This window comes from Equus caballus, unplaced genomic scaffold (assembly GCF_041296265.1).
Source record: "Equus caballus isolate H_3958 breed thoroughbred unplaced genomic scaffold, TB-T2T haplotype1-0000016, whole genome shotgun sequence".
Classification (NCBI taxonomy): Eukaryota; Metazoa; Chordata; class Mammalia; order Perissodactyla; family Equidae; genus Equus; species Equus caballus.
Genome location: NW_027222391.1, coordinates 5,959,053 through 6,095,536, shown reverse-complemented (window position 1 = coordinate 6,095,536; position 136,484 = coordinate 5,959,053).

The window sequence follows — 136,484 nt, the reverse complement described above, 5'->3', positions numbered from 1 at the left end:
GTGGCATACCCGGCAGGTGATTTTAGCGTGTCAGGTAGATGGTTCCAGCGAGTCGAGTAGGTGGATCAGGCGTGCTCGCCAGGGGGTTCTGGCGGGTCTGGCAGGTGGTTTCGGTCTGTTCGGGGTGTGGTTCCGGCATCTCAGGCACATGGTTCTGGCATGTCTGAGAAGTGGTTCCGGCCGGCCCGACAGGTGTTTCCATGGTGTCCGCCAAGTGGTTCTGGCATAGCTGGTAGGTGATGTTGGCGTGACCGGCAGGTGGTTCTAGCCAGCCCGGCAGGTGATTCCGAAGAGTTCACCAAATGGTTGTGGCGTAGCCGGCAGGTGATTTTGGCGTGTCCAGCAGGTGGTTTTGGCGAGTCGAGCAGGTGGTTCTGGCGTGCTCGGCAGGTGCTTCCGGTGTCATTGGCATGTGGTTCCGGCATGTCTGAGATGTGGTTCCGCCATGCCCGGCAGATGATTCCGGAGTGTTCGCCAAGTGGTTCTGGCATAGCCGGCAGGTCATTTTGCATGTCCGGCGGGGGTTCCGGCCAGTCGAGCCGGTGGTTCCGGCGTATGCGGCTGGTGGTTCTGGCGGGACCGGCACGAGGTTCTGGCACGTCTGAGAGTTGGTTCCGGCATGCCCGACAGGTGATTCCAGAGTGTCCGCCACGTGGTTTTGGCGTACCCGGAAGGTGATTTTGGCTTGTCTGGAAGGCGTTTCTTGCAAGTCGATCATTTGGCTCAGGCATGCTCAGCAGGTGCTTCCGGCGTTTCTGGCACGTGGTTCTGGTGTGTCTGAGAGCTGGTTCTGGCATGTCCGGCAGATGATTCCGGAGTGTCCACCAAGTGGTTGTGGCATACCCGGCAGGTGATTTTAGCGTGTCAGGTAGGTGGTTCCAGCGAGTCGAGTAGGTGGTTCCGGCGTGCTCGGCAGGTGGTTCAGGCGGGTCTGGCAGGTGGTTTCGGTCTGTTCGGGGTGTGGTTCCAGCATCTCAGGCTCATGGTTCTGGCACGTCTGAGAGGTGGTTCCGGCCGGCCCGACAGGTGTTACCATGGTGTCCGCCAAGTGGTTCAGGCATAGCTGGCAGGTGATGTTGGCGTGACCGGCAGGTGGTTCCAGCCAGCCCGGCAGGTGATTCCAAAGTGTTCACCAAATGGTTGTGGCGTAGCCTGCAGGTGATTTTGGCGTGTCCAGCAGGTGGTTTTGGCGAGTCGAGCAGGTGGTTCTGGCGTGCTCGGCAGGTGCTTCCGGTGTCATTGGCATGCGGTTCCGGCATGTCTGAGAGGTGGTTTCGCCATGCCCGTCAGGTGATTCCGGAGTGTTTGCCAAGTGGTTCTGGCGTAGCCGGCAGGTGATTTTGCATGTCCGGCAATGGTTCCGGCGAGTCGAGCCGGTGGTTCCGGCATGTCCAGCAGGTGGTTCCCCCATGCCCGGCAGGTGATTCCGGAGTGTCCGGCATGTGGTTCTGGCACCTCTGAGAGGTGGTTCCGGCATGCCCGGCCGGTGATACTGGATTGTCCGGCATTTGGTTCTGGCACCTCTGAGAGGTGGTTCCGGAATGCCTGGCATGTGATTCCCGAGTGTCTGCCGAGTGGTTCTGGCGTAGCCGGCAGGTGATTTTGGCGTGTCCAGCAGGTGGTTCCCCCGAGCTCGGCAGGTGGTTCCGGCATGTCCAGCAGGAGGTTCCCCCATGCCCGGCATGTGATTCCGGAGTGTCCGGCATGTGGTTCTGGCACCTCTGAGAGGTGGTTCCGGCATGCCCGGCAGGTGATACCGGAGTGTCCGGCATGTGGTTCTGGCACCTCTGAGAGGTGGTTCCGGCATGCCCGGCAGTTGGTTACGGAGTGTCTGCCTAGTGGTTCTGGAGTAGCCGGCAGGTGATTCTGGCGTATCCAGCAGGTGGCTCTGGGGAGTGGATCAGGTGGTTCCGGCATACTCGGCAGGTGGTACCGGCGTGTCCGGAACATGGTTCTGGCAAGTCTGAGAGGTGGTTCCGGCATGCCCGACAGGTGATTTCGGCGTGTTCGCCAAGTGGTTCTGGCGTAGCCGGCAGGTCATTTTGCATGTCCGGCGGTGGTTCCGGCGAGTCGAGCCGGTGGTTCCAGCGTGTCCGGCAGGCGGTTCTGGCGTGACCGGCACGAGGTTCTGGCACGTCTGAGAGTTGGTTCCGGCATTCCCTACAAGTGATTCCAGGGTGTCCGCCACCTGGTTTTGGCGTACCCGGCAGGTGATTTTGGCTTGTCTGGCATGTGTTTCTTGCAAGTCGAGCATTTGGCTCAGGCATGCTCAGCAGGTGATTCCGGCTTGTCTGGCACGTGGTTCTGGTGTGTCTGAGAGCTGGTTCTGGCATGTCCGGCAGATGATTCCGGAGTGTCCACCAAGTGGTTGTGGCATACCCGGCAGGTGATTTTAGCGTGTCAGGTAGGTGGTTCCAGCGAGTCGAGTAGGTGGTTCCATCGTGCTCGGCAGGTGGTTCAGGCGGGTCTGGCAGGTGTTTCGGTCTGTTCGGGGTGTGGTTCCAGCATCTCAGGCACATGGTTCTGGCACGTCTGAGAGGTGGTTCCGGACGGCCCGACAGGTGATTCCGGAGCGTCCGCCAAGTGTTTCTGGCGTACCCGGCAGGTGATTTTGGCATGTCCATCAGGTGTTTCTTGCGAGTCGAGCAGGTGGCTCAGGCATGCTCAGCTGGTGCTTCCGGCGTCTCTGGCACGTGGTTCTGGTGTGTCTGAGAGCTGGTTCTGGCATGTCCGGCAGATGATTCCGGAGTGTCCACCAAGTGGTTCTTGTATACCTGGCAGGTGATTTTGGCGTGTCAGGAAGGTGGTTCCGGCTAGTTGAGCAGGTGGATCAGGCGTGCTCGCCAGGGGTTTCAGCCGGGTCTGGCAGGTGGTTTCGGTCTGTTCGGGGAGTGGTTCCAGCATCTCAGGCACATGGTTCTGGCACGTCTGAGAGGTGGTTCCGGCCGGCCCGACAGGTGTTTCCGGAGTGTCCGCCAAGTGGTTCTGGCGTAGGTGAAAGGTGATGTTGGCGTGACCGGCAGGTGGTTCCAGCAAGCCCGGCAGGTGATTCCGGAGTGTCTGCCGAGTGGTTCTGGGGTAGCCTGCAGGTGATTTTGGCGTGTCCAGCAGGTGGTTTTGGCGAGTCGAGCAGGTGGTTCTGGCGTGCTCGGCAGGTGCTTCCGGTGTCATTGGCATGTGGTTCCGGCATGTCTAAGACGTGGTTCCGCCATGCCCGGCAGATGATTCCGGAGTGTTCGGCAAGTGGTTCTGGCGTAGCCGGCAGGCGATTTTGCATGTCCGGCAATGGTTCCGGCGAGTCGAGCCGGTGGTTCCGGCATGTCCAGCAGGTGGTTCCGGCATGCCCGGCAGGTGATTCCGGAGTGTCCTTCATGTGGTTCTGGCACCTCTTAGAGGTGGTTCCGGCATGCCCGGCAGGTGATTCCGGAGTGTCCAGCATGGGGTTCTGGCATCTCTGAGAGGTGTTTCCGGCATGCCCGGCATGTGGTTCCGGAGTGTCTGCCGAGTGGTTCTGGCGTAGCCGGCAGGTGATTTTGGCGTGTCCAGCAGGTGGTTTTGGCGAGTCGAGCAGGTGGTTCTGGCGTGTCCGGCAGGTGGTTCTGGCGTGACCGGCACGAGGTTCTGGCACTTCTGAGAGTTGGTTCCGGCATGCCCGACAGGTGATTCCGGAGGTTCCGCCACGTGGTTCTGGTGTAGCGGGCAGGTGATTTTGGCGTGTCAGGAAGTTGGTTCCGGCTAGTTGAGCAGGTGGATCAGGCGTGCTCGCCAGGGGGTTCAGGCGGGTCTGGCAGGTGGTTTCGGTCTGTTCGGGGAGTGGTTCCCGCATCTCAGGCTCATGGTTCTGGCACGTCTGAGAGGTGGTTCCGGCCGGCCGGAGAGGTGTTTCCTGAGTGTCCGCCAAGTGTTTCTGGCGTAGCTGAAATGTGATGTTGGCGTGACAGGCAGGTGGTTCCAGCCAGCCCGGCAGGTGATTCCTGAGTGTCTGCCGTGTGGTTCTGGCGTAGCTGGCAGGTGATTTTGGTGTGTCCAGCAGGTGGTTCTGGCGAGCTAAGCAGGTGGTACCAGCGTGTCCGGAACATGGTTCTGGCATGTCTGAGAGATGTTTCCGTCATGCCACACAGGTGATTCCTTAGTGTCCGGCATGTGGTTCTGGCACCTCTGAGAGGTGGTTCCGGCATGCCCGGCAGGTGATTCCGGAGTGTCTGCCGAGTGGTTTTGGCGTAGTCGCCATGTGATTATGTCGTGTCCAGCAGGTGGTTCTGGGGAGTCTATCAGGTGGTTTCGGCATAATCGGCAGGTGGTACCGGCGTGGCCGAACATGGTTCTGGCAAGTCTGTGAGGTGGTTCCGGCATGCCCGACAGGTGTTACCGGTGTGTTCGCCAACTGGTTCTGGCGTAGCCATCAGGTCATTTTGCATGTCCGGCGGTGGTTCCGGAGAGTCGAACCGGTGGTTCCGGCATGTCCGGCAGGTGATTCCGGCATGTCCAGCAGGTGGTTCCGGCATGCCCGGCAGGTGATTCCGGAGTGTCCGGCATATGGTTCTGGCACCTCTGAGAGGTTGTTCCGGCATGCCCGGCAGGTGATGCCGGAGTCTCGGCATTTGGTTCTGGCACCTCTGAGAGGTGGTTCCGGAATGCCTGGCATGTGATTCCGGAGTGTTCCCCAAGTGGTTCTGGCATAGCCGGCAGGTGATTTTGCATGTCCGGCAATGGTTCCGGCGAGTCGAGCCGGTGGTTCCGGCATGTCCGGCAGGTGGTTCCAGCATGCCTGGCAGGTGATTCCGGAGTGTCCGGCATGTGGTTCTGGCACCTCTGAGAGGTGGTTCCCGCATGCCCGGCAGGTGATACCGGAGTGATCGCCAAGTGGTTCTGGCGTAGCCGGCAGGTGATTTGGCATGTCCGGTAATGCTTCCGGCGAGTCGAGCCGGTGGTTCCGGAATGTCCGGAAGGTGGTTCCGGCATGTCCGGCAGGTGGTCCGGCATGTATAGCACGTGGTTCCAGCATGCCCGGCAGGTGATTCGGGAGTGTCCGGCATGTGGTTCTGGCACCTCTGAGAGGTGGTTCCGGCATGCCCAGCAGGTGATTCCGGAGTGTTCGGCATGTGGTTCTGGCACCTCTGAGAGGTGGTTCCGGCATGCCCGGCAGGTGGTTCCGGAGTGTCTGCCGAGTGGTTCTGGCGTAGTCAGCAGGTGATTCTGGCGTGTCCAGCAGGTGGTTCTGGGGAGTGGATCAGGTGGTTCCGGCATGCTCGGCAGGTGGTACCGGCGTGTCCGGAACATGGTTCTGGCAAGTCTGAGAGGCGGTTCCAGCGTGCCCGACAGGTGATTCCGGAGTGTTCGCCAAGTGGTTCTGGCGTAGCCGGCAGGTCATTTTGCATGTCCGGCGGTGGTTCCGGCGAGTCGAGCCGGTGGTTCCGGCGTGTCCGGCAGGTGGTTGTGACGTGACCGGCACGAGGTTCTGGCACGTCTGAGAGTTGGTTCCGGCATGTCCGGCAGGTGGTTCCGGCATGTCCTGCACGTGGTTCCGCCATGCCCGGCAGGTGATTCCGGAGTGTTCGCCAAGTGCTTCTGGCGTAGCCGGCAGGTCATTTTGCATGTCCGACGGTGGTTCCGGCGAGTCGAGCCGCTCGTTCCGGCGTGTCCGGCAGGTGGTTTTGGCGTGACCGGCACGAGGTTCTGGCACGTCTGAGAGTTGGTTCCGGCATGCCCGACAGGTGATTCCGGAGTGTCCGCCACGTGGTTCTGGCGTACCCGGCAGGTGATTTTGGCGTTTCTGGCAGGTGTTTCTTGCAAGTCGAGCATTTTGCTCAGGCATGCTCAGCAGGTGCTTCCGGCGTGTCTGGCACGTGGTTCTGGTGTGTCTGAGAGCTGGTTCTGGCATGTCCGGCAGATGATTCCGGAGTGTCCACCAAGTGGTTGTGGCATACCCGGCAGGTGATTTTAGCGTGTCAGGTAGGTGGTTCCAGCGAGTCGAGTAGGTGGTTCCGGCGTGCTCGGCAGGTGGTTCAGGCGGGTCTGGCAGGTGGTTTCGGTCTGTTCGGGGTGTGGTTCCGGCATCTCAGGCACATGGTTCTGGCACGTCTGATAGGTGGTTCTGGCCGGCCCGACAGGTGTTTCCATGGTGTCCGCCAAGTGGTTCTGGCATAGCTGGCAGGTGATGTTGGCGTGACCAGCAGGTGGTTCCAACAAGCCCGGCAGGTGATTCCGGAGTGTCTGCCGAGTGGTTCTGGCGTAGCCGGCAGGTGATTTTGGCGTGTCCAGCAGGTGGTTTTGGCGAGTCGAGCAGGTGGTTCTGGCGTGCTCGGCAGGTGCTTCCGGTGTCATTGGCATGTGGTTCCGGCATGTCTGAGAGGTGGTTCGGCCATGCCCGGCAGGTGATTCCGGAGTGTCCGGCATGGGGTTCTGGCACCTCTGAGAGTTGGTTCCGGCATGCCCGGCAGGTGATTCCGGAGTGTCCGGCATGTGGTTCTGGCACCTCTGATAGGTGGTTCCCGCATGCCCGGCAGGTGATACCGGATTGTTCGCCAAGTGGTTCTGGCGTAGCCGGCAGGTGATTTTGCATGTCCGGCAATGGTTCCGGCGATTCGAGCCGGTGGTTCCGGAATGTTCGGCAGGTGGTTCCGGCATGTCCGGCAGGTGGTTCCGGCATGTCCAGCACGTGGTTCCAGCATGCCCTGCAGGTGATTCCGGAGGGTCCGGCATGTGGTTCTGGCACCTCTGAGAGGTCGTTCCGGCATGCCCGGCAGGTGATACCGGAGTGTCCGGCATTTGGTTCTGGCACCTCTGAGAGGTGGATCCGGAATGCCTGGCATGTGATTCTGGAGTGTCTGCCGAGTGGTTCTGGAGTAGCCGGGATGTGATTTTGGCATGTCCAGCAGGTGGTTCCGGCGAGCTCGGCAGGTGGTTCCGGCATGTCCGGAACATGTTTCTGGCTCGTCTGAGAGATGGTTCTTGCATGCCCGGCAGGTGATTCCGGAGTGTCCGGCATGTGGTTCTGGCACCTCTGAGAGATGGTTCCGGAATGCCTGGCATGTGATTCCGGAGTGTCTGCCGAGTGGTTCTGGCGTAGCCGGCAGTTGATTTTGGCGTGTCCACTAGGTGGTTCTGGGGAGTGGATCAGCTGGTTCCGGCATACACGGCAGGTGGTACCGGCGTGTCCAGAACATGGTTCTGGCAAGTCTGAGAGGTGGTTCCGGCACGCCCGACAGGTGATTCCGGAGCGTCCGCCAAGTGTTTCTGGCATACCCGGCAGGTGATTTTGGCATGTCCGAGAGGTGTTTCTTGCGAGTCGAGCAGGTGGCTGAGGCATGCTCAGCTGGTGCTTCCGGCATCTCTGGCACGTGGTTCTGGTGTGTCTGAGAGCTGGTTCTGGCATCTCCGGCAGATGATTCCGGAGTGTCCACCAAGTGGTTGTGGCATACCCGGCAGGTGATTTTAGCGTGTCAGGTAGGTGGTTCCAGCGAGTCGAGTAGGTGGTTCCGGCGTGCTCGGCAGGTGGTTCAGGCGGGTATGGCAGGTGGTTTCGGTCTGTTCGGGGTGTGGTTCCGGCATCTCAGGCACATGGTTCTGGCACGTCTGATAGGTGGTTCCGGCCGGCCCGACAGGTGTTTCCATGTTGTCCGCCAAGTGGTTCTGGCATAGCTGGCAGGTGATGTTGGCGTGACCGGCAGGTGGTTCCAGCCAGCCTGGCCGGTGATTCCGAAGTGTTCACCAAATGGTTGTGGCGTAGCCGGAAGGTGATTTTGGCGTGTCCAGCAGGTGGTTTTGGCGAGTCGAGCAGGTGGTTCTGGCGTGCTCGGCAGGTGCTTCCGGTGTCATTGGTATGTGGTTCCGGCATGTCTGAGAGGTGGTTCCGCCATGCCCGGCAGGTGATTCCGGAGTGTTCGCCAAGTGGTTCTGGCGTAGCCGGCAGGTCATTTTGCATGTCCGGCGGTGGTTCCGGCGAGTCGAGCCGGTGGTTTCGGCGTGTCCGGCAGGTGGTTGTGACGTTACCGGCACGAGGTTCTGGCACGTCTGAGAGTTGGTTCCAGCATGTCCGGCAGGTGGTTCCGGCATGTCCTGCACGTGGTTCCGCCATGCCCGGCAGGTGATTCCGGAGTGTTCGCCAAGTGCTTCTGGCGTAGCCGGCAGGTCATTTTGCATGTCCGACGGTGGTTCCGGCGAGTCGAGCCGCTCGTTCCGGCGTGTCCGGCAGGTGGTTGTGACGTTACCGGCACGAGGTTCTGGCACGTCTGAGAGTTGGTTCCGGCATGTCCGGCAGGTGGTTCCGGCATGTCCTGCACGTGGTTCCGCCATGCCCGGCAGGTGATTCCGGAGTGTTCGCCAAGTGCTTCTGGCGTAGCCGGCAGGTCATTTTGCATGTCCGACGGTGGTTCCGGCGAGTCGAGCCGCTCGTTCCGGCGTGTCCGGCAGGTGGTTTTGGCGTGACCGGCACGAGGTTCTGGCACGTCTGAGAGTTGGTTCCGGCATGCCCGACAGGTGATTCCGGAGTGTCCGCCACGTGGTTCTGGCGTACCCGGCAGGTGATTTTGGCGTGTCAGGAAGGTGGTTCCGGGTAGTTGAGCAGGTGGATCAGGCGTGCTCGCCAGGGGGTTCATGCGGGTCTGGCAGGTGGTTTCGGTCTGTTCGGGGAGTGGTTCCGGCATCTCAGGCTCATGGTTCTGGCACGTCTGAGAGGTGGTTCCGGCCAGCCCGACAGGTGTTTCCATGGTGTCCGCCAAGTGGTTCTGGCATAGCTGGCAGGTGATGTTGGCGTGACCAGCAGGTGGTTCCAGCAAGCCCGGCAGGTGATTCCGGAGTGTCTGCCGAGTGGTTCTGGCGTAGCCGGCAGGTGATTTTGGCGTGTCCAGCAGGTGGTTTTGGCGAGTCGAGCAGGTGGTTCTGGCGTGCTCGGCAGGTGCTTCCGGTGTCATTGGCATGTGGTTCCGGCATGTCTGAGATGTGGTTCGGCCATGCCCGGCAGGTGATTCCGGAGTTTTCGCCAAGTGGTTCTGGCGTAGTTGGCAGGTGATTTTGCATGTCTGGCAATGGTCCCGGCGAGTCGAGCCGCTGGTTCCGGCATGTCCAGAAGGTGGTTCCGGCATGCCCGGCAGGTGATTCCGGAGTGTCCGGCATGTGGTTCTGGCACCTCTGAGAGGTGGTTCCGGCATGCCCGGCAGGTGATTCCGGATGGTCCGGCATGTGGTTCTGGCACCTCTGAGAGGTGGTTCCGGCATGCCCGGCAGGTGACTCTGGAGTGTCTGCCGAGTGGTTCTGGCGTAGTCGGCAGGTAATTCTGGGGTGTCCAGCAGGTGTTCTGGGGAGTGGATCAGGTGTTTCCGGCATACTCGGCAGGTGGTACCGGCGTGTCCAGAACATGGTTCTGGCAAGTCTGAGAGGCGGTTCCGGCATGCCCGACAGGTGATTCCGGAGTGTTCGCCAAGTGGTTCTGGCGTAGCCGGCAGGTCATTTTGCATGTCCAGCATTGGTTCCGGCGAGTCGAGCCGGTGGTTCCGGCGTGTCCGGCAGGTGGTTCTGGCGTGACCGGCACGAGGTTCTGGCACGTCTGAGTGTTGGTTCCGGCATGCCCGACAGGTGATTCCGGAGTGTCCGCCACATGGTTCTGGCGTACCCGGCAAGTGATTTTGGCGTATCTGACAGGTGTTTCTTGCAAGTCGAGCATTTGGCTCAGGCATGCTCAGCAGGTGATTCCGGCTTGTCTGGCACGTGGTTCTGGTGTGTCTGAGAGCTGGTTCTGGCATGTCCGGCACATGATTCCGGAGTGTCCACCAAGTGGTTGTGGCATACCCGGCAGGTGATTTTAGCGTGTCAGGTAGGTGGTTCGAGCGAGTCGAGTAGGTGGTTCCGGCTTGCTCGGCAGGTGGTTCAGGCGGGTCTGGCAGGTGGTTTCGGTCTGTTCGGGGTGTGGTTCCGGCATCTCAGGCACATGGTTCTGGCACGTCTGATAGGTGGTTCCGGCCGGCCCGACAGGTGTTTCCATGTTGTCCGCCAAGTGGTTCTGGCATAGCTGGCAGGTGATGTTGGCGTGCCCGGCAGGTGGTTCCAGCCAGCCCTGCAGGGGATTCCGAAGTGTTCACCAAATGGTTGTGGCGTAGCCGGCAGGTGATTTTGGCGTGTCCAGCAGGTGGTTTTGGTGAGTCGAGCAGGTGGTTCTGGCGTGCTCGGCAGGTGCTTCCGGTGTCATTGGCATGTGGTTCCGGCATGTCTGAGAGGTGGTTTCGGCATGCCCGGCAGGTGGTTCCGGAGTGTCTGCCGAGTGGTTCTGGAGCCAGCCCGGCAGGTGTTCCCGAAGAGTTCACCAAATGGTTGTGGCGTAGCCAGCAATTGATTTTGGCGTGTCAGGAAGGTGGTTCCGGCTAGTTGAGCAGGTGGATCAGGCGTGCTCGCCAGGGGGTTCAGGCGGGTCTGGCAGGTGGTTTCGGTCTGTTCGGGGAATGGTTCCGGCATCCCAGGCACATGGTTCTGGCACGTCTGAGAGGTGGTTCCGGCCGGCCGGAGAGGTGTTTCCGGAGTGTCCGCCAAGTGGTTCTGGCGTAGCTGAAAGATGATGTTGGCGTGACCAGCAGGTGTTTCCAGCCAGCCTGGCAGGTGATTCCGGAGTGTCTGCCGTGTGGTTCTGGCGTAGATGGCAGGTGATTTTGGCGTGTCCAGCAGGTGGTTCCGGCGAGCTCGGCAGGTGGTACCAGCGTGTCCGGAACATGGTTCTGGCACGTCTGAGGGATGGTTCCGTCATGCCAGGCAGGTGATTCCGGAGTGTCCGGCATGTGGTTCTGGCACCTCTGAGAGGTGGTTCCGGCATGCCCGGCAGGTGATTCCGGAGTGTCCGGCATGTGGTTCTGGCACCTCTGAGAGGTGGGTCCGGCATTCCCGGCAGGTGATACCGGAGTGTTTGCCAAGTGGTTCTGGCGTAGCGGGCAGGTGATTTTGCATGTCCGGCAATGGTTCCGGCGAGTTGAGCCGGTGGTTCCGGAATGTCCGGCATGTGGTTCCGGCATGTCCGGCAGGTGGTTCAGGCATGTCCAGCACGTGGTTCCAGCATGCCCGTCAGGTGATTCCGGAGTGTCCGTCATGTGGTTCTGGCACCTCTGAGACGTGGTTCCGGCATGCCCGACAGGTGATACCGGAGTCTCCGGCATTTGGTTCTGGCACCTCTGAGAGGTGGTTCCGGAATGCCTGGCATGTGATTCCGGAGTGTCTGCCGAGTGGTTCTGGCTTAGCCGGCAGTTGATTTTGGCGTGTCCCCTGTGGTTCTGGGGAGTGGATCATCTGGTTCCGGCATACTCGGCAGGTGGTACCGGCGTGTCCAGAACATGGTTCTGGCAAGTCTGAGAGGTGGTTCCGGCACGCCCGACAGGTGATTCCGGAGCGTCCGCCAAGTGTTTCTGGCGTACCCGGCAGGTGATTTTGGCATGTCCGACAGGTGTTTCTTGCGAGTCGAGCAGGTGGCTGAGGCATGCTCAGCTGGCGCTTCCGGCGTCTCTGGCACGTGATTCTGGTGTGTCTGAGAGCTGGTTCTGGCATCTCCGGCAGATGATTCCGGAGTGTCCACCAAGTGGTTCTGGTATACCTGGCAGGTGATTTTGGCGTGTCAGGAAGGTGGTTCTGGCTAGTTGAGCAGGTGGATCAGGCGTGCTCGCCAGGGAGTTCAGGCGGGTTTGGCAGGTGGTTTCGGTCTGTTCGGGGAGTGGTTCCGGCATCTCAGGCACATGGTTCTGGCACGTCTGATAGGTGGTTCCGGCCGGCCCGACAGGTTTTTCCGGAGTGTCCGCCAAGTGGTTTTGGCGTAGCTGAAAGGTGATGTTGGCGTGACCGGCAGGTGGTTCCAGCCAGCCCGGCAGGTGATTCAGGAGTGTCCGTCATGTGGTTCTGGCATCTCTGAGAGGTGGTTCCGGCATGCCCGGCAGTTGGTTACGGAGTGTCTGCCGAGTGGTCTGGCGTGGCCGGCAGGTGATTTTGCATGTCCGGCAATGGTTCCGGCGAGTCGAGCCAGTGGTTCCGGCATGTCCGGCAGGTGGTTCCGGCATGCCCGGCAGGTGATTCCGGAGTGTCCGGCATGTGGTTCTGGCACCTCTGATAGGTGGTTCCCGCATGCCCGGCAGGTGATACCGGAGTGTTCGCCAAGTGGTTCTGGCGTAGCCGGCAGGTGATTTTGCATGTCCGGCAATGGTTCCGGCGAATCGAGCCGGTGGTTCCGGAATGTTCGGCAGGTGGTTCCGGCATGTCCGGCAGGTGGTTCCGGCATGTCCAGCACGTGGTTCCAGCATGCCCTGCAGGTGATTCCGGAGGGTCCGGCATGTGGTTCTGGCACCTCTGAGAGGTCGTTCCGGCATGCCCGGCAGGTGATACCGGAGTGTCCGGCATTTGGTTCTGGCACCTCTGAGAGGTGGATCCGGAATGCCTGGCATGTGATTCTGGAGTGTCTGCCGAGTGGTTCTGGAGTAGCCGGGATGTGATTTTGGCATGTCCAGCAGGTGGTTCCGGCGAGCTCGGCAGGTGGTTCCGGCATGTCCGGAACATGGTTCTGGCTCGTCTGAGAGATGGTTCTTGCATGCCCGGCAGGTGATTCCGGAGTGTCCGGCATGTGGTTCTGGCACCTCTGAGAGATGGTTCCGGAATGCCTGGCATGTGATTCCGGAGTGTCTGCCGAGTGGTTCTGGCGTAGCCGGCAGTTGATTTTGGCGTGTCCACTAGGTGGTTCTGGGGAGTGGATCAGCTGGTTCCGGCATACACGGCAGGTGGTACCGGCGTGTCCAGAACATGGTTCTGGCAAGTCTGAGAGGTGGTTCCGGCACGCCCGACAGGTGATTCCGGAGCGTCCGCCAAGTGTTTCTGGCATACCCGGCAGGTGATTTTGGCATGTCCGAGAGGTGTTTCTTGCGAGTCGAGCAGGTGGCTGAGGCATGCTCAGCTGGTGCTTCCGGCATCTCTGGCACGTGGTTCTGGTGTGTCTGAGAGCTGGTTCTGGCATCTCCGGCAGATGATTCCGGAGTGTCCACCAAGTGGTTGTGGCATACCCGGCAGGTGATTTTAGCGTGTCAGGTAGGTGGTTCCAGCGAGTCGAGTAGGTGGTTCCGGCGTGCTCGGCAGGTGGTTCAGGCGGGTATGGCAGGTGGTTTCGGTCTGTTCGGGGTGTGGTTCCGGCATCTCAGGCACATGGTTCTGGCACGTCTGATAGGTGGTTCCGGCTGGCCCGACAGGTGTTTCCATGTTGTCCGCCAAGTGGTTCTGGCATAGCTGGCAGGTGATGTTGGCGTGACCGGCAGGTGGTTCCAGCCAGCCTGGCCGGTGATTCCGAAGTGTTCACCAAATGGTTGTGGCGTAGCCGGAAGGTGATTTTGGCGTGTCCAGCAGGTGGTTTTGGCGAGTCGAGCAGGTGGTTCTGGCGTGCTCGGCAGGTGCTTCCGGTGTCATTGGTATGTGGTTCCGGCATGTCTGAGAGGTGGTTCCGCCATGCCCGGCAGGTGATTCCGGAGTGTTCCCCAAGTGGTTCTGGCATAGCCGGCAGGTGATTTTGCATGTCCGGCAATGGTTCCGGCGAGTCGAGCCGGTGGTTCCGGCATGTCCGGCAGGTGGTTCCAGCATGCCTGGCAGGTGATTCCGGAGTGTCCGGCATGTGGTTCTGGCACCTCTGAGAGGTGGTTCCCGCATTCCCGGCAGGTGATACCGGAGTGATCGCCAAGTGGTTCTGGCGTAGCCGGCAGGTGATTTGGCATGTCCGGCAATGCTTCCGGCGAGTCGAGCCGGTGGTTCCGGAATGTCCGGCAGGTGGTTCCGGCATGTCCGGCAGGTGGTCCGGCATGTATAGCACGTGGTTCCAGCATGCCCGGCAGGTGATTCGGGAGTGTCCGGCATGTGGTTCTGGCACCTCTGAGAGGTGGTTCCGGCATGCCCGGCAGGTGATTCCGGAGTGTCCGGCATGTGGTTCTGGCACCTCTGAGAGGTGGTTCCGGCATGCCCGGCAGGTGATACCGGAGTCTCCGGCATTTGGTTCTGGCACCTCTGAGAGGTGGTTCCGGAATGCGTGGCCTGTGATTCCGGAGTGTCTGCCGAGTGGTTCTGGCGTAGCCGGCAGTTGATTGTGGCGTGTCCACTAGGTGGTTCTTGGGAGTGGATCAGCTGGTTCCGGCATACTCGGCAGGGTGTACCGGCGTGTCCAGAACATGGTTCTGGCAAGTCTGAGAGGTGGTTCCGGCACGCCCGACAGGTGATTCCGGAGCGTCCGCCAAGTGTTTCTGGCGTACCCGGCAGGTGATTTTCGCCTGTCCGACAGGTGTATCTTGCGAGTCGAGCAGGTGGCTGAAGCATACTCAGCAGGTGCTTCCGGCGTCTCTGGCACGTGGTTCTGATGTGTCTGAGAGCTGGATCTGGCATCTCCGGCAGATGATTCCGGAGTGTCCACCAAGTGGTTCTTGTATACCTGGCAGGTGATTTTGGCGTGTCAGGAAGGTGGTTCCGGGTAGTTGAGCAGGTGGATCAGGCGTGCTCGCCAGGGGGTTCATGCGGGTCTGGCAGGTGGTTTCGGTCTGTTCGGGGAGTGGTTCCGGCATCTCAGGCTCATGGTTCTGGCACGTCTGAGAGGTGGTTCCGGCCGGCCCGACAGGTGTTTCCATGGTGTCCGCCAAGTGGTTCTGGCATAGCTGGCAGGTGATGTTGGCGTGACCAGCAGGTGGTTCCAGCAAGCCCGGCAGGTGATTCCGGAGTGTCTGCCGAGTGGTTCTGGCGTAGCCGGCAGGTGATTTTGGCGTGTCCAGCAGGTGGTTTTGGCGAGTCGAGCAGGTGGTTCTGGCGTGCTCGGCAGGTGCTTCCGGTGTCATTGGCATGTGGTTCCGGCATGTCTGAGATGTGGTTCGGCCATGCCCGGCAGGTGATTCCGGAGTTTTCGCCAAGTGGTTCTGGCGTAGTTGGCAGGTGATTTTGCATGTCTGGCAATGGTCCCGGCGAGTCGAGCCGGTGGTTCCGGCATGTCCGGCAGGTGGTTCCGGCATGCCCGGCAGGTGATTCCGGAGTGTCCGGCATGTGGTTCTGGCACCTCTGAGAGGTGGTTCCGGCATGCCCGGCAGGTGATTCCGGAGGGTCCGGCATGTGGTTCTGGCACCTCTGAGAGGTGGTTCCGGCATGCCCGGCAGGTGACTCCGGAGTGTCTGCCGAGTGGTTCTGGCGTAGTCGGCAGGTGATTCTGGGGTGTCCAGCAGGTGTTCTGGGGAGTGGATCAGGTGTTTCCGGCATACTCGGCAGGTGGTACCGGCGTGTCCGGAACATGGTTCTGGCAAGTCTGAGAGGCGGTTCTGGCATGCCCGACAGGTGATTCCGGAGTGTTCGCCAAGTGGTTCTGGCGTAGCCGGCAGGTCATTTTGCATGTCCAGCATTGGTTCCGGCGAGTCGAGCCGGTGGTTCCGGCGTGTCCGGCAGGTGGTTCTGGCGTGACCGGCACGAGGTTCTGGCACGTCTGAGTGTTGGTTCCGGCATGCCCGACAGGTGATTCCGGAGTGTCCGCCACATGGTTCTGGCGTACCCGGCAAGTGATTTTGGCGTATCTGGCAGGTGTTTCTTGCAAGTCGAGCATTTGGCTCAGGCATGCTCAGCAGGTGATTCCGGCTTGTCTGGCACGTGGTTCTGGTGTGTCTGAGAGCTGGTTCTGGCATGTCCGGCACATGATTCCGGAGTGTCCACCAAGTGGTTGTGGCATACCCGGCAGGTGATTTTAGCGTGTCAGGTAGGTGGTTCGAGCGAGTCGAGTAGGTGGTTCCGGCTTGCTCGGCAGGTGGTTCAGGCGGGTCTGGCAGGTGGTTTCGGTCTGTTCGGGGTGTGGTTCCGGCATCTCAGGCACATGGTTCTGGCACGTCTGATAGGTGGTTCCGGCCGGCCCGACAGGTGTTTCCATGTTGTCCGCCAAGTGGTTCTGGCATAGCTGGCAGGTGATGTTGGCGTGCCCGGCAGGTGGTTCCAGCCAGCCCTGCAGGGGATTCCGAAGTGTTCACCAAATGGTTGTGGCGTAGCCGGCAGGTGATTTTGGCGTGTCCAGCAGGTGGTTTTGGTGAGTCGAGCAGGTGGTTCTGGCGTGCTCGGCAGGTGCTTCCGGTGTCATTGGCATGTGGTTCCGGCATGTCTGAGAGGTGGTTTCGGCATGCCCGGCAGGTGGTTCCGGAGTGTCTGCCGAGTGGTTCTGGAGCCAGCCCGGCAGGTGTTCCCGAAGAGTTCACCAAATGGTTGTGGCGTAGCCAGCAATTGATTTTGGCGTGTCAGGAAGGTGGTTCCGGCTAGTTGAGCAGGTGGATCAGGCGTGCTCGCCAGGGGGTTCAGGCGGGTCTGGCAGGTGGTTTCGGTCTGTTCGGGGAATGGTTCCGGCATCCCAGGCACATGGTTCTGGCACGTCTGAGAGGTGGTTCCGGCCGGCCGGAGAGGTGTTTCCGGAGTGTCCGCCAAGTGGTTCTGGCGTAGCTGAAAGATGATGTTGGCGTGACCAGCAGGTGTTTCCAGCCAGCCTGGCAGGTGATTCCGGAGTGTCTGCCGTGTGGTTCTGGCGTAGATGGCAGGTGATTTTGGCGTGTCCAGCAGGTGGTTCCGGCGAGCTCGGCAGGTGGTACCAGCGTGTCCGGAACATGGTTCTGGCACGTCTGAGGGATGGTTCCGTCATGCCAGGCAGGTGATTCCGGAGTGTCCGGCATGTGGTTCTGGCACCTCTGAGAGGTGGTTCCGGCATGCCCGGCAGGTGATTCCGGAGTGTCCGGCATGTGGTTCTGGCACCTCTGAGAGATGGTTCCGGAATGCCTGGCATGTGATTCCGGAGTGTCTGCCGAGTGGTTCTGGCGTAGCCGGCAGTTGATTTTGGCGTGTCCACTAGGTGGTTCTGGGGAGTGGATCAGCTGGTTCCGGCATACACGGCAGGTGGTACCGGCGTGTCCAGAACATGGTTCTGGCAAGTCTGAGAGGTGGTTCCGGCACGCCCGACAGGTGATTCCGGAGCGTCCGCCAAGTGTTTCTGGCATACCCGGCAGGTGATTTTGGCATGTCCGAGAGGTGTTTCTTGCGAGTCGAGCAGGTGGCTGAGGCATGCTCAGCTGGTGCTTCCGGCATCTCTGGCACGTGGTTCTGGTGTGTCTGAGAGCTGGTTCTGGCATCTCCGGCAGATGATTCCGGAGTGTCCACCAAGTGGTTGTGGCATACCCGGCAGGTGATTTTAGCGTGTCAGGTAGGTGGTTCCAGCGAGTCGAGTAGGTGGTTCCGGCGTGCTCGGCAGGTGGTTCAGGCGGGTATGGCAGGTGGTTTCGGTCTGTTCGGGGTGTGGTTCCGGCATCTCAGGCACATGGTTCTGGCACGTCTGATAGGTGGTTCCGGCTGGCCCGACAGGTGTTTCCATGTTGTCCGCCAAGTGGTTCTGGCATAGCTGGCAGGTGATGTTGGCGTGACCGGCAGGTGGTTCCAGCCAGCCTGGCCGGTGATTCCGAAGTGTTCACCAAATGGTTGTGGCGTAGCCGGAAGGTGATTTTGGCGTGTCCAGCAGGTGGTTTTGGCGAGTCGAGCAGGTGGTTCTGGCGTGCTCGGCAGGTGCTTCCGGTGTCATTGGTATGTGGTTCCGGCATGTCTGAGAGGTGGTTCCGCCATGCCCGGCAGGTGATTCCGGAGTGTTCCCCAAGTGGTTCTGGCATAGCCGGCAGGTGATTTTGCATGTCCGGCAATGGTTCCGGCGAGTCGAGCCGGTGGTTCCGGCATGTCCGGCAGGTGGTTCCAGCATGCCTGGCAGGTGATTCCGGAGTGTCCGGCATGTGGTTCTGGCACCTCTGAGAGGTGGTTCCCGCATTCCCGGCAGGTGATACCGGAGTGATCGCCAAGTGGTTCTGGCGTAGCCGGCAGGTGATTTGGCATGTCCGGCAATGCTTCCGGCGAGTCGAGCCGGTGGTTCCGGAATGTCCGGCAGGTGGTTCCGGCATGTCCGGCAGGTGGTCCGGCATGTATAGCACGTGGTTCCAGCATGCCCGGCAGGTGATTCGGGAGTGTCCGGCATGTGGTTCTGGCACCTCTGAGAGGTGGTTCCGGCATGCCCGGCAGGTGATTCCGGAGTGTCCGGCATGTGGTTCTGGCACCTCTGAGAGGTGGTTCCGGCATGCCCGGCAGGTGATACCGGAGTCTCCGGCATTTGGTTCTGGCACCTCTGAGAGGTGGTTCCGGAATGCGTGGCCTGTGATTCCGGAGTGTCTGCCGAGTGGTTCTGGCGTAGCCGGCAGTTGATTGTGGCGTGTCCACTAGGTGGTTCTTGGGAGTGGATCAGCTGGTTCCGGCATACTCGGCAGGGTGTACCGGCGTGTCCAGAACATGGTTCTGGCAAGTCTGAGAGGTGGTTCCGGCACGCCCGACAGGTGATTCCGGAGCGTCCGCCAAGTGTTTCTGGCGTACCCGGCAGGTGATTTTCGCCTGTCCGACAGGTGTATCTTGCGAGTCGAGCAGGTGGCTGAAGCATACTCAGCAGGTGCTTCCGGCGTCTCTGGCACGTGGTTCTGATGTGTCTGAGAGCTGGATCTGGCATCTCCGGCAGATGATTCCGGAGTGTCCACCAAGTGGTTCTTGTATACCTGGCAGGTGATTTTGGCGTGTCAGGAAGGTGGTTCCGGGTAGTTGAGCAGGTGGATCAGGCGTGCTCGCCAGGGGGTTCATGCGGGTCTGGCAGGTGGTTTCGGTCTGTTCGGGGAGTGGTTCCGGCATCTCAGGCTCATGGTTCTGGCACGTCTGAGAGGTGGTTCCGGCCGGCCCGACAGGTGTTTCCATGGTGTCCGCCAAGTGGTTCTGGCATAGCTGGCAGGTGATGTTGGCGTGACCAGCAGGTGGTTCCAGCAAGCCCGGCAGGTGATTCCGGAGTGTCTGCCGAGTGGTTCTGGCGTAGCCGGCAGGTGATTTTGGCGTGTCCAGCAGGTGGTTTTGGCGAGTCGAGCAGGTGGTTCTGGCGTGCTCGGCAGGTGCTTCCGGTGTCATTGGCATGTGGTTCCGGCATGTCTGAGATGTGGTTCGGCCATGCCCGGCAGGTGATTCCGGAGTTTTCGCCAAGTGGTTCTGGCGTAGTTGGCAGGTGATTTTGCATGTCTGGCAATGGTCCCGGCGAGTCGAGCCGGTGGTTCCGGCATGTCCGGCAGGTGGTTCCGGCATGCCCGGCAGGTGATTCCGGAGTGTCCGGCATGTGGTTCTGGCACCTCTGAGAGGTGGTTCCGGCATGCCCGGCAGGTGATTCCGGAGGGTCCGGCATGTGGTTCTGGCACCTCTGAGAGGTGGTTCCGGCATGCCCGGCAGGTGACTCCGGAGTGTCTGCCGAGTGGTTCTGGCGTAGTCGGCAGGTGATTCTGGGGTGTCCAGCAGGTGTTCTGGGGAGTGGATCAGGTGTTTCCGGCATACTCGGCAGGTGGTACCGGCGTGTCCGGAACATGGTTCTGGCAAGTCTGAGAGGCGGTTCTGGCATGCCCGACAGGTGATTCCGGAGTGTTCGCCAAGTGGTTCTGGCGTAGCCGGCAGGTCATTTTGCATGTCCAGCATTGGTTCCGGCGAGTCGAGCCGGTGGTTCCGGCGTGTCCGGCAGGTGGTTCTGGCGTGACCGGCACGAGGTTCTGGCACGTCTGAGTGTTGGTTCCGGCATGCCCGACAGGTGATTCCGGAGTGTCCGCCACATGGTTCTGGCGTACCCGGCAAGTGATTTTGGCGTATCTGGCAGGTGTTTCTTGCAAGTCGAGCATTTGGCTCAGGCATGCTCAGCAGGTGATTCCGGCTTGTCTGGCACGTGGTTCTGGTGTGTCTGAGAGCTGGTTCTGGCATGTCCGGCACATGATTCCGGAGTGTCCACCAAGTGGTTGTGGCATACCCGGCAGGTGATTTTAGCGTGTCAGGTAGGTGGTTCGAGCGAGTCGAGTAGGTGGTTCCGGCTTGCTCGGCAGGTGGTTCAGGCGGGTCTGGCAGGTGGTTTCGGTCTGTTCGGGGTGTGGTTCCGGCATCTCAGGCACATGGTTCTGGCACGTCTGATAGGTGGTTCCGGCCGGCCCGACAGGTGTTTCCATGTTGTCCGCCAAGTGGTTCTGGCATAGCTGGCAGGTGATGTTGGCGTGCCCGGCAGGTGGTTCCAGCCAGCCCTGCAGGGGATTCCGAAGTGTTCACCAAATGGTTGTGGCGTAGCCGGCAGGTGATTTTGGCGTGTCCAGCAGGTGGTTTTGGTGAGTCGAGCAGGTGGTTCTGGCGTGCTCGGCAGGTGCTTCCGGTGTCATTGGCATGTGGTTCCGGCATGTCTGAGAGGTGGTTTCGGCATGCCCGGCAGGTGGTTCCGGAGTGTCTGCCGAGTGGTTCTGGAGCCAGCCCGGCAGGTGTTCCCGAAGAGTTCACCAAATGGTTGTGGCGTAGCCAGCAATTGATTTTGGCGTGTCAGGAAGGTGGTTCCGGCTAGTTGAGCAGGTGGATCAGGCGTGCTCGCCAGGGGGTTCAGGCGGGTCTGGCAGGTGGTTTCGGTCTGTTCGGGGAATGGTTCCGGCATCCCAGGCACATGGTTCTGGCACGTCTGAGAGGTGGTTCCGGCCGGCCGGAGAGGTGTTTCCGGAGTGTCCGCCAAGTGGTTCTGGCGTAGCTGAAAGATGATGTTGGCGTGACCAGCAGGTGTTTCCAGCCAGCCTGGCAGGTGATTCCGGAGTGTCTGCCGTGTGGTTCTGGCGTAGATGGCAGGTGATTTTGGCGTGTCCAGCAGGTGGTTCCGGCGAGCTCGGCAGGTGGTACCAGCGTGTCCGGAACATGGTTCTGGCACGTCTGAGGGATGGTTCCGTCATGCCAGGCAGGTGATTCCGGAGTGTCCGGCATGTGGTTCTGGCACCTCTGAGAGGTGGTTCCGGCATGCCCGGCAGGTGATTCCGGAGTGTCCGGCATGTGGTTCTGGCACCTCTGAGAGATGGTTCCGGAATGCCTGGCATGTGATTCCGGAGTGTCTGCCGAGTGGTTCTGGCGTAGCCGGCAGTTGATTTTGGCGTGTCCACTAGGTGGTTCTGGGGAGTGGATCAGCTGGTTCCGGCATACACGGCAGGTGGTACCGGCGTGTCCAGAACATGGTTCTGGCAAGTCTGAGAGGTGGTTCCGGCACGCCCGACAGGTGATTCCGGAGCGTCCGCCAAGTGTTTCTGGCATACCCGGCAGGTGATTTTGGCATGTCCGAGAGGTGTTTCTTGCGAGTCGAGCAGGTGGCTGAGGCATGCTCAGCTGGTGCTTCCGGCATCTCTGGCACGTGGTTCTGGTGTGTCTGAGAGCTGGTTCTGGCATCTCCGGCAGATGATTCCGGAGTGTCCACCAAGTGGTTGTGGCATACCCGGCAGGTGATTTTAGCGTGTCAGGTAGGTGGTTCCAGCGAGTCGAGTAGGTGGTTCCGGCGTGCTCGGCAGGTGGTTCAGGCGGGTATGGCAGGTGGTTTCGGTCTGTTCGGGGTGTGGTTCCGGCATCTCAGGCACATGGTTCTGGCACGTCTGATAGGTGGTTCCGGCTGGCCCGACAGGTGTTTCCATGTTGTCCGCCAAGTGGTTCTGGCATAGCTGGCAGGTGATGTTGGCGTGACCGGCAGGTGGTTCCAGCCAGCCTGGCCGGTGATTCCGAAGTGTTCACCAAATGGTTGTGGCGTAGCCGGAAGGTGATTTTGGCGTGTCCAGCAGGTGGTTTTGGCGAGTCGAGCAGGTGGTTCTGGCGTGCTCGGCAGGTGCTTCCGGTGTCATTGGTATGTGGTTCCGGCATGTCTGAGAGGTGGTTCCGCCATGCCCGGCAGGTGATTCCGGAGTGTTCCCCAAGTGGTTCTGGCATAGCCGGCAGGTGATTTTGCATGTCCGGCAATGGTTCCGGCGAGTCGAGCCGGTGGTTCCGGCATGTCCGGCAGGTGGTTCCAGCATGCCTGGCAGGTGATTCCGGAGTGTCCGGCATGTGGTTCTGGCACCTCTGAGAGGTGGTTCCCGCATTCCCGGCAGGTGATACCGGAGTGATCGCCAAGTGGTTCTGGCGTAGCCGGCAGGTGATTTGGCATGTCCGGCAATGCTTCCGGCGAGTCGAGCCGGTGGTTCCGGAATGTCCGGCAGGTGGTTCCGGCATGTCCGGCAGGTGGTCCGGCATGTATAGCACGTGGTTCCAGCATGCCCGGCAGGTGATTCGGGAGTGTCCGGCATGTGGTTCTGGCACCTCTGAGAGGTGGTTCCGGCATGCCCGGCAGGTGATTCCGGAGTGTCCGGCATGTGGTTCTGGCACCTCTGAGAGGTGGTTCCGGCATGCCCGGCAGGTGATACCGGAGTCTCCGGCATTTGGTTCTGGCACCTCTGAGAGGTGGTTCCGGAATGCGTGGCCTGTGATTCCGGAGTGTCTGCCGAGTGGTTCTGGCGTAGCCGGCAGTTGATTGTGGCGTGTCCACTAGGTGGTTCTTGGGAGTGGATCAGCTGGTTCCGGCATACTCGGCAGGGTGTACCGGCGTGTCCAGAACATGGTTCTGGCAAGTCTGAGAGGTGGTTCCGGCACGCCCGACAGGTGATTCCGGAGCGTCCGCCAAGTGTTTCTGGCGTACCCGGCAGGTGATTTTCGCCTGTCCGACAGGTGTATCTTGCGAGTCGAGCAGGTGGCTGAAGCATACTCAGCAGGTGCTTCCGGCGTCTCTGGCACGTGGTTCTGATGTGTCTGAGAGCTGGATCTGGCATCTCCGGCAGATGATTCCGGAGTGTCCACCAAGTGGTTCTTGTATACCTGGCAGGTGATTTTGGCGTGTCAGGAAGGTGGTTCCGGGTAGTTGAGCAGGTGGATCAGGCGTGCTCGCCAGGGGGTTCATGCGGGTCTGGCAGGTGGTTTCGGTCTGTTCGGGGAGTGGTTCCGGCATCTCAGGCTCATGGTTCTGGCACGTCTGAGAGGTGGTTCCGGCCGGCCCGACAGGTGTTTCCATGGTGTCCGCCAAGTGGTTCTGGCATAGCTGGCAGGTGATGTTGGCGTGACCAGCAGGTGGTTCCAGCAAGCCCGGCAGGTGATTCCGGAGTGTCTGCCGAGTGGTTCTGGCGTAGCCGGCAGGTGATTTTGGCGTGTCCAGCAGGTGGTTTTGGCGAGTCGAGCAGGTGGTTCTGGCGTGCTCGGCAGGTGCTTCCGGTGTCATTGGCATGTGGTTCCGGCATGTCTGAGATGTGGTTCGGCCATGCCCGGCAGGTGATTCCGGAGTTTTCGCCAAGTGGTTCTGGCGTAGTTGGCAGGTGATTTTGCATGTCTGGCAATGGTCCCGGCGAGTCGAGCCGGTGGTTCCGGCATGTCCGGCAGGTGGTTCCGGCATGCCCGGCAGGTGATTCCGGAGTGTCCGGCATGTGGTTCTGGCACCTCTGAGAGGTGGTTCCGGCATGCCCGGCAGGTGATTCCGGAGGGTCCGGCATGTGGTTCTGGCACCTCTGAGAGGTGGTTCCGGCATGCCCGGCAGGTGACTCCGGAGTGTCTGCCGAGTGGTTCTGGCGTAGTCGGCAGGTGATTCTGGGGTGTCCAGCAGGTGTTCTGGGGAGTGGATCAGGTGTTTCCGGCATACTCGGCAGGTGGTACCGGCGTGTCCGGAACATGGTTCTGGCAAGTCTGAGAGGCGGTTCTGGCATGCCCGACAGGTGATTCCGGAGTGTTCGCCAAGTGGTTCTGGCGTAGCCGGCAGGTCATTTTGCATGTCCAGCATTGGTTCCGGCGAGTCGAGCCGGTGGTTCCGGCGTGTCCGGCAGGTGGTTCTGGCGTGACCGGCACGAGGTTCTGGCACGTCTGAGTGTTGGTTCCGGCATGCCCGACAGGTGATTCCGGAGTGTCCGCCACATGGTTCTGGCGTACCCGGCAAGTGATTTTGGCGTATCTGGCAGGTGTTTCTTGCAAGTCGAGCATTTGGCTCAGGCATGCTCAGCAGGTGATTCCGGCTTGTCTGGCACGTGGTTCTGGTGTGTCTGAGAGCTGGTTCTGGCATGTCCGGCACATGATTCCGGAGTGTCCACCAAGTGGTTGTGGCATACCCGGCAGGTGATTTTAGCGTGTCAGGTAGGTGGTTCGAGCGAGTCGAGTAGGTGGTTCCGGCTTGCTCGGCAGGTGGTTCAGGCGGGTCTGGCAGGTGGTTTCGGTCTGTTCGGGGTGTGGTTCCGGCATCTCAGGCACATGGTTCTGGCACGTCTGATAGGTGGTTCCGGCCGGCCCGACAGGTGTTTCCATGTTGTCCGCCAAGTGGTTCTGGCATAGCTGGCAGGTGATGTTGGCGTGCCCGGCAGGTGGTTCCAGCCAGCCCTGCAGGGGATTCCGAAGTGTTCACCAAATGGTTGTGGCGTAGCCGGCAGGTGATTTTGGCGTGTCCAGCAGGTGGTTTTGGTGAGTCGAGCAGGTGGTTCTGGCGTGCTCGGCAGGTGCTTCCGGTGTCATTGGCATGTGGTTCCGGCATGTCTGAGAGGTGGTTTCGGCATGCCCGGCAGGTGGTTCCGGAGTGTCTGCCGAGTGGTTCTGGAGCCAGCCCGGCAGGTGTTCCCGAAGAGTTCACCAAATGGTTGTGGCGTAGCCAGCAATTGATTTTGGCGTGTCAGGAAGGTGGTTCCGGCTAGTTGAGCAGGTGGATCAGGCGTGCTCGCCAGGGGGTTCAGGCGGGTCTGGCAGGTGGTTTCGGTCTGTTCGGGGAATGGTTCCGGCATCCCAGGCACATGGTTCTGGCACGTCTGAGAGGTGGTTCCGGCCGGCCGGAGAGGTGTTTCCGGAGTGTCCGCCAAGTGGTTCTGGCGTAGCTGAAAGATGATGTTGGCGTGACCAGCAGGTGTTTCCAGCCAGCCTGGCAGGTGATTCCGGAGTGTCTGCCGTGTGGTTCTGGCGTAGATGGCAGGTGATTTTGGCGTGTCCAGCAGGTGGTTCCGGCGAGCTCGGCAGGTGGTACCAGCGTGTCCGGAACATGGTTCTGGCACGTCTGAGGGATGGTTCCGTCATGCCAGGCAGGTGATTCCGGAGTGTCCGGCATGTGGTTCTGGCACCTCTGAGAGGTGGTTCCGGCATGCCCGGCAGGTGATTCCGGAGTGTCCGGCATGTGGTTCTGGCACCTCTGAGAGGTGGGTCCGGCATTCCCGGCAGGTGATACCGGAGTGTTTGCCAAGTGGTTCTGGCGTAGCGGGCAGGTGATTTTGCATGTCCGGCAATGGTTCCGGCGAGTTGAGCCGGTGGTTCCGGAATGTCCGGCATGTGGTTCCGGCATGTCCGGCAGGTGGTTCAGGCATGTCCAGCACGTGGTTCCAGCATGCCCGTCAGGTGATTCCGGAGTGTCCGTCATGTGGTTCTGGCACCTCTGAGACGTGGTTCCGGCATGCCCGACAGGTGATACCGGAGTCTCCGGCATTTGGTTCTGGCACCTCTGAGAGGTGGTTCCGGAATGCCTGGCATGTGATTCCGGAGTGTCTGCCGAGTGGTTCTGGCGTAGCCGGCAGTTGATTTTGGCGTGTCCCCTGTGGTTCTGGGGAGTGGATCATCTGGTTCCGGCATACTCGGCAGGTGGTACCGGCGTGTCCAGAACATGGTTCTGGCAAGTCTGAGAGGTGGTTCCGGCACGCCCGACAGGTGATTCCGGAGCGTCCGCCAAGTGTTTCTGGCGTACCCGGCAGGTGATTTTGGCATGTCCGACAGGTGTTTCTTGCGAGTCGAGCAGGTGGCTGAGGCATGCTCAGCTGGCGCTTCCGGCGTCTCTGGCACGTGATTCTGGTGTGTCTGAGAGCTGGTTCTGGCATCTCCGGCAGATGATTCCGGAGTGTCCACCAAGTGGTTCTGGTATACCTGGCAGGTGATTTTGGCGTGTCAGGAAGGTGGTTCTGGCTAGTTGAGCAGGTGGATCAGGCGTGCTCGCCAGGGAGTTCAGGCGGGTTTGGCAGGTGGTTTCGGTCTGTTCGGGGAGTGGTTCCGGCATCTCAGGCACATGGTTCTGGCACATCTGATAGGTGGTTCCGGCCGGCCTGACAGGTTTTTCCGGAGTGTCCGCCAAGTGGTTTTGGCGTAGCTGAAAGGTGATGTTGGCGTGACCGGCAGGTGGTTCCAGCCAGCCCGGCAGGTGATTCAGGAGTGTCCGTCATGTGGTTCTGGCATCTCTGAGAGGTGGTTCCGGCATTCCCGGCAGTTGGTTACGGAGTGTCTGCCGAGTGGTCTGGCGTGGCCGGCAGGTGATTTTGCATGTCCGGCAATGGTTCCGGCGAGTCGAGCCAGTGGTTCCGGCATGTCCGGCAGGTGGTTCCGGCATGCCCGGCAGGTGATTCCGGAGTGTCCGGCATGTGGTTCTGGCACCTCTGATAGGTGGTTCCCGCATGCCCGGCAGGTGATACCGGAGTGTTCGCCAAGTGGTTCTGGCGTAGCCGGCAGGTGATTTTGCATGTCCGGCAATGGTTCCGGCGAATCGAGCCGGTGGTTCCGGAATGTTCGGCAGGTGGTTCCGGCATGTCCGGCTTGTGGTTCCGGCATGTCCAGCACGTGGTTCCAGCATGCCCTGCAGGTGATTCCGGAGGGTCCGGCATGTGGTTCTGGCACCTCTGAGAGGTCGTTCCGGCATGCCCGGCAGGTGATACCGGAGTGTCCGGCATTTGGTTCTGGCACCTCTGAGAGGTGGATCCGGAATGCCTGGCATGTGATTCTGGAGTGTCTGCCGAGTGGTTCTGGAGTAGCCGGGATGTGATTTTGGCATGTCCAGCAGGTGGTTCCGGCGAGCTCGGCAGGTGGTTCCGGCATGTCCGGAACATGGTTCTGGCTCGTCTGAGAGATGGTTCTTGCATGCCCGGCAGGTGATTCCGGAGTGTCCGGCATGTGGTTCTGGCACCTCTGAGAGATGGTTCCGGAATGCCTGGCATGTGATTCCGGAGTGTCTGCCGAGTGGTTCTGGCGTAGCCGGCAGTTGATTTTGGCGTGTCCACTAGGTGGTTCTGGGGAGTGGATCAGCTGGTTCCGGCATACACGGCAGGTGGTACCGGCGTGTCCAGAACATGGTTCTGGCAAGTCTGAGAGGTGGTTCCGGCACGCCCGACAGGTGATTCCGGAGCGTCCGCCAAGTGTTTCTGGCATACCCGGCAGGTGATTTTGGCATGTCCGAGAGGTGTTTCTTGCGAGTCGAGCAGGTGGCTGAGGCATGCTCAGCTGGTGCTTCCGGCATCTCTGGCACGTGGTTCTGGTGTGTCTGAGAGCTGGTTCTGGCATCTCCGGCAGATGATTCCGGAGTGTCCACCAAGTGGTTGTGGCATACCCGGCAGGTGATTTTAGCATGTCAGGTAGGTGGTTCCAGCGAGTCGAGTAGGTGGTTCCGGCGTGCTCGGCAGGTGGTTCAGGCGGGTATGGCAGGTGGTTTCGGTCTGTTCGTGGTGTGGTTCCAGCATCTCAGGCACATGGTTCTGGCACGTCTGATAGGTGGTTCCGGCCGGCCCGACAGGTGTTTCCATGTTGTCCGCCAAGTGGTTCTGGCATAGCTGGCAGGTGATGTTGGCGTGACCGGCAGGTGGTTCCAGCCAGCCTGGCCGGTGATTCAGAAGTGTTCACCAAATGGTTGTGGCGTAGCCGGAAGGTGATTTTGGCGTGTCCAGCAGGTGGTTTTGGCGAGTCGAGCAGGTGGTTCTGGCGTGCTCGGCAGGTGCTTCCGGTGTCATTGGTATGTGGTTCCGGCATGTCTGAGAGGTGGTTCCGCCATGCCCGGCAGGTGATTCCGGAGTGTTCCCCAAGTGGTTCTGGCATAGCCGGCAGGTGATTTTGCATGTCCGGCAATGGTTCCGGCGAGTCGAGCCGGTGGTTCCGGCATGTCCGGCAGGTGGTTCCAGCATGCCCGGCAGGTGATTCCGGAGTGTCCGGCATGTGGTTCTGGCACCTCTGAGAGGTGGTTCCCGCATTCCCGGCAGGTGATACCGGAGTGATCGCCAAGTGGTTCTGGCGTAGCCGGCAGGTGATTTGGCATGTCCGGCAATGCTTCCGGCGAGTCGAGCCGGTGGTTCCGGAATGTCCGGCAGGTGGTTCCGGCATGTCCGGCAGGTGGTCCGGCATGTATAGCACGTGGTTCCAGCATGCCCGGCAGGTGATTCGGGAGTGTCCGGCATGTGGTTCTGGCACCTCTGAGAGGTGGTTCCGGCATGCCCGGCAGGTGATTCCGGAGTGTCCGGCATGTGGTTCTGGCACCTCTGAGAGGTGGTTCCGGCATGCCCGGCAGGTGATACCGGAGTCTCCGGCATTTGGTTCTGGCACCTCTGAGAGGTGGTTCCGGAATGCGTGGCCTGTGATTCCGGAGTGTCTGCCGAGTGGTTCTGGCGTAGCCGGCAGTTGATTGTCCCGTGTCCACTAGGTGGTTCTGGGGAGTGGATCAGCTGGTTCCGGCATACTCGGCAGGGTGTACCGGCGTGTCCAGAACATGGTTCTGGCAAGTCTGAGAGGTGGTTCCGGCACGCCCGACAGGTGATTCCGGAGCGTCCGCCAAGTGTTTCTGGCGTACCCGGCAGGTGATTTTCGCCTGTCCGACAGGTGTATCTTGCGAGTCGAGCAGGTGGCTGAGGCATACTCAGCAGGTGCTTCCGGCGTCTCTGGCACGTGGTTCTGATGTGTCTGAGAGCTGGATCTGGCATCTCCGGCAGATGATTCCGGAGTGTCCACCAAGTGGTTCTTGTATACCTGGCAGGTGATTTTGGCGTGTCAGGAAGGTGGTTCCGGGTAGTTGAGCAGGTGGATCAGGCGTGCTCGCCAGGGGGTTCATGCGGGTCTGGCAGGTGGTTTCGGTCTGTTCGGGGAGTGGTTCCGGCATCTCAGGCTCATGGTTCTGGCACGTCTGAGAGGTGGTTCCGGCCGGCCCGACAGGTGTTTCCATGGTGTCCGCCAAGTGGTTCTGGCATAGCTGGCAGGTGATGTTGGCGTGACCAGCAGGTGGTTCCAGCAAGCCCGGCAGGTGATTCCGGAGTGTCTGCCGAGTGGTTCTGGCGTAGCCGGCAGGTGATTTTGGCGTGTCCAGCAGGTGGTTTTGGCGAGTCGAGCAGGTGGTTCTGGCGTGCTCGGCAGGTGCTTCCGGTGTCATTGGCATGTGGTTCCGGCATGTCTGAGATGTGGTTCGGCCATGCCCGGCAGGTGATTCCGGAGTTTTCGCCAAGTGGTTCTGGCGTAGTTGGCAGGTGATTTTGCATGTCTGGCAATGGTCCCGGCGAGTCGAGCCGCTGGTTCCGGCATGTCCAGAAGGTGGTTCCGGCATGCCCGGCAGGTGATTCCGGAGTGTCCGGCATGTGGTTCTGGCACCTCTGAGAGGTGGTTCCGGCATGCCCGGCAGGTGATTCCGGAGGGTCCGGCATGTGGTTCTGGCACCTCTGAGAGGTGGTTCCGGCATGCCCGGCAGGTGACTCCGGAGTGTCTGCCGAGTGGTTCTGGCGTAGTCGGCAGGTGATTCTGGGGTGTCCAGCAGGTGTTCTGGGGAGTGGATCAGGTGTTTCCGGCATACTCGGCAGGTGGTACCGGCGTGTCCGGAACATGGTTCTGGCAAGTCTGAGAGGCGGTTCCGGCATGCCCGACAGGTGATTCCGGAGTGTTCGCCAAGTGGTTCTGGCGTAGCCGGCAGGTCATTTTGCATGTCCAGCATTGGTTCCGGCGAGTCGAGCCGGTGGTTCCGGCGTGTCCGGCAGGTGGTTCTGGCGTGACCGGCACGAGGTTCTGGCACGTCTGAGTGTTGGTTCCGGCATGCCCGACAGGTGATTCCGGAGTGTCCGCCACATGGTTCTGGCGTACCCGGCAAGTGATTTTGGCGTATCTGGCAGGTGTTTCTTGCAAGTCGAGCATTTGGCTCAGGCATGCTCAGCAGGTGATTCCGGCTTGTCTGGCACGTGGTTCTGGTGTGTCTGAGAGCTGGTTCTGGCATGTCCGGCACATGATTCCGGAGTGTCCACCAAGTGGTTGTGGCATACCCGGCAGGTGATTTTAGCGTGTCAGGTAGGTGGTTCGAGCGAGTCGAGTAGGTGGTTCCGGCTTGCTCGGCAGGTGGTTCAGGCGGGTCTGGCAGGTGGTTTCGGTCTGTTCGGGGTGTGGTTCCGGCATCTCAGGCACATGGTTCTGGCACGTCTGATAGGTGGTTCCGGCCGGCCCGACAGGTGTTTCCATGTTGTCCGCCAAGTGGTTCTGGCATAGCTGGCAGGTGATGTTGGCGTGCCCGGCAGGTGGTTCCAGCCAGCCCTGCAGGGGATTCCGAAGTGTTCACCAAATGGTTGTGGCGTAGCCGGCAGGTGATTTTGGCGTGTCCAGCAGGTGGTTTTGGTGAGTCGAGCAGGTGGTTCTGGCGTGCTCGGCAGGTGCTTCCGGTGTCATTGGCATGTGGTTCCGGCATGTCTGAGAGGTGGTTTCGGCATGCCCGGCAGGTGGTTCCGGAGTGTCTGCCGAGTGGTTCTGGAGCCAGCCCGGCAGGTGTTCCCGAAGAGTTCACCAAATGGTTGTGGCGTAGCCAGCAATTGATTTTGGCGTGTCAGAAAGGTGGTTCCGGCTAGTTGAGCAGGTGGATCAGGCGTGCTCGCCAGGGGGTTCAGGCGGGTCTGGCAGGTGGTTTCGGTCTGTTCGGGGAATGGTTCCGGCATCCCAGGCACATGGTTCTGGCACGTCTGAGAGGTGGTTCCGGCCGGCCGGAGAGGTGTTTCCGGAGTGTCCGCCAAGTGGTTCTGGCGTAGCTGAAAGATGATGTTGGCGTGACCAGCAGGTGTTTCCAGCCAGCCTGGCAGGTGATTCCGGAGTGTCTGCCCAGTGGTTCTGGCGTAGCCGGCAGGTGATTCTGGGGTGTTCAGCAGGTGGTTCTGGGGAGTGGATCAGGTGGTTCCGGCATACTCGGCAGGTGGTACCGGCGTGTCCTGAACATGGTTCTGGCACGTCTGAGAGTTGCTTTCGGCATGCCCGACAGGTGATTCCGGAGTGTCTGCCACGTGGTTCTGGCGTACCCGGCAGGTGATTTTGGCGTGTCTGGCAGGTGTTTCTTCCAAGTCGAGCATTTGGCTCAGGCATGCTCAGCAGGTGCTTCCGGCGTGTCTGTCACGTGGTTCTGGTGTGTCTGAGAGCTGGTTCTGGCATGTCCGGCAGATGATTCCGGAGTGTCCACCAAGTTATTGTGGCATACCCGGCAGGTGATTTTAGCGTGTCAGGTAGATGGTTCCAGCGAGTCGAGTAGGTGGATCAGGCGTGCTCGCCAGGGGGTTCTGGCGGGTCTGGCAGGTGGTTTCGGTCTGTTCGGGGTGTGGTTCCGGCATCTCAGGCACATGGTTCTGGCACGTCTGAGAAGTGGTTCCGGCCGGCCCGACAGGTGTTTCCATGGTGTCCGCCAAGTGGTTCTGGCATAGCTGGTAGGTGATGTTGGCGTGACCGGCAGGTGGTTCTAGCCAGCCCGGCAGGTGATTCCGAAGAGTTCACCAAATGGTTGTGGCGTAGCCGGCAGGTGATTTTGGCGTGTCCAGCAGGTGGTTTTGGCGAGTCGAGCAGGTGGTTCTGGCGTGCTCGGCAGGTGCTTCCGGTGTCATTGGCATGTGGTTCCGGCATGTCTGAGAGGTGGTTCCGCCATGCCCGGCAGATGATTCCGGAGTGTTCGCCAAGTGGTTCTGGCATAGCCGGCAGGTCATTTTGCATGTCCGGCGGGGGTTCCGGCCAGTCGAGCCGGTGGTTCCGGCGTATGCGGCTGGTGGATCTGGCGGGACCGGCACGAGGTTCTGGCACGTCTGAGAGTTGGTTCCGGCATGCCCGACAGGTGATTCCAGAGTGTCCGCCACGTGGTTTTGGCGTACCCGGAAGGTGATTTTGGCTTGTCTGGAAGGCGTTTCTTGCAAGTCGATCATTTGGCTCAGGCATGCTCAGCAGGTGCTTCCGGCGTTTCTGGCACGTGGTTCTGGTGTGTCTGAGAGCTGGTTCTGGCATGTCCGGCAGATGATTCCGGAGTGTCCACCAAGTGGTTGTGGCATACCCGGCAGGTGATTTTAGCGTGTCAGGTAGGTGGTTCCAGCGAGTCGAGTAGGTGGTTCCGGCGTGCTCGGCAGGTGGTTCAGGCGGGTCTGGCAGGTGGTTTCGGTCTGTTCGGGGTGTGGTTCCAGCATCTCAGGCTCATGGTTCTGGCACGTCTGAGAGGTGGTTCCGGCCGGCCCGACAGGTGTTACCATGGTGTCCGCCAAGTGGTTCAGGCATAGCTGGCAGGTGATGTTGGCGTGACCGGCAGGTGGTTCCAGCCAGCCCGGCAGGTGATTCCAAAGTGTTCACCAAATGGTTGTGGCGTAGCCGGAAGGTGATTTCGGCGTGTCCGGCAGGTGGTTTTGGCGAGTCGAGCAGGTGGTTCTGGCGTGCTCGGCAGGTGCTTCCGGTGTCATTGGCATGCGGTTCCGGCATGTCTGAGAGGTGGTTTCGCCATGCCCGTCAGGTGATTCCGGAGTGTTTGCCAAGTGGTTCTGGCGTAGCCGGCAGGTGATTTTGCATGTCCGGCAATGGTTCCGGCGAGTCGAGCCGGTGGTTCCGGCATGTCTGAGAGGTGGTTTCGCCATGCCCGTCAGGTGATTCCGGAGTGTCTGCCGAGTGGTTCTGGAGCCAGCCCGGCAGGTGTTCCCGAAGAGTTCACCAAATGGTTGTGGCGTAGCCAGCAGTTGATTTTGGCGTGTCAGGAAGGTGGTTCCGGCTAGTTGAGCAGGTGGATCAGGCGTGCTCGCCAGGGGTTTCAGCCGGGTCTGGCAGGTGGTTTCGGTCTGTTCGGGGAGTGGTTCCAGCATCTCAGGCACATGGTTCTGGCACGTCTGAGAGGTGGTTCCGGCCGGCCCGACAGGTGTTTCCGGAGTGTCCGCCAAGTGGTTCTGGCGTAGGTGAAAGGTGATGTTGGCGTGACCGGCAGGTGGTTCCAGCAAGCCCGGCAGGTGATTCCGGAGTGTCTGCCGAGTGGTTCTGGCGTAGCCTGCAGGTGATTTTGGCGTGTCCAGCAGGTGGTTTTGGCGAGTCGAGCAGGTGGTTCTGGCGTGCTCGGCAGGTGCTTCCGGTGTCATTGGCATGTGGTTCCGGCATGTCTAAGAGGTGGTTCCGCCATGCCCGGCAGATGATTCCGGAGTGTTCGGCAAGTGGTTCTGGCGTAGCCGGCAGGTGATTTTGCATGTCCGGCAATGGTTCCGGCGAGTCGAGCCGGTGGTTCCGGCATGTCCAGCAGGTGGTTCCGGCATGCCCGGCAGGTGATTCCGGAGTGTCCGGCATGTGGTTCTGGCACCTCTTAGAGGTGGTTCCGGCATGCCCGGCAGGTGATTCCGGAGTGTCCAGCATGGGGTTCTGGCATCTCTGAGAGGTGTTTCCGGCATGCCCGGCATGTGGTTCCGGAGTGTCTGCCGAGTGGTTCTGGCGTAGCCGGCAGGTGATTTTGGCGTGTCCAGCAGGTGGTTTTGGCGAGTCGAGCAGGTGGTTCTGGCGTGTCCGGCAGGTGGTTCTGGCGTGACCGGCACGAGGTTCTGGCACGTCTGAGAGTTGGTTCCGGCATGCCCGACAGGTGATTCCGGAGGTTCCGCCACGTGGTTCTGGTGTAGCGGGCAGGTGATTTTGGCGTGTCAGGAAGTTGGTTCCGGCTAGTTGAGCAGGTGGATCAGGCGTGCTCGCCAGGGGGTTCAGGCGGGTCTGGCAGGTGGTTTCGGTCTGTTCGGGGAGTGGTTCCGGCATCTCAGGCTCATGGTTCTGGCACGTCTGAGAGGTGGTTCCGGCCGGCCGGGGAGGTGTTTCCTGAGTGTCCGCCAAGTGTTTCTGGCGTAGCTGAAATGTGATGTTGGCGTGACAGGCAGGTGGTTCCAGCCAGCCCGGCAGGTGATTCCTGAGTGTCTGCCGTGTGGTTCTGGCGTAGCTGGCAGGTGATTTTGGTGTGTCCAGCTGGTGGTTCTGGCGAGCTAAGCAGGTGGTACCAGCGTGTCCGGAACATGGTTCTGGCATGTCTGAGAGATGTTTCCGTCATGCCACACAGGTGATTCCTTAGTGTCCGGCATGTGGTTCTGGCACCTCTGAGAGGTGGTTCCGGCATGCCCGGCAGGTGATTCCGGAGTGTCTGCCGAGTGGTTTTGGCGTAGTCGCCATGTGATTATGTCGTGTCCAGCAGGTGGTTCTGGGGAGTCTATCAGGTGGTTTCGGCATAATCGGCAGGTGGTACCGGCGTGGCCGAACATGGTTCTGGCAAGTCTGTGAGGTGGTTCCGGCATGCCCGACAGGTGTTACCGGTGTGTTCGCCAACTGGTTCTGGCGTAGCCATCAGGTCATTTTGCATGTCCGGCGGTGGTTCCGGAGAGTCGAACCGGTGGTTCCGGCATGTCCGGCAGGTGATTCCGGCATGTCCAGCAGGTGGTTCCGGCATGCCCGGCAGGTGATTCCGGAGTGTCCGGCATATGGTTCTGGCACCTCTGAGAGGTTGTTCCGGCATGCCCGGCAGGTGATGCCGGAGTCTCGGCATTTGGTTCTGGCACCTCTGAGAGGTGGTTCCGGAATGCCTGGCATGTGATTCCGGAGTGTTCCCCAAGTGGTTCTGGCATAGCCGGCAGGTGATTTTGCATGTCCGGCAATGGTTCCGGCGAGTCGAGCCGGTGGTTCCGGCATGTCCGGCAGGTGGTTCCAGCATGCCTGGCAGGTGATTCCGGAGTGTCCGGCATGTGGTTCTGGCACCTCTGAGAGGTGGTTCCCGCATGCCCGGCAGGTGATACCGGAGTGATCGCCAAGTGGTTCTGGCGTAGCCGGCAGGTGATTTGGCATGTCCGGCAATGCTTCCGGCGAGTCGAGCCGGTGGTTCCGGAATGTCCGGCAGGTGGTTCCGGCATGTCCGGCAGGTGGTCCGGCATGTATAGCACGTGGTTCCAGCATGCCCGGCAGGTGATTCGGGAGTGTCCGGCATGTGGTTCTGGCACCTCTGAGAGGTGGTTCCGGCATGCCCAGCAGGTGATTCCGGAGTGTTCGGCATGTGGTTCTGGCACCTCTGAGAGGTGGTTCCGGCATGCCCGGCAGGTGGTTCCGGAGTGTCTGCCGAGTGGTTCTGGCGTAGTCGGCAGGTGATTCTGGCGTGTCCAGCAGGTGGTTCTGGGGAGTGGATCAGGTGGTTCCGGCATGCTCGGCAGGTGGTACCGGCGTGTCCGGAACATGGTTCTGGCAAGTCTGAGAGGCGGTTCCAGCGTGCCCGACAGGTGATTCCGGAGTGTTCGCCAAGTGGTTCTGGCGTAGCCGGCAGGTCATTTTGCATGTCCGGCGGTGGTTCCGGCGAGTCGAGCCGGTGGTTCCGGCGTGTCCGGCAGGTGGTTGTGACGTGACCGGCACGAGGTTCTGGCACGTCTGAGAGTTGGTTCCGGCATGTCCGGCAGGTGGTTCCGGCATGTCCTGCACGTGGTTCCGCCATGCCCGGCAGGTGATTCCGGAGTGTTCGCCAAGTGCTTCTGGCGTAGCCGGCAGGTCATTTTGCATGTCCGACGGTGGTTCCGGCGAGTCGAGCCGCTCGTTCCGGCGTGTCCGGCAGGTGGTTTTGGCGTGACCGGCACGAGGTTCTGGCACGTCTGAGAGTTGGTTCCGGCATGCCCGACAGGTGATTCCGGAGTGTCCGCCACGTGGTTCTGGCGTACCCGGCAGGTGATTTTGGCGTTTCTGGCACATGTTTCTTGCAAGTCGAGCATTTTGCTCAGGCATGCTCAGCAGGTGCTTCCGGCGTGTCTGGCACGTGGTTCTGGTGTGTCTGAGAGCTGGTTCTGGCATGTCCGGCAGATGATTCCGGAGTGTCCACCAAGTGGTTGTGGCATACCCGGCAGGTGATTTTAGTGTGTCAGGTAGGTGGTTCCAGCGAGTCGAGTAGGTGGTTCCGGCGTGCTCGGCAGGTGGTTCAGGCGGGTCTGGCAGGTGGTTTCGGTCTGTTCGGGGTGTGGTTCCGGCATCTCAGGCACATGGTTCTGGCACGTCTGATAGGTGGTTCTGGCCGGCCCGACAGGTGTTTCCATGGTGTCCGCCAAGTGGTTCTGGCATAGCTGGCAGGTGATGTTGGCGTGACCAGCAGGTGGTTCCAGCAAGCCCGGCAGGTGATTCCGGAGTGTCTGCCGAGTGGTTCTGGCGTAGCCGGCAGGTGATTTTGGCGTGTCCAGCAGGTGGTTTTGGCGAGTCGAGCTGGTGGTTCTGGCGTGCTCGGCAGGTGCTTCCGGTGTCATTGGCATGTGGTTCCGGCATGTCTGAGAGGTGGTTCGGCCATGCCCGGCAGGTGATTCCGGAGTGTCCGGCATGGGGTTCTGGCACCTCTGAGAGGTGGTTCCGGCATGCCCGGCAGGTGATATCGGAGTGTTCGCCATGTGGTTCTGGCGTTGCCGGCAGGTGATTTGGCATGTCCGGCAATGGTTCCGGCGAGTCGAGCCGGTGGTTCCGGAATGTCCGGCAGGTGGTTCCGGCATGTCCGGCAGGTGGTTCCAGCATGTCCAGCATGTGGTTCCAGCATGCCAGGCAGGTGATTCCGGAATGTCCGGCATGTGGTTCTGGCACCTCTGAGAGCTGGTTCCGGCATGCCCGGCAGGTGATACCGGAGTCTCCGGCATTTGGTTCTGGCACCTCTGAGAGGTGGTTCCGGAATGCGTGGCCTGTGATTCCGGAGTGTCTGCCGAGTGGTTCTGGCGTAGCCGGCAGTTGATTGTGGCGTGTCCACTAGGTGGTTCTGGGGAGTGGATCAGCTGGTTCCGGCATACTCGGCAGGGTGTACCGGCGTGTCCAGAACATGGTTCTGGCAAGTCTGAGAGGTGGTTCCGGCACGCCCGACAGGTGATTCCGGAGCGTCCGCCAAGTGTTTCTGGCGTACCCGGCAGGTGATTTTGGCATGTCCGACAGGTGTTTCTTGCGAGTCGAGCAGGTGGCTGAGGCATGCTCAGCTGGCGCTTCCGGCGTCTCTGGCACGTGATTCTGGTGTGTCTGAGAGCTGGTTCTGGCATCTCCGGCAGATGATTCCGGAGTGTCCACCAAGTGGTTCTGGTATACCTGGCAGGTGATTTTGGCGTGTCAGGAAGGTGGTTCCGGCTAGTTGAGCAGGTGGATCAGGCGTGCTCGCCAGGGAGTTCAGGCGGGTTTGGCAGGTGGTTTCGGTCTGTTCGGGGAGTGGTTCCGGCATCTCAGGCACATGGTTCTGGCACGTCTGATAGGTGGTTCCGGCCGGCCCGACAGGTTTTTCCGGAGTGTCCGCCAAGTGGTTTTGGCGTAGCTGAAAGGTGATGTTGGCGTGACCGGCAGGTGGTTCCAGCCAGCCCGGCAGGTGATTCAGGAGTGTCCGTCATGTGGTTCTGGCACCTCTGAGAGGTGGTTCCGGCATGCCCGGCAGTTGGTTACGGAGTGTCTGCCGAGTGGTCTGGCGTGGCCGGCAGGTGATTTTGCATGTCCGGCAATGGTTCCGGCGAGTCGAGCCAGTGGTTCCGGCATGTCCGGCAGGTGGTTCCGGCATGCCCGGCAGGTGATTCCGGAGTGTCCGGCATGTGGTTCTGGCACCTCTGATAGGTGTTTCCCTCATGCCCGGCAGGTGATACCGGAGTGTTCGCCAAGTGGTTCTGGCGTAGCCGGCAGGTGATTTTGCATGTCCGGCAATGGTTCCGGCGAATCGAGCCGGTGGTTCCGGAATGTTCGGCAGGTGGTTCCGGCATGTCCGGCAGGTGGTTCCGGCATGTCCAGCACGTGGTTCCAGCATGCCCTGCAGGTGATTCCGGAGGGTCCGGCATGTGGTTCTGGCACCTCTGAGAGGTCGTTCCGGCATGCCCGGCAGGTGATACCGGAGTGTCCGGCATTTGGTTCTGGCACCTCTGAGAGGTGGATCCGGAATGCCTGGCATGTGATTCTGGAGTGTCTGCCGAGTGGTTCTGGAGTAGCCGGGATGTGATTTTGGCATGTCCAGCAGGTGGTTCCGGCGAGCTCGGCAGGTGGTTCCGGCATGTCCGGAACATGGTTCTGGCTCGTCTGAGAGATGGTTCTTGCATGCCCGGCAGGTGATTCCGGAGTGTCCGGCATGTGGTTCTGGCACCTCTGAGAGATGGTTCCGGAATGCCTGGCATGTGATTCCGGAGTGTCTGCCGAGTGGTTCTGGCGTAGCCGGCAGTTGATTTTGGCGTGTCCACTAGGTGGTTCTGGGGAGTGGATCAGCTGGTTCCGGCATACTCGGCAGGTGGTACCGGCGTGTCCAGAACATGGTTCTGGCAAGTCTGAGAGGTGGTTCCGGCACGCCCGACAGGTGATTCCGGAGCGTCCGCCAAGTGTTTCTGGCATACCCGGCAGGTGATTTTGGCATGTCCGAGAGGTGTTTCTTGCGAGTCGAGCAGGTGGCTGAGGCATGCTCAGCTGGTGCTTCCGGCATCTCTGGCACGTGGTTCTGGTGTGTCTGAGAGCTGGTTCTGGCATCTCCGGCAGATGATTCCGGAGTGTCCACCAAGTGGTTGTGGCATACCCGGCAGGTGATTTTAGCGTGTCAGGTAGGTGGTTCCAGCGAGTCGAGTAGGTGGTTCCGGCGTGCTCGGCAGGTGGTTCAGGCGGGTATGGCAGGTGGTTTCGGTCTGTTCGGGGTGTGGTTCCGGCATCTCAGGCACATGGTTCTGGCACGTCTGATAGGTGGTTCCGGCTGGCCCGACAGGTGTTTCCATGTTGTCCGCCAAGTGGTTCTGGCATAGCTGGCAGGTGATGTTGGCGTGACCGGCAGGTGGTTCCAGCCAGCCTGGCCGGTGATTCCGAAGTGTTCACCAAATGGTTGTGGCGTAGCCAGAAGGTGATTTTGGCGTGTCCAGCAGGTGGTTTTGGCGAGTCGAGCAGGTGGTTCTGGCGTGCTCGGCAGGTGCTTCCGGTGTCATTGGTATGTGGTTCCGGCATGTCTGAGAGGTGGTTCGGCCATGCCGGGCAGGTGATTCCGGAGTGTTCCCCAAGTGTTTCTGGCATAGCCGGCAGGTGATTTTGCATGTCCGGCAATGGTTCCGGCGAGTCGAGCCGGTGGTTCCGGCATGTCCGGCAGGTGGTTCCAGCATGCCTGGCAGGTGATTCCGGAGTGTCCGGCATGTGGTTCTGGCACCTCTGAGAGGTGGTTCCCGCATGCCCGGCAGGTGATACCGGAGTGATCGCCAAGTGGTTCTGGCGTAGCCGGCAGGTGATTTGGCATGTCCGGCAATGCTTCCGGCGAGTCGAGCCGGTGGTTCCGGAATGTCCGGCAGGTGGTTCCGGCATGTCCGGCAGGTGGTCCGGCATGTATAGCACGTGGTTCCAGCATGCCCGGCAGGTGATTCGGGAGTGTCCGGCATGTGGTTCTGGCACCTCTGAGAGGTGGTTCCGGCATGCCCAGCAGGTGATTCCGGAGTGTTCGGCATGTGGTTCTGGCACCTCTGAGAGGTGGTTCCGGCATGCCCGGCAGGTGGTTCTGGAGTGTCTGCCGAGTGGTTCTGGCGTAGTCGGCAGGTGATTCTGGCGTGTCCAGCAGGTGGTTCTGGGGAGTGGATCAGGTGGTTCCGGCATGCTCGGCAGGTGGTACCGGCGTGTCCAGAACATGGTTCTGGCAAGTCTGAGAGGCGGTTCCAGCGTGCCCGACAGGTGATTCCGGAGTGTTCGCCAAGTGGTTCTGGCGTAGCCGGCAGGTCATTTTGCATGTCCGGCGGTGGTTCCGGCGAGTCGAGCCGGTGGTTCCGGCGTGTCCGGCAGGTGGTTGTGACGTGCCCGGCACGAGGTTCTGGCACGTCTGAGAGTTGGTTCCGGCATGTCCGGCAGGTGGTTCCGGCATGTCCTGCACGTGGTTCCGCCATACCCGGCAGGTGATTCCGGAGTGTTCGCCAAGTGCTTCTGGCGTAGCCGGCAGGTCATTTTGCATGTCCGACGGTGGTTCCGGCGAGTCGAGCCGCTCGTTCCGGCGTGTCCGGCAGGTGGTTGTGACGTTACCGGCACGAGGTTCTGGCACGTCTGAGAGTTGGTTCCGGCATGTCCGGCAGGTGGTTCCGGCATGTCCTGCACGTGGTTCCGCCATGCCCGGCAGGTGATTCCGGAGTGTTCGCCAAGTGCTTCTGGCGTAGCCGGCAGGTCATTTTGCATGTCCGACGGTGGTTCCGGCGAGTCGAGCCGCTCGTTCCGGCGTGTCCGGCAGGTGGTTTTGGCGTGACCGGCACGAGGTTCTGGCACGTCTGAGAGTTGGTTCCGGCATGCCCGACAGGTGATTCCGGAGTGTCCGCCACGTGGTTCTGGCGTACCCGGCAGGTGATTTTGGCGTTTCTGGCAGGTGTTTCTTGCAAGTCGAGCATTTTGCTCAGGCATGCTCAGCAGGTGCTTCCGGCGTGTCTGTCACGTGGTTCTGGTGTGTCTGAGAGCAGGTTCTGGCATGTCCGGCACATGATTCCGGAGTGTCCACCAAGTGGTTGTGGCATACCCGGCAGGTGATTTTAGTGTGTCAGGTAGGTGGTTCCAGCGAGTCGAGTATGTGGTTCCGGCGTGCTCGGCAGGTGGTTCAGGCGGGTCTGGCAGGTGGTTTCGGTCTGTTCGGGGTGTGGTTCCGGCATCTCAGGCACATGGTTCTGGCACGTCTGATAGGTGGTTCTGGCCGGCCCGACAGGTGTTTCCATGGTGTCCGCCAAGTGGTTCTGGCATAGCTGGCAGGTGATGTTGGCGTGACCAGCCGGTGGTTCCAGCAAGCCCGGCAGGTGATTCCGGAGTGTCTGCCGAGTGGTTCTGGCGTAGCCGGCAGGTGATTTTGGCGTGTCCAGCAGGTGGTTTTGGCGAGTCGAGCAGGTGGTTCTGGCGTGCTCGGCAGGTGCTTCCGGTGTCATTGGCATGTGGTTCCGGCATGTCTGAGAGGTGGTTCGGCCATGCCCGGCAGGTGATTCCGGAGTGTCCGGCATGGGGTTCTGGCACCTCTGAGAGGTGGTTCCGGCATGCCCGGCAGGTGATTCCGGAGTGTCCGGCATGTGGTTCTGGCACCTCTGAGAGGTGGGTCCGGCATTCCCGGCAGGTGATACCGGAGTGTTTGCCAAGTGGTTCTGGCGTAGCGGGCAGGTGATTTTGCATGTCCGGCAATGGTTCCGGCGAGTTGAGCCGGTGGTTCCGGAATGTCCGGCATGTGGTTCCGGCATGTCCGGCAGGTGGTTCAGGCATGTCCAGCACGTGGTTCCAGCATGCCCGTCAGGTGATTCCGGAGTGTCCGTCATGTGGTTCTGGCACCTCTGAGACGTGGTTCCGGCATGCCCGACAGGTGATACCGGAGTCTCCGGCATTTGGTTCTGGCACCTCTGAGAGGTGGTTCCGGAATGCCTGGCATGTGATTCCGGAGTGTCTGCCGAGTGGTTCTGGCTTAGCCGGCAGTTGATTTTGGCGTGTCCCCTGTGGTTCTGGGGAGTGGATCATCTGGTTCCGGCATACTCGGCAGGTGGTACCGGCGTGTCCAGAACATGGTTCTGGCAAGTCTGAGAGGTGGTTCCGGCACGCCCGACAGGTGATTCCGGAGCGTCCGCCAAGTGTTTCTGGCGTACCCGGCAGGTGATTTTGGCATGTCCGACAGGTGTTTCTTGCGAGTCGAGCAGGTGGCTGAGGCATGCTCAGCTGGCGCTTCCGGCGTCTCTGGCACGTGATTCTGGTGTGTCTGAGAGCTGGTTCTGGCATCTCCGGCAGATGATTCCGGAGTGTCCACCAAGTGGTTCTGGTATACCTGGCAGGTGATTTTGGCGTGTCAGGAAGGTGGTTCTGGCTAGTTGAGCAGGTGGATCAGGCGTGCTCGCCAGGGAGTTCAGGCGGGTTTGGCAGGTGGTTTCGGTCTGTTCGGGGAGTGGTTCCGGCATCTCAGGCACATGGTTCTGGCACGTCTGATAGGTGGTTCCGGCCGGCCCGACAGGTTTTTCCGGAGTGTCCGCCAAGTGGTTTTGGCGTAGCTGAAAGGTGATGTTGGCGTGACCGGCAGGTGGTTCCAGCCAGCCCGGCAGGTGATTCAGGAGTGTCCGTCATGTGGTTCTGGCATCTCTGAGAGGTGGTTCCGGCATGCCCGGCAGTTGGTTACGGAGTGTCTGCCGAGTGGTCTGGCGTGGCCGGCAGGTGATTTTGCATGTCCGGCAATGGTTCCGGCGAGTCGAGCCAGTGGTTCCGGCATGTCCGGCAGGTGGTTCCGGCATGCCCGGCAGGTGATTCCGGAGTGTCCGGCATGTGGTTCTGGCACCTCTGATAGGTGGTTCCCGCATGCCCGGCAGGTGATACCGGAGTGTTCGCCAAGTGGTTCTGGCGTAGCCGGCAGGTGATTTTGCATGTCCGGCAATGGTTCCGGCGAATCGAGCCGGTGGTTCCGGAATGTTCGGCAGGTGGTTCCGGCATGTCCGGCAGGTGGTTCCGGCATGTCCAGCACGTGGTTCCAGCATGCCCTGCAGGTGATTCCGGAGGGTCCGGCATGTGGTTCTGGCACCTCTGAGAGGTCGTTCCGGCATGCCCGGCAGGTGATACCGGAGTGTCCGGCATTTGGTTCTGGCACCTCTGAGAGGTGGATCCGGAATGCCTGGCATGTGATTCTGGAGTGTCTGCCGAGTGGTTCTGGAGTAGCCGGGATGTGATTTTGGCATGTCCAGCAGGTGGTTCCGGCGAGCTCGGCAGGTGGTTCCGGCATGTCCGGAACATGGTTCTGGCTCGTCTGAGAGATGGTTCTTGCATGCCCGGCAGGTGATTCCGGAGTGTCCGGCATGTGGTTCTGGCACCTCTGAGAGATGGTTCCGGAATGCCTGGCATGTGATTCCGGAGTGTCTGCCAAGTGGTTCTGGCGTAGCCGGCAGTTGATTTTGGCGTGTCCACTAGGTGGTTCTGGGGAGTGGATCAGCTGGTTCCGGCATACACGGCAGGTGGTACCGGCGTGTCCAGAACATGGTTCTGGCAAGTCTGAGAGGTGGTTCCGGCACGCCCGACAGGTGATTCCGGAGCGTCCGCCAAGTGTTTCTGGCATACCCGGCAGGTGATTTTGGCATGTCCGAGAGGTGTTTCTTGCGAGTCGAGCAGGTGGCTGAGGCATGCTCAGCTGGTGCTTCCGGCATCTCTGGCACGTGGTTCTGGTGTGTCTGAGAGCTGGTTCTGGCATCTCCGGCAGATGATTCCGGAGTGTCCACCAAGTGGTTGTGGCATACCCGGCAGGTGATTTTAGCGTGTCAGGTAGGTGGTTCCAGCGAGTCGAGTAGGTGGTTCCGGCGTGCTCGGCAGGTGGTTCAGGCGGGTATGGCAGGTGGTTTCGGTCTGTTCGGGGTGTGGTTCCGGCATCTCAGGCACATGGTTCTGGCACGTCTGATAGGTGGTTCCGGCTGGCCCGACAGGTGTTTCCATGTTGTCCGCCAAGTGGTTCTGGCATAGCTGGCAGGTGATGTTGGCGTGACCGGCAGGTGGTTCCAGCCAGCCTGGCCGGTGATTCCGAAGTGTTCACCAAATGGTTGTGGCGTAGCCGGAAGGTGATTTTGGCGTGTCCAGCAGGTGGTTTTGGCGAGTCGAGCAGGTGGTTCTGGCGTGCTCGGCAGGTGCTTCCGGTGTCATTGGTATGTGGTTCCGGCATGTCTGAGAGGTGGTTCCGCCATGCCCGGCAGGTGATTCCGGAGTGTTCCCCAAGTGGTTCTGGCATAGCCGGCAGGTGATTTTGCATGTCCGGCAATGGTTCCGGCGAGTCGAGCCGGTGGTTCCGGCATGTCCGGCAGGTGGTTCCAGCATGCCTGGCAGGTGATTCCGGAGTGTCCGGCATGTGGTTCTGGCACCTCTGAGAGGTGGTTCCCGCATTCCCGGCAGGTGATACCGGAGTGATCGCCAAGTGGTTCTGGCATAGCCGGCAGGTGATTTGGCATGTCCGGCAATGCTTCCGGCGAGTCGAGCCGGTGGTTCCGGAATGTCCGGCAGGTGGTTCCGGCATGTCCGGCAGGTGGTCCGGCATGTATAGCACGTGGTTCCAGCATGCCCGGCAGGTGATTCGGGAGTGTCCGGCATGTGGTTCTGGCACCTCTGAGAGGTGGTTCCGGCATGCCCGGCAGGTGATTCCGGAGTGTCCGGCATGTGGTTCTGGCACCTCTGAGAGGTGGTTCCGGCATGCCCGGCAGGTGATACCGGAGTCTCCGGCATTTGGTTCTGGCACCTCTGAGAGGTGGTTCCGGAATGCGTGGCCTGTGATTCCGGAGTGTCTGCCGAGTGGTTCTGGCGTAGCCGGCAGTTGATTGTGGCGTGTCCACTAGGTGGTTCTGGGGAGTGGATCAGCTGGTTCCGGCATACTCGGCAGGGTGTACCGGCGTGTCCAGAACATGGTTCTGGCAAGTCTGAGAGGTGGTTCCGGCACGCCCGACAGGTGATTCCGGAGCGTCCGCCAAGTGTTTCTGGCGTACCCGGCAGGTGATTTTCGCCTGTCCGACAGGTGTATCTTGCGAGTCGAGCAGGTGGCTGAGGCATACTCAGCAGGTGCTTCCGGCGTCTCTGGCACGTGGTTCTGATGTGTCTGAGAGCTGGATCTGGCATCTCCGGCAGATGATTCCGGAGTGTCCACCAAGTGGTTCTTGTATACCTGGCAGGTGATTTTGGCGTGTCAGGAAGGTGGTTCCGGGTAGTTGAGCAGGTGGATCAGGCGTGCTCGCCAGGGGGTTCGTGCGGGTCTGGCAGGTGGTTTCGGTCTGTTCGGGGAGTGGTTCCGGCATCTCAGGCTCATGGTTCTGGCACGTCTGAGAGGTGGTTCCGGCCGGCCCGACAGGTGTTTCCATGGTGTCCGCCAAGTGGTTCTGGCATAGCTGGCAGGTGATGTTGGCGTGACCAGCAGGTGGTTCCAGCAAGCCCGGCAGGTGATTCCGGAGTGTCTGCCGAGTGGTTCTGGCGTAGCCGGCAGGTGATTTTGGCGTGTCCAGCAGGTGGTTTTGGCGAGTCGAGCAGGTGGTTCTGGCGTGCTCGGCAGGTGCTTCCGGTGTCATTGGCATGTGGTTCCGGCATGTCTGAGATGTGGTTCGGCCATGCCCGGCAGGTGATTCCGGAGTTTTCGCCAAGTGGTTCTGGCGTAGTTGGCAGGTGATTTTGCATGTCTGGCAATGGTCCCGGCGAGTCGAGCCGGTGGTTCCGGCATGTCCAGAAGGTGGTTCCGGCATGCCCGGCAGGTGATTCCGGAGTGTCCGGCATGTGGTTCTGGCACCTCTGAGAGGTGGTTCCGGCATGCCCGGCAGGTGATTCCGGAGGGTCCGGCATGTGGTTCTGGCACCTCTGAGAGGTGGTTCCGGCATGCCCGGCAGGTGACTCCGGAGTGTCTGCAGAGTGGTTCTGGCGTAGTCGGCAGGTGATTCTGGGGTGTCCAGCAGGTGTTCTGGGGAGTGGATCAGGTGTTTCCGGCATACTCGGCAGGTGGTACCGGCGTGTCCGGAACATGGTTCTGGCAAGTCTGAGAGGCGGTTCCGGCATGCCCGACAGGTCTTTCCGGAGTGTTCGCCAAGTGGTTCTGGCGTAGCCGGCAGGTCATTTTGCATGTCCAGCATTGGTTCCGGCGAGTCGAGCCGGTGGTTCCGGCGTGTCCGGCAGGTGGTTCTGGCGTGACCGGCACGAGGTTCTGGCACGTCTGAGTGTTGGTTCCGGCATGCCCGACAGGTGATTCCGGAGTGTCCGCCACATGGTTCTGGCGTACCCGGCAAGTGATTTTGGCGTATCTGGCAGGTGTTTCTTGCAAGTCGAGCATTTGGCTCAGGCATGCTCAGCAGGTGATTCCGGCTTGTCTGGCACGTGGTTCTGGTGTGTCTGAGAGCTGGTTCTGGCATGTCCGGCACATGATTCCGGAGTGTCCACCAAGTGGTTGTGGCATACCCGGCAGGTGATTTTAGCGTGTCAGGTAGGTGGTTCGAGCGAGTCGAGTAGGTGGTTCCGGCTTGCTCGGCAGGTGGTTCAGGCGGGTCTGGCAGGTGGTTTCGGTCTGTTCGGGGTGTGGTTCCGGCATCTCAGGCACATGGTTCTGGCACGTCTGATAGGTGGTTCCGGCCGGCCCGACAGGTGTTTCCATGTTGTCCGCCAAGTGGTTCTGGCATAGCTGGCAGGTGATGTTGGCGTGCCCGGCAGGTGGTTCCAGCCAGCCCTGCAGGGGATTCCGAAGTGTTCACCAAATGGTTGTGGCGTAGCCGGCAGGTGATTTTGGCGTGTCCAGCAGGTGGTTTTGGTGAGTCGAGCAGGTGGTTCTGGCGTGCTCGGCAGGTGCTTCCGGTGTCATTGGCATGTGGTTCCGGCATGTCTGAGAGGTGGTTTCGGCATGCCCGGCAGGTGGTTCCGGAGTGTCTGCCGAGTGGTTCTGGAGCCAGCCCGGCAGGTGTTCCCGAAGAGTTCACCAAATGGTTGTGGCGTAGCCAGCAATTGATTTTGGCGTGTCAGGAAGGTGGTTCCGGCTAGTTGAGCAGGTGGATCAGGCGTGCTCGCCAGGGGGTTCAGGCGGGTCTGGCAGGTGGTTTCGGTCTGTTCGGGGAATGGTTCCGGCATCCCAGGCACATGGTTCTGGCACGTCTGAGAGGTGGTTCCGGCCGGCCGGAGAGGTGTTTCCGGAGTGTCCGCCAAGTGGTTCTGGCGTAGCTGAAAGATGATGTTGGCGTGACCAGCAGGTGTTTCCAGCCAGCCTGGCAGGTGATTCCGGAGTGTCTGCCGTGTGGTTCTGGCGTAGATGGCAGGTGATTTTGGCGTGTCCAGCAGGTGGTTCCGGCGAGCTCGGCAGGTGGTACCAGCGTGTCCGGAACATGGTTCTGGCACGTCTGAGGGATGGTTCCGTCATGCCAGGCAGGTGATTCCGGAGTGTCCGGCATGTGGTTCTGGCACCTCTGAGACGTGGTTCCGGCATGCCCGGCAGGTGATTCCGGAGTGTCCGGCATGTGGTTCTGGCACCTCTGAGAGGTGGGTCCGGCATTCCCGGCAGGTGATACCGGAGTGTTTGCCAAGTGGTTCTGGCGTAGCGGGCAGGTGATTTTGCATGTCCGGCAATGGTTCCGGCGAGTTGAGCCGGTGGTTCCGGAATGTCCGGCATGTGGTTCCGGCATGTCCGGCAGGTGGTTCAGGCATGTCCAGCACGTGGTTCCAGCATGCCCGTCAGGTGATTCCGGAGTGTCCGTCATGTGGTTCTGGCACCTCTGAGACGTGGTTCCGGCATGCCCGACAGGTGATACCGGAGTCTCCGGCATTTGGTTCTGGCACCTCTGAGAGGTGGTTCCGGAATGCCTGGCATGTGATTCCGGAGTGTCTGCCGAGTGGTTCTGGCTTAGCCGGCAGTTGATTTTGGCGTGTCCCCTGTGGTTCTGGGGAGTGGATCATCTGGTTCCGGCATACTCGGCAGGTGGTACCGGCGTGTCCAGAACATGGTTCTGGCAAGTCTGAGAGGTGGTTCCGGCACGCCCGACAGGTGATTCCGGAGCGTCCGCCAAGTGTTTCTGGCGTACCCGGCAGGTGATTTTGGCATGTCCGACAGGTGTTTCTTGCGAGTCGAGCAGGTGGCTGAGGCATGCTCAGCTGGCGCTTCCGGCGTCTCTGGCACGTGATTCTGGTGTGTCTGAGAGCTGGTTCTGGCATCTCCGGCAGATGATTCCGGAGTGTCCACCAAGTGGTTCTGGTATACCTGGCAGGTGATTTTGGCGTGTCAGGAAGGTGGTTCTGGCTAGTTGAGCAGGTGGATCAGGCGTGCTCGCCAGGGAGTTCAGGCGGGTTTGGCAGGTGGTTTCGGTCTGTTCGGGGAGTGGTTCCGGCATCTCAGGCACATGGTTCTGGCACGTCTGATAGGTGGTTCCGGCCGGCCCGACAGGTTTTTCCGGAGTGTCCGCCAAGTGGTTTTGGCGTAGCTGAAAGGTGATGTTGGCGTGACCGGCAGGTGGTTCCAGCCAGCCCGGCAGGTGATTCAGGAGTGTCCGTCATGTGGTTCTGGCATCTCTGAGAGGTGGTTCCGGCATGCCCGGCAGTTGGTTACGGAGTGTCTGCCGAGTGGTCTGGCGTGGCCGGCAGGTGATTTTGCATGTCCGGCAATGGTTCCGGCGAGTCGAGCCAGTGGTTCCGGCATGTCCGGCAGGTGGTTCCGGCATGCCCGGCAGGTGATTCCGGAGTGTCCGGCATGTGGTTCTGGCACCTCTGATAGGTGTTTCCCGCATGCCCGGCAGGTGATACCGGAGTGTTCGCCAAGTGGTTCTGGCGTAGCCGGCAGGTGATTTTGCATGTCCGGCAATGGTTCCGGCGAATCGAGCCGGTGGTTCCGGAATGTTCGGCAGGTGGTTCCGGCATGTCCGGCAGGTGGTTCCGGCATGTCCAGCACGTGGTTCCAGCATGCCCTGCAGGTGATTCCGGAGGGTCCGGCATGTGGTTCTGGCACCTCTGAGAGGTCGTTCCGGCATGCCCGGCAGGTGATACCGGAGTGTCCGGCATTTGGTTCTGGCACCTCTGAGAGGTGGATCCGGAATGCCTGGCATGTGATTCTGGAGTGTCTGCCGAGTGGTTCTGGAGTAGCCGGGATGTGATTTTGGCATGTCCAGCAGGTGGTTCCGGCGAGCTCGGCAGGTGGTTCCGGCATGTCCGGAACATGGTTCTGGCTCGTCTGAGAGATGGTTCTTGCATGCCCGGCAGGTGATTCCGGAGTGTCCGGCATGTGGTTCTGGCACCTCTGAGAGATGGTTCCGGAATGCCTGGCATGTGATTCCGGAGTGTCTGCCGAGTGGTTCTGGCGTAGCCGGCAGTTGATTTTGGCGTGTCCACTAGGTGGTTCTGGGGAGTGGATCAGCTGGTTCCGGCATACACGGCAGGTGGTACCGGCGTGTCCAGAACATGGTTCTGGCAAGTCTGAGAGGTGGTTCCGGCACGCCCGACAGGTGATTCCGGAGCGTCCGCCAAGTGTTTCTGGCATACCCGGCAGGTGATTTTGGCATGTCCGAGAGGTGTTTCTTGCGAGTCGAGCAGGTGGCTGAGGCATGCTCAGCTGGTGCTTCCGGCATCTCTGGCACGTGGTTCTGGTGTGTCTGAGAGCTGGTTCTGGCATCTCCGGCAGATGATTCCGGAGTGTCCACCAAGTGGTTGTGGCATACCCGGCAGGTGATTTTAGCGTGTCAGGTAGGTGGTTCCAGCGAGTCGAGTAGGTGGTTCCAGCGTGCTCGGCAGGTGGTTCAGGCGGGTATGGCAGGTGGTTTCGGTCTGTTCGGGGTGTGGTTCCGGCATCTCAGGCACATGGTTCTGGCACGTCTGATAGGTGGTTCCGGCCAGCCCGACAGGTGTTTCCATGTTGTCCGCCAAGTGGTTCTGGCATAGCTGGCAGGTGATGTTGGCGTGACCGGCAGGTGGTTCCAGCCAGCCTGGCCGGTGATTCCGAAGTGTTCACCAAATGGTTGTGGCGTAGCCGGAAGGTGATTTTGGCGTGTCCAGCAGGTGGTTTTGGCGAGTCGAGCAGGTGGTTCTGGCGTGCTCGGCAGGTGCTTCCGGTGTCATTGGTATGTGGTTCCGGCATGTCTGAGAGGTGGTTCCGCCATGCCCGGCAGGTGATTCCGGAGTGTTCGCCAAGTGGTTCTGGCGTAGCCGGCAGGTCATTTTGCATGTCCGGCGGTGGTTCCGGCGAGTCGAGCCGGTGGTTCCGGCGTGTCCGGCAGGTGGTTGTGACGTTACCGGCACGAGGTTCTGGCACGTCTGAGAGTTGGTTCCGGCATGTCCGGCAGGTGGTTCCGGCATGTCCTGCACGTGGTTCCGCCATGCCCGGCAGGTGATTCCGGAGTGTTCGCCAAGTGCTTCTGGCGTAGCCGGCAGGTCATTTTGCATGTCCGACGGTGGTTCCGGCGAGTCGAGCCGCTCGTTCCGGCGTGTCCGGCAGGTGGTTTTGGCGTGACCGGCACGAGGTTCTGGCACGTCTGAGAGTTGGTTCCGGCATGCCCGACAGGTGATTCCGGAGTGTCCGCCACGTGGTTCTGGCGTACCCGGCAGGTGATTTTGGCGTTTCTGGCAGGTGTTTCTTGCAAGTCGAGCATTTTGCTCAGGCATGCTCAGCAGGTGCTTCCGGCGTGTCTGGCACGTGGTTCTGGTGTGTCTGAGAGCAGGTTCTGGCATGTCCGGCAGATGATTCCGGAGTGTCCACCAAGTGGTTGTGGCATACCCGGCAGGTGATTTTAGTGTGTCAGGTAGGTGGTTCCAGCGAGTCGAGTAGGTGGTTCCGGCGTGCTCGGCAGGTGGTTCAGGCGGGTCTGGCAGGTGGTTTCGGTCTGTTCGGGGTGTGGTTCCGGCATCTCAGGCACATGGTTCTGGCACGTCTGATAGGTGGTTCTGGCCGGCCCGACAGGTGTTTCCATGGTGTCCGCCAAGTGGTTCTGGCATAGCTGGCAGGTGATGTTGGCGTGACCAGCCGGTGGTTCCAGCAAGCCCGGCAGGTGATTCCGGAGTGTCTGCCGAGTGGTTCTGGCGTAGCCGGCAGGTGATTTTGGCGTGTCCAGCAGGTGGTTTTGGCGAGTCGAGCAGGTGGTTCTGGCGTGCTCGGCAGGTGCTTCCGGTGTCATTGGCATGTGGTTCCGGCATGTCTGAGAGGTGGTTCGGCCATGCCCGGCAGGTGATTCCGGAGTGTCCGGCATGGGGTTCTGGCACCTCTGAGAGGTGGTTCCGGCATGCCCGGCAGGTGATATCGGAGTGTTCGCCATGTGGTTCTGGCGTTGCCGGCAGGTGATTTGGCATGTCCGGCAATGGTTCCGGCGAGTCGAGCCGGTGGTTCCGGAATGTCCGGCAGGTGGTTCCGGCATGTCCGGCAGGTGGTTCCAGCATGTCCAGCATGTGGTTCCAGCATGCCAGGCAGGTGATTCCGGAGTGTCCGGCATGTGGTTCTGGCACCTCTGAGAGGTGGTTCCGGCATGCCCGGCAGGTGATACCGGAGTCTCCGGCATTTGGTTCTGGCACCTCTGAGAGGTGGTTCCGGAATGCGTGGCCTGTGATTCCGGAGTGTCTGCCGAGTGGTTCTGGCGTAGCCGGCAGTTGATTGTGGCGTGTCCACTAGGTGGTTCTGGGGAGTGGATCAGCTGGTTCCGGCATACTCGGCAGGGTGTACCGGCGTGTCCAGAACATGGTTCTGGCAAGTCTGAGAGGTGGTTCCGTCACGCCCGACAGGTGATTCCGGAGCGTCCGCCAAGTGTTTCTGGCGTACCCGGCAGGTGATTTTCGCCTGTCCGACAGGTGTATCTTGCGAGTCGAGCAGGTGGCTGAGGCATACTCAGCAGGTGCTTCCGGCGTCTCTGGCACGTGGTTCTGATGTGTCTGAGAGCTGGATCTGGCATCTCCGGCAGATGATTCCGGAGTGTCCACCAAGTGGTTCTTGTATACCTGGCAGGTGATTTTGGCGTGTCAGGAAGGTGGTTCCGGGTAGTTGAGCAGGTGGATCAGGCGTGCTCGCCAGGGGGTTCATGCGGGTCTGGCAGGTGGTTTCGGTCTGTTCGGGGAGTGGTTCCAGCATCTCAGCCTCATGGTTCTGGCACGTCTGAGAGGTGGTTCCGGCCGGCCCGACAGGTGTTTCCATGGTGTCCGCCAAGTGGTTCTGGCATAGCTGGCAGGTGATGTTGGCGTGACCAGCAGGTGGTTCCAGCAAGCCCGGCAGGTGATTCCGGAGTGTCTGCCGAGTGGTTCTGGCGTAGCCGGCAGGTGATTTTGACGTGTCCAGCAGGTGGTTTTGGCGAGTCGAGCAGGTGGTTCTGGCGTGCTCGGCAGGTGCTTCCGGTGTCATTGGCATGTGGTTCCGGCATGTCTGAGATGTGGTTCGGCCATGCCCGGCAGGTGATTCCGGAGTTTTCGCCAAGTGGTTCTGGCGTAGTTGGCAGGTGATTTTGCATGTCTGGCAATGGTCCCGGCGAGTCGAGCCGCTGGTTCCGGCATGTCCAGAAGGTGGTTCCGGCATGCCCGGCAGGTGATTCCGGAGTGTCCGGCATGTGGTTCTGGCACCTCTGAGAGGTGGTTCCGGCATGCCCGGCAGGTGATTCCGGAGGGTCCGGCATGTGGTTCTGGCACCTCTGAGAGGTGGTTCCGGCATGCCCGGCAGGTGACTCCGGAGTGTCTGCCGAGTGGTTCTGGCGTAGTCGGCAGGTGATTCTGGGGTGTCCAGCAGGTGTTCTGGGGAGTGGATCAGGTGTTTCCGGCATACTCGGCAGGTGGTACCGGCGTGTCCGGAACATGGTTCTGGCAAGTCTGAGAGGCGGTTCCGGCATGCCCGACAGGTGATTCCGGAGTGTTCGCCAAGTGGTTCTGGCGTAGCCGGCAGGTCATTTTGCATGTCCAGCATTGGTTCCGGCGAGTCGAGCCGGTGGTTCCGGCGTGTCCGGCAGGTGGTTCTGGCGTGACCGGCACGAGGTTCTGGCACGTCTGAGTGTTGGTTCCGGCATGCCCGACAGGTGATTCCGGAGTGTCCGCCACATGGTTCTGGCGTACCCGGCAAGTGATTTTGGCGTATCTGGCAGGTGTTTCTTGCAAGTCGAGCATTTGGCTCAGGCATGCTCAGCAGGTGATTCCGGCTTGTCTGGCACGTGGTTCTGGTGTGTCTGAGAGCTGGTTCTGGCATGTCCGGCACATGATTCCGGAGTGTCCACCAAGTGGTTGTGGCATACCCGGCAGGTGATTTTAGCGTGTCAGGTAGGTGGTTCGAGCGAGTCGAGTAGGTGGTTCCGGCTTGCTCGGCAGGTGGTTCAGGCGGGTCTGGCAGGTGGTTTCGGTCTGTTCGGGGTGTGGTTCCGGCATCTCAGGCACATGGTTCTGGCACGTCTGATAGGTGGTTCCGGCTGGCCCGACAGGTGTTTCCATGTTGTCCGCCAAGTGGTTCTGGCATAGCTGGCAGGTGATGTTGGCGTGCCCGGCAGGTGGTTCCAGCCAGCCCTGCAGGGGATTCCGAAGTGTTCACCAAATGGTTGTGGCGTAGCCGGCAGGTGATTTTGGCGTGTCCAGCAGGTGGTTTTGGTGAGTCGAGCAGGTGGTTCTGGCGTGCTCGGCAGGTGCTTCCGGTGTCATTGGCATGTGGTTCCGGCATGTCTGAGAGGTGGTTTCGGCATGCCCGGCAGGTGGTTCCGGAGTGTCTGCCGAGTGGTTCTGGAGCCAGCCCGGCAGGTGTTCCCGAAGAGTTCACCAAATGGTTGTGGCGTAGCCAGCAATTGATTTTGGCGTGTCAGGAAGGTGATTCCGGCTAGTTGAGCAGGTGGATCAGGCGTGCTCGCCAGGGGGTTCAGGCGGGTCTGGCAGGTGGTTTCGGTCTGTTCGGGGAATGGTTCCGGCATCCCAGGCACATGGTTCTGGCACGTCTGAGAGGTGGTTCCGGCCGGCCGGAGAGGTGTTTCCGGAGTGTCCGCCAAGTGGTTCTGGCGTAGCTGAAAGATGATGTTGGCGTGACCAGCAGGTGTTTCCAGCCAGCCTGGCAGGTGATTCCGGAGTGTCTGCCGTGTGGTTCTGGCGTAGATGGCAGGTGATTTTGGCGTGTCCAGCAGGTGGTTCCGGCGAGCTCGGCAGGTGGTACCAGCGTGTCCGGAACATGGTTCTGGCACGTCTGAGGGATGGTTCCGTCATGCCAGGCAGGTGATTCCGGAGTGTCCGGCATGTGGTTCTGGCACCTCTGAGAGGTGGTTCCGGCATGCCCGGCAGGTGATTCCGGAGTGTCCGGCATGTGGTTCTGGCACCTCTGAGAGGTGGGTCCGGCATTCCCGGCAGGTGATACCGGAGTGTTTGCCAAGTGGTTCTGGCGTAGCGGGCAGGTGATTTTGCATGTCCGGCAATGGTTCCGGCGAGTTGAGCCGGAGGTTCCGGAATGTCCGGCATGTGGTTCCGGCATGTCCGGCAGGTGGTTCAGGCATGTCCAGCACGTGGTTCCAGCATGCCCATCAGGTGATTCCGGAGTGTCCGTCATGTGGTTCTGGCACCTCTGAGACGTGGTTCCGGCATGCCCGACAGGTGATACCGGAGTCTCCGGCATTTGGTTCTGGCACCTCTGAGAGGTGGTTCCGGAATGCCTGGCATGTGATTCCGGAGTGTCTGCCGAGTGGTTCTGGCTTAGCCGGCAGTTGATTTTGGCGTGTCCCCTGTGGTTCTGGGGAGTGGATCATCTGGTTCCGGCATACTCGGCAGGTGGTACCGGCGTGTCCAGAACATGGTTCTGGCAAGTCTGAGAGGTGGTTCCGGCACGCCCGACAGGTGATTCCGGAGCGTCCGCCAAGTGTTTCTGGCGTACCCGGCAGGTGATTTTGGCATGTCCGACAGGTGTTTCTTGCAAGTCGAGCAGGTGGCTGAGGCATGCTCAGCTGGCGCTTCCGGCGTCTCTGGCACGTGATTCTGGTGTGTCTGAGAGCTGGTTCTGGCATCTCCGGCAGATGATTCCGGAGTGTCCACCAAGTGGTTCTGGTATACCTGGCAGGTGATTTTGGCGTGTCAGGAAGGTGGTTCTGGCTAGTTGAGCAGGTGGATCAGGCGTGCTCGCCAGGGAGTTCAGGCGGGTTTGGCAGGTGGTTTCGGTCTGTTCGGGGAGTGGTTCCGGCATCTCAGGCACATGGTTCTGGCACGTCTGATAGGTGGTTCCGGCCGGCCCGACAGGTTTTTCCGGAGTGTCCGCCAAGTGGTTTTGGCGTAGCTGAAAGGTGATGTTGGCGTGACCGGCAGGTGGTTCCAGCCAGCCCGGCAGGTGATTCAGGAGTGTCCGTCATGTGGTTCTGGCATCTCTGAGAGGTGGTTCCGGCATGCCCGGCAGTTGGTTACGGAGTGTCTGCCGAGTGGTCTGGCGTGGCCGGCAGGTGATTTTGCATGTCCGGCAATGGTTCCGGCGAGTCGAGCCAGTGGTTCCGGCATGTCCGGCAGGTGGTTCCGGCATGCCCGGCAGGTGATTCCGGAGTGTCCGGCATGTGGTTCTGGCACCTCTGATAGGTGGTTCCCGCATGCCCGGCAGGTGATACCGGAGTGTTCGCCAAGTGGTTCTGGCGTAGCCGGCAGGTGATTTTGCATGTCCGGCAATGGTTCCGGCGAATCGAGCCGGTGGTTCCGGAATGTTCGGCAGGTGGTTCCGGCATGTCCGGCAGGTGGTTCCGGCATGTCCAGCACGTGGTTCCAGCATGCCCTGCAGGTGATTCCGGAGGGTCCGGCATGTGGTTCTGGCACCTCTGAGAGGTCGTTCCGGCATGCCCGGCAGGTGATACCGGAGTGTCCGGCATTTGGTTCTGGCACCTCTGAGAGGTGGATCCGGAATGCCTGGCATGTGATTCTGGAGTGTCTGCCGAGTGGTTCTGGAGTAGCCGGGATGTGATTTTGGCATGTCCAGCAGGTGGTTCCGGCGAGCTCGGCAGGTGGTTCCGGCATGTCCGGAACATGGTTCTGGCTCGTCTGAGAGATGGTTCTTGCATGCCCGGCAGGTGATTCCGGAGTGTCCGGCATGTGGTTCTGGCACCTCTGAGAGATGGTTCCGGAATGCCTGGCATGTGATTCCGGAGTGTCTGCCGAGTGGTTCTGGCGTAGCCGGCAGTTGATTTTGGCGTGTCCACTAGGTGGTTCTGGGGAGTGGATCAGCTGGTTCCGGCATACACGGCAGGTGGTACCGGCGTGTCCAGAACATGGTTCTGGCAAGTCTGAGAGGTGGTTCCGGCACGCCCGACAGGTGATTCCGGAGCGTCCGCCAAGTGTTTCTGGCATACCCGGCAGGTGATTTTGGCATGTCCGAGAGGTGTTTCTTGCGAGTCGAGCAGGTGGCTGAGGCATGCTCAGCTGGCGCTTCCGGCGTCTCTGGCACGTGGTTCTGGTGTGTCTGAGAGCTGGTTATGGCATCTCCGGCAGATGATTCCGGAGTGTCCACCAAGTGGTTGTGGCATACCCGGCAGGTGATTTTAGCGTGTCAGGTAGGTGGTTCCAGCGTGCTCGGCAGGTGGTTCAGGCGGGTATGGCAGGTGGTTTCGGTCTGTTCGGGGTGTGGTTCCGGCATCTCAGGCACATGGTTCTGGCACGTCTGATAGGTGGTTCCGGCCGGCCCGACAGGTGTTTCCATGTTGTCCGCCAAGTGGTTCTGGCATAGCTGGCAGGTGATGTTGGCGTGACCGGCAGGTGGTTCCAGCCAGCCTGGCCGGTGATTCCGAAGTGTTCACCAAATGGTTGTGGCGTAGCCGGAAGGTGATTTTGGCGTGTCCAGCAGGTGGTTTTGGCGAGTCGAGCAGGTGGTTCTGGCGTGCTCGGCAGGTGCTTCCGGTGTCATTGGTATGTGGTTCCGGCATGTCTGAGAGGTGGTTCCGCCATGCCCGGCAGGTGATTCCGGAGTGTTCCCCAAGTGGTTCTGGCATAGCCGGCAGGTGATTTTGCATGTCCGGCAATGGTTCCGGCGAGTCGAGCCGGTGGTTCCGGCATGTCCGGCAGGTGGTTCCAGCATGCCTGGCAGGTGATTCCGGAGTGTCCGGCATGTGGTTCTGGCACCTCTGAGAGGTGGTTCCCGCATTCCCGGCAGGTGATACCGGAGTGATCGCCAAGTGGTTCTGGCGTAGCCGGCAGGTGATTTGGCATGTCCGGCAATGCTTCCGGCGAGTCGAGCCGGTGGTTCCGGAATGTCCGGCAGGTGGTTCCGGCATGTCCGGCAGGTGGTCCGGCATGTATAGCACGTGGTTCCAGCATGCCCGGCAGGTGATTCGGGAGTGTCCGGCATGTGGTTCTGGCACCTCTGAGAGGTGGTTCCGGCATGCCCGGCAGGTGGTTCTGGAGTGTCTGCCGAGTGGTTCTGGCGTAGTCGGCAGGTGATTCTGGCGTGTCCAGCAGGTGGTTCTGGGGAGTGGATCAGGTGGTTCCGGCATACTCGGCAGGTGGTACCGGCGTGTCCGGAACATGGTTCTGGCAAGTCTGAGAGGCGGTTCCGGCGTGCCCGACAGGTGATTCCGGAGTGTTCGCCAAGTGGTTCTGGCGTAGCCGGCAGGTCATTTTGCATGTCCGGCGGTGGTTCCGGCGAGTCGAGCCGGTGGTTCCGGCGTGTCCGGCAGGTGGTTGTGACGTTACCGGCACGAGGTTCTGGCACGTCTGAGAGTTGGTTCCGGCATGTCCTGCAGGTGGTTCCGGCATGTCCTGCACGTGGTTCCGCCATGCCCGGCAGGTGATTCCGGAGTGTTCGCCAAGTGCTTCTGGCGTAGCCAGCAGGTCATTTTGCATGTCCGACGGTGGTTCCGGCGAGTCGAGCCGCTCGTTCCGGCGTGTCCGGCAGGTGGTTTTGGCGTGACCGGCACGAGGTTCTGGCACGTCTGAGAGTTGGTTCCGGCATGCCCGACAGGTGATTCCGGAGTGTCCGCCACGTGGTTCTGGCGTACCCGGCAGGTGATTTTGGCGTTTCTGGCAGGTGTTTCTTGCAAGTCGAGCATTTTGCTCAGGCATGCTCAGCAGGTGCTTCCGGCGTGTCTGGCACGTGGTTCTGGTGTGTCTGAGAGCTGGTTCTGGCATGTCCGGCAGATGATTCCGGAGTGTCCACCAAGTGGTTGTGGCATACCCGGCAGGTGATTTTAGTGTGTCAGGTAGGTGGTTCCAGCGAGTCGAGTAGGTGGTTCCGGCGTGCTCGGCAGGTGGTTCAGGCGGGTCTGGCAGGTGGTTTCGGTCTGTTCGGGGTGTGGTTCCGGCATCTCAGGCACATGGTTCTGGCACGTCTGATAGGTGGTTCTGGCCGGCCCGACAGGTGTTTCCATGGTGTCCGCCAAGTGGTTCTGGCATAGCTGGCAGGTGATGTTGGCGTGACCAGCCGGTGGTTCCAGCAAGCCCGGCAGGTGATTCCGGAGTGTCTGCCGAGTGGTTCTGGCGTAGCCGGCAGGTGATTTTGGCGTGTCCAGCAGGTGGTTTTGGCGAGTCGAGCAGGTGGTTCTGGCGTGCTCGGCAGGTGCTTCCGGTGTCATTGGCATGTGGTTCCGGCATGTCTGAGAGGTGGTTCGGCCATGCCCGGCAGGTGATTCCGGAGTGTCCGGCATGGGGTTCTGGCACCTCTGAGAGGTGGTTCCGGCATGCCCGGCAGGTGATATCGGAGTGTTCGCCATGTGGTTCTGGCGTTGCCGGCAGGTGATTTGGCATGTCCGGCAATGGTTCCGGCGAGTCGAGCCGGTGGTTCCGGAATGTCCGGCAGGTGGTTCCGGCATGTCCGGCAGGTGGTTCCAGCATGTCCAGCATGTGGTTCCAGCATGCCAGGCAGGTGATTCCGGAGTGTCCGGCATGTGGTTCTGGCACCTCTGAGATGTGGTTCCGGCATGCCCGGCAGGTGATACCGGAGTCTCCGGCATTTGGTTCTGGCACCTCTGAGAGGTGGTTCCGGAATGCGTGGCCTGTGATTCCGGAGTGTCTGCCGAGTGGTTCTGGCGTAGCCGGCAGTTGATTGTGGCGTGTCCACTAGGTGGTTCTGGGGAGTGGATCAGCTGGTTCCGGCATACTCGGCAGGGTGTACCGGCGTGTCCAGAACATGGTTCTGGCAAGTCTGAGAGGTGGTTCCGTCACGCCCGACAGGTGATTCCGGAGCGTCCGCCAAGTGTTTCTGGCGTACCCGGCAGGTGATTTTCGCCTGTCCGACAGGTGTATCTTGCGAGTCGAGCAGGTGGCTGAGGCATACTCAGCAGGTGCTTCCGGCGTCTCTGGCACGTGGTTCTGATGTGTCTGAGAGCTGGATCTGGCATCTCCGGCAGATGATTCCGGAGTGTCCACCAAGTGGTTCTTGTATACCTGGCAGGTGATTTTGGCGTGTCAGGAAGGTGGTTCCGGGTAGTTGAGCAGGTGGATCAGGCGTGCTCGCCAGGGGGTTCATGCGGGTCTGGCAGGTGGTTTCGGTCTGTTCGGGGAGTGGTTCCGGCATCTCAGGCTCATGGTTCTGGCACGTCTGAGAGGTGGTTCCGGCCGGCCCGACAGGTGTTTCCATGGTGTCCGCCAAGTGGTTCTGGCATAGCTGGCAGGTGATGTTGGCGTGACCAGCAGGTGGTTCCAGCAAGCCCGGCAGGTGATTCCGGAGTGTCTGCCGAGTGGTTCTGGCGTAGCCGGCAGGTGATTTTGGCGTGTCCAGCAGGTGGTTTTGGCGAGTCGAGCAGGTGGTTCTGGCGTGCTCGGCAGGTGCTTCCGGTGTCATTGGCATGTGGTTCCGGCATGTCTGAGATGTGGTTCGGCCATGCCCGGCAGGTGATTCCGGAGTTTTCGCCAAGTGGTTCTGGCGTAGTTGGCAGGTGATTTTGCATGTCTGGCAATGGTCCCGGCGAGTCGAGCCGCTGGTTCCGGCATGTCCAGAAGGTGGTTCCGGCATGCCCGGCAGGTGATTCCGGAGTGTCCGGCATGTGGTTCTGGCACCTCTGAGAGGTGGTTCCGGCATGCCCGGCAGGTGATTCCGGAGGGTCCGGCATGTGGTTCTGGCACCTCTGAGAGGTGGTTCCGGCATGCCCGGCAGGTGACTCCGGAGTGTCTGCCGAGTGGTTCTGGCGTAGTCGGCAGGTGATTCTGGGGTGTCCAGCAGGTGTTCTGGGGAGTGGATCAGGTGTTTCCGGCATACTCGGCAGGTGGTACCGGCGTGTCCGGAACATGGTTCTGGCAAGTCTGAGAGGCGGTTCCGGCATGCCCGACAGGTGATTCCGGAGTGTTCGCCAAGTGGTTCTGGCGTAGCCGGCAGGTCATTTTGCATGTCCAGCATTGGTTCCGGCGAGTCGAGCCGGTGGTTCCGGCGTGTCCGGCAGGTGGTTCTGGCGTGACCGGCACGAGGTTCTGGCACGTCTGAGTGTTGGTTCCGGCATGCCCGACAGGTGATTCCGGAGTGTCCGCCACATGGTTCTGGCGTACCCGGCAAGTGATTTTGGCGTATCTGGCAGGTGTTTCTTGCAAGTCGAGCATTTGGCTCAGGCATGCTCAGCAGGTGATTCCGGCTTGTCTGGCACGTGGTTCTGGTGTGTCTGAGAGCTGGTTCTGGCATGTCCGGCACATGATTCCGGAGTGTCCACCAAGTGGTTGTGGCATACCCGGCAGGTGATTTTAGCGTGTCAGGTAGGTGGTTCGAGCGAGTCGAGTAGGTGGTTCCGGCTTGCTCGGCAGGTGGTTCAGGCGGGTCTGGCAGGTGGTTTCGGTCTGTTCGGGGTGTGGTTCCGGCATCTCAGGCACATGGTTCTGGCACGTCTGATAGGTGGTTCCGGCCGGCCCGACAGGTGTTTCCATGTTGTCCGCCAAGTGGTTCTGGCATAGCTGGCAGGTGATGTTGGCGTGCCCGGCAGGTGGTTCCAGCCAGCCCTGCAGGGGATTCCGAAGTGTTCACCAAATGGTTGTGGCGTAGCCGGCAGGTGATTTTGGCGTGTCCAGCAGGTGGTTTTGGTGAGTCGAGCAGGTGGTTCTGGCGTGCTCGGCAGGTGCTTCCGGTGTCATTGGCATGTGGTTCCGGCATGTCTGAGAGGTGGTTTCGGCATGCCCGGCAGGTGGTTCCGGAGTGTCTGCCGAGTGGTTCTGGAGCCAGCCCGGCAGGTGTTCCCGAAGAGTTCACCAAATGGTTGTGGCGTAGCCAGCAATTGATTTTGGCGTGTCAGGAAGGTGGTTCCGGCTAGTTGAGCAGGTGGATCAGGCGTGCTCGCCAGGGGGTTCAGGCGGGTCTGGCAGGTGGTTTCGGTCTGTTCGGGGAATGGTTCCGGCATCCCAGGCACATGGTTCTGGCACGTCTGAGAGGTGGTTCCGGCCGGCCGGAGAGGTGTTTCCGGAGTGTCCGCCAAGTGGTTCTGGCGTAGCTGAAAGATGATGTTGGCGTGACCAGCAGGTGTTTCCAGCCAGCCTGGCAGGTGATTCCGGAGTGTCTGCCGTGTGGTTCTGGCGTAGATGGCAGGTGATTTTGGCGTGTCCAGCAGGTGGTTCCGGCGAGCTCGGCAGGTGGTACCAGCGTGTCCGGAACATGGTTCTGGCACGTCTGAGGGATGGTTCCGTCATGCCAGGCAGGTGATTCCGGAGTGTCCGGCATGTGGTTCTGGCACCTCTGAGAGGTGGTTCCGGCATGCCCGGCAGGTGATTCCGGAGTGTCCGGCATGTGGTTCTGGCACCTCTGAGAGGTGGGTCCGGCATTCCCGGCAGGTGATACCGGAGTGTTTGCCAAGTGGTTCTGGCGTAGCGGGCAGGTGATTTTGCATGTCCGGCAATGGTTCCGGCGAGTTGAGCCGGTGGTTCCGGAATGTCCGGCATGTGGTTCCGGCATGTCCGGCAGGTGGTTCAGGCATGTCCAGCACGTGGTTCCAGCATGCCCATCAGGTGATTCCGGAGTGTCCGTCATGTGGTTCTGGCACCTCTGAGACGTGGTTCCGGCATGCCCGACAGGTGATACCGGAGTCTCCGGCATTTGGTTCTGGCACCTCTGAGAGGTGGTTCCGGAATGCCTGGCATGTGATTCCGGAGTGTCTGCCGAGTGGTTCTGGCTTAGCCGGCAGTTGATTTTGGCGTGTCCCCTGTGGTTCTGGGGAGTGGATCATCTGGTTCCGGCATACTCGGCAGGTGGTACCGGCGTGTCCAGAACATGGTTCTGGCAAGTCTGAGAGGTGGTTCCGGCACGCCCGACAGGTGATTCCGGAGCGTCCGCCAAGTGTTTCTGGCGTACCCGGCAGGTGATTTTGGCATGTCCGACAGGTGTTTCTTGCGAGTCGAGCAGGTGGCTGAGGCATGCTCAGCTGGCGCTTCCGGCGTCTCTGGCACGTGATTCTGGTGTGTCTGAGAGCTGGTTCTGGCATCTCCGGCAGATGATTCCGGAGTGTCCACCAAGTGGTTCTGGTATACCTGGCAGGTGATTTTGGCGTGTCAGGAAGGTGGTTCTGGCTAGTTGAGCAGGTGGATCAGGCGTGCTCGCCAGGGAGTTCAGGCGGGTTTGGCAGGTGGTTTCAGTCTGTTCGGGGAGTGGTTCCGGCATCTCAGGCACATGGTTCTGGCACGTCTGATAGGTGGTTCCGGCCGGCCCGACAGGTTTTTCCGGAGTGTCCGCCAAGTGGTTTTGGCGTAGCTGAAAGGTGATGTTGGCGTGACCGGCAGGTGGTTCCAGCCAGCCCGGCAGGTGATTCAGGAGTGTCCGTCATGTGGTTCTGGCATCTCTGAGAGGTGGTTCCGGCATGCCCGGCAGTTGGTTACGGAGTGTCTGCCGAGTGGTCTGGCGTGGCCGGCAGGTGATTTTGCATGTCCGGCAATGGTTCCGGCGAGTCGAGCCAGTGGTTCCGGCATGTCCGGCAGGTGGTTCCGGCATGCCCGGCAGGTGATTCCGGAGTGTCCGGCATGTGGTTCTGGCACCTCTGATAGGTGTTTCCCGCATGCCCGGCAGGTGATACCGGAGTGTTCGCCAAGTGGTTCTGGCGTAGCCGGCAGGTGATTTTGCATGTCCGGCAATGGTTCCGGCGAATCGAGCCGGTGGTTCCGGAATGTTCGGCAGGTGGTTCCGGCATGTCCGGCAGGTGGTTCCGGCATGTCCAGCACGTGGTTCCAGCATGCCCTGCAGGTGATTCCGGAGGGTCCGGCATGTGGTTCTGGCACCTCTGAGAGGTCGTTCCGGCATGCCCGGCAGGTGATACCGGAGTGTCCGGCATTTGGTTCTGGCACCTCTGAGAGGTGGATCCGGAATGCCTGGCATGTGATTCTGGAGTGTCTGCCGAGTGGTTCTGGAGTAGCCGGGATGTGATTTTGGCATGTCCAGCAGGTGGTTCCGGCGAGCTCGGCAGGTGGTTCCGGCATGTCCGGAACATGGTTCTGGCTCGTCTGAGAGATGGTTCTTGCATGCCCGGCAGGTGATTCCGGAGTGTCCGGCATGTGGTTCTGGCACCTCTGAGAGATGGTTCCGGAATGCCTGGCATGTGATTCCGGAGTGTCTGCCGAGTGGTTCTGGAGTAGCCGGCAGTTGATTTTGGCGTGTCCACTAGGTGGTTCTGGGGAGTGGATCAGCTGGTTCCGGCATACACGGCAGGTGGTACCGGCGTGTCCAGAACATGGTTCTGGCAAGTCTGAGAGGTGGTTCCGGCACGCCCGACAGGTGATTCCGGAGCGTCCGCCAAGTGTTTCTGGCATACCCGGCAGGTGATTTTGGCATGTCCGAGAGGTGTTTCTTGCGAGTCGAGCAGGTGGCTGAGGCATGCTCAGCTGGTGCTTCCGGCATCTCTGGCACGTGGTTCTGGTGTGTCTGAGAGCTGGTTATGGCATCTCCGGCAGATGATTCCGGAGTGTCCACCAAGTGGTTGTGGCATACCCGGCAGGTGATTTTAGCGTGTCAGGTAGGTGGTTCCAGCGTGCTCGGCAGGTGGTTCAGGCGGGTATGGCAGGTGGTTTCGGTCTGTTCGGGGTGTGGTTCCGGCATCTCAGGCACATGGTTCTGGCACGTCTGATAGGTGGTTCCGGCCGGCCCGACAGGTGTTTCCATGGTGTCCGCCAAGTGGTTCTGGCATAGCTGGCAGGTGATGTTGGCGTGACCGGCAGGTGGTTCCAGCCAGCCTGGCCGGTGATTCCGAAGTGTTCACCAAATGGTTGTGGCGTAGCCGGAAGGTGATTTTGGCGTGTCCAGCAGGTGGTTTTGGCGAGTCGAGCAGGTGGTTCTGGCGTGCTCGGCAGGTGCTTCCGGTGTCATTGGTATGTGGTTCCGGCATGTCTGAGAGGTGGTTCCGCCATGCCCGGCAGGTGATTCCGGAGTGTTCCCCAAGTGGTTCTGGCATAGCCGGCAGGTGATTTTGCATGTCCGGCAATGGTTCCGGCGAGTCGAGCCGGTGGTTCCGGCATGTCCGGCAGGTGGTTCCAGCATGCCTGGCAGGTGATTCCGGAGTGTCCGGCATGTGGTTCTGGCACCTCTGAGAGGTGGTTCCCGCATTCCCGGCAGGTGATACCGGAGTGATCGCCAAGTGGTTCTGGCGTAGCCGGCAGGTGATTTGGCATGTCCGGCAATGTTTCCGGCGAGTCGAGCCGGTGGTTCCGGAATGTCCGGCAGGTGGTTCCGGCATGTCCGGCAGGTGGTCCGGCATGTATAGCACGTGGTTCCAGCATGCCCGGCAGGTGATTCGGGAGTGTCCGGCATGTGGTTCTGGCACCTCTGAGAGGTGGTTCCGGCATGCCCGGCAGGTGGTTCTGGAGTGTCTGCTGAGTGGTTCTGGCGTAGTCGGCAGGTGATTCTGGCGTGTCCAGCAGGTGGTTCTGGGGAGTGGATCAGGTGGTTCCGGCATACTCGGCAGGTGGTACCGGCGTGTCCGGAACATGGTTCTGGCAAGTCTGAGAGGCGGTTCCGGCGTGCCCGACAGGTGATTCCGGAGTGTTCGCCAAGTGGTTCTGGCGTAGCCGGCAGGTCATTTTGCATGTCCGGCGGTGGTTCCGGCGAGTCGAGCCGGTGGTTCCGGCGTGTCCGGCAGGTGGTTGTGACGTTACCGGCACGAGGTTCTGGCACGTCTGAGAGTTGGTTCCGGCATGTCCTGCAGGTGGTTCCGGCATGTCCTGCACGTGGTTCCGCCATGCCCGGCAGGTGATTCCGGAGTGTTCGCCAAGTGCTTCTGGCGTAGCCGGCAGGTCATTTTGCATGTCCGACGGTGGTTCCGGCGAGTCGAGCCGCTCGTTCCGGCGTGTCCGGCAGGTGGTTTTGGCGTGACCGGCACGAGGTTCTGGCACGTCTGAGAGTTGGTTCCGGCATGCCCGACAGGTGATTCCGGAGTGTCCGCCACGTGGTTCTGGCGTACCCGGCAGGTGATTTTGGCGTTTCTGGCAGGTGTTTCTTGCAAGTCGAGCATTTTGCTCAGGCATGCTCAGCAGGTGCTTCCGGCGTGTCTGGCACGTGGTTCTGGTGTGTCTGAGAGCTGGTTCTGGCATGTCCGGCAGATGATTCCGGAGTGTCCACCAAGTGGTTGTGGCATACCCGGCAGGTGATTTTAGTGTGTCAGGTAGGTGGTTCCAGCGAGTCGAGTAGGTGGTTCCGGCGTGCTCGGCAGGTGGTTCAGGCGGGTCTGGCAGGTGGTTTCGGTCTGTTCGGGGTGTGGTTCCGGCATCTCAGGCACATGGTTCTGGCACGTCTGATAGGTGGTTCTGGCCGGCCCGACAGGTGTTTCCATGGTGTCCGCCAAGTGGTTCTGGCATAGCTGGCAGGTGATGTTGGCGTGACCAGCCGGTGGTTCCAGCAAGCCCGGCAGGTGATTCCGGAGTGTCTGCCGAGTGGTTCTGGCGTAGCCGGCAGGTGATTTTGGCGTGTCCAGCAGGTGGTTTTGGCGAGTCGAGCAGGTGGTTCTGGCGTGCTCGGCAGGTGCTTCCGGTGTCATTGGCATGTGGTTCCGGCATCTCTGAGAGGTGGTTCGGCCATGCCCGGCAGGTGATTCCGGAGTGTCCGGCATGGGGTTCTGGCACCTCTGAGAGGTGGTTCCGGCATGCCCGGCCGGTGATATCGGAGTGTTCGCCATGTGGTTCTGGCGTTGCCGGCAGGTGATTTGGCATGTCCGGCAATGGTTCCGGCGAGTCGAGCCGGTGGTTCCGGAATGTCCGGCAGGTGGTTCCGGCATGTCCGGCAGGTGGTTCCAGCATGTCCAGCATGTGGTTCCAGCATGCCAGGCAGGTGATTCCGGAGTGTCCGGCATGTGGTTCTGGCACCTCTGAGATGTGGTTCCGGCATGCCCGGCAGGTGATACCGGAGTCTCCGGCATTTGGTTCTGGCACCTCTGAGAGGTGGTTCCGGAATGCGTGGCCTGTGATTCCGGAGTGTCTGCCGAGTGGTTCTGGCGTAGCCGGCAGTTGATTGTCCCGTGTCCACTAGGTGGTTCTGGGGAGTGGATCAGCTGGTTCCGGCATACTCGGCAGGGTGTACCGGCGTGTCCAGAACATGGTTCTGGCAAGTCTGAGAGGTGGTTCCGTCACGCCCGACAGGTGATTCCGGAGCGTCCGCCAAGTGTTTCTGGCGTACCCGGCAGGTGATTTTCGCCTGTCCGACAGGTGTATCTTGCGAGTCGAGCAGGTGGCTGAGGCATACTCAGCAGGTGCTTCCGGCGTCTCTGGCACGTGGTTCTGATGTGTCTGAGAGCTGGATCTGGCATCTCCGGCAGATGATTCCGGAGTGTCCACCAAGTGGTTCTTGTATACCTGGCAGGTGATTTTGGCGTGTCAGGAAGGTGGTTCCGGGTAGTTGAGCAGGTGGATCAGGCGTGCTCGCCAGGGGGTTCGTGCGGGTCTGGCAGGTGGTTTCGGTCTGTTCGGGGAGTGGTTCCGGCATCTCAGGCTCATGGTTCTGGCACGTCTGAGAGGTGGTTCCGGCCGGCCCGACAGGTGTTTCCATGGTGTCCGCCAAGTGGTTCTGGCATAGCTGGCAGGTGATGTTGGCGTGACCAGCAGGTGGTTCCAGCAAGCCCGGCAGGTGATTCCGGAGTGTCTGCCGAGTGGTTCTGGCGTAGCCGGCAGGTGATTTTGACGTGTCCAGCAGGTGGTTTTGGCGAGTCGAGCAGGTGGTTCTGGCGTGCTCGGCAGGTGCTTCCGGTGTCATTGGCATGTGGTTCCGGCATGTCTGAGATGTGGTTCGGCCATGCCCGGCAGGTGATTCCGGAGTTTTCGCCAAGTGGTTCTGGCGTAGTTGGCAGGTGATTTTGCATGTCTGGCAATGGTCCCGGCGAGTCGAGCCGCTGGTTCCGGCATGTCCAGAAGGTGGTTCCGGCATGCCCGGCAGGTGATTCCGGAGTGTCCGGCATGTGGTTCTGGCACCTCTGAGAGGTGGTTCCGGCATCCCCGGCAGGTGATTCCGGAGGGTCCGGCATGTGGTTCTGGCACCTCTGAGAGGTGGTTCCGGCATGCCCGGCAGGTGACTCCGGAGTGTCTGCCGAGTGGTTCTGGCGTAGTCGGCAGGTGATTCTGGGGTGTCCAGCAGGTGTTCTGGGGAGTGGATCAGGTGTTTCCGGCATACTCGGCAGGTGGTACCGGCGTGTCCGGAACATGGTTCTGGCAAGTCTGAGAGGCGGTTCCGGCATGCCCGACAGGTGATTCCGGAGTGTTCGCCAAGTGGTTCTGGCGTAGCCGGCAGGTCATTTTGCATGTCCAGCATTGGTTCCGGCGAGTCGAGCCGGTGGTTCCGGCGTGTCCGGCAGGTGGTTCTGGCGTGACCGGCACGAGGTTCTGGCACGTCTGAGTGTTGGTTCCGGCATGCCCGACAGGTGATTCCGGAGTGTCCGCCACATGGTTCTGGCGTACCCGGCAAGTGATTTTGGCGTATCTGGCAGGTGTTTCTTGCAAGTCGAGCATTTGGCTCAGGCATGCTCAGCAGGTGATTCCGGCTTGTCTGGCACGTGGTTCTGGTGTGTCTGAGAGCTGGTTCTGGCATGTCCGGCACATGATTCCGGAGTGTCCACCAAGTGGTTGTGGCATACCCGGCAGGTGATTTTAGCGTGTCAGGTAGGTGGTTCGAGCGAGTCGAGTAGGTGGTTCCGGCTTGCTCGGCAGGTGGTTCAGGCGGGTCTGGCAGGTGGTTTCGGTCTGTTCGGGGTGTGGTTCCGGCATCTCAGGCACATGGTTCTGGCACGTCTGATAGGTGGTTCCGGCCGGCCCGACAGGTGTTTCCATGTTGTCCGCCAAGTGGTTCTGGCATAGCTGGCAGGTGATGTTGGCGTGCCCGGCAGGTGGTTCCAGCCAGCCCTGCAGGGGATTCCGAAGTGTTCACCAAATGGTTGTGGCGTAGCCGGCAGGTGATTTTGGCGTGTCCAGCAGGTGGTTTTGGTGAGTCGAGCAGGTGGTTCTGGCGTGCTCGGCAGGTGCTTCCGGTGTCATTGGCATGTGGTTCCGGCATGTCTGAGAGGTGGTTTCGGCATGCCCGGCAGGTGGTTCCGGAGTGTCTGCCGAGTGGTTCTGGAGCCAGCCCGGCAGGTGTTCCCGAAGAGTTCACCAAATGGTTGTGGCGTAGCCAGCAATTGATTTTGGCGTGTCAGGAAGGTGGTTCCGGCTAGTTGAGCAGGTGGATCAGGCGTGCTCGCCAGGGGGTTCAGGCGGGTCTGGCAGGTGGTTTCGGTCTGTTCGGGGAATGGTTCCGGCATCCCAGGCACATGGTTCTGGCACGTCAGAGAGGTGGTTCCGGCCGGCCGGAGAGGTGTTTCCGGAGTGTCCGCCAAGTGGTTCTGGCGTAGCTGAAAGATGATGTTGGCGTGACCAGCAGGTGTTTCCAGCCAGCCTGGCAGGTGATTCCGGAGTGTCTGCCGTGTGGTTCTGGCGTAGATGGCAGGTGATTTTGGCGTGTCCAGCAGGTGGTTCCGGCGAGCTCGGCAGGTGGTACCAGCGTGTCCGGAACATGGTTCTGGCACGTCTGAGGGATGGTTCCGTCATGCCAGGCAGGTGATTCCGGAGTGTCCGGCATGTGGTTCTGGCACCTCTGAGAGGTGGTTCCGGCATGCCCGGCAGGTGATTCCGGAGTGTCCGGCATGTGGTTCTGGCACCTCTGAGAGGTGGGTCCGGCATTCCCGGCAGGTGATACCGGAGTGTTTGCCAAGTGGTTCTGGCGTAGCGGGCAGGTGATTTTGCATGTCCGGCAATGGTTCCGGCGAGTTGAGCCGGTGGTTCCGGAATGTCCGGCATGTGGTTCCGGCATGTCCGGCAGGTGGTTCAGGCATGTCCAGCACGTGGTTCCAGCATGCCCGTCAGGTGATTCCGGAGTGTCCGTCATGTGGTTCTGGCACCTCTGAGACGTGGTTCCGGCATGCCCGACAGGTGATACCGGAGTCTCCGGCATTTGGTTCTGGCACCTCTGAGAGGTGGTTCCGGAATGCCTGGCATGTGATTCCGGAGTGTCTGCCGAGTGGTTCTGGCTTAGCCGGCAGTTGATTTTGGCGTGTCCCCTGTGGTTCTGGGGAGTGGATCATCTGGTTCCGGCATACTCGGCAGGTGGTACCGGCGTGTCCAGAACATGGTTCTGGCAAGTCTGAGAGGTGGTTCCGGCACGCCCGACAGGTGATTCCGGAGCGTCCGCCAAGTGTTTCTGGCGTACCCGGCAGGTGATTTTGGCATGTCCGACAGGTGTTTCTTGCGAGTCGAGCAGGTGGCTGAGGCATGCTCAGCTGGCGCTTCCGGCGTCTCTGGCACGTGATTCTGGTGTGTCTGAGAGCTGGTTCTGGCATCTCCGGCAGATGATTCCGGAGTGTCCACCAAGTGGTTCTGGTATACCTGGCAGGTGATTTTGGCGTGTCAGGAAGGTGGTTCTGGCTAGTTGAGCAGGTGGATCAGGCGTGCTCGCCAGGGAGTTCAGGCGGGTTTGGCAGGTGGTTTCGGTCTGTTCGGGGAGTGGTTCCGGCATCTCAGGCACATGGTTCTGGCACGTCTGATAGGTGGTTCCGGCCGGCCCGACAGGTTTTTCCGGAGTGTCCGCCAAGTGGTTTTGGCGTAGCTGAAAGGTGATGTTGGCGTGACCGGCAGGTGGTTCCAGCCAGCCCGGCAGGTGATTCAGGAGTGTCCGTCATGTGGTTCTGGCATCTCTGAGAGGTGGTTCCGGCATGCCCGGCAGTTGGTTACGGAGTGTCTGCCGAGTGGTCTGGCGTGGCCGGCAGGTGATTTTGCATGTCCGGCAATGGTTCCGGCGAGTCGAGCCAGTGGTTCCGGCATGTCCGGCAGGTGGTTCCGGCATGCCCGGCAGGTGATTCCGGAGTGTCCGGCATGTGGTTCTGGCACCTCTGATAGGTGTTTCCCGCATGCCCGGCAGGTGATACCGGAGTGTTCGCCAAGTGGTTCTGGCGTAGCCGGCAGGTGATTTTGCATGTCCGGCAATGGTTCCGGCGAATCGAGCCGGTGGTTCCGGAATGTTCGGCAGGTGGTTCCGGCATGTCCGGCAGGTGGTTCCGGCATGTCCAGCACGTGGTTCCAGCATGCCCTGCAGGTGATTCCGGAGGGTCCGGCATGTGGTTCTGGCACCTCTGAGAGGTCGTTCCGGCATGCCCGGCAGGTGATACCGGAGTGTCCGGCATTTGGTTCTGGCACCTCTGAGAGGTGGATCCGGAATGCCTGGCATGTGATTCTGGAGTGTCTGCCGAGTGGTTCTGGAGTAGCCGGGATGTGATTTTGGCATGTCCAGCAGGTGGTTCCGGCGAGCTCGGCAGGTGGTTCCGGCATGTCCGGAACATGGTTCTGGCTCGTCTGAGAGATGGTTCTTGCATGCCCGGCAGGTGATTCCGGAGTGTCCGGCATGTGGTTCTGGCACCTCTGAGAGATGGTTCCGGAATGCCTGGCATGTGATTCCGGAGTGTCTGCCGAGTGGTTCTGGCGTAGCCGGCAGTTGATTTTGGCGTGTCCACTAGGTGGTTCTGGGGAGTGGATCAGCTGGTTCCGGCATACACGGCAGGTGGTACCGGCGTGTCCAGAACATGGTTCTGGCAAGTCTGAGAGGTGGTTCCGGCACGCCCGACAGGTGATTCCGGAGCGTCCGCCAAGTGTTTCTGGCATACCCGGCAGGTGATTTTGGCATGTCCGAGAGGTGTTTCTTGCGAGTCGAGCAGGTGGCTGAGGCATGCTCAGCTGGTGCTTCCGGCATCTCTGGCACGTGGTTCTGGTGTGTCTGAGAGCTGGTTATGGCATCTCCGGCAGATGATTCCGGAGTGTCCACCAAGTGGTTGTGGCATACCCGGCAGGTGATTTTAGCGTGTCAGGTAGGTGGTTCCAGCGTGCTCGGCAGGTGGTTCAGGCGGGTATGGCAGGTGGTTTCGGTCTGTTCGGGGTGTGGTTCCGGCATCTCAGGCACATGGTTCTGGCACGTCTGATAGGTGGTTCCGGCCGGCCCGACAGGTGTTTCCATGTTGTCCGCCAAGTGGTTCTGGCATAGCTGGCAGGTGATGTTGGCGTGACCGGCAGGTGGTTCCAGCCAGCCTGGCCGGTGATTCCGAAGTGTTCACCAAATGGTTGTGGCGTAGCCGGAAGGTGATTTTGGCGTGTCCAGCAGGTGGTTTTGGCGAGTCGAGCAGGTGGTTCTGGCGTGCTCGGCAGGTGCTTCCGGTGTCATTGGTATGTGGTTCCGGCATGTCTGAGAGGTGGTTCCGCCATGCCCGGCAGGTGATTCCGGAGTGTTCCCCAAGTGGTTCTGGCATAGCCGGCAGGTGATTTTGCATGTCCGGCAATGGTTCCGGCGAGTCGAGCCGGTGGTTCCGGCATGTCCGGCAGGTGGTTCCAGCATGCCTGGCAGGTGATTCCGGAGTGTCCGGCATGTGGTTCTGGCACCTCTGAGAGGTGGTTCCCGCATTCCCGGCAGGTGATACCGGAGTGATCGCCAAGTGGTTCTGGCGTAGCCGGCAGGTGATTTGGCATGTCCGGCAATGCTTCCGGCGAGTCGAGCCGGTGGTTCCGGAATGTCCGGCAGGTGGTTCCGGCATGTCCGGCAGGTGGTCCGGCATGTATAGCACGTGGTTCCAGCATGCCCGGCAGGTGATTCGGGAGTGTCCGGCATGTGGTTCTGGCACCTCTGAGAGGTGGTTCCGGCATGCCCGGCAGGTGGTTCTGGAGTGTCTGCTGAGTGGTTCTGGCGTAGTCGGCAGGTGATTCTGGCGTGTCCAGCAGGTGGTTCTGGGGAGTGGATCAGGTGGTTCCGGCATACTCGGCAGGTGGTACCGGCGTGTCCGGAACATGGTTCTGGCAAGTCTGAGAGGCGGTTCCGGCGTGCCCGACAGGTGATTCCGGAGTGTTCGCCAAGTGGTTCTGGCGTAGCCGGCAGGTCATTTTGCATGTCCGGCGGTGGTTCCGGCGAGTCGAGCCGGTGGTTCCGGCGTGTCCGGCAGGTGGTTGTGACGTTACCGGCACGAGGTTCTGGCACGTCTGAGAGTTGGTTCCGGCATGTCCTGCAGGTGGTTCCGGCATGTCCTGCACGTGGTTCCGCCATGCCCGGCAGGTGATTCCGGAGTGTTCGCCAAGTGCTTCTGGCGTAGCCGGCAGGTCATTTTGCATGTCCGACGGTGGTTCCGGCGAGTCGAGCCGCTCGTTCCGGCGTGTCCGGCAGGTGGTTTTGGCGTGACCGGCACGAGGTTCTGGCACGTCTGAGAGTTGGTTCCGGCATGCCCGACAGGTGATTCCGGAGTGTCCGCCACGTGGTTCTGGCGTACCCGGCAGGTGATTTTGGCGTTTCTGGCAGGTGTTTCTTGCAAGTCGAGCATTTTGCTCAGGCATGCTCAGCAGGTGCTTCCGGCGTGTCTGGCACGTGGTTCTGGTGTGTCTGAGAGCTGGTTCTGGCATGTCCGGCAGATGATTCCGGAGTGTCCACCAAGTGGTTGTGGCATACCCGGCAGGTGATTTTAGTGTGTCAGGTAGGTGGTTCCAGCGAGTCGAGTAGGTGGTTCCGGCGTGCTCGGCAGGTGGTTCAGGCGGGTCTGGCAGGTGGTTTCGGTCTGTTCGGGGTGTGGTTCCGGCATCTCAGGCACATGGTTCTGGCACGTCTGATAGGTGGTTCTGGCCGGCCCGACAGGTGTTTCCATGGTGTCCGCCAAGTGGTTCTGGCATAGCTGGCAGGTGATGTTGGCGTGACCAGCCGGTGGTTCCAGCAAGCCCGGCAGGTGATTCCGGAGTGTCTGCCGAGTGGTTCTGGCGTAGCCGGCAGGTGATTTTGGCGTGTCCAGCAGGTGGTTTTGGCGAGTCGAGCAGGTTGTTCTGGCGTGCTCGGCAGGTGCTTCCGGTGTCATTGGCATGTGGTTCCGGCATGTCTGAGAGGTGGTTCGGCCATGCCCGGCAGGTGATTCCGGAGTGTCCGGCATGGGGTTCTGGCACCTCTGAGAGGTGGTTCCGGCATGCCCGGCAGGTGATATCGGAGTGTTCGCCATGTGGTTCTGGCGTTGCCGGCAGGTGATTTGGCATGTCCGGCAATGGTTCCGGCGAGTCGAGCCGGTGGTTCCGGAATGTCCGGCAGGTGGTTCCGGCATGTCCGGCAGGTGGTTCCAGCATGTCCAGCATGTGGTTCCAGCATGCCAGGCAGGTGATTCCGGAGTGTCCGGCATGTGGTTCTGGCACCTCTGAGATGTGGTTCCGGCATGCCCGGCAGGTGATACCGGAGTCTCCGGCATTTGGTTCTGGCACCTCTGAGAGGTGGTTCCGGAATGCGTGGCCTGTGATTCCGGAGTGTCTGCCGAGTGGTTCTGGCGTAGCCGGCAGTTGATTGTGGCGTGTCCACTAGGTCGTTCTGGGGAGTGGATCAGCTGGTTCCGGCATACTCGGCAGGGTGTACCGGCGTGTCCAGAACATGGTTCTGGCAAGTCTGAGAGGTGGTTCCGTCACGCCCGACAGGTGATTCCGGAGCGTCCGCCAAGTGTTTCTGGCGTACCCGGCAGGTGATTTTCGCCTGTCCGACAGGTGTATCTTGCGAGTCGAGCAGGTGGCTGAGGCATACTCAGCAGGTGCTTCCGGCGTCTCTGGCACGTGGTTCTGATGTGTCTGAGAGCTGGATCTGGCATCTCCGGCAGATGATTCCGGAGTGTCCACCAAGTGGTTCTTGTATACCTGGCAGGTGATTTTGGCGTGTCAGGAAGGTGGTTCCGGGTAGTTGAGCAGGTGGATCAGGCGTGCTCGCCAGGGGGTTCATGCGGGTCTGGCAGGTGGTTTCGGTCTGTTCGGGGAGTGGTTCCGGCATCTCAGGCTCATGGTTCTGGCACGTCTGAGAGGTGGTTCCGGCCGGCCCGACAGGTGTTTCCATGGTGTCCGCCAAGTGGTTCTGGCATAGCTGGCAGGTGATGTTGGCGTGACCAGCAGGTGGTTCCAGCAAGCCCGGCAGGTGATTCCGGAGTGTCTGCCGAGTGGTTCTGGCGTAGCCGGCAGGTGATTTTGGCGTGTCCAGCAGGTGGTTTTGGCGAGTCGAGCAGGTGGTTCTGGCGTGCTCGGCAGGTGCTTCCGGTGTCATTGGCATGTGGTTCCGGCATGTCTGAGATGTGGTTCGGCCATGCCCGGCAGGTGATTCCGGAGTTTTCGCCAAGTGGTTCTGGCGTAGTTGGCAGGTGATTTTGCATGTCTGGCAATGGTCCCGGCGAGTCGAGCCGCTGGTTCCGGCATGTCCAGAAGGTGGTTCCGGCATGCCCGGCAGGTGATTCCGGAGTGTCCGGCATGTGGTTCTGGCACCTCTGAGAGGTGGTTCCGGCATGCCCGGCAGGTGATTCCGGAGGGTCCGGCATGTGGTTCTGGCACCTCTGAGAGGTGGTTCCGGCATGCCCGGCAGGTGACTCCGGAGTGTCTGCCGAGTGGTTCTGGCGTAGTCGGCAGGTGATTCTGGGGTGTCCAGCAGGTGTTCTGGGGAGTGGATCAGGTGTTTCCGGCATACTCGGCAGGTGGTACCGGCGTGTCCGGAACATGGTTCTGGCAAGTCTGAGAGGCGGTTCCGGCATGCCCGACAGGTGATTCCGGAGTGTTCGCCAAGTGGTTCTGGCGTAGCCGGCAGGTCATTTTGCATGTCCAGCATTGGTTCCGGCGAGTCGAGCCGGTGGTTCCGGCGTGTCCGGCAGGTGGTTCTGGCGTGACCGGCACGAGGTTCTGGCACGTCTGAGTGTTGGTTCCGGCATGCCCGACAGGTGATTCCGGAGTGTCCGCCACATGGTTCTGGCGTACCCGGCAAGTGATTTTGGCGTATCTGGCAGGTGTTTCTTGCAAGTCGAGCATTTGGCTCAGGCATGCTCAGCAGGTGATTCCGGCTTGTCTGGCACGTGGTTCTGGTGTGTCTGAGAGCTGGTTCTGGCATGTCCGGCACATGATTCCGGAGTGTCCACCAAGTGGTTGTGGCATACCCGGCAGGTGATTTTAGCGTGTCAGGTAGGTGGTTCGAGCGAGTCGAGTAGGTGGTTCCGGCTTGCTCGGCAGGTGGTTCAGGCGGGTCTGGCAGGTGGTTTCGGTCTGTTCGGGGTGTGGTTCCGGCATCTCAGGCACATGGTTCTGGCACGTCTGATAGGTGGTTCCGGCCGGCCCGACAGGTGTTTCCATGTTGTCCGCCAAGTGGTTCTGGCATAGCTGGCAGGTGATGTTGGCGTGCCCGGCAGGTGGTTCCAGCCAGCCCTGCAGGGGATTCCGAAGTGTTCACCAAATGGTTGTGGCGTAGCCGGCAGGTGATTTTGGCGTGTCCAGCAGGTGGTTTTGGTGAGTCGAGCACGTGGTTCTGGCGTGCTCGGCAGGTGCTTCCGGTGTCATTGGCATGTGGTTCCGGCATGTCTGAGAGGTGGTTTCGGCATGCCCGGCAGGTGGTTCCGGAGTGTCTGCCGAGTGGTTCTGGAGCCAGCCCGGCAGGTGTTCCCGAAGAGTTCACCAAATGGTTGTGGCGTAGCCAGCAATTGATTTTGGCGTGTCAGGAAGGTGGTTCCGGCTAGTTGAGCAGGTGGATCAGGCGTGCTCGCCAGGGGGTTCAGGCGGGTCTGGCAGGTGGTTTCGGTCTGTTCGGGGAATGGTTCCGGCATCCCAGGCACATGGTTCTGGCACGTCTGAGAGGTGGTTCCGGCCGGCCGGAGAGGTGTTTCCGGAGTGTCCGCCAAGTGGTTCTGGCGTAGCTGAAAGATGATGTTGGCGTGACCAGCAGGTGTTTCCAGCCAGCCTGGCAGGTGATTCCGGAGTGTCTGCCGTGTGGTTCTGGCGTAGATGGCAGGTGATTTTGGCGTGTCCAGCAGGTGGTTCCGGCGAGCTCGGCAGGTGGTACCAGCGTGTCCGGAACATGGTTCTGGCACGTCTGAGGGATGGTTCCGTCATGCCAGGCAGGTGATTCCGGAGTGTCCGGCATGTGGTTCTGGCACCTCTGAGAGGTGGTTCCGGCATGCCCGGCAGGTGATTCCGGAGTGTCCGGCATGTGGTTCTGGCACCTCTGAGAGGTGGGTCCGGCATTCCCGGCAGGTGATACCGGAGTGTTTGCCAAGTGGTTCTGGCGTAGCGGGCAGGTGATTTTGCATGTCCGGCAATGGTTCCGGCGAGTTGAGCCGGTGGTTCCGGAATGTCCGGCATGTGGTTCCGGCATGTCCGGCAGGTGGTTCAGGCATGTCCAGCACGTGGTTCCAGCATGCCCGTCAGGTGATTCCGGAGTGTCCGTCATGTGGTTCTGGCACCTCTGAGACGTGGTTCCGGCATGCCCGACAGGTGATACCGGAGTCTCCGGCATTTGGTTCTGGCACCTCTGAGAGGTGGTTCCGGAATGCCTGGCATGTGATTCCGGAGTGTCTGCCGAGTGGTTCTGGCTTAGCCGGCAGTTGATTTTGGCGTGTCCCCTGTGGTTCTGGGGAGTGGATCATCTGGTTCCGGCATACTCGGCAGGTGGTACCGGCGTGTCCAGAACATGGTTCTGGCAAGTCTGAGAGGTGGTTCCGGCACGCCCGACAGGTGATTCCGGAGCGTCCGCCAAGTGTTTCTGGCGTACCCGGCAGGTGATTTTGGCATGTCCGACAGGTGTTTCTTGCGAGTCGAGCAGGTGGCTGAGGCATGCTCAGCTGGCGCTTCCGGCGTCTCTGGCACGTGATTCTGGTGTGTCTGAGAGCTGGTTCTGGCATCTCCGGCAGATGATTCCGGAGTGTCCACCAAGTGGTTCTGGTATACCTGGCAGGTGATTTTGGCGTGTCAGGAAGGTGGTTCTGGCTAGTTGAGCAGGTGGATCAGGCGTGCTCGCCAGGGAGTTCAGGCGGGTTTGGCAGGTGGTTTCGGTCTGTTCGGGGAGTGGTTCCGGCATCTCAGGCACATGGTTCTGGCACGTCTGATAGGTGGTTCCGGCCGGCCCGACAGGTTTTTCCGGAGTGTCCGCCAAGTGGTTTTGGCATAGCTGAAAGGTGATGTTGGCGTGACCGGCAGGTGGTTCCAGCCAGCCCGGCAGGTGATTCAGGAGTGTCCGTCATGTGGTTCTGGCATCTCTGAGAGGTGGTTCCGGCATGCCCGGCAGTTGGTTACGGAGTGTCTGCCGAGTGGTCTGGCGTGGCCGGCAGGTGATTTTGCATGTCCGGCAATGGTTCCGGCGAGTCGAGCCAGTGGTTCCGGCATGTCCGGCAGGTGGTTCCGGCCTGCCCGGCAGGTGATTCCGGAGTGTCCGGCATGTGGTTCTGGCACCTCTGATAGGTGTTTCCCGCATGCCCGGCAGGTGATACCGGAGTGTTCGCCAAGTGGTTCTGGCGTAGCCGGCAGGTGATTTTGCATGTCCGGCAATGGTTCCGGCGAATCGAGCCGGTGGTTCCGGAATGTTCGGCAGGTGGTTCCGGCATGTCCGGCAGGTGGTTCCGGCATGTCCAGCACGTGGTTCCAGCATGCCCTGCAGGTGATTCCGGAGGGTCCGGCATGTGGTTCTGGCACCTCTGAGAGGTCGTTCCGGCATGCCCGGCAGGTGATACCGGAGTGTCCGGCATTTGGTTCTGGCACCTCTGAGAGGTGGATCCGGAATGCCTGGCATGTGATTCTGGAGTGTCTGCCGAGTGGTTCTGGAGTAGCCGGGATGTGATTTTGGCATGTCCAGCAGGTGGTTCCGGCGAGCTCGGCAGGTGGTTCCGGCATGTCCGGAACATGGTTCTGGCTCGTCTGAGAGATGGTTCTTGCATGCCCGGCAGGTGATTCCGGAGTGTCCGGCATGTGGTTCTGGCACCTCTGAGAGATGGTTCCGGAATGCCTGGCATGTGATTCCGGAGTGTCTGCCGAGTGGTTCTGGCGTAGCCGGCAGTTGATTTTGGCGTGTCCACTAGGTGGTTCTGGGGAGTGGATCAGCTGGTTCCGGCATACACGGCAGGTGGTACCGGCGTGTCCAGAACATGGTTCTGGCAAGTCTGAGAGGTGGTTCCGGCACGCCCGACAGGTGATTCCGGAGCGTCCGCCAAGTGTTTCTGGCATACCCGGCAGGTGATTTTGGCATGTCCGAGAGGTGTTTCTTGCGAGTCGAGCAGGTGGCTGAGGCATGCTCAGCTGGTGCTTCCGGCATCTCTGGCACGTGGTTCTGGTGTGTCTGAGAGCTGGTTATGGCATCTCCGGCAGATGATTCCGGAGTGTCCACCAAGTGGTTGTGGCATACCCGGCAGGTGATTTTAGCGTGTCAGGTAGGTGGTTCCAGCGTGCTCGGCAGGTGGTTCAGGCGGGTATGGCAGGTGGTTTCGGTCTGTTCGGGGTGTGGTTCCGGCATCTCAGGCACATGGTTCTGGCACGTCTGATAGGTGGTTCCGGCCGGCCCGACAGGTGTTTCCATGTTGTCCGCCAAGTGGTTCTGGCATAGCTGGCAGGTGATGTTGGCGTGACCGGCAGGTGGTTCCAGCCAGCCTGGCCGGTGATTCCGAAGTGTTCACCAAATGGTTGTGGCGTAGCCGGAAGGTGATTTTGGCGTGTCCAGCAGGTGGTTTTGGCGAGTCGAGCAGGTGGTTCTGGCGTGCTCGGCAGGTGCTTCCGGTGTCATTGGTATGTGGTTCCGGCATGTCTGAGAGGTGGTTCCGCCATGCCCGGCAGGTGATTCCGGAGTGTTCCCCAAGTGGTTCTGGCATAGCCGGCAGGTGATTTTGCATGTCCGGCAATGGTTCCGGCGAGTCGAGCCGGTGGTTCCGGCATGTCCGGCAGGTGGTTCCAGCATGCCTGGCAGGTGATTCCGGAGTGTCCGGCATGTGGTTCTGGCACCTCTGAGAGGTGGTTCCCGCATTCCCGGCAGGTGATACCGGAGTGATCGCCAAGTGGTTCTGGCGTAGCCGGCAGGTGATTTGGCATGTCCGGCAATGCTTCCGGCGAGTCGAGCCGGTGGTTCCGGAATGTCCGGCAGGTGGTTCCGGCATGTCCGGCAGGTGGTCCGGCATGTATAGCACGTGGTTCCAGCATGCCCGGCAGGTGATTCGGGAGTGTCCGGCATGTGGTTCTGGCACCTCTGAGAGGTGGTTCCGGCATGCCCGGCAGGTGGTTCTGGAGTGTCTGCCGAGTGGTTCTGGCGTAGTCGGCAGGTGATTCTGGCGTGTCCAGCAGGTGGTTCTGGGGAGTGGATCAGGTGGTTCCGGCATACTCGGCAGGTGGTACCGGCGTGTCCGGAACATGGTTCTGGCAAGTCTGAGAGGCGGTTCCGGCGTGCCCGACAGGTGATTCCGGAGTGTTCGCCAAGTGGTTCTGGCGTAGCCGGCAGGTCATTTTGCATGTCCGGCGGTGGTTCCGGCGAGTCGAGCCGGTGGTTCCGGCGTGTCCGGCAGGTGGTTGTGACGTTACCGGCACGAGGTTCTGGCACGTCTGAGAGTTGGTTCCGGCATGTCCTGCAGGTGGTTCCGGCATGTCCTGCACGTGGTTCCGCCATGCCCGGCAGGTGATTCCGGAGTGTTCGCCAAGTGCTTCTGGCGTAGCCGGCAGGTCATTTTGCATGTCCGACGGTGGTTCTGGCGAGTCGAGCCGCTCGTTCCGGCGTGTCCGGCAGGTGGTTTTGGCGTGACCGGCACGAGGTTCTGGCACGTCTGAGAGTTGGTTCCGGCATGCCCGACAGGTGATTCCGGAGTGTCCGCCACGTGGTTCTGGCGTACCCGGCAGGTGATTTTGGCGTTTCTGGCAGGTGTTTCTTGCAAGTCGAGCATTTTGCTCAGGCATGCTCAGCAGGTGCTTCCGGCGTGTCTGGCACGTGGTTCTGGTGTGTCTGAGAGCAGGTTCTGGCATGTCCGGCAGATGATTCCGGAGTGTCCACCAAGTGGTTGTGGCATACCCGGCAGGTGATTTTAGTGTGTCAGGTAGGTGGTTCCAGCGAGTCGAGTAGGTGGTTCTGGCGTGCTCGGCAGGTGGTTCAGGCGGGTCTGGCAGGTGGTTTCGGTCTGTTCGGGGTGTGGTTCCGGCATCTCAGGCACATGGTTCTGGCACGTCTGATAGGTGGTTCTGGCCGGCCCGACAGGTGTTTCCATGGTGTCCGCCAAGTGGTTCTGGCATAGCTGGCAGGTGATGTTGGCGTGACCAGCCGGTGGTTCCAGCAAGCCCGGCAGGTGATTCCGGAGTGTCTGCCGAGTGGTTCTGGCGTAGCCGGCAGGTGATTTTGGCGTGTCCAGCAGGTGGTTTTGGCGAGTCGAGCAGGTGGTTCTGGCGTGCTCGGCAGGTGCTTCCGGTGTCATTGGCATGTGGTTCCGGCATGTCTGAGAGGTGGTTCGGCCATGCCCGGCAGGTGATTCCGGAGTGTCCGGCATGGGGTTCTGGCACCTCTGAGAGGTGGTTCCGGCATGCCCGGCAGGTGATATCGGAGTGTTCGCCATGTGGTTCTGGCGTTGCCGGCAGGTGATTTGGCATGTCCGGCAATGGTTCCGGCGAGTCGAGCCGGTGGTTCCGGAATGTCCGGCAGGTGGTTCCGGCATGTCCGGCAGGTGGTTCCAGCATGTCCAGCATGTGGTTCCAGCATGCCAGGCAGGTGATTCCGGAGTGTCCGGCATGTGGTTCTGGCACCTCTGAGATGTGGTTCCGGCATGCCCGGCAGGTGATACCGGAGTCTCCGGCATTTGGTTCTGGCACCTCTGAGAGGTGGTTCCGGAATGCGTGGCCTGTGATTCCGGAGTGTCTGCCGAGTGGTTCTGGCGTAGCCGGCAGTTGATTGTGGCGTGTCCACTAGGTGGTTCTGGGGAGTGGATCAGCTGGTTCCGGCATACTCGGCAGGGTGTACCGGCGTGTCCAGAACATGGTTCTGGCAAGTCTGAGAGGTGGTTCCGTCACGCCCGACAGGTGATTCCGGAGCATCCGCCAAGTGTTTCTGGCGTACCCGGCAGGTGATTTTCGCCTGTCCGACAGGTGTATCTTGCGAGTCGAGCAGGTGGCTGAGGCATACTCAGCAGGTGCTTCCGGCGTCTCTGGCACGTGGTTCTGATGTGTCTGAGAGCTGGATCTGGCATCTCCGGCAGATGATTCCGGAGTGTCCACCAAGTGGTTCTTGTATACCTGGCAGGTGATTTTGGCGTGTCAGGAAGGTGGTTCCGGGTAGTTGAGCAGGTGGATCAGGCGTGCTCGCCAGGGGGTTCATGCGGGTCTGGCAGGTGGTTTCGGTCTGTTCGGGGAGTGGTTCCGGCATCTCAGGCTCATGGTTCTGGCACGTCTGAGAGGTGGTTCCGGCCGGCCCGACAGGTGTTTCCATGGTGTCCGCCAAGTGGTTCTGGCATAGCTGGCAGGTGATGTTGGCGTGACCAGCAGGTGGTTCCAGCAAGCCCGGCAGGTGATTCCGGAGTGTCTGCCGAGTGGTTCTGGCGTAGCCGGCAGGTGATTTTGACGTGTCCAGCAGGTGGTTTTGGCGAGTCGAGCAGGTGGTTCTGGCGTGCTCGGCAGGTGCTTCCGGTGTCATTGGCATGTGGTTCCGGCATGTCTGAGATGTGGTTCGGCCATGCCCGGCAGGTGATTCCGGAGTTTTCGCCAAGTGGTTCTGGCGTAGTTGGCAGGTGATTTTGCATGTCTGGCAATGGTCCCGGCGAGTCGAGCCGCTGGTTCCGGCATGTCCAGAAGGTGGTTCCGGCATGCCCGGCAGGTGATTCCGGAGTGTCCGGCATGTGGTTCTGGCACCTCTGAGAGGTGGTTCCGGCATGCCCGGCAGGTGATTCCGGAGGGTCCGGCATGTGGTTCTGGCACCTCTGAGAGGTGGTTCCGGCATGCCCGGCAGGTGACTCCGGAGTGTCTGCCGAGTGGTTCTGGCGTAGTCGGCAGGTGATTCTGGGGTGTCCAGCAGGTGTTCTGGGGAGTGGATCAGGTGTTTCCGGCATACTCGGCAGGTGGTACCGGCGTGTCCGGAACATGGTTCTGGCAAGTCTGAGAGGCGGTTCCGGCATGCCCGACAGGTGATTCCGGAGTGTTCGCCAAGTGGTTCTGGCGTAGCCGGCAGGTCATTTTGCATGTCCAGCATTGGTTCCGGCGAGTCGAGCCGGTGGTTCCGGCGTGTCCGGCAGGTGGTTCTGGCGTGACCGGCACGAGGTTCTGGCACGTCTGAGTGTTGGTTCCGGCATGCCCGACAGGTGATTCCGGAGTGTCCGCCACATGGTTCTGGCGTACCCGGCAAGTGATTTTGGCGTATCTGGCAGGTGTTTCTTGCAAGTCGAGCATTTGGCTCAGGCATGCTCAGCAGGTGATTCCGGCTTGTCTGGCACGTGGTTCTGGTGTGTCTGAGAGCTGGTTCTGGCATGTCCGGCACATGATTCCGGAGTGTCCACCAAGTGGTTGTGGCATACCCGGCAGGTGATTTTAGCATGTCAGGTAGGTGGTTCGAGCGAGTCGAGTAGGTGGTTCCGGCTTGCTCGGCAGGTGGTTCAGGCGGGTCTGGCAGGTGGTTTCGGTCTGTTCGGGGTGTGGTTCCGGCATCTCAGGCACATGGTTCTGGCACGTCTGATAGGTGGTTCCGGCCGGCCCGACAGGTGTTTCCATGTTGTCCGCCAAGTGGTTCTGGCATAGCTGGCAGTTGATGTTGGCGTGCCCGGCAGGTGGTTCCAGCCAGCCCTGCAGGGGATTCCAAAGTGTTCACCAAATGGTGGTGGCGTAGCCGGCAGGTGATTTTGGCGTGTCCAGCAGGTGGTTTTGGTGAGTCGAGCAGGTGGTTCTGGCGTGCTCGGCAGGTGCTTCCGGTGTCATTGGCATGTGGTTCCGGCATGTCTGAGAGGTGGTTTCGGCATGCCCGGCAGGTGGTTCCGGAGTGTCTGCCGAGTGGTTCTGGAGCCAGCCCGGCAGGTGTTCCCGAAGAGTTCACCAAATGGTTGTGGCGTAGCCAGCAATTGATTTTGGCGTGTCAGGAAGGTGGTTCCGGCTAGTTGAGCAGGTGGATCAGGCGTGCTCGCCAGGGGGTTCAGGCGGGTCTGGCAGGTGGTTTCGGTCTGTTCGGGGAATGGTTCCGGCATCCCAGGCACATGGTTCTGGCACGTCTGAGAGGTGGTTCCGGCCGGCCGGAGAGGTGTTTCCGGAGTGTCCGCCAAGTGGTTCTGGCGTAGCTGAAAGATGATGTTGGCGTGACCAGCAGGTGTTTCCAGCCAGCCTGGCAGGTGATTCCGGAGTGTCTGCCGTGTGGTTCTGGCGTAGATGGCAGGTGATTTTGGCGTGTCCAGCAGGTGGTTCCGGCGAGCTCGGCAGGTGGTACCAGCGTGTCCGGAACATGGTTCTGGCACGTCTGAGGGATGGTTCCGTCATGCCAGGCAGGTGATTCCGGAGTGTCCGGCATGTGGTTCTGGCACCTCTGAGAGGTGGTTCCGGCATGCCCGGCAGGTGATTCCGGAGTGTCCGGCATGTGGTTCTGGCACCTCTGAGAGGTGGGTCCGGCATTCCCGGCAGGTGATACCGGAGTGTTTGCCAAGTGGTTCTGGCGTAGCGGGCAGGTGATTTTGCATGTCCGGCAATGGATCCGGCGAGTTGAGCCGGAGGTTCCGGAATGTCCGGCATGTGGTTCCGGCATGTCCGGCAGGTGGTTCAGGCATGTCCAGCACGTGGTTCCAGCATGCCCATCAGGTGATTCCGGAGTGTCCGTCATGTGGTTCTGGCACCTCTGAGACGTGGTTCCGGCATGCCCGACAGGTGATACCGGAGTCTCCGGCATTTGGTTCTGGCACCTCTGAGAGGTGGTTCCGGAATGCCTGGCATGTGATTCCGGAGTGTCTGCCGAGTGGTTCTGGCTTAGCCGGCAGTTGATTTTGGCGTGTCCCCTGTGGTTCTGGGGAGTGGATCATCTGGTTCCGGCATACTCGGCAGGTGGTACCGGCGTGTCCAGAACATGGTTCTGGCAAGTCTGAGAGGTGGTTCCGGCACGCCCGACAGGTGATTCCGGAGCGTCCGCCAAGTGTTTCTGGCGTACCCGGCAGGTGATTTTGGCATGTCCGAGAGGTGTTTCTTGCGAGTCGAGCAGGTGGCTGAGGCATGCTCAGCTGGCGCTTCCGGCGTCTCTGGCACGTGATTCTGGTGTGTCTGAGAGCTGGTTCTGGCATCTCCGGCAGATGATTCCGGAGTGTCCACCAAGTGGTTCTGGTATACCTGGCAGGTGATTTTGGCGTGTCAGGAAGGTGGTTCTGGCTAGTTGAGCAGGTGGATCAGGCGTGCTCGCCAGGGAGTTCAGGCGGGTTTGGCAGGTGGTTTCGGTCTGTTCGGGGAGTGGTTCCGGCATCTCAGGCACATGGTTCTGGCACGTCTGATAGGTGGTTCCGGCCGGCCCGACAGGTTTTTCCGGAGTGTCCGCCAAGTGGTTTTGGCGTAGCTGAAAGGTGATGTTGGCGTGACCGGCAGGTGGTTCCAGCCAGCCCGGCAGGTGATTCAGGAGTGTCCGTCATGTGGTTCTGGCATCTCTGAGAGGTGGTTCCGGCATGCCCGGCAGTTGGTTACGGAGTGTCTGCCGAGTGGTCTGGCGTGGCCGGCAGGTCATTTTGCATGTCCGGCGGTGGTTCCGGCGAGTCGAGCCGGTGGTTCCGGCGTGTCCGGCAGGTGGTTGTGACGTTACCTGCACGAGGTTCTGGCACGTCTGAGAGTTGGTTCCGGCATGTCCGGCAGGTGGTTCCGGCATGTCCTGCACGTGGTTCCGCCATGCCCAGCAGGTGATTCCGGAGTGTTCGCCAAGTGCTTCTGGCGTAGCCGGCAGGTCATTTTGCATGTCCGACGGTGGTTCCGGCGAGTCGAGCCGCTCGTTCCGGCGTGTCCGGCAGGTGGTTTTGGCGTTTCTGGCAGGTGTTTCTTGCAAGTCGAGCATTTTGCTCAGGCATGCTCAGCAGGTGCTTCCGGCGTGTCTGGCACGTGGTTCTGGTGTGTCTGAGAGCAGGTTCTGGCATGTCCGGCAGATGATTCCGGAGTGTCCACCAAGTGGTTGTGGCATACCCGGCAGGTGATTTTAGTGTGTCAGGTAGGTGGTTCCAGCGAGTCGAGTAGGTGGTTCCGGCGTGCTCGGCAGGTGGTTCAGGCGGGTCTGGCAGGTGGTTTCGGTCTGTTCGGGGTGTGGTCCCGGCATCTCAGGCACATGGTTCTGGCACGTCTGATAGGTGGTTCTGGCCGGCCCGACAGGTGTTTCCATGGTGTCCGCCAAGTGGTTCTGGCATAGCTGGCAGGTGATGTTGGCGTGACCAGCCGGTGGTTCCAGCAAGCCCGGCAGGTGATTCCGGAGTGTCTGCCGAGTGGTTCTGGCGTAGCCGGCAGGTGATTTTGGCGTGTCCAGCAGGTGGTTTTGGCGAGTCGAGCAGGTGGTTCTGGCGTGCTCGGCAGGTGCTTCCGGTGTCATTGGCATGTGGTTCCGGCATGTCTGAGAGGTGGTTCGGCCATGCCCGGCAGGTGATTCCGGAGTGTCCGGCATGGGGTTCTGGCACCTCTGAGAGGTGGTTCCGGCATGCCCGGCAGGTGATATCGGAGTGTTCGCCATGTGGTTCTGGCGTTGCCGGCAGGTGATTTGGCATGTCCGGCAATGGTTCCGGCGAGTCGAGCCGGTGGTTCCGGAATGTCCGGCAGGTGGTTCCGGCATGTCCGGCAGGTGGTTCCAGCATGTCCAGCATGTGGTTCCAGCATGCCAGGCAGGTGATTCCGGAGTGTCCGGCATGTGGTTCTGGCACCTCTGAGAGGTGGGTCCGGCATGCCCGGCAGGTGATACCGGAGTCTCCGGCATTTGGTTCTGGCACCTCTGAGAGGTGGTTCCGGAATGCGTGGCCTGTGATTCCGGAGTGTCTGCCGAGTGGTTCTGGCGTAGCCGGCAGTTGATTGTGGCGTGTCCACTAGGTGGTTCTGGGGAGTGGATCAGCTGGTTCCGGCATACTCGGCAGGGTGTACCGGCGTGTCCAGAACATGGTTCTGGCAAGTCTGAGAGGTGGTTCCGTCACGCCCGACAGGTGATTCCGGAGCGTCCGCCAAGTGTTTCTGGCGTACCCGGCAGGTGATTTTCGCCTGTCCGACAGGTGTATCTTGCGAGTCGAGCAGGTGGCTGAGGCATACTCAGCAGGTGCTTCCGGCGTCTCTGGCACGTGGTTCTGATGTGTCTGAGAGCTGGATCTGGCATCTCCGGCAGATGATTCCGGAGTGTCCACCAAGTGGTTCTTGTATACCTGGCAGGTGATTTTGGCGTGTCAGGAAGGTGGTTCCGGGTAGTTGAGCAGGTGGATCAGGCGTGCTCGCCAGGGGGTTCATGCGGGTCTGGCAGGTGGTTTCGGACTGTTCGGGGAGTGGTTCCGGCATCTCAGGCTCATGGTTCTGGCACGTCTGAGAGGTGGTTCCGGCCGGCCCGACAGGTGTTTCCATGGTGTCCGCCAAGTGGTTCTGGCATAGCTGGCAGGTGATGTTGGCGTGACCAGCAGGTGGTTCCAGCAAGCCCGGCAGTTGATTCCGGAGTGTCTGCCGAGTGGTTCTGGCGTAGCCGGCAGGTGATTTTGGCGTGTCCAGCAGGTGGTTTTGGCGAGTCGAGCAGGTGGTTCTGGAGTGCTCGGCAGGTGCTTCCGGTGTCATTGGCATGTGGTTCCGGCATGTCTGAGAGGTGGTTCGGCCATGCCCGGCAGGTGATTCCGGAGTTTTCGCCAAGTGGTTCTGGCGTAGTTGTCAGGTGATTTTGCATGTCTGGCAATGGTCCCGGCGAGTCGAGCCGCTGGTTCCGGCATGTCCAGAAGGTGGTTCCGGCATGCCCGGCAGGTGATTCCGGAGTGTCCGGCATGTGGTTCTGGCACCTCTGAGAGGTGGTTCCGGCATGCCCGGCAGGTGATTCCGGAGGGTCCGGCATGTGGTTCTGGCACCTCTGAGAGGTGGTTCCGGCATGCCCGGCAGGTGACTCCGGAGTGTCTGCCGAGTGGTTCTGGCGTAGTCGGCAGGTGATTCTGGGGTGTCCAGCAGGTGTTCTGGGGAGTGGATCAGGTGTATCCGGCATACTCGGCAGGTGGTACCGGCGTGTCCGGAACATGGTTCTGGCAAGTCTGAGAGGCGGTTCCGGCATGCCCGACAGGTGATTCCGGAGTGTTCGCCAAGTGGTTCTGGCGTAGCCGGCAGGTCATTTTGCATGTCCAGCTTTGGTTCCGGCGAGTCGAGCCGGTGGTTCCGGCGTGTCCGGCAGGTGGTTCTGGCGTGACCGGCACGAGGTTCTGGCACGTCTGAGTGTTGGTTCCGGCATGCCCGACAGGTGATTCCGGAGTGTCCGCCACATGGTTCTGGCGTACCCGGCAAGTGATTTTGGCGTATCTGGCAGGTGTTTCTTGCAAGTCGAGCATTTGGCTCAGGCATGCTCAGCAGGTGATTCCGGCTTGTCTGGCACGTGGTTCTGGTGTGTCTGAGAGCTGGTTCTGGCATGTCCGTCAGATGATTCCGGAGTGTCCACCAAGTGGTTGTGGCATACCCGGCAGGTGATTTTAGCGTGTCAGGTAGGTGGTTCCAGCGAGTCGAGTAGGTGGTTCCTGCGTGCTGGGCAGGTGGCTGAGGCGGGTCTGGCAGGTGGTTTCGGTCTGTTCGGGGTGTGGTTCCGGCATCTCAGGCACATGGTTCTGGCACGTCTGATAGGTGGTTCCGGCCGGCCCGACAGGTGTTTCCATGTTGTCCGCCAAGTGGTTCTGGCATAGCTGGCAGGTGATGTTGGCGTGCCCGGCAGGTGGTTCCAGCCAGCCCTGCAGGGGATTCCGAAGTGTTCAACAAATGGTTGTGGCGTAGCCGGCAGGTGATTTTGGCGTGTCCAGCAGGTGGTTTTGGTGAGTCGAGCAGGTGGTTCTGGTGTGCTCGGCAGGTGCTTCCGGTGTCATTGGCATGTGGTTCCGGCATGTCTGAGAGGTGGTTTCGGCATGCCCGGCAGGTGGTTCCGGAGTGTCTGCCGAGTGGTTCTGGAGCCAGCCCGGCAGGTGTTCCCGAAGAGTTCACCAAATGGTTGTGGCGTAGCCAGCAATTGATTTTGGCGTGTCAGGAAGGTGGTTCCGGCTAGTTGAGCAGGTGGATCAGGCGTGCTCGCCAGGGGGTTCAGGCGGGTCTGGCAGGTGGTTTCGGTCTGTTCGGGGAATGGTCCCGGCATCCCAGGCACATGGTTCTGGCACGTCTGAGAGGTGGTTCCGGCCGGCCGGAGAGGTGTTTCCGGAGTGTCCGCCAAGTGGTTCTGGCGTAGCTGAAAGATGATGTTGGCGTGACCAGCAGGTGTTTCCAGCCAGCCTGGCAGGTGATTCCGGAGTGTCTGCCGTGTGGTTCTGGCGTAGATGGCAGGTGATTTTGGCGTGTCCAGCAGGTGGTTCCGGCGAGCTCGGCAGGTGGTACCAGCGTGTCCGGAACATGGTTCTGGCACGTCTGAGGGATGGTTCCGTCATGCCAGGCAGGTGATTCCGGAGTGTCCGGCATGTGGTTCTGGCACCTCTGAGAGGTGGTTCCGGCATGCCCGGCAGGTGATTCCGGAGTGTCCGGCATGTGGTTCTGGCACCTCTGAGAGGTGGGTCCGGCATTCCCGGCAGGTGATACCGGAGTGTTTGCCAAGTGGTTCTGGCGTAGCGGGCAGGTGATTTTGCATGTCCGGCAATGGTTCCGGCGAGTTGAGCCGGTGGTTCCGGAATGTCCGGCATGTGGTTCCGGCATGTCCGGCAGGTGGTTCAGGCATGTCCAGCACGTGGTTCCAGCATGCCCGTCAGGTGATTCCGGAGTGTCCGTCATGTGGTTCTGGCACCTCTGAGACGTGGTTCCGGCATGCCCGACAGGTGATACCGGAGTCTCCGGCATTTGGTTCTGGCACCTCTGAGAGGTGGTTCCGGAATGCCTGGCATGTGATTCCGGAGTGTCTGCCGAGTGGTTCTGGCTTAGCCGGCAGTTGATTTTGGCGTGTCCCCTGTGGTTCTGGGGAGTGGATCATCTGGTTCCGGCATACTCGGCAGGTGGTACCGGCGTGTCCAGAACATGGTTCTGGCAAGTCTGAGAGGTGGTTCCGGCACGCCCGACAGGTGATTCCGGAGCGTCCGCCAAGTGTTTCTGGCGTACCCGGCAGGTGATTTTGGCATGTCCGACAGGTGTTTCTTGCGAGTCGAGCAGGTGGCTGAGGCATGCTCAGCTGGCGCTTCCGGCGTCTCTGGCACGTGATTCTGGTGTGTCTGAGAGCTGGTTCTGGCATCTCCGGCAGATGATTCCGGAGTGTCCACCAAGTGGTTCTGGTATACCTGGCAGGTGATTTTGGCGTGTCAGGAAGGTGGTTCCGGCTAGTTGAGCAGGTGGATCAGGCGTGCTCGCCAGGGAGTTCAGGCGGGTTTGGCAGGTGGTTTCGGTCTGTTCGGGGAGTGGTTCCGGCATCTCAGGCACATGGTTCTGGCACGTCTGATAGGTGGTTCCGGCCGGCCCGACAGGTTTTTCCGGAGTGTCCGCCAAGTGGTTTTGGCGTAGCTGAAAGGTGATGTTGGCGTGACCGGCAGGTGGTTCCAGCCAGCCCGGCAGGTGATTCAGGAGTGTCCGTCATGTGGTTCTGGCACCTCTGAGAGGTGGTTCCGGCATGCCCGGCAGTTGGTTACGGAGTGTCTGCCGAGTGGTCTGGCGTGGCCGGCAGGTGATTTTGCATGTCCGGCAATGGTTCCGGCGAGTCGAGCCAGTGGTTCCGGCATGTCCGGCAGGTGGTTCCGGCATGCCCGGCAGGTGATTCCGGAGTGTCCGGCATGTGGTTCTGGCACCTCTGATAGGTGTTTCCCGCATGCCCGGCAGGTGATACCGGAGTGTTCGCCAAGTGGTTCTGGCGTAGCCGGCAGGTGATTTTGCATGTCCGGCAATGGTTCCGGCGAATCGAGCCGGTGGTTCCGGAATGTTCGGCAGGTGGTTCCGGCATGTCCGGCAGGTGGTTCCGGCATGTCCAGCACGTGGTTCCAGCATGCCCTGCAGGTGATTCCGGAGGGTCCGGCATGTGGTTCTGGCACCTCTGAGAGGTCGTTCCGGCATGCCCGGCAGGTGATACCGGAGTGTCCGGCATTTGGTTCTGGCACCTCTGAGAGGTGGATCCGGAATGCCTGGCATGTGATTCTGGAGTGTCTGCCGAGTGGTTCTGGAGTAGCCGGGATGTGATTTTGGCATGTCCAGCAGGTGGTTCCGGCGAGCTCGGCAGGTGGTTCCGGCATGTCCGGAACATGGTTCTGGCTCGTCTGAGAGATGGTTCTTGCATGCCCGGCAGGTGATTCCGGAGTGTCCGGCATGTGGTTCTGGCACCTCTGAGAGATGGTTCCGGAATGCCTGGCATGTGATTCCGGAGTGTCTGCCGAGTGGTTCTGGCGTAGCCGGCAGTTGATTTTGGCGTGTCCACTAGGTGGTTCTGGGGAGTGGATCAGCTGGTTCCGGCATACACGGCAGGTGGTACCGGCGTGTCCAGAACATGGTTCTGGCAAGTCTGAGAGGTGGTTCCGGCACGCCCGACAGGTGATTCCGGAGCGTCCGCCAAGTGTTTCTGGCATACCCGGCAGGTGATTTTGGCATGTCCGAGAGGTGTTTCTTGCGAGTCGAGCAGGTGGCTGAGGCATGCTCAGCTGGTGCTTCCGGCATCTCTGGCACGTGGTTCTGGTGTGTCTGAGAGCTGGTTCTGGCATCTCCGGCAGATGATTCCGGAGTGTCCACCAAGTGGTTGTGGCATACCCAGCAGGTGATTTTAGCGTGTCAGGTAGGTGGTTCCAGCGAGTCGAGTAGGTGGTTCCGGCGTGCTCGGCAGGTGGTTCAGGCGGGTATGGCAGGTGGTTTCGGTCTGTTCGGGGTGTGGTTCCGGCATCTCAGGCACATGGTTCTGGCACGTCTGATAGGTGGTTCCGGCCGGCCCGACAGGTGTTTCCATGTTGTCCGCCAAGTGGTTCTGGCATAGCTGGCAGGTGATGTTGGCGTGACCGGCAGGTGGTTCCAACCAGCCTGGCCGGTGATTCCGAAGTGTTCACCTAATGGTTGTGGCGTAGCCGGCAGGTGATTTTGGCGTGTCCAGCAGGTGGTTTTGGCGAGTCGAGCAGGTGGTTCTGGCGTGCTCGGCAGGTGCTTCCGGTGTCATTGGTATGTGGTTCCGGCATGTCTGAGAGGTGGTTCCGCCATGCCCGGCAGGTGATTCCGGAGTGTTCCCCAAGTGGTTCTGGCATAGCCGGCAGGTGATTTTGCATGTCCGGCAATGGTTCCGGCGAGTCGAGCCGGTGGTTCCGGCATGTCCGGCAGGTGGTTCCAGCATGCCTGGCAGGTGATTCCGGAGTGTCCGGCATGTGGTTCTGGCACCTCTGAGAGGTGGTTCCCGCATTCCCGGCAGGTGATACCGGAGTGATCGCCAAGTGGTTCTGGCGTAGCCGGCAGGTGATTTGGCATGTCCGGCAATGCTTCCGGCGAGTCGAGCTGGTGGTTCCGGAATGTCCGGCAGGTGGTTCCGGCATGTCCGGCAGGTGGTCCGGCATGTACAGCACGTGGTTCCAGCATGCCCGGCAGGTGATTCGGGAGTGTCCGGCATGTGGTTCTGGCACCTCTGAGAGGTGGTTCCGGCATGCCCGGCAGGTGATTCCGGAGTGTTCGGCATGTGGTTCTGGCACCTCTGAGAGGTGGTTCCGGCATGCCCGGCAGGTGGTTCCGGAGTGTCTGCCGAGTGGTTCTGGCGTAGTCGGCAGGTGATTCTGGCGTGTCCAGCAGGTGGTTCTGGGGAGTGGATCAGGTGGTTCCGGCATACTCGGCAGGTGGTACCGGCGTGTCCGGAACATGGTTCTGGCAAGTCTGAGAGGCGGTTCCGGCGTGCCCGACAGGTGATTCCGGAGTGTTCGCCAAGTGGTTCTGGCGTAGCCGGCAGGTCATTTTGCATGTCCGGCGGTGGTTCCGGCGAGTCGAGCCGGTGGTTCCGGCGTGTCCGGCAGGTGGTTGTGACGTGACCGGCACGAGGTTCTGGCACGTCTGAGAGTTGGTTCCGGCATGTCCGGCAGGTGGTTCCGGCATGTCCTGCATGTGGTTCCAGCATGCCCGGCAGGTGATTCCGGAGTGTCCGGCATGTGGTTCTGGCACCTCTGAGAGGTGGTTCCGGCATGCCCGGCAGGTGATACCGGAGTTTCTGGCATTTGGTTCTCGCAAGTCTGAGAGGTGGTTCCGGCACGCCCGACAGGTGATTCCGGAGCGTCCGCCAAGTGTTTCTGGCGTACCCGGCAGATGATTTTGGCATGTCCGACAGGTGTTTCTTGCGAGTCGAGCAGGTGGCTCAGGCATGCTCAGCTGGTGCTTCCGGCGTCTCTGGCACGTGGTTCTGGTGTGTCTGAGAGCAGGTTTTGGCATGTCCGGCAGATGATTCCGGAGTGTCCACCAAGTGGTTGTGGCATACCCGGCAGGTGATTTTAGCGTGTCAGGTAGGTGGTTCCACCGAGTTGAGTAGGTGGTTCCGGCGTGCTCGGCAGGTGGTTCAGGCGGGTCTGGCAGGTGGTTTCGGTCTGTTCGGGGTGTGGTTCCGGCATCTCAGGCACATGGTTCTGGTACGTCTGATAGGTGGTTCCAGCTGGCCCGACAGGTGTTTCCATGTTGTCCGCCAAGTGGTTCTGGCATAGCTGGCAGGTGATGTTGGCGTGTCCAGCATGTGGTTTTGGTGAGTCGAGCAGGTGGTTCTGGCGTGCTCGGCAGGTGATTCCGGAGTATCCGGCATGTGGTTCTGGCACCTCTGAGAGTTGGTTCCGGCATGCCCGGCCGGTGATACTGGAGTGTCCGGCATTTGGTTCTGGCACCTCTGAGAGGTGGTTCCGGAATGCCTGGCATGTGATTCCCGAGTGTCTGCCGAGTGGTTCTGGCGTAGCCGGCAGGTGATTTTGGCGTGTCCAGCAGGTGGTTCCCCCGAGCTCGGCAGGTGGTTCCGGCATGTCCAGCAGGAGGTTCCCCCATGCCCGGCATGTGATTCCGGAGTGTCCGGCATGTGGTTCTGGCACCTCTGAGAGGTGGTTCCGGCATGCCTGGCAGGTGATACCGGAGTGTCCGGCATGTGGTTCTGGCACCTCTGAGAGGTGGTTCCGGCATGCCCGGCAGTTGTTTACGGAGTGTCTGCCTAGTGGTTCTGGAGTAGCCGGCAGGTGATTCTGGCGTATCCAGCAGGTGGCTCTGGGGAGTGGATCAGGTGGTTCCGGCATACTCGGCAGGTGGTACCGGCGTGTCCGGAACATGGTTCTGGCAAGTCTGAGAGGTGGTTCCGGCATGCCCGACAGGTGATTCCGGAATGTTCGCCAAGTGGTTGTGGCATAGCCGGCAGGTGATTTTGCATGTCCGGCGGTGGTTCCGGCGAGTCGAGCCGGTGGTTCCGGCATGTCCGGCAGGTGGTTCCGGCATGCCCGGCAGGTGATTCCGGAGTGTCCGGCATGTGGTTCTGGCACCTCTGAGAGGTGGTTCCGGCATGCCCGGCAAGTGATACCGGAGTCTCCGGCATTTGGTTCTGGCACCTCTGAGAGGTGGTTCCGGAATGCCTGGCATGTGATTCCCGAGTGTCTGCCGAGTGGTTCTGGCGTAGCCGGCAGGTGATTTTCGCGTGTCCAGCAGGTGGTTCCCCCGAGCTCAGCAGGTGGTTCCGGCATTTCCGGAGCATGGTTCTGGCAAGTCTGAGAGGTGGTTCCGGCATGCCCGGCAGGTGATTCCGGAGTGTCCGGCATGTGGTTCTGGCACCTCTGAGAGGTGGGTCCGGCATGCCCGGCAGGTGGCTCCGGAGATTCTGCCGAGTGGTTCTGGCGTAGTCGGCAGGTGATTCTGGCGTTCCAGCAGGAGGTTCTGGAGAGTGGATCAGGTGGTTCCAGCATACTCGGCAGGTGGTACCGGCGTGTCCGGAACATGGTTCTGGCAAGTCTGAGAGGCGGTTCATGCATGCCCGACAGGTGATTCCAGAGTGTTCGCCAAGTGGTTCTGGCGTAGCCGGCAGGTGATTTTGGCGTGTCCAGCGGGTGGTTTTGGCGAGTCGAGCAGGTGGTTCCGGCGAGCTCGGCAGGTGATTCCTGTGTCTTTGGCATGCGGTTCCGGCATGTCTGAGAGGTGGTTCCGGCATACCCGGCAGGTGATTTTGGTGTGTCAGGTAGGTGGTTACTTCGAGTCGATTAGGTGGTTCCTGCGTGCTCGGCAGGTGGTTCAGGCGGGTCTGGCAGGTGGTTTCTGGCTGTTCGGGGTGTGGTTCTGGCATCTCAGGCACATGGTTCTGGCGCGTCTGATAGGTGGTTCCGGCCGGCCCGACAGGTGTTTCCATGGTGTCCGCCAAGTGGTTCTGACATAGCTGGCAGGTGATGTTGGCGTGACCGGCAGGTGGTTCCAGCCAGCCCGGCAGGTGATTCCGGAGTGTCTGCCGTGTGGTTCTGGCGTAGCTGGCAGGTGATTTTGGCATGTCCAGCAGGTGGTTCCGGCGAGCTCGGCAGGAGGTACCAGCGTGTCCGGAACATGGTTCTGGCACGTCTTAGAGATGGTTCCGGAATGCCAGGCAGGTGATTCCGGAGTGTCCGGCATGTGGTTCTGGCACCTCTGAGAGGTGGTTCCGGCATGCCCGGCAGGTGATTCCGGAGTGTCCGGCATGCGGTTCTGGCACCTCTGAGAGGTGGGTCCGGCATGCCCGGCAGGTGGTTCCGGAGGTTCTGCCGAGTGGTTCTGGCGTAGTCGGCCGGTGATTCTGGCGTGTCCAGCAGGTGGTTCTGGGGAGTGGATCAGGTGGTTCCAGCATACTCGGCAGGTGGTACCGTCGTGTCCGGAACATGGTTCTGGCAAGTCTGAGAGGCGGTTCCGGCATGCCCGACAGGTGATTCCGGAGTGTTCGCCAAGTGGTTCTGGCATAGCCGGCAGGTCATTTTGCATGTCCGGCGGTGGTTCCGGCGAGTCGAGCCGGTGGTTCCGGCGTGTCAGGGAGGTGGTTCTGGCGTGACCGGCACGAGGTTCTGGCACGTCTGACAGTTGGTTCCGGCATGCCCGACAGGTGATTCCGGAGTGTCCCCCACGTGGTTCTGGCGTAACCGGCAGGTGATTTTGGCGTGCCTGGCAGGTGTTTCTTGCAAGTCGAGCATTTGGCTCAGGCATGCTCAGGAGGTGCTTCCGGCATGTCTGGCACGTGGTTCTGGTGTGTCTGAGAGCTGGTTCTGGCATGTCCGGCAGATGATTCCGGAGTGTCCACAAAGTGGTTGTTGCATACCTGACAGGTGATTTTAGCGTGTCAGGTAGGTGGTTCCAGCGAGTCGAGTAGGTGGTTCCGGCGTGCTCGGCAGGTGGTTCAGGCGGGTCTGGCAGGTGGTTTCGGTCTGTTCTGGGTGTGGTTCCGGCATCTCAGGCACATGGTTCTGGCACGTCTGATAGGTGGTTCCGGCCGGCCCGACAGGTGTTTCCATGGTGTCCGCCAAGTGGTTCTGGCATAGCTGGCAGGTGATGTTGGCTTGACCGGCAGGTGGTTCCAGCCAGACCGGCAGGTGATTCCGAAGTGTTCACCAAATGGTTGTGGCGTAGCCGGAAGCTGATTTTGGCATGTCCAGCAGGTGGTTATGGCGAGTCAAGCAGGTGGTTCTGGCGTGCTCGGCAGGTGCTTCCAGTGTCATTGGCATGTGGTTCCGGCATGTCTGAGAGGTGGTTCCGCCATGCCCGGCTGGTGATTCCAGAGTGTTCCCCAAGTGGTTCTGGCATAGCCGGCAGGTGATTTTGCATGTCCGGCAATGATTCCGGCGAGTCGAGCCGGTGGTTCCGGCATGTCCGGCAGGTGATTCCGGCATGTCCAGCAGGTGGTTCCGGCATGCCCGGCAGGTGATTCCGGAGTGTCCGGCATGTGGTTCTGGCACCTCTGAGAGGTGGTTCCGGCATGCCCGGCAGGTGATACCGGAGTGTCCAGCATTTGGTTCTGGCACCTCTGAGAGGTGGTTCCGGAATGCCTGGCATGTGATTCCGGAGTGTCTGCCGAGTGGTTCTGGCATAGCCGGGAGTTGATTTTGGCGTGTCCGCTAGGTGGTTCTGGGGAGTGGATCAGCTGGTTCCGGCATACTCGGCAGGTGGTACCGGCGTGTCCAGAACATGGTTCTGGCAAGTCTGAGAGGTGGTTCCGGCACGCCCGACAGGTGATTCCGGAGCGTCCGCCAAGTGTTTCTGGCGTACCCGGCAGAAGATTTTGGAATGTCCGACAGGTGTTTCTTGCGAGTCGAGCAGGTGGCTCAGGCATGCTCAGCTGGTGCTTCCGGCGTCTCTGGCACGTGGTTCTGGTGTGTCTGAGAGCTGGTTCTGGCATGTCCGGCAGATGATTCCGGAGTGTCCACCAAGTGGTTCTGGTATACCTGGCAGGTGATTTTGGCATGTCCAGCCGTTTGTTTTGGCGAGTCGAGCAGGTGGTTCTGGCGTGCTTGGCAGGTGCTTCCGGTGTCATTGGCATGTGGTTCCGGCATGTGTGAGAGGTGGTTCCGGCATGCCCGGCAGGTGGTTCCGGAGTGTCTGCCGAGTGGTTCTGGAGCCAGCCCGGCAGGTGATTCCAAAGAGTTCACCAAATGGTTGTGGTGTAGCCGGCAGGTGATTTTCGCGTGTCAGGAAGGTGGTTCCAGCTAGTTGAGCAGGTGGATCAGGCGTACTCGCCAGAGGGTTCAGGCGGGTCTGGCAGGTGGTTTCGGTCTGTTCGGGGAGTGGTTCCGGCATCTCAGAGAGGTGGTTCCGGCGGGCCGGAGAGGTGTTTCCAGAGTGTCTGCCGTGTGGGTCTGGCGTAGCCGTCAGGTGATTTTGGCGTGTCCAGCAGGTGGTTCCGGCGAGCTCGGCAGGTGGTACCGGCGTGTCCGGAACATGGTTCTGGCACGTCTGAGAGATGGTTCCGGCATGCCCGGCAGGTGATTCCGGAGTGTCCGGCATGTGGTTCTGGCACCTCTGAGAGGTGGTTCCGGCATGCCCGGCAGGTGGTTCCGGAGTGTCTGACGAGTGGTTCTGGCGTAGCCTGCATGTGATTCTGGCGTGTCCAGCAGGTGGTTCTGGGGAGTGGATCAGGTGGTTCCGGCATACTCGGCAGGTGGTACCGGCGTGCCAGGAACATGGTTCTATCAAGTCTGAGAGGCGGCTCCGAAGCCCGACAGGTGATTCCGGAGTGCTCGCCAAGTGGTTCTGGCGTAGCCGGCAGGTCATTTTGCATGTCCGTCGGTGGTTCTGTCGTGTCCAGCAGGTGGTTCCGGTCTGTCCGGCAGGTGGTTCTGGCGTGTCCGGCACGAGGTTCTGGCACGTCTGAGAGTTGGTTCCGGCATGCCCGACAGGTGATTCCGGAGTGTCCGCCACGTGGTTCTGGCGTACCCGGCAGGTGATTTTGGCGTGTCTGGCAGGTGTTTCTTGCAAGTCGAGCATTTGGCTCAGGCATGATCAGCAGGTGATTCCGGCGTGTCCGGCACGTGGTTCTGGTGTGTCTGAGAGCTGGTTCTGGCATGTCCGGCAGATGATTCCGGAGTGTCCACCAAGTGGTTGTGGCAGACCCGGCAGGTGATTTTAGCGTGTCAGGCAGGTGGTTCCGGCGAGTCGAGTAGGTGGTTCCGGCGTGCTCGGCAGGTAGTTCAGGTGGGTCTGGCAGGTGGTTTCGGTCTGTTGGGGTGTGGTTCCGGCATCTCAGGCACATGGTTCTGGCACGTCTGTTAGGTGGTTCCGGCCGGCCCGACAGGTGTTTCCATGGTGTCCGCCAAGTGGTTCTGGCATAGCTGGCAGGTGATGTTGGCGTGACCGGCAGGTGGTTCCAGCCAGCCTGGCATGTGATTCCGAAGAGTTCACCAAATGGTTGTGGCGTAGCCGGCAGGTGATTTTGGCGTGTCCAGCATGTGGTTTTGGCGAGTCGAGCAGGTGGTTCTGGCGTGCTTGGCAGGTGCTTCCGGTGTCATTGGCATGTGGTTCCGGCATGTCTGAGAGGTGGTTCCGCCATGCCCAGCAGGTGATTCTGGAGTGTTCGACAAGTGTTTCTGGCGTAGCCGGCAGGTGATTTTGCATGTCCGGCAATGGTTCCGGCGAGTCGAGCCGGTGGTTCCGGCATGTCCGGCAGGTGGTTCCGGCATGACCGGCAGGTGATACCGGAGTGTTCGCCAAGTGGTTCAGGCGTAGCCGGCAGGTGATTTTGCGTGTCCGGGAATGGTTCCGACGAGTCGAGCCGGTGGTTCCGGAATGTCCGGCAGGTGGTTCCGGAATGTCCGGCAGGTGGTTCCGGCATGTTCAGCACGTGGTTCCGGAGTGTCTGCCGAGTGGTTCTGGAGCCAGCCCGGCAGGTGATTCCAAAGAGTTCACCAAATGGTTGTGGCGTATCCGGCAGGTGATTTTGGCGTGTCAGGAAGGTGGTTCCGGCTAGTTGAGCAGGTGGATCAGGCGTGCTCGCCAGGGGGTTCAGGCGGGTCTGGCAGGTGGTTTCGGTCTGTTCGGGGAGTGGTTCCGGCATCTCAGGCACATCGTTCTAGCACGTCTGAGAGGTGGTTCCGGCAGGCCAGAGAGGTGTTTCCGGAGTGTCCGCCAAGTGGTTCTGGCGTAGCTGAGAGGTGATGTTGGCGTGACCGGCAGGGGGTTCCAGCCAGCCCGGCCGGTGATTCCAGAGTGTCTGCCATGTGGTTCTGGCGTAGCTGGCAGGTGATTTTGGCGTGTCCAGCAGGTGGTTCCGGCGAGCTCGGCAGGTGGTACCAGCGTGTCCGAAACATGGTTCTGGCACGTCTTAGAGATGGTTCCGGAATGCCAGGCAGGTGATTCCGGAGTGTCCGGCATGTGGTTCTGGCACCTCTGAGAGGTGGTTCCGGCATGCCCGGCAGGTGATTCCGGAGTGTCCGGCATGTGGTTCTGGCACCTCTGAGAGGTGGGTCCGGCATGCCAGGCAGGTGGCTCCGGAGGTTCTGCCGAGTGGTTCTGGCGTAGTCGGCAGGTGATTCTGGCGTGTCCAGCAGGTGGTTCTGGGGAGTGGATCAGGTGGTTCCAGCATACTCGGCAGGTGGTACCGTCTTGTCCGGAACATGGTTCTGGCAAGTCTGAGAGGCGGTTCCGGCATGCCCGACAGGTGATTCCGGAGTGTTCGCCAAGTGGTTCTGGCGTAGCCGGCAGGTCATTTTGCATGTCCGGCGGTGGTTCCGGCGAGTCGAGCCGGTGGTTCCGGCGTGTCCGGCAGGTGGTTCTGGCGTGACCGGCATGAGGTTCTCTCACGTCTGAGAGTTGGTTCCGGCATGCCCGACAGGTGATTCCGGAGTGTCCGCCACATGGTTCTGGCGTACCCGGCAGGTGATTTTGGTGTGTCTGGCAGGTGTTTCTTGCAAGTCGAGCATTTGGCTCAGGCATGCTCAGCAGGTGATTCCGGCGTGTCTGGCACGTGGTTCTGGTGTGTCTGAGAGCTGGTTCTGGCATGTCCGGCAGATGATTCCGGAGTGTCCGTCAAGTGGTTCTGGTATACCTGGCAGGTGATTTTGGCATGTCCAGCCGTTTGTTTTGGCGAGTCGAGCAGGTGGTTCTGGCGTGCTCGGCAGGTGCTTCCGGTGTCATTGGCATGTGGTTCCGGCATGTCTGAGAGGTGGTTCCGCCATGCCCGGCAGGTGATTCCGGAGTGTTCCCCAAGTGGTTCTGGCGTAGCTGGCAGGTGATTTTGCATGTCCGGCAATGGTTCCGGCGAGTCGAGCCGTGGTTCCGGAATGTCCAGCAGGAGGTTCCGGCATGTCGGGCAGGTGGTTCCGGCATGTCCAGCACGTGGTTCCAGCATGCCCGGCAGGTGATTCCGGAGTGTCCGGCATGTGGTTCTGGCACCTCTGAGATGTGGTTCCGTCATGCCCGGCAGGTGATACCGGAGTCTCCGGCATTTGGTTCTGGCACCTCTGAGAGGTGGTTCCGGAATGCCTGGCATGTGATTCCGGAGTGTCTGCCGAGTGCTTCTGGCGTAGCCGGCAGTTGATTTTGGCGTGTCCACTAGGTGGTTCTGGGGAGTGGATCAGCTGGTTCCGGCATAGTCGGCAGGTGGTACCGGCGTGTCCAGAACATGGTTCTGGCAAGTCTGAGAGGTGGTTCCGGCACGCCCGACAGGTGATTCCGGAGCGTCCGCCAAGTGTTTCTGGCGTACCCGGCAGGTGATTTTCGCCTGTCCGACAGGTGTATCTTGCGAGTCGAGCAGGTGGCTGAGGCATGCTCAGCTGGTGCTTCCGGCGTCTCTGGCACGTGGTTCTGGTGTGTCTGAGAGCTGGTTCTGGCATCTCCGGCAGATGATTCCGGAGTGTCCACCAAGTGCTTCTGGTATACCTGGCAGGTGATTTTGGCGTGTCAGGAAGTTGTTTCCGGCTAGTTGAGCAGGTGGATCAGGCGTGCTCACCAGGGGGTTCAGGCGGGTCTGGCAGGTGGTTTCGGTCTGTTCGGGGAGTGGTTCCGGCATCTCAGGCACATGGTTCTGGCACGTCTGAGAGGTGGTTCCGGCATGCCTGACAGGTGATTCCGGAGTATTCGCCAAGTGGTTCTGGCGTAGCCGGCAGGTCATTTTGCATGTCCGGCAGTGGTTCTGGCGAGTCAAGCCGGTGGTTCCGGCGTGTCCGGCAGGTGTTTCCGGTCTGTCCGGCACGTGGTTCTGGCGTGTCCGGCACGAGGTTCTCGCACGTCTGAGAGTTGGTTCCGGCATGCCCGACAGGTGATTCCGGAGAGTCAGCCACGTGGTTCTGGCGTACCCGGCAGGTGATTTTGGCGTGTCTGGCAGGTGTTTCTTGCAAGTAGAGCATGTGGCTCAGGCATGATCAGCAGGTGCTTCCGGCGTGTCCGGCACGTGGTTCTGGTGTGTCTGAGGGCTGGTTCTGGCATTTCTGGCAGATGATTCCGGAGTGTCCACCAAGAGGTTCTGGTAGACCTGGCAGGTGATTTTGGCGTGTCTGGAAGGTGGTTCCGGCTAGTTGAGCAGGTGGATCAGGCGTGCTCGCCAGGGGGTTCAGGCGGGTCTGGCAGGTGGTTTCGGTCTGTTCGGGGGGTGGTTCCGGCATCTCAGGCACATGGTTCTGGCACGTCTGAGAGGGGTTTCCGGCCGGCCGGAGAGGTGTTTCCGGAGTGTCCGCCAAGTGGTTCTGGCTTAGCTGAAAGGTGATGTTGGCGTGACCGGCAGGTGGTTCCAGCCAGCCCGGCAGGTGAATTCCGGAGTGTCTGCCGTGTGGTTCTGGCGTAGCTGGCAGGTGATTTTGGCGTGTCCAGCAGGTGGTTCTGGCAAGCTCGGCAGGTGGTACCAGCGTGTCCGGAACATGGTTCTGGCACGTCTGAGAGATGGTTCCGGCATGCCCCGCAGGTGATTCCGGAGTGTCCGGCATGTGGTTCTGGCACCTCTGAGAGGTGGTCCCGGCATGCCCGGCAGGTGGTTCCGGAGTGTTCGCCAAGTGGTTCTGGCGTAGCAGGCAGGTCATTTTGCATGTCCGGCGGTGGTTCCGGCGAGTCGAGCCGGTGGTTCCGGCGTGTCCGGCAGGTGGTTCTGGCGTGACCGGCACGGGGTTCTGGCACGTCTGAGAGCTGGTTCCGGCATGCCCGACAGGTGATTCCGGAGTGTCCGCCACGTGGTTCTGGCGTACCTGGCAGGTGATTTTGGCGTGAATGGCAGGTGTTTCTTGCAAGTCGAGCATTTGGCTCAGGCATGCTCTGCAGGTGCTTCCGGCGTGTCTGGCACGTGGTTCTGGTGTGTCTGAGAGCTGGTTCTGGCATGTCCGGCAGATGATTCCGGAGTGTCCACCAAGTGGTTGTGGCATACCCGGCAGGTGATTTTAGCGTGTCAGGTAGGTGGTTCGAGCGAGTCGAGTAGGTGGTTCCTGCGTGCTGGGCAGGTGGCTGAGGCGGGTCTGGCAGGTGGTTTCGGTCTGTTTGCGGTGTGGTTCCGGCATCTCAGGCACATGGTTCTGGCACGTCTGATAGGTGGTTCCGGCCGGCCCGACATGTGTTTCCATGGTGTCCGCCAAGTGGTTATGGCATAGCTGGCAGGTGATGTAGGCGTGACCGGCAGGTGGTTCCAGCCAGCCCGGCAGGTGATTCCGAAGTGTTCACCAAATGGTTGTGGGGTAGCCGGCAGGTGATTTTGGCGTGTCCAGCAGGTGGTTCCGGCGAGCTCGGCAGGTGGTACCAGCGTGTCCGGAACATGGTCCTGGCACGTCTGAGAGATGGTTCCGTCATGCCCGGCAGGTGATTCCGGAGTGTCCGGCATGTGGTTCTGGCACCTCTGAGATGTGGTTCCCCCATGCCCGGCAGGTGATTCCGGAGTGTTCGGCATGTGGTTCTGGCACCTCTGAGAGGTGGTTCCGGCATGTCCGGCAGGTGGTTCCGGAGTGCCTGCCGAGTGGTTCTGGCATAGTCGGCAGGTGATTCTGGCGTGTCCAGCAGGTGGTTCTGGGGAGTGGATCAGGTGGTTCCGGCATTCTCGGCAGGTGGTACCGTCGTGTCCGGAACATGGTTCTGGCAAGTCTGAGAGGCGGTTCCGGCATGCCCGACAGGTGATTCCGGAGTGTTCGCCAAGTGGTTCTGGCGTAGCCGGCAGGTCATTTTGCATGTCCGGCGGTGGTTCCGGCGAGTCGAGCCAGTGGTTCCGGCGTGTCAGGCAGGTGGTTCTGGCGTGACCGGCACGAGGTTCTGTCACGTCTGACAGTTGGTTCCAGCATGCCCGACAGGTGATTCCGGAGTGTCCCCCACGTGGTTCTGGCGTACCCGGCAGGTGATTTTGGCGTGCCTGGCAGGTGTTTCTTGCAAGTCGAGCATTTGGCTCAGGCATGCTCAGGAGGTGCTTCCGGCGTGTCTGGCACGTGGTTCTGGTGTGTCTGAGAGCTGGTTCTGGCATGTCCGGCAGATGATTCCGGAGTGTCCACCAAGTGGTTGTTGCATACCTGACAGGTGATTTTAGCGTGTCAGGTAGGTGGTTCCAGCGAGTCGAGTAGGTGGTTCCGGCGTGCTCGGCAGGTGGTTCAGGCGGGTCTGGCAGGTGGTTTCGGTCTGTTCGGGGTGTGGTTCCGGCATCTCAGGCACATGGTTCTTGCACGTCTGATAGGTGGTTCCGGCTGGCCCGACAGGTGTTTCCATGGTGTCCGCCAAGTGGTTCTGGCATAGCTGGCAGGTGATGTTGGCGTGACCGGCAGGTGGTTCCAGCCAGACCGGCAGGTGATTCCGAAGTGTTCACCAAATGGTTGTGGCATAGCCGGAAGCTGATTTTGGCATGTCCAGCAGGTGGTTATGGCGAGTCAAGCAGGTGGTTCTGGCGTGCTCGGCAGGTGCTTCCAGTGTCATTGGCATGTGGTTCCGGCATGTCTGAGAGGTGGTTCCGCCATGCCCGGCTGGTGATTCCAGAGTGTTCCCCAAGTGGTTCTGGCATAGCCGGCAGGTGATTTTGCATGTCCGGCAATGATTCCGGCGAGTCGAGCCGGTGGTTCCGGCATGTCCGGCAGGTGATTCCGGCATGTCCAGCAGGTGGTTCCGGCATGCCCGGCAGGTGATTCCGGAGTGTCCGGCATGTGGTTCTGGCACCTCTGAGAGGTGGTTCCGGCATGCCCGGCAGGTGATACCGGAGTGTCCAGCATTTGGTTCTGGCACCTCTGAGAGGTGGTTCCGGAATGCCTGGCATGTGATTCCGGAGTGTCTGCCGAGTGGTTCTGGCATAGCCGGGAGTTGATTTTGGCGTGTCCGCTAGGTGGTTCTGGGGAGTGGATCAGCTGGTTCCGGCATACTCGGCAGGTGGTACCGGCGTGTCCAGAACATGGTTCTGGCAAGTCTGAGAGGTGGTTCCGGCACGCCCGACAGGTGATTCCGGAGCGTCCGCCAAGTGTTTCTGGCGTACCCGGCAGAAGATTTTGGAATGTCCGACAGGTGTTTCTTGCGAGTCGAGCAGGTGGCTCAGGCATGCTCAGCTGGTGCTTCCGGCGTCTCTGGCACGTGGTTCTGGTGTGTCTGAGAGCTGGTTCTGGCATGTCCGGCAGATGATTCCGGAGTGTCCACCAAGTGGTTCTGGTATACCTGGCAGGTGATTTTGGCATGTCCAGCCGTTTGTTTTGGCGAGTCGAGCAGGTGGTTCTGGCGTGCTCGGCAGGTGCTTCCGGTGTCATTGGCATGTGGTTCCGGCATGTGTGAGAGGTGGTTCCGGCATGCCCGGCAGGTGGTTCCGGAGTGTCTGCCGAGTGGTTCTGGAGCCAGCCCGGCAGGTGATTCCAAAGAGTTCACCAAATGGTTGTGGTGTAGCCGGCAGGTGATTTTCGCGTGTCAGGAAGGTGGTTCCAGCTAGTTGAGCAGGTGGATCAGGTGTACTCGCCAGAGGGTTCAGGCGGGTCTGGCAGGTGGTTTCGGTCTGTTCGGGGAGTGGTTCCGGCATCTCAGAGAGGTGGTTCCGGCAGGCCGGAGAGGTGTTTCCGGAGTGTCTGCCGTTTGGTTCTGGCGTAGCCGTCAGGTGATTTTGGCGTGTCCAGCAGGTGGTTCCGGCGAGCTCGGCAGGTGGTACCGGCGTGTCCGGAACATGGTTCTGGCACGTCTGAGAGATGGTTCCGGCATGCCCGGCAGGTGATTCCGGAGTGTCCGGCATGTGGTTCTGGCACCTCTGAGAGGTGGTTCCGGCATGCCCGGCAGGTGGTTCCGGAGTGTCTGACGAGTGGTTCTGGCGTAGCCTGCATGTGATTCTGGCGTGTCCAGCAGGTGGTTCTGGGGAGTGGATCAGGTGGTTCCGGCATACTCGGCAGGTGGTACCGGCGTGTCAGGAACATGGTTCTATCAAGTCTGAGAGGCGGCTCCGAAGCCCGACAGGTGATTCCGGAGTGCTCGCCAAGTGGTTCTGGCGTAGCCGGCAGGTCATTTTGCATGTCCGTCGGTGGTTCTGTCGTGTCCAGCAGGTGGTTCCGGTCTGTCCGGCAGGTGGTTCTGGCGTGTCCGGCACGAGGTTCTGGCACGTCTGAGAGTTGGTTCCGGCATGCCCGACAGGTGATTCCGGAGTGTCCGCCACGTGGTTCTGGCGTACCCGGCAGGTGATTTTGGCGTGTCTGGCAGGTGTTTCTTGCAAGTCGAGCATTTGGCTCAGGCATGATCAGCAGGTGATTCCGGCGTGTCCGGCACGTGGTTCTGGTGTGTCTGAGAGCTGGTTCTGGCATGTCCGGCAGATGATTCCGGAGTGTCCACCAAGTGGTTGTGGCAGACCCGGCAGGTGATTTTAGCGTGTCAGGTAGGTGGTTCCGGCGAGTCGAGTAGGTGGTTCCGGCGTGCTCGGCAGGTGGTTCAGGTGGGTCTGGCAGGTGGTTTCGGTCTGTTGGGGTGTGGTTCCGGCATCTCAGGCACATGGTTCTGGCACGTCTGTTAGGTGGTTCCGGCCGGCCCGACAGGTGTTTCCATGGTGTCCACCAAGTGGTTCTGGCATAGCTGGCAGGTGATGTTGGCGTGACCGGCAGGTGGTTCCAGCCAGCCTGGCATGTGATTCCGAAGAGTTCACCATATGGTTGTGGCGTAGCCGGCAGGTGATTTTGGCGTGTCCAGCAGGTGGTTTTGGCGAGTCGAGCAGGTGGTTCTGGCGTGCTCGGCAGGTGCTTCCGGTGTCATTGGCATGTGGTTCCGGCATGTCTGAGAGGTGGTTCCGCCATGCCCAGCAGGTGATTCTGGAGTGTTTGACAAGTGTTTCTGGCGTAGCCGGCAGGTGATTTTGCATGTCCGGCAATGGTTCCGGCGAGTCGAGCCGGTGGTTCCGGCATGTCCGGCAGGTGGTTCCGGCATGACCGGCAGGTGATACCGGAGTGTTCGCCAAGTGGTTCAGGCGTAGCCGGCAGGTGATTTTGCGTGTCCGGCAATGGTTCCGACGAGTCGAGCCGGTGGTTCCGGAATGTCCGGCAGGTGGTTCCGGCATGTCCGGCAGGTGGTTCCGGCATGTTCAGCACGTGGTTCCGGAGTGTCTGCCGAGTGGTTCTGGAGCCAGCCCGGCAGGTGATTCCGAAGAGTTCACCAAATGGTTGTGGCGTATCCGGCAGGTGATTTTGGCGTGTCAGGAAGGTGGTTCCGGCTAGTTGAGCAGGTGGATCAGGCGTGCTCGCCAGGGGGTTCAGGCGGGTCTGGCAGGTGGTTTCGGTCTGTTCGGGGAGTGGTTCCGGCATCTCAGGCACATCGTTCTAGCACGTCTGAGAGGTGGTTCCGGCAGGCCGGAGAGGTGTTTCCGGAGTGTCCGCCAAGTGGTTCTGGCGTAGCTGAGAGGTGATGTTGGCGTGACCGGCAGGTGGTTCCAGCCAGCCCGGCAGGTGATTCCAGAGTGTCTGCCATGTGGTTCTGGCGTAGCTGGCAGGTGATTTTGGCGTGTCCAGCAGTTGGTTCCGGAGAGCTCGGCAGGTGATTCCGGAGTGTCCGGCATGTGGTTCTGGCACCTCTGAGAGGTGGGTCCGGCATGCCCGGCAGGTGATTCCGGAGTGTCCGGCATGTGGTTCTGGCACCTCTGAGAGGTGGGTCCGGCATGCCAGGCAGGTGGCTCCGGAGGTTCTGCCGAGTGGTTCTGGCGTAGTCGGCAGGTGATTCTGGCGTGTCCAGCAGGTGGTTCTGGGGAGTGGATCAGGTGGTTCCAGCATACTCGGCAGGTGGTACCGTCGTGTCCGGAACATGGTTCTGGCAAGTCTGAGAGGCGGTTCCGGCATGCCCGACAGGTGATTCCGGAGTGTTCGCCAAGTGGTTCTGGCGTAGCCGGCAGGTCATTTTGCATGTCCGGCGGTGGTTCCGGCGAGTCGAGCCAGTGGTTCCGGCGTGTCAGGCAGGTGGTTCTGGCGTGACCGGCACGAGGTTCTGTCACGTCTGACAGTTGGTTCCAGCATGCCCGACAGGTGATTCCGGAGTGTCCCCCACGTGGTTCTGGCGTAGCCGGCAGGTCATTTTGCATGTCCGGCAGTGGTTCTGGCGAGTCAAGCCGGTGGTTCCGGCGTGTCCGGCAGGTGTTTCCGGTCTGTCCGGCACGTGGTTCTGGCGTGTCCGGCACGAGGTTCTGGCACGTCTGAGAGTTGGTTCCGGCATGCCCGACAGGTGATTCCGGAGAGTCAGCCACGTGGTTCTGGCGTACCCGGCAGGTGATTTTGGCGTGTCTGGCAGGTGTTTCTTGCAAGTAGAGCATGTGGCTCAGGCATGATCAGCAGGTGCTTCCGGCGTGTCCGGCACGTGGTTCTGGTGTGTCTGAGGGCTGGTTCTGGCATTTCTGGCAGATGATTCCGGAGTGTCCACCAAGAGGTTCTGGTAGACCTGGCAGGTGATTTTGGCGTGTCTGGAAGGTGGTTCCGGCTAGTTGAGCAGGTGGATCAGGCGTGCTCGCCAGGGGGTTCAGGCGGGTCTGGCAGGTGGTTTCGGTCTGTTCGGGGGGTGGTTCCGGCATCTCAGGCACATGGTTCTGGCACGTCTGAGAGGGGTTTCCGGCCGGCCGGAGAGGTGTTTCCGGAGTGTCCGCCAAGTGGTTCTGGCTTAGCTGAAAGGTGATGTTGGCGTGACCGGCAGGTGGTTCCAGCCAGCCCGGCAGGTGAATTCCGGAGTGTCTGCCGTGTGGTTCTGGCGTAGCTGGCAGGTGATTTTGGCGTGTCCAGCAGGTGGTTCTGGCAAGCTCGGCAGGTGGTACCAGCGTGTCCGGAACATGGTTCTGGCACGTCTGAGAGATGGTTCCGGCATGCCCCGCAGGTGATTCCGGAGTGTCCGGCATGTGGTTCTGGCACCTCTGAGAGGTGGTCCCGGCATGCCCGGCAGGTGGTTCCGGAGTGTTCGCCAAGTGGTTCTGGCGTAGCAGGCAGGTCATTTTGCATGTCCGGCGGTGGTTCCGGCGAGTCGAGCCGGTGGTTCCGGCGTGTCCGGCAGGTGGTTCTGGCGTGACCGGCACGGGGTTCTGGCACGTCTGAGAGCTGGTTCCGGCATGCCCGACAGGTGATTCCGGAGTGTCCGCCACGTGGTTCTGGCGTACCTGGCAGGTGATTTTGGCGTGAATGGCAGGTGTTTCTTGCAAGTCGAGCATTTGGCTCAGGCATGCTCTGCAGGTGCTTCCGGCGTGTCTGGCACGTGGTTCTGGTGTGTCTGAGAGCTGGTTCTGGCATGTCCGGCAGATGATTCCGGAGTGTCCACCAAGTGGTTGTGGCATACCCGGCAGGTGATTTTAGCGTGTCAGGTAGGTGGTTCGAGCGAGTCGAGTAGGTGGTTCCTGCGTGCTGGGCAGGTGGCTGAGGCGGGTCTGGCAGGTGGTTTTGGTCTGTTTGGGGTGTGGTTCCGGCATCTCAGGCACATGGTTCTGGCACGTCTGATAGGTGGTTCCGGCCGGCCCGACATGTGTTTCCATGGTGTCCGCCAAGTGGTTATGGCATAGCTGGCAGGTGATGTAGGCGTGACCGGCAGGTGGTTCCAGCCAGCCCGGCAGGTGATTCCGAAGTGTTCACCAAATGGTTGTGGGGTAGCCGGCAGGTGATTTTGGCGTGTCCAGCAGGTGGTTCCGGCGAGCTCGGCAGGTGGTACCAGCGTGTCCGGAACATGGTCCTGGCACGTCTGAGAGATGGTTCCGTCATGCCCGGCAGGTGATTCCGGAGTGTCCGGCATGTGGTTCTGGCACCTCTGAGATGTGGTTCCCCCATGCCCGGCAGGTGATTCCGGAGTGTTCGGCATGTGGTTCTGGCACCTCTGAGAGGTGGTTCCGGCATGTCCGGCAGGTGGTTCCGGAGTGCCTGCCGAGTGGTTCTGGCATAGTCGGCAGGTGATTCTGGCGTGTCCAGCAGGTGGTTCTGGGGAGTGGATCAGGTGGTTCCGGCATTCTCGGCAGGTGGTACCGTCGTGTCCGGAACATGGTTCTGGCAAGTCTGAGAGGCGGTTCCGGCATGCCCGACAGGTGATTCCGGAGTGTTCGCCAAGTGGTTCTGGCGTAGCCGGCAGGTCATTTTGCATGTCCGGCGGTGGTTCCGGCGAGTCGAGCCGGTGGTTCCGGCGTGTCAGGCAGGTGGTTCTGGCGTGACTGGCACGAGGTTCTGGCACGTCTGACAGTTGGTTCCAGCATGCCCGACAGGTGATTCCGGAGTGTCCCCCACGTGGTTCTGGCGTACCCGGCAGGTGATTTTGGCGTGCCTGGCAGGTGTTTCTTGCAAGTCGAGCATTTGGCTCAGGCATGCTCAGGAGGTGCTTCCGGCGTGTCTGGCACGTGGTTCTGGTGTGTCTGAGAGCTGGTTCTGGCATGTCCGGCAGATGATTCCGGAGAGTCCACCAAGTGGTTGTGGCATACCTGACAGGTGATTTTAGCGTGTCAGGTAGGTGGTTCCAGCGAGTCGAGTAGGTGGTTCCGGCGTGCTCGGCAGGTGGTTCAGGCGGGTCTGGCATGTGGTTTCGGTCTGTTCGGGGTGTGGTTCCGGCATCTCAGGCACATGGTTCTGGCACGTCTGATAGGTGGTTCCGGCCGGCCCGACAGGTGTTTCCATGGTGTCCGCCAAGTGGTTCTGGCATAGCTGGCAGGTGATGTTGGCGTGACCGGCATGTGGTTCCAGCCAGACCGGCAGGTGATTCCGAAGTGTTCATCAAATGGTTGTGGCGTAGCCGGAAGCTGATTTTGGCATGTCCAGCAGGTGGTTATGGCGAGTCAAGCAGGTGGTTCTGGCGTGCTCGGCAGGTGCTTCCAGTGTCATTGGCATGTGGTTCCGGCATGTCTGAGAGGTGGTTCCGCCATGCCCGGCAGGTGATTCTGGAGTGTTCGACAAGTGTTTCTGGCGTAGCCGGCAGGTGATTTTGCATGTCCGGCAATGGTTCCGGCGAGTCGAGCCGGTGCTTCCGGCATGTCCGGCAGGTGGTTCCGGCATGACCGGCAGGTGATACCGGAGTGTTCGCCAAGTGGTTCAGGCATAGCCGGCAGGTGATTTTGCATGTCCGGCAATGGTTCCGACGAGTCGAGCCGGTGGTTCCGGAATGTCCGACAGGTGGTTCCGGCATGTCCAGCAGGGGGTTCCGGCATGTTCAGCACGTGGTTCCGGAGTGTCTGCCGAGTGGTTCTGGAGCCAGCCCGGCAGGTGATTCCGAAGAGTTCACCAAATGGTTGTGGCGTATCCGGCAGGTGATTTTGGCGTGTCAGGAAGGCGGTTCCGGCTAGTTGAGCAGGTGGATCAGGCGTGCTCGCCAGGGGGTTCAGGCGGGTCTGGCAGGTGGTTTCGGTCTGTTCGGGGAGTGGTTCCGGCATCTCAGGCACATCGTTCTAGCACGTCTGAGAGGTGGTTCCGGCAGGCCGGAGAGGTGTTTCCGGAGTGTCCGCCAAGTGGTTCTGGCGTAGCTGAGAGGTGATGTTGGCGTGACCGGCAGGTGGTTCCAGCCAGCCCGGCAGGTGATTCCAGAGTGTCTGCCAGGTGGTTCTGGCGTAGCTGGCAGGTGATTTTGGCGTGTCCAGCAGTTGGTTCCGGCGAGCTCGGCAGGTGGTACCAGCGTGTCCGAAACCTGGTTCTGGCACGTCTTAGAGATGGTTCCGGAATGCCAGGCAGGTGATTCCGGAGTGTCCGGCATGTGGTTCTGGCACCTCTGAGAGGTGGTTCCGGCATGCCCGGCAGGTGATTCCGGAGTGTCCGGCATGTGGTTCTGGCACCTCTGAGAGGTGGGTCCGGCATGCCAGGCAGGTGGCTCCGGAGGTTCTGCCGAGTGGTTCTGGCGTAGTCGGCAGGTGATTCTGGCGTGTCCAGCAGGTGGTTCTGGGGAGTGGATCAGGTGGTTCCAGCATACTCGGCAGGTGGTACCGTCGTGTCCGGAACATGGTTCTGGCAAGTCTGAGAGGCGGTTCCGGCATGCCCGACAGGTGATTCCGGAGTGTTCGCCAAGTGGTTCTGGCGTAGCCGGCAGGTCATTTTGCATGTCCGGCGGTGGTTCCGGCGAGTCGAGCCGGTGGTTCCGGCGTGTCCGGCAGGTGGTTCTGGCGTGACTGGCATGAGGTTCTCTCACGTCTGAGAGTTGGTTCCGGCATGCCCGACAGGTGATTCCGGAGTGTCCGCCACATGGTTCTGGCGTACCCGGCAGGTGATTTTGGCGTGTCTGGCAGGTGTTTCTTGCAAGTCGAGCGTTTGGCTCAGGCATGCTCAGCAGGTGATTCCGGCGTGTCTGGCACGTGGTTCTGGTGTGTCTGAGAGCTGGTTCTGGCATGTCCGGCAGATGATTCCATAGTGTCCGTCAAGTGGTTCTGGTATACCTGGCAGGTGATTTTGGCATGTCCAGCCGTTTGTTTTGGCGAGTCGAGCAGGTGGTTCTGGCGTGCTCGGCAGGTGCTTCCGATGTCATTGGCATGTGGTTCCGGCATGTCTGAGAGGTGGTTCCGCCATGCCCGGCAGGTGATTCCGGAGTGTTCCCCAAGTGGTTCTGGCGTAGCTGGCAGGTGATTTTGCATGTCCGGCAATGGTTCCGGCGAGTCGAGCCGTGGTTCCGGAATGTCCGGCAGGTGGTTCCGGCATGTCCGGCAGGTGGTTCCGGCATGTCCAGCACGTGGTTCCAGCATGCCCGGCAGGTGATTCCAGAGTGTCCGGCATGTGGTTCTGGCACCTCTGAGATGTGGTTCCGTCATGCCCTGCAGGTGATACCGGAGTGTCCGGCATTTGGTTCTGGCACCTCTGAGAGGTGGTTCCGGAATGCCAGGCATGTGATTCCGGAGTGTCTGCCGAGTGGTTCTGGCGTAGCCGGCAGTTGATTTTGGCGTGTCCACTAGGTGGTTCTGGGGACTGGATCAGCTGGTTCCGGCATACTCGGCAGGTGGTACCGGCGTGTCCAGAACATGGTTCTGGCAAGTCTGAGAGGTGGTTCCGGCACGCCCGACAGGTGATTCCGGAGCGTCCGCCAAGTGTTTCTGGCGTACCCGGCAGGTGATTTTCGCCTGTCCGACAGGTGTATCTTGCGAGTCGAGCAGGTGGCTGAGGCATGCTCAGCTGGTGCTTCCGGCGTCTCTGGCACGTGGTTCTGGTGTGTCTGAGAGCTGGTTCTGGCATCTCCGGCAGATGATTCCGGAGTGTCCACCAAGTGCTTCTGGTATACCTGGCAGGTGATTTTGGCGTGTCAGGAAGTTGTTTCCGGCTAGTTGAGCAGGTGGATCAGGCGTGCTCACCAGGGGGTTCAGGCGGGTCTGGCAGGTGGTTTCGGTCTGTTCGGGGAGTGGTTCCGGCATCTCAGGCACATGGTTCTGGCACGTCTGAGAGGTGGTTCCGGCATGCCCGACAGGTGATTCCGGAGTATTCGCCAAGTGGTTCTGGCGTAGCCGGCAGGTCATTTTGCATGTCCGGCAGTGGTTCTGGCGAGTCAAGCTGGTGGTTCCGGCGTGTCCGGCAGGTGTTTCCGGTCTGTCCGGCACGTGGTTCTGGCGTGTCCGGCACGAGGTTCTGGCACGTCTGAGAGTTGGTTCCGGCATGCCCGACAGGTGATTCCGGAGAGTCAGCCACGTGGTTCTGGCGTACCCGGCAGGTGATTTTGGCGTGTCTGGCAGGTGTTTCTTGCAAGTAGAGCATGTGGCTCAGGCATGATCAGCAGGTGCTTCCGGCGTGTCCGGCACGTGGTTCTGGTGTGTCTGAGGGCTGGTTCTGGCATTTCTGGCAGATGATTCCGGAGTGTCCACCAAGAGGTTCTGGTAGACCTGGCAGGTGATTTTGGCGTGTCTGGAAGGTGGTTCCGGCTAGTTGAGCAGGTGGATCAGGCGTGCTCGCCAGGGGGTTCAGGCGGGTCTGGCAGGTGGTTTCGGTCTGTTCGGGGAGTGGTTCCGGCATCTTAGGCACATGGTTCTGGCACGTCTGAGAGGGGTTTCCGGCCGGCCGGAGAGGTGTTTCCGGAGTGTCCGCCAAGTGGTTCTGGCTTAGCTGAAAGGTGATGTTGGCGTGACCGGCAGGTGGTTCCAGCCAGCCCGGCAGGTGAATTCCGGAGTGTCTGCCGTGTGGTTCTGGCGTAGCTGGCAGGTGATTTTGGCGTGTCCAGCAGGTGGTTCTGGCAAGCTCGGCAGGTGGTACCAGCGTGTCCGGAACATGGTTCTGGCACGTCTGAGAGATGGTTCCGGCATGCCCCACAGGTGATTCCGGAGTGTCCGGCATGTGGTTCTGGCACCTCTGAGAGGTGGTCCCGGCATGCCCGGCAGGTGGTTCCGGAGTGTTCGCCAAGTGGTTCTGGCGTAGCAGGCAGGTCATTTTGCATGTCCGGCGGTGGTTCCGGCGAGTCGAGCCGGTGGTTCCGGCGTGTCCGGCAGGTGGTTCTGGCGTGACCGGCACGGGGTTCTGGCACGTCTGAGAGCTGGTTCCGGCATGCCCGACAGGTGATTCCGGAGTGTCCGCCACGTGGTTCTGGCGTACCTGGCAGGTGATTTTGGCGTGAATGGCAGGTGTTTCTTGCAAGTCGAGCATTTGGCTCAGGCATGCTCTGCAGGTGCTTCCGGCGTGTCTGGCACGTGGTTCTGGTGTGTCTGAGAGCTGGTTCTGGCATGTCCGGCAGATGATTCCGGAGTGTCCACCAAGTGGTTGTGGCATACCCGGCAGGTGATTTTAGCGTGTCAGGTAGGTGGTTCGAGCGAGTCGAGTAGGTGGTTCCTGCGTGCTGGGCAGGTGGCTGAGGCGGGTCTGGCAGGTGGTTTCGGTCTGTTTGGGGTGTGGTTCCGGCATCTCAGGCACATGGTTCTGGCACATCTGATAGGTGGTTCCGGCCGGCCTGACAGGTTTTTCCGGAGTGTCCGCCAAGTGGTTTTGGCGTAGCTGAAAGGTGATGTTGGCGTGACCGGCAGGTGGTTCCAGCCAGCCCGGCAGGTGATTCAGGAGTGTCCGTCATGTGGTTCTGGCATCTCTGAGAGGTGGTTCCGGCATTCCCGGCAGTTGGTTACGGAGTGTCTGCCGAGTGGTCTGGCGTGGCCGGCAGGTGATTTTCCATGTCCGGCAATGGTTCCGGCGAGTCGAGCCAGTGGTTCCGGCATGTCCGGCAGGTGGTTCCGGCATGCCCGGCAGGTGATTCCGGAGTGTCCGGCATGTGGTTCTGGCACCTCTGATAGGTGGTTCCCGCATGCCCGGCAGGTGATACCGGAGTGTTCGCCAAGTGGTTCTGGCGTAGCCGGCAGGTGATTTTGCATGTCCGGCAATGGTTCCGGCGAATCGAGCCGGTGGTTCCGGAATGTTCGGCAGGTGGTTCCGGCATGTCCGGCTTGTGGTTCCGGCATGTCCAGCACGTGGTTCCAGCATGCCCTGCAGGTGATTCCGGAGGGTCCGGCATGTGGTTCTGGCACCTCTGAGAGGTCGTTCCGGCATGCCCGGCAGGTGATACCGGAGTGTCCGGCATTTGGTTCTGGCACCTCTGAGAGGTGGATCCGGAATGCCTGGCATGTGATTCTGGAGTGTCTGCCGAGTGGTTCTGGAGTAGCCGGGATGTGATTTTGGCATGTCCAGCAGGTGGTTCCGGCGAGCTCGGCAGGTGGTTCCGGCATGTCCGGAACATGGTTCTGGCTCGTCTGAGAGATGGTTCTTGCATGCCCGGCAGGTGATTCCGGAGTGTCCGGCATGTGGTTCTGGCACCTCTGAGAGATGGTTCCGGAATGCCTGGCATGTGATTCCGGAGTGTCTGCCGAGTGGTTCTGGCGTAGCCGGCAGTTGATTTTGGCGTGTCCACTAGGTGGTTCTGGGGAGTGGATCAGCTGGTTCCGGCATACACGGCAGGTGGTACCGGCGTGTCCAGAACATGGTTCTGGCAAGTCTGAGAGGTGGTTCCGGCACGCCCGACAGGTGATTCCGGAGCGTCCGCCAAGTGTTTCTGGCATACCCGGCAGGTGATTTTGGCATGTCCGAGAGGTGTTTCTTGCGAGTCGAGCAGGTGGCTGAGGCATGCTCAGCTGGTGCTTCCGGCATCTCTGGCACGTGGTTCTGGTGTGTCTGAGAGCTGGTTCTGGCATCTCCGGCAGATGATTCCGGAGTGTCCACCAAGTGGTTGTGGCATACCCGGCAGGTGATTTTAGCATGTCAGGTAGGTGGTTCCAGCGAGTCGAGTAGGTGGTTCCGGCGTGCTCGGCAGGTGGTTCAGGCGGGTATGGCAGGTGGTTTCGGTCTGTTCGTGGTGTGGTTCCAGCATCTCAGGCACATGGTTCTGGCACGTCTGATAGGTGGTTCCGGCCGGCCCGACAGGTGTTTCCATGTTGTCCGCCAAGTGGTTCTGGCATAGCTGGCAGGTGATGTTGGCGTGACCGGCAGGTGGTTCCAGCCAGCCTGGCCGGTGATTCCGAAGTGTTCACCAAATGGTTGTGGCGTAGCCGGAAGGTGATTTTGGCGTGTCCAGCAGGTGGTTTTGGCGAGTCGAGCAGGTGGTTCTGGCGTGCTCGGCAGGTGCTTCCGGTGTCATTGGTATGTGGTTCCGGCATGTCTGAGAGGTGGTTCCGCCATGCCCGGCAGGTGATTCCGGAGTGTTCCCCAAGTGGTTCTGGCATAGCCGGCAGGTGATTTTGCATGTCCGGCAATGGTTCCGGCGAGTCGAACCGGTGGTTCCGGCATGTCCGGCAGGTGGTTCCAGCATGCCCGGCAGGTGATTCCGGAGTGTCCGGCATGTGGTTCTGGCACCTCTGAGAGGTGGTTCCCGCATTCCCGGCAGGTGATACCGGAGTGATCGCCAAGTGGTTCTGGCGTAGCCGGCAGGTGATTTGGCATGTCCGGCAATGCTTCCGGCGAGTCGAGCCGGTGGTTCCGGAATGTCCGGCAGGTGGTTCCGGCATGTCCGGCAGGTGGTCCGGCATGTATAGCACGTGGTTCCAGCATGCCCGGCAGGTGATTCGGGAGTGTCCGGCATGTGGTTCTGGCACCTCTGAGAGGTGGTTCCGGCATGCCCGGCAGGTGATTCCGGAGTGTCCGGCATGTGGTTCTGGCACCTCTGAGAGGTGGTTCCGGCATGCCCGGCAGGTGATACCGGAGTCTCCGGCATTTGGTTCTGGCACCTCTGAGAGGTGGTTCCGGAATGCGTGGCCTGTGATTCCGGAGTGTCTGCCGAGTGGTTCTGGCGTAGCCGGCAGTTGATTGTCCCGTGTCCACTAGGTGGTTCTGGGGAGTGGATCAGCTGGTTCCGGCATACTCGGCAGGGTGTACCGGCGTGTCCAGAACATGGTTCTGGCAAGTCTGAGAGGTGGTTCCGGCACGCCCGACAGGTGATTCCGGAGCGTCCGCCAAGTGTTTCTGGCGTACCCGGCAGGTGATTTTCGCCTGTCCGACAGGTGTATCTTGCGAGTCGAGCAGGTGGCTGAGGCATACTCAGCAGGTGCTTCCGGCGTCTCTGGCACGTGGTTCTGATGTGTCTGAGAGCTGGATCTGGCATCTCCGGCAGATGATTCCGGAGTGTCCACCAAGTGGTTCTTGTATACCTGGCAGGTGATTTTGGCGTGTCAGGAAGGTGGTTCCGGGTAGTTGAGCAGGTGGATCAGGCGTGCTCGCCAGGGGGTTCATGCGGGTCTGGCAGGTGGTTTCGGTCTGTTCGGGGAGTGGTTCCGGCATCTCAGGCTCATGGTTCTGGCACGTCTGAGAGGTGGTTCCGGCCGGCCCGACAGGTGTTTCCATGGTGTCCGCCAAGTGGTTCTGGCATAGCTGGCAGGTGATGTTGGCGTGACCAGCAGGTGGTTCCAGCAAGCCCGGCAGGTGATTCCGGAGTGTCTGCCGAGTGGTTCTGGCGTAGCCGGCAGGTGATTTTGGCGTGTCCAGCAGGTGGTTTTGGCGAGTCGAGCAGGTGGTTCTGGCGTGCTCGGCAGGTGCTTCCGGTGTCATTGGCATGTGGTTCCGGCATGTCTGAGATGTGGTTCGGCCATGCCCGGCAGGTGATTCCGGAGTTTTCGCCAAGTGGTTCTGGCGTAGTTGGCAGGTGATTTTGCATGTCTGGCAATGGTCCCGGCGAGTCGAGCCGCTGGTTCCGGCATGTCCAGAAGGTGGTTCCGGCATGCCCGGCAGGTGATTCCGGAGTGTCCGGCATGTGGTTCTGGCACCTCTGAGAGGTGGTTCCGGCATGCCCGGCAGGTGATTCCGGAGGGTCCGGCATGTGGTTCTGGCACCTCTGAGAGGTGGTTCCGGCATGCCCGGCAGGTGACTCCGGAGTGTCTGCCGAGTGGTTCTGGCGTAGTCGGCAGGTGATTCTGGGGTGTCCAGCAGGTGTTCTGGGGAGTGGATCAGGTGTTTCCGGCATACTCGGCAGGTGGTACCGGCGTGTCCGGAACATGGTTCTGGCAAGTCTGAGAGGCGGTTCCGGCATGCCCGACAGGTGATTCCGGAGTGTTCGCCAAGTGGTTCTGGCGTAGCCGGCAGGTCATTTTGCATGTCCAGCATTGGTTCCGGCGAGTCGAGCCGGTGGTTCCGGCGTGTCCGGCAGGTGGTTCTGGCGTGACCGGCACGAGGTTCTGGCACGTCTGAGTGTTGGTTCCGGCATGCCCGACAGGTGATTCCGGAGTGTCCGCCACATGGTTCTGGCGTACCCGGCAAGTGATTTTGGCGTATCTGGCAGGTGTTTCTTGCAAGTCGAGCATTTGGCTCAGGCATGCTCAGCAGGTGATTCCGGCTTGTCTGGCACGTGGTTCTGGTGTGTCTGAGAGCTGGTTCTGGCATGTCCGGCACATGATTCCGGAGTGTCCACCAAGTGGTTGTGGCATACCCGGCAGGTGATTTTAGCGTGTCAGGTAGGTGGTTCGAGCGAGTCGAGTAGGTGGTTCCGGCTTGCTCGGCAGGTGGTTCAGGCGGGTCTGGCAGGTGGTTTCGGTCTGTTCGGGGTGTGGTTCCGGCATCTCAGGCACATGGTTCTGGCACGTCTGATAGGTGGTTCCGGCCGGCCCGACAGGTGTTTCCATGTTGTCCGCCAAGTGGTTCTGGCATAGCTGGCAGGTGATGTTGGCGTGCCCGGCAGGTGGTTCCAGCCAGCCCTGCAGGGGATTCCGAAGTGTTCACCAAATGGTTGTGGCGTAGCCGGCAGGTGATTTTGGCGTGTCCAGCAGGTGGTTTTGGTGAGTCGAGCAGGTGGTTCTGGCGTGCTCGGCAGGTGCTTCCGGTGTCATTGGCATGTGGTTCCGGCATGTCTGAGAGGTGGTTTCGGCATGCCCGGCAGGTGGTTCCGGAGTGTCTGCCGAGTGGTTCTGGAGCCAGCCCGGCAGGTGTTCCCGAAGAGTTCACCAAATGGTTGTGGCGTAGCCAGCAATTGATTTTGGCGTGTCAGAAAGGTGGTTCCGGCTAGTTGAGCAGGTGGATCAGGCGTGCTCGCCAGGGGGTTCAGGCGGGTCTGGCAGGTGGTTTCGGTCTGTTCGGGGAATGGTTCCGGCATCCCAGGCACATGGTTCTGGCACGTCTGAGAGGTGGTTCCGGCCGGCCGGAGAGGTGTTTCCGGAGTGTCCGCCAAGTGGTTCTGGCGTAGCTGAAAGATGATGTTGGCGTGACCAGCAGGTGTTTCCAGCCAGCCTGGCAGGTGATTCCGGAGTGTCTGCCCAGTGGTTCTGGCGTAGCCGGCAGGTGATTCTGGGGTGTTCAGCAGGTGGTTCTGGGGAGTGGATCAGGTGGTTCCGGCATACTCGGCAGGTGGTACCGGCGTGTCCTGAACATGGTTCTGGCACGTCTGAGAGTTGCTTTCGGCATGCCCGACAGGTGATTCCGGAGTGTCTGCCACGTGGTTCTGGCGTACCCGGCAGGTGATTTTGGCGTGTCTGGCAGGTGTTTCTTCCAAGTCGAGCATTTGGCTCAGGCATGCTCAGCAGGTGCTTCCGGCGTGTCTGTCACGTGGTTCTGGTGTGTCTGAGAGCTGGTTCCGGCATGTCCGGCAGATGATTCCGGAGTGTCCACCAAGTTATTGTGGCATACCCGGCAGGTGATTTTAGCGTGTCAGGTAGATGGTTCCAGCGAGTCGAGTAGGTGGATCAGGCGTGCTCGCCAGGGGGTTCTGGCGGGTCTGGCAGGTGGTTTCGGTCTGTTCGGGGTGTGGTTCCGGCATCTCAGGCACATGGTTCTGGCACGTCTGAGAAGTGGTTCCGGCCGGCCCGACAGGTGTTTCCATGGTGTCCGCCAAGTGGTTCTGGCATAGCTGGTAGGTGATGTTGGCGTGACCGGCAGGTGGTTCTAGCCAGCCCGGCAGGTGATTCCGAAGAGTTCACCAAATGGTTGTGGCGTAGCCGGCAGGTGATTTTGGCGTGTCCAGCAGGTGGTTTTGGCGAGTCGAGCAGGTGGTTCTGGCGTGCTCGGCAGGTGCTTCCGGTGTCATTGGCATGTGGTTCCGGCATGTCTGAGAGGTGGTTCCGCCATGCCCGGCAGATGATTCCGGAGTGTTCGCCAAGTGGTTCTGGCATAGCCGGCAGGTCATTTTGCATGTCCGGCGGGGGTTCCGGCCAGTCGAGCCGGTGGTTCCGGCGTATGCGGCTGGTGGATCTGGCGGGACCGGCACGAGGTTCTGGCACGTCTGAGAGTTGGTTCCGGCATGCCCGACAGGTGATTCCAGAGTGTCCGCCACGTGGTTTTGGCGTACCCGGAAGGTGATTTTGGCTTGTCTGGAAGGCGTTTCTTGCAAGTCGATCATTTGGCTCAGGCATGCTCAGCAGGTGCTTCCGGCGTTTCTGGCACGTGGTTCTGGTGTGTCTGAGAGCTGGTTCTGGCATGTCCGGCAGATGATTCCGGAGTGTCCACCAAGTGGTTGTGGCATACCCGGCAGGTGATTTTAGCGTGTCAGGTAGGTGGTTCCAGCGAGTCGAGTAGGTGGTTCCGGCGTGCTCGGCAGGTGGTTCAGGCGGGTCTGGCAGGTGGTTTCGGTCTGTTCGGGGTGTGGTTCCAGCATCTCAGGCTCATGGTTCTGGCACGTCTGAGAGGTGGTTCCGGCCGGCCCGACAGGTGTTACCATGGTGTCCGCCAAGTGGTTCAGGCATAGCTGGCAGGTGATGTTGGCGTGACCGGCAGGTGGTTCCAGCCAGCCCGGCAGGTGATTCCAAAGTGTTCACCAAATGGTTGTGGCGTAGCCGGAAGGTGATTTCGGCGTGTCCGGCAGGTGGTTTTGGCGAGTCGAGCAGGTGGTTCTGGCGTGCTCGGCAGGTGCTTCCGGTGTCATTGGCATGCGGTTCCGGCATGTCTGAGAGGTGGTTTCGCCATGCCCGTCAGGTGATTCCGGAGTGTTTGCCAAGTGGTTCTGGCGTAGCCGGCAGGTGATTTTGCATGTCCGGCAATGGTTCCGGCGAGTCGAGCCGGTGGTTCCGGCATGTCTGAGAGGTGGTTTCGCCATGCCCGTCAGGTGATTCCGGAGTGTCTGCCGAGTGGTTCTGGAGCCAGCCCGGCAGGTGTTCCCGAAGAGTTCACCAAATGGTTGTGGCGTAGCCAGCAGTTGATTTTGGCGTGTCAGGAAGGTGGTTCCGGCTAGTTGAGCAGGTGGATCAGGCGTGCTCGCCAGGGGTTTCAGCCGGGTCTGGCAGGTGGTTTCGGTCTGTTCGGGGAGTGGTTCCAGCATCTCAGGCACATGGTTCTGGCACGTCTGAGAGGTGGTTCCGGCCGGCCCGACAGGTGTTTCCGGAGTGTCCGCCAAGTGGTTCTGGCGTAGGTGAAAGGTGATGTTGGCGTGACCGGCAGGTGGTTCCAGCAAGCCCGGCAGGTGATTCCGGAGTGTCTGCCGAGTGGTTCTGGCGTAGCCTGCAGGTGATTTTGGCGTGTCCAGCAGGTGGTTTTGGCGAGTCGAGCAGGTGGTTCTGGCGTGCTCGGCAGGTGCTTCCGGTGTCATTGGCATGTGGTTCCGGCATGTCTAAGAGGTGGTTCCGCCATGCCCGGCAGATGATTCCGGAGTGTTCGGCAAGTGGTTCTGGCGTAGCCGGCAGGTGATTTTGCATGTCCGGCAATGGTTCCGGCGAGTCGAGCCGGTGGTTCCGGCATGTCCAGCAGGTGGTTCCGGCATGCCCGGCAGGTGATTCCGGAGTGTCCGGCATGTGGTTCTGGCACCTCTTAGAGGTGGTTCCGGCATGCCCGGCAGGTGATTCCGGAGTGTCCAGCATGGGGTTCTGGCATCTCTGAGAGGTGTTTCCGGCATGCCCGGCATGTGGTTCCGGAGTGTCTGCCGAGTGGTTCTGGCGTAGCCGGCAGGTGATTTTGGCGTGTCCAGCAGGTGGTTTTGGCGAGTCGAGCAGGTGGTTCTGGCGTGTCCGGCAGGTGGTTCTGGCGTGACCGGCACGAGGTTCTGGCACGTCTGAGAGTTGGTTCCGGCATGCCCGACAGGTGATTCCGGAGGTTCCGCCACGTGGTTCTGGTGTAGCGGGCAGGTGATTTTGGCGTGTCAGGAAGTTGGTTCCGGCTAGTTGAGCAGGTGGATCAGGCGTGCTCGCCAGGGGGTTCAGGCGGGTCTGGCAGGTGGTTTCGGTCTGTTCGGGGAGTGGTTCCGGCATCTCAGGCTCATGGTTCTGGCACGTCTGAGAGGTGGTTCCGGCCGGCCGGGGAGGTGTTTCCTGAGTGTCCGCCAAGTGTTTCTGGCGTAGCTGAAATGTGATGTTGGCGTGACAGGCAGGTGGTTCCAGCCAGCCCGGCAGGTGATTCCTGAGTGTCTGCCGTGTGGTTCTGGCGTAGCTGGCAGGTGATTTTGGTGTGTCCAGCTGGTGGTTCTGGCGAGCTAAGCAGGTGGTACCAGCGTGTCCGGAACATGGTTCTGGCATGTCTGAGAGATGTTTCCGTCATGCCACACAGGTGATTCCTTAGTGTCCGGCATGTGGTTCTGGCACCTCTGAGAGGTGGTTCCGGCATGCCCGGCAGGTGATTCCGGAGTGTCTGCCGAGTGGTTTTGGCGTAGTCGCCATGTGATTATGTCGTGTCCAGCAGGTGGTTCTGGGGAGTCTATCAGGTGGTTTCGGCATAATCGGCAGGTGGTACCGGCGTGGCCGAACATGGTTCTGGCAAGTCTGTGAGGTGGTTCCGGCATGCCCGACAGGTGTTACCGGTGTGTTCGCCAACTGGTTCTGGCGTAGCCATCAGGTCATTTTGCATGTCCGGCGGTGGTTCCGGAGAGTCGAACCGGTGGTTCCGGCATGTCCGGCAGGTGATTCCGGCATGTCCAGCAGGTGGTTCCGGCATGCCCGGCAGGTGATTCCGGAGTGTCCGGCATATGGTTCTGGCACCTCTGAGAGGTTGTTCCGGCATGCCCGGCAGGTGATGCCGGAGTCTCGGCATTTGGTTCTGGCACCTCTGAGAGGTGGTTCCGGAATGCCTGGCATGTGATTCCGGAGTGTTCCCCAAGTGGTTCTGGCATAGCCGGCAGGTGATTTTGCATGTCCGGCAATGGTTCCGGCGAGTCGAGCCGGTGGTTCCGGCATGTCCGGCAGGTGGTTCCAGCATGCCTGGCAGGTGATTCCGGAGTGTCCGGCATGTGGTTCTGGCACCTCTGAGAGGTGGTTCCCGCATGCCCGGCAGGTGATACCGGAGTGATCGCCAAGTGGTTCTGGCGTAGCCGGCAGGTGATTTGGCATGTCCGGCAATGCTTCCGGCGAGTCGAGCCGGTGGTTCCGGAATGTCCGGCAGGTGGTTCCGGCATGTCCGGCAGGTGGTCCGGCATGTATAGCACGTGGTTCCAGCATGCCCGGCAGGTGATTCGGGAGTGTCCGGCATGTGGTTCTGGCACCTCTGAGAGGTGGTTCCGGCATGCCCAGCAGGTGATTCCGGAGTGTTCGGCATGTGGTTCTGGCACCTCTGAGAGGTGGTTCCGGCATGCCCGGCAGGTGGTTCTGGAGTGTCTGCCGAGTGGTTCTGGCGTAGTCGGCAGGTGATTCTGGCGTGTCCAGCAGGTGGTTCTGGGGAGTGGATCAGGTGGTTCCGGCATGCTCGGCAGGTGGTACCGGCGTGTCCAGAACATGGTTCTGGCAAGTCTGAGAGGCGGTTCCAGCGTGCCCGACAGGTGATTCCGGAGTGTTCGCCAAGTGGTTCTGGCGTAGCCGGCAGGTCATTTTGCATGTCCGGCGGTGGTTCCGGCGAGTCGAGCCGGTGGTTCCGGCGTGTCCGGCAGGTGGTTGTGACGTGCCCGGCACGAGGTTCTGGCACGTCTGAGAGTTGGTTCCGGCATGTCCGGCAGGTGGTTCCGGCATGTCCTGCACGTGGTTCCGCCATACCCGGCAGGTGATTCCGGAGTGTTCGCCAAGTGCTTCTGGCGTAGCCGGCAGGTCATTTTGCATGTCCGACGGTGGTTCCGGCGAGTCGAGCCGCTCGTTCCGGCGTGTCCGGCAGGTGGTTGTGACGTTACCGGCACGAGGTTCTGGCACGTCTGAGAGTTGGTTCCGGCATGTCCGGCAGGTGGTTCCGGCATGTCCTGCACGTGGTTCCGCCATGCCCGGCAGGTGATTCCGGAGTGTTCGCCAAGTGCTTCTGGCGTAGCCGGCAGGTCATTTTGCATGTCCGACGGTGGTTCCGGCGAGTCGAGCCGCTCGTTCCGGCGTGTCCGGCAGGTGGTTTTGGCGTGACCGGCACGAGGTTCTGGCACGTCTGAGAGTTGGTTCCGGCATGCCCGACAGGTGATTCCGGAGTGTCCGCCACGTGGTTCTGGCGTACCCGGCAGGTGATTTTGGCGTTTCTGGCAGGTGTTTCTTGCAAGTCGAGCATTTTGCTCAGGCATGCTCAGCAGGTGCTTCCGGCGTGTCTGTCACGTGGTTCTGGTGTGTCTGAGAGCAGGTTCTGGCATGTCCGGCACATGATTCCGGAGTGTCCACCAAGTGGTTGTGGCATACCCGGCAGGTGATTTTAGTGTGTCAGGTAGGTGGTTCCAGCGAGTCGAGTATGTGGTTCCGGCGTGCTCGGCAGGTGGTTCAGGCGGGTCTGGCAGGTGGTTTCGGTCTGTTCGGGGTGTGGTTCCGGCATCTCAGGCACATGGTTCTGGCACGTCTGATAGGTGGTTCTGGCCGGCCCGACAGGTGTTTCCATGGTGTCCGCCAAGTGGTTCTGGCATAGCTGGCAGGTGATGTTGGCGTGACCAGCCGGTGGTTCCAGCAAGCCCGGCAGGTGATTCCGGAGTGTCTGCCGAGTGGTTCTGGCGTAGCCGGCAGGTGATTTTGGCGTGTCCAGCAGGTGGTTTTGGCGAGTCGAGCAGGTGGTTCTGGCGTGCTCGGCAGGTGCTTCCGGTGTCATTGGCATGTGGTTCCGGCATGTCTGAGAGGTGGTTCGGCCATGCCCGGCAGGTGATTCCGGAGTGTCCGGCATGGGGTTCTGGCACCTCTGAGAGGTGGTTCCGGCATGCCCGGCAGGTGATTCCGGAGTGTCCGGCATGTGGTTCTGGCACCTCTGAGAGGTGGGTCCGGCATTCCCGGCAGGTGATACCGGAGTGTTTGCCAAGTGGTTCTGGCGTAGCGGGCAGGTGATTTTGCATGTCCGGCAATGGTTCCGGCGAGTTGAGCCGGTGGTTCCGGAATGTCCGGCATGTGGTTCCGGCATGTCCGGCAGGTGGTTCAGGCATGTCCAGCACGTGGTTCCAGCATGCCCGTCAGGTGATTCCGGAGTGTCCGTCATGTGGTTCTGGCACCTCTGAGACGTGGTTCCGGCATGCCCGACAGGTGATACCGGAGTCTCCGGCATTTGGTTCTGGCACCTCTGAGAGGTGGTTCCGGAATGCCTGGCATGTGATTCCGGAGTGTCTGCCGAGTGGTTCTGGCTTAGCCGGCAGTTGATTTTGGCGTGTCCCCTGTGGTTCTGGGGAGTGGATCATCTGGTTCCGGCATACTCGGCAGGTGGTACCGGCGTGTCCAGAACATGGTTCTGGCAAGTCTGAGAGGTGGTTCCGGCACGCCCGACAGGTGATTCCGGAGCGTCCGCCAAGTGTTTCTGGCGTACCCGGCAGGTGATTTTGGCATGTCCGACAGGTGTTTCTTGCGAGTCGAGCAGGTGGCTGAGGCATGCTCAGCTGGCGCTTCCGGCGTCTCTGGCACGTGATTCTGGTGTGTCTGAGAGCTGGTTCTGGCATCTCCGGCAGATGATTCCGGAGTGTCCACCAAGTGGTTCTGGTATACCTGGCAGGTGATTTTGGCGTGTCAGGAAGGTGGTTCTGGCTAGTTGAGCAGGTGGATCAGGCGTGCTCGCCAGGGAGTTCAGGCGGGTTTGGCAGGTGGTTTCGGTCTGTTCGGGGAGTGGTTCCGGCATCTCAGGCACATGGTTCTGGCACGTCTGATAGGTGGTTCCGGCCGGCCCGACAGGTTTTTCCGGAGTGTCCGCCAAGTGGTTTTGGCGTAGCTGAAAGGTGATGTTGGCGTGACCGGCAGGTGGTTCCAGCCAGCCCGGCAGGTGATTCAGGAGTGTCCGTCATGTGGTTCTGGCATCTCTGAGAGGTGGTTCCGGCATGCCCGGCAGTTGGTTACGGAGTGTCTGCCGAGTGGTCTGGCGTGGCCGGCAGGTGATTTTGCATGTCCGGCAATGGTTCCGGCGAGTCGAGCCAGTGGTTCCGGCATGTCCGGCAGGTGGTTCCGGCATGCCCGGCAGGTGATTCCGGAGTGTCCGGCATGTGGTTCTGGCACCTCTGATAGGTGGTTCCCGCATGCCCGGCAGGTGATACCGGAGTGTTCGCCAAGTGGTTCTGGCGTAGCCGGCAGGTGATTTTGCATGTCCGGCAATGGTTCCGGCGAATCGAGCCGGTGGTTCCGGAATGTTCGGCAGGTGGTTCCGGCATGTCCGGCAGGTGGTTCCGGCATGTCCAGCACGTGGTTCCAGCATGCCCTGCAGGTGATTCCGGAGGGTCCGGCATGTGGTTCTGGCACCTCTGAGAGGTCGTTCCGGCATGCCCGGCAGGTGATACCGGAGTGTCCGGCATTTGGTTCTGGCACCTCTGAGAGGTGGATCCGGAATGCCTGGCATGTGATTCTGGAGTGTCTGCCGAGTGGTTCTGGAGTAGCCGGGATGTGATTTTGGCATGTCCAGCAGGTGGTTCCGGCGAGCTCGGCAGGTGGTTCCGGCATGTCCGGAACATGGTTCTGGCTCGTCTGAGAGATGGTTCTTGCATGCCCGGCAGGTGATTCCGGAGTGTCCGGCATGTGGTTCTGGCACCTCTGAGAGATGGTTCCGGAATGCCTGGCATGTGATTCCGGAGTGTCTGCCAAGTGGTTCTGGCGTAGCCGGCAGTTGATTTTGGCGTGTCCACTAGGTGGTTCTGGGGAGTGGATCAGCTGGTTCCGGCATACACGGCAGGTGGTACCGGCGTGTCCAGAACATGGTTCTGGCAAGTCTGAGAGGTGGTTCCGGCACGCCCGACAGGTGATTCCGGAGCGTCCGCCAAGTGTTTCTGGCATACCCGGCAGGTGATTTTGGCATGTCCGAGAGGTGTTTCTTGCGAGTCGAGCAGGTGGCTGAGGCATGCTCAGCTGGTGCTTCCGGCATCTCTGGCACGTGGTTCTGGTGTGTCTGAGAGCTGGTTCTGGCATCTCCGGCAGATGATTCCGGAGTGTCCACCAAGTGGTTGTGGCATACCCGGCAGGTGATTTTAGCGTGTCAGGTAGGTGGTTCCAGCGAGTCGAGTAGGTGGTTCCGGCGTGCTCGGCAGGTGGTTCAGGCGGGTATGGCAGGTGGTTTCGGTCTGTTCGGGGTGTGGTTCCGGCATCTCAGGCACATGGTTCTGGCACGTCTGATAGGTGGTTCCGGCTGGCCCGACAGGTGTTTCCATGTTGTCCGCCAAGTGGTTCTGGCATAGCTGGCAGGTGATGTTGGCGTGACCGGCAGGTGGTTCCAGCCAGCCTGGCCGGTGATTCCGAAGTGTTCACCAAATGGTTGTGGCGTAGCCAGAAGGTGATTTTGGCGTGTCCAGCAGGTGGTTTTGGCGAGTCGAGCAGGTGGTTCTGGCGTGCTCGGCAGGTGCTTCCGGTGTCATTGGTATGTGGTTCCGGCATGTCTGAGAGGTGGTTCCGCCATGCCCGGCAGGTGATTCCGGAGTGTTCCCCAAGTGGTTCTGGCATAGCCGGCAGGTGATTTTGCATGTCCGGCAATGGTTCCGGCGAGTCGAGCCGGTGGTTCCGGCATGTCCGGCAGGTGGTTCCAGCATGCCTGGCAGGTGATTCCGGAGTGTCCGGCATGTGGTTCTGGCACCTCTGAGAGGTGGTTCCCGCATTCCCGGCAGGTGATACCGGAGTGATCGCCAAGTGGTTCTGGCATAGCCGGCAGGTGATTTGGCATGTCCGGCAATGCTTCCGGCGAGTCGAGCCGGTGGTTCCGGAATGTCCGGCAGGTGGTTCCGGCATGTCCGGCAGGTGGTCCGGCATGTATAGCACGTGGTTCCAGCATGCCCGGCAGGTGATTCGGGAGTGTCCGGCATGTGGTTCTGGCACCTCTGAGAGGTGGTTCCGGCATGCCCGGCAGGTGATTCCGGAGTGTCCGGCATGTGGTTCTGGCACCTCTGAGAGGTGGTTCCGGCATGCCCGGCAGGTGATACCGGAGTCTCCGGCATTTGGTTCTGGCACCTCTGAGAGGTGGTTCCGGAATGCGTGGCCTGTGATTCCGGAGTGTCTGCCGAGTGGTTCTGGCGTAGCCGGCAGTTGATTGTGGCGTGTCCACTAGGTGGTTCTGGGGAGTGGATCAGCTGGTTCCGGCATACTCGGCAGGGTGTACCGGCGTGTCCAGAACATGGTTCTGGCAAGTCTGAGAGGTGGTTCCGGCACGCCCGACAGGTGATTCCGGAGCGTCCGCCAAGTGTTTCTGGCGTACCCGGCAGGTGATTTTCGCCTGTCCGACAGGTGTATCTTGCGAGTCGAGCAGGTGGCTGAGGCATACTCAGCAGGTGCTTCCGGCGTCTCTGGCACGTGGTTCTGATGTGTCTGAGAGCTGGATCTGGCATCTCCGGCAGATGATTCCGGAGTGTCCACCAAGTGGTTCTTGTATACCTGGCAGGTGATTTTGGCGTGTCAGGAAGGTGGTTCCGGGTAGTTGAGCAGGTGGATCAGGCGTGCTCGCCAGGGGGTTCGTGCGGGTCTGGCAGGTGGTTTCGGTCTGTTCGGGGAGTGGTTCCGGCATCTCAGGCTCATGGTTCTGGCACGTCTGAGAGGTGGTTCCGGCCGGCCCGACAGGTGTTTCCATGGTGTCCGCCAAGTGGTTCTGGCATAGCTGGCAGGTGATGTTGGCGTGACCAGCAGGTGGTTCCAGCAAGCCCGGCAGGTGATTCCGGAGTGTCTGCCGAGTGGTTCTGGCGTAGCCGGCAGGTGATTTTGGCGTGTCCAGCAGGTGGTTTTGGCGAGTCGAGCAGGTGGTTCTGGCGTGCTCGGCAGGTGCTTCCGGTGTCATTGGCATGTGGTTCCGGCATGTCTGAGATGTGGTTCGGCCATGCCCGGCAGGTGATTCCGGAGTTTTCGCCAAGTGGTTCTGGCGTAGTTGGCAGGTGATTTTGCATGTCTGGCAATGGTCCCGGCGAGTCGAGCCGGTGGTTCCGGCATGTCCAGAAGGTGGTTCCGGCATGCCCGGCAGGTGATTCCGGAGTGTCCGGCATGTGGTTCTGGCACCTCTGAGAGGTGGTTCCGGCATGCCCGGCAGGTGATTCCGGAGGGTCCGGCATGTGGTTCTGGCACCTCTGAGAGGTGGTTCCGGCATGCCCGGCATGTGACTCCGGAGTGTCTGCAGAGTGGTTCTGGCGTAGTCGGCAGGTGATTCTGGGGTGTCCAGCAGGTGTTCTGGGGAGTGGATCAGGTGTTTCCGGCATACTCGGCAGGTGGTACCGGCGTGTCCGGAACATGGTTCTGGCAAGTCTGAGAGGCGGTTCCGGCATGCCCGACAGGTCTTTCCGGAGTGTTCGCCAAGTGGTTCTGGCGTAGCCGGCAGGTCATTTTGCATGTCCAGCATTGGTTCCGGCGAGTCGAGCCGGTGGTTCCGGCGTGTCCGGCAGGTGGTTCTGGCGTGACCGGCACGAGGTTCTGGCACGTCTGAGTGTTGGTTCCGGCATGCCCGACAGGTGATTCCGGAGTGTCCGCCACATGGTTCTGGCGTACCCGGCAAGTGATTTTGGCGTATCTGGCAGGTGTTTCTTGCAAGTCGAGCATTTGGCTCAGGCATGCTCAGCAGGTGATTCCGGCTTGTCTGGCACGTGGTTCTGGTGTGTCTGAGAGCTGGTTCTGGCATGTCCGGCACATGATTCCGGAGTGTCCACCAAGTGGTTGTGGCATACCCGGCAGGTGATTTTAGCGTGTCAGGTAGGTGGTTCGAGCGAGTCGAGTAGGTGGTTCCGGCTTGCTCGGCAGGTGGTTCAGGCGGGTCTGGCAGGTGGTTTCGGTCTGTTCGGGGTGTGGTTCCGGCATCTCAGGCACATGGTTCTGGCACGTCTGATAGGTGGTTCCGGCCGGCCCGACAGGTGTTTCCATGTTGTCCGCCAAGTGGTTCTGGCATAGCTGGCAGGTGATGTTGGCGTGCCCGGCAGGTGGTTCCAGCCAGCCCTGCAGGGGATTCCGAAGTGTTCACCAAATGGTTGTGGCGTAGCCGGCAGGTGATTTTGGCGTGTCCAGCAGGTGGTTTTGGTGAGTCGAGCAGGTGGTTCTGGCGTGCTCGGCAGGTGCTTCCGGTGTCATTGGCATGTGGTTCCGGCATGTCTGAGAGGTGGTTTCGGCATGCCCGGCAGGTGGTTCCGGAGTGTCTGCCGAGTGGTTCTGGAGCCAGCCCGGCAGGTGTTCCCGAAGAGTTCACCAAATGGTTGTGGCGTAGCCAGCAATTGATTTTGGCGTGTCAGGAAGGTGGTTCCGGCTAGTTGAGCAGGTGGATCAGGCGTGCTCGCCAGGGGGTTCAGGCGGGTCTGGCAGGTGGTTTCGGTCTATTCGGGGAATGGTTCCGGCATCCCAGGCACATGGTTCTGGCACGTCTGAGAGGTGGTTCCGGCCGGCCGGAGAGGTGTTTCCGGAGTGTCCGCCAAGTGGTTCTGGCGTAGCTGAAAGATGATGTTGGCGTGACCAGCAGGTGTTTCCAGCCAGCCTGGCAGGTGATTCCGGAGTGTCTGCCGTGTGGTTCTGGCGTAGATGGCAGGTGATTTTGGCGTGTCCAGCAGGTGGTTCCGGCGAGCTCGGCAGGTGGTACCAGCGTGTCCGGAACATGGTTCTGGCACGTCTGAGGGATGGTTCCGTCATGCCAGGCAGGTGATTCCGGAGTGTCCGGCATGTGGTTCTGGCACCTCTGAGACGTGGTTCCGGCATGCCCGGCAGGTGATTCCGGAGTGTCCGGCATGTGGTTCTGGCACCTCTGAGAGGTGGGTCCGGCATTCCCGGCAGGTGATACCGGAGTGTTTGCCAAGTGGTTCTGGCGTAGCGGGCAGGTGATTTTGCATGTCCGGCAATGGTTCCGGCGAGTTGAGCCGGTGGTTCCGGAATGTCCGGCATGTGGTTCCGGCATGTCCGGCAGGTGGTTCAGGCATGTCCAGCACGTGGTTCCAGCATGCCCGTCAGGTGATTCCGGAGTGTCCGTCATGTGGTTCTGGCACCTCTGAGACGTGGTTCCGGCATGCCCGACAGGTGATACCGGAGTCTCCGGCATTTGGTTCTGGCACCTCTGAGAGGTGGTTCCGGAATGCCTGGCATGTGATTCCGGAGTGTCTGCCGAGTGGTTCTGGCTTAGCCGGCAGTTGATTTTGGCGTGTCCCCTGTGGTTCTGGGGAGTGGATCATCTGGTTCCGGCATACTCGGCAGGTGGTACCGGCGTGTCCAGAACATGGTTCTGGCAAGTCTGAGAGGTGGTTCCGGCACGCCCGACAGGTGATTCCGGAGCGTCCGCCAAGTGTTTCTGGCGTACCCGGCAGGTGATTTTGGCATGTCCGACAGGTGTTTCTTGCGAGTCGAGCAGGTGGCTGAGGCATGCTCAGCTGGCGCTTCCGGCGTCTCTGGCACGTGATTCTGGTGTGTCTGAGAGCTGGTTCTGGCATCTCCGGCAGATGATTCCGGAGTGTCCACCAAGTGGTTCTGGTATACCTGGCAGGTGATTTTGGCGTGTCAGGAAGGTGGTTCTGGCTAGTTGAGCAGGTGGATCAGGCGTGCTCGCCAGGGAGTTCAGGCGGGTTTGGCAGGTGGTTTCGGTCTGTTCGGGGAGTGGTTCCGGCATCTCAGGCACATGGTTCTGGCACGTCTGATAGGTGGTTCCGGCCGGCCCGACAGGTTTTTCCGGAGTGTCCGCCAAGTGGTTTTGGCGTAGCTGAAAGGTGATGTTGGCGTGACCGGCAGGTGGTTCCAGCCAGCCCGGCAGGTGATTCAGGAGTGTCCGTCATGTGGTTCTGGCATCTCTGAGAGGTGGTTCCGGCATGCCCGGCAGTTGGTTACGGAGTGTCTGCCGAGTGGTCTGGCGTGGCCGGCAGGTGATTTTGCATGTCCGGCAATGGTTCCGGCGAGTCGAGCCAGTGGTTCCGGCATGTCCGGCAGGTGGTTCCGGCATGCCCGGCAGGTGATTCCGGAGTGTCCGGCATGTGGTTCTGGCACCTCTGATAGGTGTTTCCCGCATGCCCGGCAGGTGATACCGGAGTGTTCGCCAAGTGGTTCTGGCGTAGCCGGCAGGTGATTTTGCATGTCCGGCAATGGTTCCGGCGAATCGAGCCGGTGGTTCCGGAATGTTCGGCAGGTGGTTCCGGCATGTCCGGCAGGTGGTTCCGGCATGTCCAGCACGTGGTTCCAGCATGCCCTGCAGGTGATTCCGGAGGGTCCGGCATGTGGTTCTGGCACCTCTGAGAGGTCGTTCCGGCATGCCCGGCAGGTGATACCGGAGTGTCCGGCATTTGGTTCTGGCACCTCTGAGAGGTGGATCCGGAATGCCTGGCATGTGATTCTGGAGTGTCTGCCGAGTGGTTCTGGAGTAGCCGGGATGTGATTTTGGCATGTCCAGCAGGTGGTTCCGGCGAGCTCGGCAGGTGGTTCCGGCATGTCCGGAACATGGTTCTGGCTCGTCTGAGAGATGGTTCTTGCATGCCCGGCAGGTGATTCCGGAGTGTCCGGCATGTGGTTCTGGCACCTCTGAGAGATGGTTCCGGAATGCCTGGCATGTGATTCCGGAGTGTCTGCCGAGTGGTTCTGGCGTAGCCGGCAGTTGATTTTGGCGTGTCCACTAGGTGGTTCTGGGGAGTGGATCAGCTGGTTCCGGCATACACGGCAGGTGGTACCGGCGTGTCCAGAACATGGTTCTGGCAAGTCTGAGAGGTGGTTCCGGCACGCCCGACAGGTGATTCCGGAGCGTCCGCCAAGTGTTTCTGGCATACCCGGCAGGTGATTTTGGCATGTCCGAGAGGTGTTTCTTGCGAGTCGAGCAGGTGGCTGAGGCATGCTCAGCTGGTGCTTCCGGCATCTCTGGCACGTGGTTCTGGTGTGTCTGAGAGCTGGTTCTGGCATCTCCGGCAGATGATTCCGGAGTGTCCACCAAGTGGTTGTGGCATACCCGGCAGGTGATTTTAGCGTGTCAGGTAGGTGGTTCCAGCGAGTCGAGTAGGTGGTTCCAGCGTGCTCGGCAGGTGGTTCAGGCGGGTATGGCAGGTGGTTTCGGTCTGTTCGGGGTGTGGTTCCGGCATCTCAGGCACATGGTTCTGGCACGTCTGATAGGTGGTTCCGGCCAGCCCGACAGGTGTTTCCATGTTGTCCGCCAAGTGGTTCTGGCATAGCTGGCAGGTGATGTTGGCGTGACCGGCAGGTGGTTCCAGCCAGCCTGGCCGGTGATTCCGAAGTGTTCACCAAATGGTTGTGGCGTAGCCGGAAGGTGATTTTGGCGTGTCCAGCAGGTGGTTTTGGCGAGTCGAGCAGGTGGTTCTGGCGTGCTCGGCAGGTGCTTCCGGTGTCATTGGTATGTGGTTCCGGCATGTCTGAGAGGTGGTTCCGCCATGCCCGGCAGGTGATTCCGGAGTGTTCGCCAAGTGGTTCTGGCGTAGCCGGCAGGTCATTTTGCATGTCCGGCGGTGGTTCCGGCGAGTCGAGCCGGTGGTTCCGGCGTGTCCGGCAGGTGGTTGTGACGTTACCGGCACGAGGTTCTGGCACGTCTGAGAGTTGGTTCCGGCATGTCCGGCAGGTGGTTCCGGCATGTCCTGCACGTGGTTCCGCCATGCCCGGCAGGTGATTCCGGAGTGTTCGCCAAGTGCTTCTGGCGTAGCCGGCAGGTCATTTTGCATGTCCGACGGTGGTTCCGGCGAGTCGAGCCGCTCGTTCCGGCGTGTCCGGCAGGTGGTTTTGGCGTGACCGGCACGAGGTTCTGGCACGTCTGAGAGTTGGTTCCGGCATGCCCGACAGGTGATTCCGGAGTGTCCGCCACGTGGTTCTGGCGTACCCGGCAGGTGATTTTGGCGTTTCTGGCAGGTGTTTCTTGCAAGTCGAGCATTTTGCTCAGGCATGCTCAGCAGGTGCTTCCGGCGTGTCTGGCACGTGGTTCTGGTGTGTCTGAGAGCAGGTTCTGGCATGTCCGGCAGATGATTCCGGAGTGTCCACCAAGTGGTTGTGGCATACCCGGCAGGTGATTTTAGTGTGTCAGGTAGGTGGTTCCAGCGAGTCGAGTAGGTGGTTCCGGCGTGCTCGGCAGGTGGTTCAGGCGGGTCTGGCAGGTGGTTTCGGTCTGTTCGGGGTGTGGTTCCGGCATCTCAGGCACATGGTTCTGGCACGTCTGATAGGTGGTTCTGGCCGGCCCGACAGGTGTTTCCATGGTGTCCGCCAAGTGGTTCTGGCATAGCTGGCAGGTGATGTTGGCGTGACCAGCCGGTGGTTCCAGCAAGCCCGGCAGGTGATTCCGGAGTGTCTGCCGAGTGGTTCTGGCGTAGCCGGCAGGTGATTTTGGCGTGTCCAGCAGGTGGTTTTGGCGAGTCGAGCAGGTGGTTCTGGCGTGCTCGGCAGGTGCTTCCGGTGTCATTGGCATGTGGTTCCGGCATGTCTGAGAGGTGGTTCGGCCATGCCCGGCAGGTGATTCCGGAGTGTCCGGCATGGGGTTCTGGCACCTCTGAGAGGTGGTTCCGGCATGCCCGGCAGGTGATATCGGAGTGTTCGCCATGTGGTTCTGGCGTTGCCGGCAGGTGATTTGGCATGTCCGGCAATGGTTCCGGCGAGTCGAGCCGGTGGTTCCGGAATGTCCGGCAGGTGGTTCCGGCATGTCCGGCAGGTGGTTCCAGCATGTCCAGCATGTGGTTCCAGCATGCCAGGCAGGTGATTCCGGAGTGTCCGGCATGTGGTTCTGGCACCTCTGAGAGGTGGTTCCGGCATGCCCGGCAGGTGATACCGGAGTCTCCGGCATTTGGTTCTGGCACCTCTGAGAGGTGGTTCCGGAATGCGTGGCCTGTGATTCCGGAGTGTCTGCCGAGTGGTTCTGGCGTAGCCGGCAGTTGATTGTGGCGTGTCCACTAGGTGGTTCTGGGGAGTGGATCAGCTGGTTCCGGCATACTCGGCAGGGTGTACCGGCGTGTCCAGAACATGGTTCTGGCAAGTCTGAGAGGTGGTTCCGTCACGCCCGACAGGTGATTCCGGAGCGTCCGCCAAGTGTTTCTGGCGTACCCGGCAGGTGATTTTCGCCTGTCCGACAGGTGTATCTTGCGAGTCGAGCAGGTGGCTGAGGCATACTCAGCAGGTGCTTCCGGCGTCTCTGGCACGTGGTTCTGATGTGTCTGAGAGCTGGATCTGGCATCTCCGGCAGATGATTCCGGAGTGTCCACCAAGTGGTTCTTGTATACCTGGCAGGTGATTTTGGCGTGTCAGGAAGGTGGTTCCGGGTAGTTGAGCAGGTGGATCAGGCGTGCTCGCCAGGGGGTTCATGCGGGTCTGGCAGGTGGTTTCGGTCTGTTCGGGGAGTGGTTCCAGCATCTCAGCCTCATGGTTCTGGCACGTCTGAGAGGTGGTTCCGGCCGGCCCGACAGGTGTTTCCATGGTGTCCGCCAAGTGGTTCTGGCATAGCTGGCAGGTGATGTTGGCGTGACCAGCAGGTGGTTCCAGCAAGCCCGGCAGGTGATTCCGGAGTGTCTGCCGAGTGGTTCTGGCGTAGCCGGCAGGTGATTTTGACGTGTCCAGCAGGTGGTTTTGGCGAGTCGAGCAGGTGGTTCTGGCGTGCTCGGCAGGTGCTTCCGGTGTCATTGGCATGTGGTTCCGGCATGTCTGAGATGTGGTTCGGCCATGCCCGGCAGGTGATTCCGGAGTTTTCGCCAAGTGGTTCTGGCGTAGTTGGCAGGTGATTTTGCATGTCTGGCAATGGTCCCGGCGAGTCGAGCCGCTGGTTCCGGCATGTCCAGAAGGTGGTTCCGGCATGCCCGGCAGGTGATTCCGGAGTGTCCGGCATGTGGTTCTGGCACCTCTGAGAGGTGGTTCCGGCATGCCCGGCAGGTGATTCCGGAGGGTCCGGCATGTGGTTCTGGCACCTCTGAGAGGTGGTTCCGGCATGCCCGGCAGGTGACTCCGGAGTGTCTGCCGAGTGGTTCTGGCGTAGTCGGCAGGTGATTCTGGGGTGTCCAGCAGGTGTTCTGGGGAGTGGATCAGGTGTTTCCGGCATACTCGGCAGGTGGTACCGGCGTGTCCGGAACATGGTTCTGGCAAGTCTGAGAGGCGGTTCCGGCATGCCCGACAGGTGATTCCGGAGTGTTCGCCAAGTGGTTCTGGCGTAGCCGGCAGGTCATTTTGCATGTCCAGCATTGGTTCCGGCGAGTCGAGCCGGTGGTTCCGGCGTGTCCGGCAGGTGGTTCTGGCGTGACCGGCACGAGGTTCTGGCACGTCTGAGTGTTGGTTCCGGCATGCCCGACAGGTGATTCCGGAGTGTCCGCCACATGGTTCTGGCGTACCCGGCAAGTGATTTTGGCGTATCTGGCAGGTGTTTCTTGCAAGTCGAGCATTTGGCTCAGGCATGCTCAGCAGGTGATTCCGGCTTGTCTGGCACGTGGTTCTGGTGTGTCTGAGAGCTGGTTCTGGCATGTCCGGCACATGATTCCGGAGTGTCCACCAAGTGGTTGTGGCATACCCGGCAGGTGATTTTAGCGTGTCAGGTAGGTGGTTCGAGCGAGTCGAGTAGGTGGTTCCGGCTTGCTCGGCAGGTGGTTCAGGCGGGTCTGGCAGGTGGTTTCGGTCTGTTCGGGGTGTGGTTCCGGCATCTCAGGCACATGGTTCTGGCACGTCTGATAGGTGGTTCCGGCCGGCCCGACAGGTGTTTCCATGTTGTCCGCCAAGTGGTTCTGGCATAGCTGGCAGGTGATGTTGGCGTGCCCGGCAGGTGGTTCCAGCCAGCCCTGCAGGGGATTCCGAAGTGTTCACCAAATGGTTGTGGCGTAGCCGGCAGGTGATTTTGGCGTGTCCAGCAGGTGGTTTTGGTGAGTCGAGCAGGTGGTTCTGGCGTGCTCGGCAGGTGCTTCCGGTGTCATTGGCATGTGGTTCCGGCATGTCTGAGAGGTGGTTTCGGCATGCCCGGCAGGTGGTTCCGGAGTGTCTGCCGAGTGGTTCTGGAGCCAGCCCGGCAGGTGTTCCCGAAGAGTTCACCAAATGGTTGTGGCGTAGCCAGCAATTGATTTTGGCGTGTCAGGAAGGTGATTCCGGCTAGTTGAGCAGGTGGATCAGGCGTGCTCGCCAGGGGGTTCAGGCGGGTCTGGCAGGTGGTTTCGGTCTGTTCGGGGAATGGTTCCGGCATCCCAGGCACATGGTTCTGGCACGTCTGAGAGGTGGTTCCGGCCGGCCGGAGAGGTGTTTCCGGAGTGTCCGCCAAGTGGTTCTGGCGTAGCTGAAAGATGATGTTGGCGTGACCAGCAGGTGTTTCCAGCCAGCCTGGCAGGTGATTCCGGAGTGTCTGCCGTGTGGTTCTGGCGTAGATGGCAGGTGATTTTGGCGTGTCCAGCAGGTGGTTCCGGCGAGCTCGGCAGGTGGTACCAGCGTGTCCGGAACATGGTTCTGGCACGTCTGAGGGATGGTTCCGTCATGCCAGGCAGGTGATTCCGGAGTGTCCGGCATGTGGTTCTGGCACCTCTGAGAGGTGGTTCCGGCATGCCCGGCAGGTGATTCCGGAGTGTCTGGCATGTGGTTCTGGCACCTCTGAGAGGTGGGTCCGGCATTCCCGGCAGGTGATACCGGAGTGTTTGCCAAGTGGTTCTGGCGTAGCGGGCAGGTGATTTTGCATGTCCGGCAATGGTTCCGGCGAGTTGAGCCGGAGGTTCCGGAATGTCCGGCATGTGGTTCCGGCATGTCCGGCAGGTGGTTCAGGCATGTCCAGCACGTGGTTCCAGCATGCCCA